Source organism: Gordionus sp. m RMFG-2023, chromosome 2, assembly GCF_954871325.1.
Source record: "Gordionus sp. m RMFG-2023 chromosome 2, tfGorSpeb1-WG-v2, whole genome shotgun sequence".
NCBI lineage: Eukaryota > Metazoa > Nematomorpha > Gordioida > Chordodea > Parachordodidae > Gordionus > Gordionus sp. m RMFG-2023.
The window spans coordinates 13,752,155-13,896,333 of NC_088776.1; the positions used below are offsets into that span (position 1 = coordinate 13,752,155).

Sequence of the window (144,179 nt, forward strand, 5' to 3'; positions counted from 1 at the left end):
AAAGGATCGTTATTATATGGTAAACATTCAAACATGTTAATATAATACATATCGTAAATCATTTCGAAATATAAAAATTTAATTAACATCTAAGAAAAAAAATAATAATGTTAAGTTAATGATATTCGAGTTTTAATATAAATTTTGTTAATCAAATATGACTTTTATACCGATTATATTTTTATTTGATTATAACTAGCATAATAATTTATTAATGAGAGAATTAATTCGTCAAATTCTATTGTTGGCATGCAATAATTCTAATACATTTTAAATAAATCATATTTGACAATTAATTATAATATTGGGGAAAATAATGTATTTAACTCTTAAAGTTTAATAAAAAAAGGATCAAAAGTTAGCGTTTGTTTAGGTAAATTTTCAAAATATAATTACTTTATAATGAATCATCCTTTTTTTTCTTTAGGCATCATCGTTTATACAAAGTAAGTTGTTCAAAATGGGTAATGTACTAGCGACCGTTATCTAGACTCATCCCGAGACATTCATATCAGTCTTTAATGTTGAGTTGATGGACCCTTCAATTGACAGATTCTATCCATCGCTGTTTAGGTATTCTCATCGGTATTTTCCTTAGCTCTTTCTGATCAAAAATATTTTTGGAATTGAGATTATCTTTAATTATAACTAGTGGTATTCCCTAATTATCTTAATTTGGCCCCATTTGTCAACTTAAGAAATAATTAAATAAGATGTCTGATTACATTGAGAGGTATCCCATGATGCATTACTAGCTGAATGCAAACAATGGTATGAAAGATTAAATACGGTTGATAATGCAAATATATTTTAGACTATTTTATAATATATTAAAATCATATATTTTGGCAACTTTCTTAGTATTATACTTCTAGCAATGAAAGAACATTTTCTTCTTAGAAGAATAAAAACATATCTGAGAAGTATTTTGAAAATAGATTGAATAGCTTACCAGAGATTGATTGATTGATTATAAGTTGGCAACGCTTGAGAACTCTTATTTCTTGGGAACTTCGAAGATATTCATTTTTAACTAAAAAATATAATATGCATCCTAGTGCCCGATTTGTATCGATTTTTAAAAAGCCTGATTAAGATTTTATCCAAAGCAATATACTTTCTAAATTATCGGAAAACAAATTCGACCTTATTTCCGATTATATTCTATATTTCATTGGCTATGCTTTCTTAAATATATTTATTCTCATTTTAAAACTTTTTCTAAGAACTTTGTAAGTTTATATACATGCAAAAATTCTTAAGAAATTATTTTCCTACAACATTTATATAAAAAATTATATATTTTTACAAAGTTATATTTTGAGACATATATTTCATTGTGATACATCGATTATAACATTTAATTTTTTATTACTAATTTTATATTTGAATTCGTGTATTAAAAATTGTCAATAATTTATAGTCACTAATCCTAATAAATTTCTTAAACTCAAGATATTCTTAAATAATTCTAAAAAAAATTTAATTAACCCCCCCCCCCTAGCGAATTCCTGCGTTTGTGCCCGGTAAATATAATAATATTTATAATAAAAAATAATTATCAAAATAAAATAGGACTAAAAATAATATTGAATTTTGATTGATGTTGGATCTTCTATCAGTAATGTCACTGGGGTGAGCATTGCTCGAGTCCCCCCCCCCCTGAAAAATTTGTAGAACTCCCATTAAAAAGGTCATTTTGGATATATTTCCTAATAAAAAGGTCGATAATTTTTTACCCCGTGGAATTGTAAAAGATAGTGACACCACTGCTTCTTATAATACCTAATTTTTTTTTATTTGATCAGAAATAATAATAGGAAATACTGAAGAAAATAAAAATGATAATTATGATTTATCGGAATATTGTTTTTCATAATTTTTCTAAACAAGAAATATAAAAAATGAAAAGTTTTTATAAAGAAAATAAGATTATATTTATAATTATTTTTTAATCTACAAAAATAGCAAATAATATAGTTTATAATTTGATTATAAAAATAATCGAAATGGTGATTAAACCTCTATCTATATATGAAATATTTTAAACTAAAACCTAAAATTAGTAGTTTTTCATTTTCTAAAAATGACGATATCGCAAAAAATCAATCCTGATTTGAATATTTTCATATATTACAATAAATTATATTAAATACTTTATAAATAATTGCGATAAAAAATAAAGCTTGATATTTTTACAAAATAGAGTGGACTGTATTATAAATTTTATTATAATAAGCCCAAGTCCAATTTTCTATAAATTAATTGAAACAGGGATATGCATACGGGAGAATATATATCTAGTGGATTTGTTAAAGTAATTGTAGAAATAGGAAAACAAAAAGTAACATTATAATAAAAAATACATGAATAAATCTTGGACACTTGTGAAAATTAAATATCCAATTATCGAATATATTGGGTCTGCATCTCATGGACTTAATTTGCTTCTAAAGGATATAATAAATAAAATATTGCCAATTTAATTTTTAGTAGCAAATGCCCAAATTATTATAAAATTTTATAAAATAAACATTCTTTTACACATTTAAGGAGAAACAACTACTTAAAATAAAAATAGGATCCTTAAAGTTACCTAGCCCACCTAACTCTTTTGACAGCATTTTGCGGCAATACTCCATATTTTTATAGAGTAAGAGAGTTAATCTTTTTGACAATGAAGTTTTTTAAATGATCTTGCACATTTATGCAATTTTATAAAGTCATTTGTACACAAATTGAGGATATCGAAGAGGACAAATTAAAATTTATTAAATGTTCCAAGCATTTATTTATATTAAGGAAATTTCTTGAAAGTTTATTTAAAGAAATCGGAAAATCTTATGTTGCCGCATATGATATGATAAACCTAAGATATTGTGGATTTAATTTTTTAAGATAATAAAGTTGTTAAAGGAAATGTGATTTTCTTGATACCTAGATTTTGATTGCCAGACATATTACAAATTGCTCGATTTTAGAGACTAGAATCGTTTCAAACGAAGATAACACATTAAATAATTTAAATTATATCATACTTGTTTAAATAACATATTAATAGTTTATACATTTTTGATAAGTGATGGGAAAAAATAAATTGACCTGTAAAATAATTTTTTAAAGGAAATTTCCCGTATTTTCTTTTCCCTCTATTTTCCTGTTATATGAATTATAGTTTTCCGGGTTTACATCACTAATAATAAGCCTCCCGAATTTTATGTGTGCATGTGATAGGTCTAATGATCTATACAATGTAAATGTGAAATTTATGATTTTAAATGTGCAGGGAAGAAAATAAATTTGGCTGCCTTTTAAACCTCCTTCACCCTCCCAATTTACCTTAACCCTTACATAAGTCCCGGTCAAAGTTAGATTAGTATTGAAATCCAAATAAAAATTAGCAAAAAAATTTAACTGCTCCCCCGTTTATATGGGCCTATATGTTCGATGAGGATGATTATATATGTGCAAAAATATGAATAGGTGCGATTATTAAAATATTCTTGTGATCTATCATGTCTTACTCTAGTTCATTAAATTATAGTTTAGGGCATATTTTTGTCAAAAAATATAATAAATCATAAAAACCATTTAATAAGAATAGGCATTTAAAGGGAAGCTGGCCGAAGTCTGAGCAAAAACTGGTGGAAGGCCCGCATAATTGGAGGTATTGGGGTAACCCTACTCCCATAAAAATGACGCCTCTAAAAAAATTTGTCTACAAGGCCAAAGCATTACCATTTCACTCCTTTAGTGGTCATCATACAGTGTATAAATTGTTTTAAAACTATTTACTACATCGATAGTGTTTCCATAATAAGGTGGTCAGCAACTCTTTTAAGGTTTTATTGTATAAAATAATTAAATTTTAAAAATAATTGATTGCATTATGGAAACCTTTGAAAGAAAATATTCTTTTCTTATAAATATTAATAAATGAATTACAAACTTTTATAATTATTTTAATGATAAAGTTTTGAGCATTTTAAAAATCATTATAATATAGTTAATTCTTCTTTGATATAACAACAATTGAAATGAATTTATTCATTATTTTTTAAGCTCCAGGTTTGGTCACAGCTTTTTTCATGTTTTCTTCGTACACCTTTACATTTCTCATCATAATTTCTTTGCAGGATCCTAACAATCTTTCAAAATCGTCTGTGGCCAAAAATGCCGTTGTTACACTGGTTTGAGCCACCGCTGATGCTGACCTGGGCTTACTATTTAAAAGGGCCATTTCACCAAAATAATCGTTTTTCTTTAAGGTGGCTAATACGTAATCTTTTTTGGTAGTTCCATCTTTGAATATAATTTTGACGACTCCTTCTTTGATAAAATACATGCCATCGGGGTTATCTCCTTGGGATAATATTAAATCACCCACTTTGTAACGCTTGATATCTTTATGGGGGGATATAAATAAAAAATAACACCACGATAAAATCGTCTAAGCAACTTAGACTAGTTTAAAAGATAAATTCGGATGAAATAAATTTATTTATATGAATGTAAAACACTTCGAAAGAGTTAATTAGCATTCCCTCTAAAGAAATTTATTTAAAGATTTCATGAGAACTTTAAAGAATTTATAACATTAAATTCTGTCAATTTAAGCATGTATGTAATATATCCGGAACAAATTTTGTGCCATTATTTTAAGAGCCTATTATTTTTAACATATTGAGTAGCTGTATAATTTAAGACTATATCTTTTTCTTCAGTCATCAAATTATACAGTCACGAACTTTAAATAACAATCAAAACAATATTTTAACCGAAAGCATCGAGAATTTTAAACTGCTCATAGTCCTTAAGAGTTTTAAATAGGGAGCACCCATTGAGGAGTTCTTTGTGATATTCCCTCTTTTCGTAAGCCCTTCGAATGACAATCCTTCTGAAAGTTTGTCTGTCTACTGCCCAAAGCGAGCCGTTACTCGTAGCTACAACCTATGTAGTATATAAAGTTATATATGTTAATGTATTATCATAATATAATCGTTGCGAAACCAATCTTAAAATGATACGCAACTCAATATTTTACATTATATCAAATGACAGAATAATTTGATAAAATAAACTGAAAATTTACTAAAGGGATATCGATTCGTATTTTTTATCTAATTTTGGTAGATCCTTCTCAAACCAATTCTACTCTACTTCATGCTCGGCCATCTTAATTTTTACTTTTAACTATCTTCTAGTTAAAAATAAATCAATGGAACAAATTGTGTTTTCGATTTTTGCAGTTTTATTAAATATAAGTTTATTAATTATGATATGCAAATTATTAAATATGATATTTATGAAAAAAAAATATATATAATAAAAATGTTGATAGAAATCTAGATGAGTTTCCATTAAAGTTTTTTTTAGGTCAGTCAACACCTGGTAGCTTTTTACTGGTCATATACCCTCTATTTGACCCCTGAATTAGGTCCATTCTTCCAGGTCATACCCGATGCGAGAAAAAATTTTGTCCAAGCGATTTGTCTGATTTGATCCGAATTTTTAGCGTAGAAATAGGTTCGAGTCCGATTCGATTTTTTTTTAATGGATAGTTACTAAAGCGCGATATATAAACGAAATCGAAAAAAATTAAAGTGAATAAAGATTACAAATAATTTTGGGTTATTCTTTAGAAATATTTCATAAATTTTTTTTTTATCCGGTCCATTAGAGCCCCCGATACTTATAATATTTTTTTTTTATTTAGTAATCATATATATTTTTATATACTGTTTTAATATTTTAGTGTTTTATCATTTTTATAAATATTCAGAAATTTATTAGTTAAATAAATATTAAAATAAAGATCCAAATCACCGAGTTCGAGAAAAATGTATGTTGGAGTACTATTGATCTAAGTTAAGCCGAATTGGACTAACTAGTTGTAGTATCATCTTATCTAAGAATGGAATGGAACTAGACACATTTTGAAAAGAAATTATGGGAAAATTATGACACGCTATGGGAGTCGGAAGTGTAATTGTGAGAAAGTTCCGGAACAGTTTTGGAACGTTCCAAAAAATTAGTATGAAAAATTTTAATTAATTTATTACATAATTATAAATATAATATTTATAAGGGCTCATTAATTCATAAATATTTGTTTTCTTTTTCGAATTGAAATCTGCTTCACCTAACAATATTATTACAAGTATTATATAATTTTAACGATTTTTTTTAAAATCAAATTTAAAATAATTTTTATTGTTATAAAATTAAAGTAACAAATCGGGGAAAAAAAAAATATATAATAAATATAAATGTCAAATGTTTTTATTACCAAGTTAGTGCTGGGTCGTGTTTTTGGATAGTAAATCAATTCAAGGACTGGGCATATTAGGAACATTTTTTAATTGGAGGAAATATACCTAAAGAACTAGTATATAGGATTGAAGAATAGAGAGATATGAGTTTGGGTTAATTAACGGTGAGAGATATGAGTTGGGAAGATGTATTAAAAATGGCTTTTAATAATATTTAATCATTTATATAAATAATTTGCCAATCTGACAAGTCATGTGATTAAATATAATGTCCTTGCTCCTTGAGTTGGATCACGTGTTTTTGACATTCAAATTTTATTAATACCAACTCCCAGATATAAATAATAATCTTTCAGGGAATGTCTGATTATTTAGATCTAACAGCCAATATATATATTTAAAATTTGTATATTTATAAAATAGAAATAAAATTAAATATTTTTTTAGGAAGGCATTCTGGAATTTTCCGAAAAGTGGAAAAGAAGATAATTTTTGACTGGAACGAAAACAGAACAGGAAGACAAAAATGCCTTTGTTCAGAATAAAGTTGACGGCTCGATTTTTCTAATAATAAATTAAGATTTTAGCCAAATTATGCAACCCTCAAGATTTAATTAATATATGTCAACTTTTTTGCCATATATGAGCAAAATCTGCAGGCTTGCATTATATTTTTGGCTGAAACATTGGGCTAGTCATTTTTTAAACCGAGCCGTTTAACAATACTAGTACAGAACCCTGTCATTAATACACAATTAAAACCAATTATAAATACTTTAAAAAAATTTAACCTTCACAAAAAAGACATATATTCGATGACCCAAATAGAATATGCCGTCACGATACAATATTACCCACCTAAAAATTATACTCTACTGAAATATTTTTTTTACCTACCTCCTAAATCTTTTTAACAAAAATAGGAGATCTAAACATCAAAATTAGCTTAGAAAAACATACCTCTTATATTCCCCCTCCTATTTCCTCCTTTTCCTTCCACTCTTATTATAGTTCAATAATAATATTGCATTATAAACCCCCCCCTCTCGTGATAGAAGGGCTTTATCATGATTAGATAGTGAGTCTACTATAAACCTATTAGCTGTTCCGAGATTTACATTAGCGTGGGCATCACTAGAAATTAGAAATCTGAATTGAATAAAAAAATTTTGTCATAGTCCGAACCAAAATTATTTTAAAAATTAGGCTCATCTAAGACTAAAGTAAATTCGGACTCCAGAGGGGGGATTGGGCATGGCCTTGCAGATCATTACTAGGAATGTCATCTAAAAGGGCTTCATCTAGAAGTATCATTAAAATAATCGGTAGAAAATATAAGGATTTAGTTTGTGGATTTCACAAACAGAGAAGTTAAAATTTTATGAGTTTGTTACCTTGAAAATTTTTGCTTCACAAGTTTGCTTTAAATCTTGCTGTATATATATCTAGCCTTACCTTAGTTTAAATGGGTCTATAAATTTTTCCAGATAAGCTATAAATTTCGAACTAAGTATATTCGATAACGTTAACATTGGGAAATATATCCCACAAATTTTATAAATTCGAAAGAATGCTTTTCTTCTCAAAACAAATTATACCAAATAAAAAATTTGGTAGAAAAGGGCTAAAACATTGTTTTTTGATCAATATCTTTTGAATGCAGAATTCCTGCTACTAAATAATATATGTCTAGAATGTATGCATAGAAATATATCTTTTGACCAAATTTAAAACAATTCGCCCTAAAGATTAAAGTTATAGACGTTTGCCTTTTTGCTCATAAACATCCATCTTACTGTTATAGAGTTTTGGAAAAAGAAAAATTGAAACTTCCTAAATTTTAAGTTCTGGCCAGGAAATATTTATGTTTACAAGCTTTCGAACCTATTTTTTCGGTCTTTGGGTTGCCCTTCAAATTTAAACAAAATAATTTTTATAAATTATTGGATTATATTTTCGTTACATTAATTTAACCTGTTTACCACCAAAGTAATCTTATTAATTCCAATTGTCTTTGAATGGGTTATATTTTATAGAGGTTGAAAATTATTGTAAATTTATAAGCAAATTGTTTTTAAGCTATATTGTTATCTGGAAAAATTTGGTTGTAAAAGTTCCAACTGTGAGTGTCGCCTTATTGGGACACATCCGATATGTGTTAAAATGGGATTGCACCAAGTACAGTAGTTTCACATTCGCTTGTGCTTACCACTCTACCACTCTCCTACTTAAGAAAACTTGATAGTTCATATATGGGAGGAAATTAAAATGTAAATGTAAATGTAATTAATATTTGATTAAATATTGTTTATCAACACGTAGTATATAAACTTATATAACATTAACATGGTAATTATAATTATAATTTTTTAAATTTCTAATATATTTATCATAATAAATTTTAATCCAAAAGTTGTTTCAAATAAATTATCGATTTTAGTGTTTATGCAAAAAATTAAATAAAAAATAATTTTTCATCGTATGAAAATTCAGTCCCACCGCCTATGGCTGCTAGTTTCAAACAAAACCCCGCTACCGCCAATTATTTTATCTGCACACAGGTCAAATTATATTTAAGAATATAGCTGAAATAAAAAGGCAAACAATAGTATAATTTACAAAAACAAGAAAAAGTTAAAGGTAGTCTAGCTTTATCGGGCAGCATGGTAGCCGACCATTTTTAAAGCATTACACATATTCTTTCTTTAAATGTCATACGATTATTTGCAAATCATCAAAATTTATTAAATTCTACATTTATATAGAAGTAAGAATATTATCTAAGGTTATATAAAATTTTTTTAATATTTATAATACATTTTTTAAATTTAAGTGCGGAAAAAAAAATATGGGTGGCCGATGACCTTGGAATATTTAACCTTTAACATTAATTATATTCCAAAATACAAAATTAAAAAATAGGAAATCGAAAGTTTGTAACCGTAGCTGTTCTTGGTAAATTGCAAAGCAACGCGATTTCACCAAAGGAACCTGTTCCAATATAACTTGATACTTTTTTGGATGGAGTAACGTTCTCTTTGGCAGCTACGTACACATCGTAATTACCACTCTCTATTATGTAAAAGTTTTCTCCAGGCTGACCTTGTTCTATAATCTGTAATATAGAGATTTATTATGGAATGAAAGCATATTATTGACCAAAATTTATTTTTAAAATTTAAATACTTTATCACCCTTTTTTACAGGGAGGGTATATATGGCGTCTATCACTTCTTCTATTTCGTCGGATTCTAGAGTTTTTAATAACCAAGTTTCTGTTATAGCACTTTTGATTTTCTCTCTTTGTTCGGCAGTTTTGGGGTAGACAACCTAATATATAAATTTTATATTTATAAAATAGTTTTAAAATATCCTCCTTTTTTGTTTCTATTTAAATTTATTTTATAAAAAATAAGTTTTAAAAATATACTCTGTTTTGAGGATCAGGATCCTCTTCAGGATCATATGGCTCGGTGAACACCGATTTTCTTCTTTCTCTACTTATATGGCTTATTTCTTCCCTTGATTGACTAGCCATTTCATAATCCTACAAATGTTACGAAAAGCGATCTATTACTTTCAAAATAAAATTTATTAGATATATCTGATTTTTAGTATAATTTATTTAAATCCAAATTTCAGGTACATTCAATTCAAAGCTATATATAGATTGCAATTTAGAGTTTGGATATTGGATCAATTTTTACATATATACTTTATAGTAAGGGTAGAAGGAAAACTAGAGTATTAAAATTTAGAATCTGAGAAAAAAAAGGATTTTGGTTCCAAATATTTTCAAAAATTGTGATTTAGTTTCGGTAAAAAAAAATGATTCCTAGATTTGACGTGTTTTTGAGGGTTTTCTAAGGGTTTAGCTTCCAAACACTTTTCAAAGAATAAACTCTTCAAATTATATTTTATAACAATATATAGCTTTCTTTAGTCTCGTGAGTGTCCTACTTAGGTATTAATTAAGTTCAAAGAAGTTGCTCTGATATTACAGGGGACACTTTTACCATGTGATTAAAAAAGAGCACTATGACTGAAATATATTTTTGTTATCAAAAATTTTAGAATAAGTTCTGGTTCCGGTTCCCATAAATTTTAAAAGGTGGCGGTTCCAAGTTCTGCTTCTGGTTTTAAACCCTTGTTATACTATTGATGATAGTTATTAATCGAAAAAAAGGGAGACTGGTAGATAGTAAAGGCTGGACTTAATGATGAGATTTGACGATGGTATATAACAAAACCAGTGATATTAGACAGGAGTGGATGAGGAAATATAATTCGCGCGATAGAGGAAACTTCTGACCATTCTTATTTAAATGTCAGCAAAATTTGATAAAAGGAGAAAAAACATATTCAACTTTATAGATTAAATAGTTAATTTTTTTAAATGATTGAATTTGAAAAATATTGGCCTTTATGATTCAGAGAGTCAAGTATTTATTTTAAACGTTTAAGATTTATTTTCTAAGAATTTCAGCATCAATTCTGACCGATTAAGTATGAGTCTTAGGTCTAATTTTGTAAACATTTTATGTTCAAGTGTTGTGTTATTTAACTCTATAGAAATCTCAGCTGATTCTTCATAACAATGACACATTGAGCCTTAATGTTTTTTTGAAATATGGTAAACCATGGAGCGTATCATTTAAAAATTATACCTATTTATTCACTTGATATTGTAGGTAACACCATGATTTAACAATGTGTTTACTATAAATTAGTTCTTAAATAAAATATCTTTCTAAATCTAAAGTTAATATTTAAGAGAATAGTGACTTAATTTCATTTAAGATATAATACAGTGATAGCCATATTTTAATATTAATTGTCCATTTTAAAAGCTTATTATGTATAATTTAATTTCTCTACGGAACAGTAAATACTATCAAAAGAAACTGTTAAAATTCCGGTCCGAGCCAAAAACAAAATCAAATCCAGGCCTGGTTGTTTGATAGGCTACTGGTCTCTGGTGTATATAATATATAAAAATATATAATTATTTCACTTAATATACCTGAACCTTTTGGCTGAATAATTAATTAATAATAAGAAATACTTTGAGAAAGGTTTAAGAATTTTAAAATTTTAGAATTTTATTGATATTTTATGTAGAACTGAATTCTACGATTTAAAAAAAAAAAAAATTTAAGATAACATAGTTTTATGTAAATTTATAATTTAATAAAAATCGATAATTTGTAGGTCCAGTTAAAATAATAGTAAAAAGTATACATTACGATTTTACATCTTAAATTATATTTTAATTTAATATTTATGGTACTTTCACATTAATGAATCATTTATAGTGAGCGCGATATGTCGCTTAAGCAATATTTAATTCAAGCTAAACGATAGCATAATTGTATAATTTAACATTTTGTTTTTTTTTTGATAAATTACCAATCACTTTGAGCGACAAAATTGTTTTGTTATCATTAAGTTTTTTTATTAGGGTTTCAGCAAGTTTTTATCAAAAAGCCCAACTGGAAAATCATTTTACTGGCTTCTTACATAATTAATAGTTTTCTTTCATATTAAATAGTTTTCTTTCATATTAAAAAGTTTTTCAAAGTTCAATTTATAATTTTTTCTTTAGGCTGTGTCCTAAATATCAAAAATTGCATAAAAATTATCTCGCGCAATTTGCGCGAGTTTAACAAAAAAAATAATATAATACATTTTTAATGGGAAATTAAAATGTTGGCCTAAATGATTTTTTCGATTTTGCGCAAATTACGTGATTCTTAAAAGTTTCACGATTCGTAAAATTTTAATCATTTTTTCCTTAAACTTTTGCGAATTGAAGGAATAAAATGGCGAACGAATTTCAATTAATGGAAAATATAAGACTTTATAGACATTTGTGAGAAATACAGCTGCAAGTAAAATCATATGGGAAGAGATTATATAAATATTATTTTATATTTTAGGTTCAGGTGCTGCTATGATGAACCAGCAAGCATCTTAAATTTGTTGAAGATTTTTACTGGCTAAAAGAAAATGTGGAGGATATATGTAAGCACACTGAAGCAAGTTTCAGTGTAAAACAATCTAAGGATGCACAAATATCTCCACATGTATTATAACATGAAATTAGAACTATATAATAATCTATATTTTAGGATTATGAGCCAGACATCCAAGATATGTTAAATGTACAATCATCACAAGTATATAACATTAAATTAGAACTATATAATAATCTATATCTTAGGATTTAGAGCCAAACATCCAAGATATGTTAAATGTACAAATATCATCACAAGTATATAACATTAAATTAGAACTATATAATAATCTATATCTTAGGATTATGAGCCAAACATCCAAGATATGTTAAATATACAAATATCATCACAAGTATTATAACATTAAATTAGAACTATATAATAATCTATATCTTAGGGTTTAGAGCCAAACACACAAGATATGTTAAATGATATAGTCAATCAGAAACAAATGTTTGAATTTAAAATGAAATTTTCCCTTTATATTTATAATTTTCTATATTATTTTCATATTTATTAATTTTTATATTATCTTCATATTTATGATTTTGTATATTTTTATAATAAAAATTATTATGTTTAATGAATTTTTATAAAATGTGATTTGAGTCATTTTAGCAGTTTAAATACGAACCAAAACAACACTTTTTTTTGCACTTTTTATTGAATATTTATAAATAAATGCTATAACTTTGACAAATTTAAACTTTCATAAGAAATATAAGATAATGGAAATTAAAAAATAAATGTATAAAAATTTTGGAATAAGGGTTTCTAATTAATTTGTGTCCTCAATATCAATAATAATATTTTGTAATAAGCAGTCAGCCTTAACAATTTATATAGTATTAATTAGTGATCTCCATCGGGCCTAATTTTTCAAGCCCGGCCTGGCCCGAAATTTTTTTATAAAAGTTTTGCCGGCCCGGCCCGAACCCGAAATTTTATTATAAAAAATTTATCGGCCTGGCCCGAATTTATTTAAATATAGAAATTAATTTTTATAATTACTCAAAATAAAAGACATATGTTATATGTCTTTTAGTTTCAATAAATGAAATCAAATATTTTTATTTTACATAAAAAATTCAATATAAAATTGATAAATTTAGATATATTTAAAAAAATTTCCAAAGTCCGACCCGACCCGAATTTTTTTAAAAAATATTAGAAGCCCATTCGAGCCGGACTCGGGCAGAGTACGGGCCGTGCCTAACTTTGCAGATCTCTAGTATTAATAATATTAGTTTCTAAGGATTTATATAAGTGTTTAAATTTGGAACTCATGAACATGATTATCTTCAAATAATATAGTAAAACACCAAACATTTTATATATTATAATTTGAAAATAAATGTATGATTCGGGACATGCTTCGTATCTCCCAAAACTTTTGAGAAATTTTTTTTTAGTTTAGGACACAGCCTTATATATGAATTAAATATACGAGTATAATTTAATGCATTCGTCTTGATGTTGCATTAATATATTGAGTATAGCAGAGATGTGATAAATCTATCACAACCCCTATGGTTGGGGGGGGGGGGGATAATTTTACATATACAGGAGTCTTAAATTAAGAAGAGGCCTATAAGAATTTTTTCTTTTTATGGGGAGCTCCAAAATTTTAGAGGTACGTTTCTGGGGTAAAGATTATATTGTTCAATTAAGCATTTAATTTATTTAAATTTTATTCTTATTAAAATTTTATTTTATATCCTCGAAAAAAGCATATGGTATTCCTATTGTATACTAGTGTTGTTATAATAATCAATTGCATTTTGGGGATAAATAATTAGTTACTTTTAGAAAAATTAAATGTAAAAAGTAACGGCAATGAACTTGTTACATTTTTGAAATGTAACGAGAAAGTCTTAAGTTACTTTTTAAAATATGCTAAATATTTATATAAATTATTAACTATTTTTATATGATAAATTCTCAAATTTAAAACTACGGTTTATTTATAATGTCTTATTTTTAACAAGCGCTTCGCTAGAAAGTTTGTCTAATCTAGATTATAAAGAAAAACTAGTATACCTTTTAGACATAACCACTCATTTTGAAAAATGGTAATGACAAATAAAAATTTATTAAGTTCAAATTTTTATGAAAAAAATATTATATTGTGCAATCACAATAGTACTATCTAAGATTGGCGATTCATTATTAAAAGTGTATATTAAAGTCAGCTCTAGTAGACATCATTGTAAGACATTTCCACTATATGCCTTTCATATTTCGTCTGCTTTTAATAGCGGACATCAATGCATGTACACTTTTTATGCATTTCAATATGAATTGAAATATTTTTTCAGTATAACTATTCCTTAATTAAGATTGTACTTCATTAGATTCCTATATTTATATTTGTAAATAGCAAAACTTAAAATAAATATATTATATTAAAAATGTTAGTTAAAAAGGTTATAAAATAACTTTCAATATAGCTTGTCACTTTTGAAGTGTAACTGTAATGTGTTATATAGTTAAAAATTCTGAAGAAGGGCAACGATATTAAATATTGAAGGAGCTCAAGTAGTTTGATCGAAATGATCAGCCAGCAGCTGATAAACACCCATTATTCCTAAATCTTAAATAAAATTTTATTTATACTTAACATTAATCAATGCTGTTAAAGTCACTTAAAAGTAGCGCACTACATTTTTAAATCGCGATAGGTAACGGCACGACGATACTTTTTAAAGTAGCAAGATAATAGAATAGCACCGCTAATTTTTTCGAGTAGATTTTGTTTAGTGTGCCACAAAAACTATCAAACTCACCACCATAATGAAGATTGGTTCCAATGCCATAATTGTCATTTATAGGCACATGGATCATGTTGGGATTTTAATCCATTTTTTATATGTAATAAATGTGTTGTATGTTAATATTATATGTTTGTTATGATTTTTGTATGAAAAAAATGAATAAAATGCTTAGAAAATGATCGTCTAAAACATGCCCCACAAAAGGATAATACGTCCCCTGTCTCTTTTTCATGACTCAAAAATTTTCATTTAATTTAAAAAAATATATAATATTTTTTTATTAGATATTAATTTCTACCGTAGATAATTATATAAAGAATAAAATAACATCAAAATTATTTTGATAAATTATTTCTCCTCCTTTTCACAGCCTCTCAATTTTTTATGGACAATATAACCCCGGTCTCCCCTACTAATTTTTATTATTTTATTTATAATTTGAATAAATAAAGTGGATAATCATAAAAAATTATATTGAGATCATCCATATCAGATCTCACTATTTAAAGATTTTTAAAACCACTCTTCACAAAATATAATACCTCTATCCCATGCAGCTCTCCTGTTGCGAAATTATATATCATAGCAAAGAATGTTTTAAGTGAAAAAATATGTTTCCTAATAATATTTTATTATGTGATATTTTATTATTATAATTCTAGTTCAAATTTGAAATTTTTTTTTATTTAGGAATATAAGAGAATATATAATGGGGGTGCTAGTCGAAATGACAGAATATTCACTGGATGCAAACCTCCCTTAAAAACCTATATCTTCCCTAAAAGCGGCGATATTTCCACATTATTAATTACAAGTTTTCAATTATTAAGGTAATCCATTCATATATTTTAAAATAAATAAATCCAGGGATTCAAAACGAACCTAAACCGAACCGTTTAACCAGTATAATATTATTTACCGAACCTAAACAAAGCCTGAACCGTTAAAAAATTTGTCATCCGAACCTGATTAGAACTTTTAATGCTTGTAAACCGGTTTTGATATTTTAACTCTTTAAAAGATTATTAATAATCAATTTTGACGTATAAATCAGTAATTACATTTAGATATTCTTGTATATTGCTATTTGCCGGTGTCAGCTACCTAAGTTAGCATGTAAAAATGAACTCAGTCATAAAATTTATTCTTCTTATATATATATATATATAATTCGACAGAAGAAAATCTTGAAAATATTTTGATTGTATATACGGCTTAATATTATGTTTTTAGAGAATAGCGATAAAATTTTAAAAAATCATTATATAATTTTAATATGCTTTTTAAAGGTTCAAACTGAAAAGATATTAATATTTTTTGCGAACTGAACCTGAGCTTTAAACCGATTTTTATTTAAACTTGAACCGAAATTCGTTATGGTGATACCTGCTTAATATCAAAAAATTGTGAATGTAAAAGAGTTATTTTTTATAATAAGAATTAAATTTAAAAAAACCTCCCCTTACTTACGATTAATGCATTATAGTATAGAATTTGTCATGAATATGAAATTGCTGATAGAATATCTAACCCTTTTAATTTACATTTAAGAAACTGAAAGTTATCCAAAAAATAATTACTATGAATGTATGCAATATATGGATTTGGTCGATGTTTAGTAATATATAAAAGTATTAAATAAATCTTTACAACAATATATTTTGTCAAATTTAAATTAATTGATATCCGTGCAATAAATTTATTCTACCTCCCCTTAGATGCCTCCCCCCCCCATTCAAAAAATTTGGAAGCAAGAAGCTCCTACCCCAACCCCCCTCCCTCCACTCATTTAGATCCTGGAAGCTAAAATATTTTATTTATTTGCCCTTATTTAAAGAAAAAAAAATGAGACATAATATTTAAAGTAGCTACTAAACTATACATTTAAAATGTAATAGCTATAGCATGCTATTATTTTGAGAAAGTGGCTAATTAGTAGCGAGGCCACTTTTTTGAGAAAGTAGTTGTAGCTATTGCGCTTTAATATTTTAAAGTAGCGTTAACAGCATTGATTAATGTATGCCTTCTTAATCTATTGAATGTCATGATTATTTTAGTCTAGATTTTAATAAATCAGATCATTTAATACGGGACCTACAGATCTCTGTTAAATATATAATTTTAGAAAAAAAAATATTTCTGGTGGCCCTGGATAACCAATAAACATTCTATTAAAAAAAATAGTAAAATAAAATTATAGACAATAAACTAAAGAAAAAAATATATATTAATTTATTTATGGTAATTACTTTTTTTAACATGAGATACTAAAAAAATTATACATAAAGTAGAATAATACAAATTTAAATACTAACACAGACGATAAAATGTTGTCAAAAAATATAAATTTATTTTAACTTATACAATATAGTATATTATATTTAAACATTGGAAATCCTGCTAAACAAAATATATTCGGTTAAATGGCCATTTTTAGAGTCGCTACGGATGTTTGTAGATGTAATAATTTCAAAATTATAGGCAGAACTCAATATTCTTTGCCATATTTCTATCCATTTAATTTTGCTCGATATTTCAGTGTTATTCAATACATCGGTTTCTTTCAATGCAGAATCTGGGTCATGAAAGATTTCTGGAAAGAGCTCTAACATTATAGAAGTTTTACAGCTAGCATAAACTTTGGGTTCATCGGAAACCTCATGATCTATGTGTAATATAAGGCATTCTATGAGATATGGGAGATTATTCGAGATATCTTTACAAGAATTAACATGAATTTTGGGCATTTGACAAGAATCACCATTTGGTTTAAAACCTACAGCCATTTTTTTTGCTAACAAATTATCGACTATTAATCCTTTCCTTTTAGCTCGGTAATCTTGATTATTATTGTAATTGCACTTTGGTGAAGAAACCCTACTTTCGCACGCGTCTTTCAAAAGTTGATCATTTTCGTCCGCCATATTTTTGTAAGGATAATTATGTTCGTTGGTGGGTATTTTTTTGTACATCTCTAAAGCTTTTATGAGGGGATTTATCTCAAAAAATTGAGCTTCTTCCATGAGCAAATCAATTTCTTTGAAATTGCTCGATAACAAAAGTCTCCCGTTTCGAAGAAAATTTAGGATATGGCGAAAAATTTTACCGTCTCGATTTAAGAAATAATGTTGTTTAAAGCTATCTAACACTATGGGAATCGTCCCGTTAAATAGTTTTGCTATAATGGATTCGGGATATCTAATATATAAGGGTAGGGGCGGGGGTAATTAAAATTTATTTTAATTTTCTATTTTAAAAATATTATCCTTAAAAGTTAAAAATAAAAAAATATCAAAATTCTTTTTAAAATTTTGGTTTGTTTTGTATTTATGGCTTGAAGATTTTGCTCATAGATGCCACAATGGTTTGGACATTTATTAACAAAATCTCGAGGCTTAGGCAATATTTTAAAATATTGAGTTCGCCATTTTTAAAAATCGGTTCAAATCGTGCCTTATAATAACACTAGTCAAGTATGGTAAAATTTACTGGAATATTTTAAGCATCGAACTCTTCTTATCTGCGTTAAGCTAGTAAATTTCTGAGTTATGTTATATTATCCCGACAAGTAAAGTTTAAATTTTATTTTTTTAACCCTAAAATCTTGCCAATAAATTATTTGTATATTAGTATTTCGATTTATAAACTTGGTTAAGGTTTGTAAAGTAGTCGTATATTGTATGCCCCCAACATCAATGTGAACAGGTGCCGTGAACTTAGATATTTTCGCTATAGCTGGAACTCCTAGAGATGAAGAGGCCGGTAAAATATTGTTACAATTGATAGGCGGATTAGCTTTGGGGCTCGATAACGGTGAACTTATCATATTTACATGAACGTTTTTGCCAAATGGCGAGGTGGGAGAAGGATTTGATTTAGTAGATATGGTACACGAATGAGTGTTAGCTTTGGTATCATTAGGTTTAGCATTTTTATCATATTCGCTTGTGTATTCTAGTTTAATACCATTTATACATTTGTATTTTTCCATCAGAATGTTATTTAAATAATGGGAAGAGGTACTTGGATTGTGGAATATCATCTTAGTATCTTTCGATTCCATACAACATTTAAATTTTCATTTATGAACTAATTAGTAAATGAAAAATTATATTTTTATAAAACACCATTTATAATATCGATTTCCCAAAAATAAAATTAAATATCCCCTTCATAAATTTAGACAAAATGAATTCAAATACATCACATAAATATTATATTATATATTTTTTAAAAAAAATCATTTTGGGTTGTCATCTGCTATCTGAAGCTATCTTATATTTTGTGTTTTAATGTGTTTTTTTTCTCGTTACTTTATAAATTTAGTAATGTCGTTACAAAAGTCATTTTGGTTATTTCGATGCGACGCTATCCTTCTAATCGTTATAATATCAGGAATGTTATTTTTTTTTTTCAAATTGTAAATAATAAATATTTTATTTTAGATATGTATAAAGTATAGTATATGTTTTTTTGTTAAATCAGACTCCGGGCTATGTTTTGGTTTTTGCGTATAAGCATAATATATATTTGTTTATTATTTTAAACTTCTCACCCTAGATTCAATTTTATATTTAATGATGTATTTTTAAACAATAACAAAAATCAGTAGAGAAATCATGTAACCTAATTTCATCATTCATAATTCTATTTCACGAGGATCAATAAAATAAATGGCCAAGGGCTTTATGACTCAACCAAGCTAATTAATCTCGAGTTTATCTCAATACATTCTATATTACTTTTTAATGGCAATGGACGACAGTTGCTCTTATAGAATTTAAATTTGGTGTCAACAAAAGTTAATAAAAAATCATAAAATCTAAATAATTGTATTAGAAAAGTTGCCTTTAAAATCAAGCAAAACAAAATCCTATTTTTCCAACATTTTTAAATTTCAAACAAATCTACAAATTATCTAATTATACACATAAAAAGTAGTTAAAATTGATAAATATTTTTACCTGTAAAAATGTAATTCAATACTCTTCAATTTGAGTGTTTTTTTTTATTAAAAAAATATTTATAATTAAATAATTTATTATTATTATTAGAAACGTTCGATTTAAAAACTCAATAAAATTTTGAAATTTAATTTTTGTTTGAATGTGATTAATAATTATAAATAATTATTTTATAAAATTTACAATCAAAAAGTTGCGTTTTTTTTATTTTTATTTTAAAGTATATTTTATAAAGTATATAATATTTTGTAATAAAATAAATAAAATTTTATAATAAAGAAAATGAAAATATATTAAAAAAAGAATTTTGTAGCTTCTACACTTAATCACCTGGGGCGCTTTAAAGCTTCAGTGAAGAAAGATAATTTGTACCTCGGGGCTGTAATGCAACTCTTCGTGATTAAATAAAATAAAAATTATATTATAACATTTACATGTATTTTTTTTTAAGGTAAAGAAAAACGACAATAAGCAAGATATAAAAAACGAAATTAAATTTCTTATATACCATCTTATGATTTTATAAATATATCATTAACAAAACACAAACCATAACAATGAATTAGGTATAATGTAGTTAGTGTAAGCAATTATCCTCTACATTATAAAATTATCTGTGGAATCTTTTTTTTTAAAAAATCTTTTAATTTATAGATTGCTTTCCTGCCGAGTATTTAATTTATTTTAAGGGTGCAAAATTAAATGTATATTTTTTTCCCTTTAAATTTACTAAAGGTAAATAAAATTATATTATTTTGAGATATATTTTTAGCAAGACTATAGCACAGCAGGAAGGGATACCAATGTGTCATCAAAATTTTAAGGGGGGTGGTCTCTAACTCTAACAGGAACAAAAGGGTCATGTTAATAATTTAAAGAATGATGCATTTTTACATATGGCATATTTCTTACTGAAATCAAACTTTTAACCCAGGGTGAAGCAACCGCTAGTAGCTATAGGCCCTGCGTTTAATATCCAATTAATTTTTTCTGCAAAATAAAAAATAAATGATTTGGCTGGTTTAGTCCCACTTAAAACGTGGATATGGGGTAAGATAAGTTTATGCATTTTTTTTAAATGTGTGTGTTACACCGAAATCTTCAGAGAAAATTTCGATAATAATATTAGGGAAGGAGAGGGGGGGCAAGACATTTATATAAAATTTATATTAAGGATAGGTAGTTCAGATAGGTAATCCATATATGATTAAGAGAATAGTTCCAACTAGGCAAAGATCTTCTATTTTTTGCTTCTGCTTACAAGGATTATAATAGATATTTACTGTTTTTTTTAATATTAGAAATGATAATATAAAAATGACTTTAATCTCCTAGAAATTATCAGAAGATGTTTTAGCAAAGAAGTGATTTTATAAAATGATAAGGAAATGGGGTTAAAAATAATTTTTTTTATCCCCGTTGCTCCTCCTTTGCATAATATTAGGGGAGACCAGGACTAGTCGACGCAAGGGGCTTGTCGTTTCAACGCATTTTATTTAAAAACCAGACATGTTTAGAAATTCAAATTTTATTATATAATAGTATTGTATTATATGTATTTTTGAGGCGAAAAATATTCTATACCCCTCAGTTTAAATTTTTTATGATAGAAGGTATTCATTATTTTAGTAACTAGGGGGTAGTATAATTTGGGCTAGTCGGTCTAATCAAATTATGCATACAATATGATATGTTATAATATATTTATATAATAATATAAAATAAGTATTTATTGGCCACTTTTATATATTTAAATCATTTCTATATGATAATACAATAGAATCAGGAAAAAATATAAAAAATTTAACACATTTTTTATAATTCAAATAATGTCATATTTTGTCATTTATATATGAATTATTTTTATATAAATTTGGGGTTTGTTGGCGCAAAAAATTACATTTATTAGAATCAATCTTGAGAAAAAGAATAATATAGTTTTAAAATTTATCAATGTAAAAGGTTAGATAGATGTTTGGGCTATCTTATGGTATTTTGTAAATTCAACTAAACAATTATTTTCCTATGATGATTTTGACAAAAATTGCGCAGACTTAGCCCTTTTACATTTTTTTATATTTAAAACAAAATATATGATATATTTGAAAAAATTATACATTTATGGAAAATAAAATAACTATTAGTTACCTTAAATTTGCTTAGGATAATGTCAATTAATTTAACCATCAAATAAAATAAAATTTTATGTTATTAATCCAGCTTACTTATAGGGATATTCATAGTCAGGTGGGGTTATATTTTATTTATAAAATTCTAATTTGTATATAGTGTGTGTATGATTTGTTGTAACATATCCATATATTTGTATTATAAAATTGTTTGACTTGCTGTAATTATTGTAAAAATAACATTGACCATTTAAAAAATAATAATTACAGCAAAGTTAAACAAATGTATTATTTTTTAACTTTGAGCGCGTTTTTTTGATTTTACCAGAAATGTTTTCTATCAAGTTTGGAATACCTATCCTATAAATATGAGACGATTTCACTATGAACTTTTGAACTTAATATAATTTATATTAGTTTTCCCATAGATTTTTTATATAAATTAAAAATGACTCAAAGGCTAACGGTCTAAAATTCATATGAATTCCAAACGTGCTGAAATACATTTCCGGTAAAATCCGATTTTTAAATTTACAAAAACACGCTCAAAAAATGATTTAAAGGTGAAAAAATTACACATAGCCAGAGAAAACACATTGACGCTAACATATACAAGTCAGAGCCAGGTCTTTACCTCTGTTTGTAAAATATATTCTTATTTCACATCTACTATGAATTTTCCGATATACACTAATTAAAAATCATGCACGATCTCTAATTAAATATATTTTTTGCATATCCAAGATTCTTATAATTGCATCCCGATTTCCCTAAGATTATCTCCTATTTTGATGAAAATATATGACCTAAGATAGGAGGGACTTTAGTAATATTATCCCCCCCCCTCTGAAGGCTATACTATTCACTTAATTGACGAGTGCACCAACTTCCTTATCGATAATATTTAAATTTGAATCGGATATAGCATAATAAATTGTTAAATATTATATATATCATCTATACAATTGCTTGTATTAATTTATTTCAAATATAATATTTATATTTTTAGTGCTGTGTACGTTAATTCTAAAAAAGAAACTCATTAGGTTAAAGGAACGCCTTACCGTTACTTGTTATCTTAAAAAAAGGAACGCGTTACTCGCTATTCGAAAAATGTAAGTCATTACTCTTTATCTGAAAAAGATTCAATTCTGCCAAAATATAATAAATCATGAGTGTTAAAAATGTCACGGGATAAGTTTTGTAAAATGGTATCAAAATTAGCTGATTTTTAAAATATAGACAATTCGAGGAAGAAGGATAATATTTTTATACTGTGATTTTTTCCCCCATTACCTATATTTTCATATTTTGCTAATTTTAAATAAGGTTGCTACAAATTTTGACCCCACTATCAGAATAATTTCGGTTCGTTTAGAAATTTTAAAATATTTTTTTTAAATTATGTGAATAAATAGAGAAGCCATACATACAGCGTCTACATAAGGGGTAGGAGATAGGATAAAAGCATCTTGCCTACAAATTTTTTGAAGGGGGAATGCATCTAAGAGGGGTTAAGATAAAGATAATGTAAATATAAGAAAGTTATTTAATTTTTAGATGATATAGGGCAAAATATACTGCTATAAAAATTATATATTAAAATTGACGCTGTTTTACTCAAATCGAAATATATTATTAAAATTTATACAATCATAAATAAAATATTAAAACAATTTAGTAATCGATATTTTCGAAAATATCTATATTCATGAATATTATCTCGATTCCCATGACTTTTATATTGCCTTTGGATCCACATTCTTTCTACTTTTTGGTTATGGATGGATTCATTAGGATCAACAAAATTTAGTGTGATTGACCTGATAGTGGACATAATTTGTCCGTTCTATTCGATTATAAATATGAAATAAATATGTAACTATAAAAATTTTCTAAAAATATATATCTTTTAAATTCCCTTATTAAAAAAAATAAATATAAAAAAATAAATAAAATAAAAACAATATACCTCCTGAAAGAAGCAACAACCGAATTCATAATGGTAGTTTTTTGGTCAGATCATACTTACATTTCAAACAATAAGTAAATAATAAAAGCGATTCTTATTTCTGTAATGTATTATATATATATCTGAAAGAAACTGAGAAACAAGAAAAATAAAAAGAAAATATTTGGAATAAGTTTCATAATATTTACTAATTGTCTAAATATTATATTATTATTTTTATAAAAGGTTATTACTTTTATATTATTTTCCTTATTTTTAAGAGATTATATTTACGTTATTATTCATATATATTTATATGTTAGCGCCTATGTGTTTTTTCCGGCAATGTGTTATTTTTTCAACTTTAAATCGTATTTTGAGCGCGTTTTTTTTAAATTTATGAATCGGATTTTACCAGAAATGTATTCTATCATGTTTTGAATATCTACTCTATGAATTTCAGATAATTTTGTCATTAACTTTTGAGCGTAATATAATTTATATTAGTTCTTCCATAGTTTTTCATATAAATTATAAATGACTCAATTTAAAAATAAAATTATCTACAATTCATAAGATAGGTATTCTAAACATGCTGGAATACATTTCCGGTAAAATCAGTTTTTTAAATTTAAAAAAACGTGTTCAAAAAATGACTTAAAGTTGAAAAAATAACATTGCCGGAAAAAATACAATTCCGCTCTAACATAATTTCACAACCTTTATATTTTGATATAAAAAGACAAAGTTTTTATAATGCATTATTATCTGTACGTCTGTAAATACATAGTATTTTTTATATTTTGGAAATAAAGATATAACCAAAAAAGCAATAAGAAGACCCATTGTAAAAATAAAATGTGTACGAACCAGATATTTATACTTCAATTGGTACGTAAAAATGTATTTACATTTTGCTTTTACGCTTAATTTTGTTGGCAATAATATACAAATATATTTACACTGTTTATCGTGTATATAGTTTCATCGGTGTCAATTTTTTAAATTTTTATCGGGAGCCGGTATAAAAATACAAACGTTCTGCCGTCGCCTAATAATATATCTGCGCACAAAGATATACCCCAAAACTTTATTTTCAATAAAAATTAATATAATTAAAATTAGGCCCATTAGTTCGAGTCAAATGCTTAAAAAAATTTATATTTAAATATTTCAGATAAGCGAGTTTTTTTTATGTTTGACCATATATTTATGTCCTGGGGTATACACAGAATTCTTACATATATTTTTTTTTAAATTAATTTTACCTAGAATTCGAATTTTGATTATACACTCTCAAAAAACCCTGCTGACCATAATTAAACATTATTATTTTTATTTATATAGTTAATGCCATGTCTAAAACATTATCTTAAATAATATTTTAAGATTTATAAATGATCCCTCTGCCGGTTCATAATTAATAAGGATTGTAAACTATAAATATATCCTATAATTTTTTTATTAAATATTAAAATTTTACGCTTAGTTATATTATGACTGAATTAGGACAGTAAATTTGAAAGACAAACCCTGCTGCCTCTGGAGGATAGTTGTCACGGCATTTATAAATCTCCTGTATTTTCAATAGAGGTATCGAAGAAATTGATCATTTTGTTTAAATACTTGATTTATTGAATAATTAAGTATGCAAACTCGTTTTGAAAGGATAGAAAAATTCCTTTCAAAATTTCATTAGGAAAAATGCGTCTAATATCACATTCATAAATAAAAACAATTGACCTAAATTGCTTATTTAAGAGGGTCTTGTGACACGAGACACAGCCTCTTGACAAATCTTAATTTTTCAATCATTTTGATAAAATTTTCCTTCTTACTACTATATATTTTTGAATAATCTCTACAATATAAAGTCGTTAGTAATATTCTTATTGCTTCACTTTTTCTCTCACTTCGAAACCAGGGGTTTCGGATACAGGTCTAAAACCCGTCATAAAAAATTTTAAAAAATGAGTGGTGGTGCGGTGCATGAAAAATATTTTAAATCGAGTGGACTGATTTAAAATATTTTACGGACAACGAATGAGATAGTTACTATATTTTTAAATGACGAGGACAAAATTATTTTTCCCCAAGATTATGGACTGGTTTAAATTAATGAGTGGACAGAGTTGCGGGCTAAACTCGTCATTTATATAACTCTAGTTTCAGGACCTAAATTTGTCCGATTTTTGAGAAAGAATACAAGATTTTAAAAATCATCCGCTTAGAATAATTTAGTGTAATATTTATAGTGTTATTTTTAAAAGTTATTAACTTTTGATAATTAATATTTGGAATTCTTCTTTATAGTGATCTATTGCATTTTTGAGGGAGAAGGGGGTGGGGTTTGGAAATTTTTATTAGAAGCTTTACAAAACAGGCAAATTTCAGAAAAGGGTGTATTTCCCCATGACTTTTCCCTTATGGCTTCGTCTATTTATTCATATATTGCAGCGCATAGAGTTTCGGGAGTATGCTCTCTTCACCATGTAGCCATCTAAGGGTCTTTCATGTGTCCATCCCCTTGTTTTGCTTATGAATAAAGACAGATAAATTACTTAAAAGGAAAGAACATGCATTTTTTTATTTGATTCGCCAAAGAGGCTGATGACTTGTTTACTATATATTTGCAAATCGTTTGCTATTTATCTCCCTTTATACTAAATTCCGAATATTGAATAGCATAAATAACATTATTAACGGTTGTATTTGACAGCAAATTATTCGGAATATTTCAACTTTCCTTTTCTACGTTTTCTCCTAAATAATCCCCATGATAATTTTTTAATTATAGAATTTCTAAGTAGTTCATTGTGGTCAGATCCTTGCTAGAATTTGTTTACCTAACAACTGTATCTCAAATATATGTTGTTTCATGGATATTATTGTCAATCTGTAGATTCTTTTCATTTATTATTAACCCAATTGAATTCTAATTTTATAATAAATTATAAAATAATGTATAAAGATGTAAATCAATCATAACTTGACTTTCATTTATGCGGAAAAGCATTTTTTATTGATAGTATTTTTAAAAACCCCATAAAATAGCAATATCTAAATGATAATCCTTAAAATGGTATTGATATGTATTCTAAAACAATAAATATAAGTTTTAATATAAAATATATGAATGATAAAAGTCGTAATTTATATAATAAAAAAAATTTTTTATTTTTTTTTCCTAGTGGGTCTCTTTTATTTTTTTTATTTTCTGATCAGATTCAAAAATCGGCATTTTCCTGTGGTCTCGTGGGCAAAATGCCTACCTGGTCATATGGTTAGTCCGCCTCTGGTTGCGTATGTAAAGATATGCCAATGGTAGACCAAGAAACACGCGTATATCGCCTTGAAGCTATTCAAGTTTATTGTACGGAAAAAAAAATTATTATCACCTCTTGAAAAAAAAACAATTCGTGTCTATAATTTAATCACTTAAATCGTTTTAATAGTAATAATCAGTGGCCCCTATACTTTCTGAGCAATGGAAGCAGAATACCCTCCTGAAAGTACACCCCCCCCCCCTCGAAATGGTTAATTATTTTTTGACACCCATAAATTACAAAAATAATTTTTATTGCTTTTTAATATATAATATAAATAAAATGTAATTTAAAAATAATATTTTTAAATTAATAATTTAGACAAATTAGGGGAAGAGAAAGCGAAAGAATAATTTCATCAATATTTAATTGTTAAAATAAATTTTTTCCCATTGATAAAATGGTTAAATTATTAAGAAATAGATCTTTCATGGTACTACGAAGTCTTGTTTTAAATTTAATTTTACTCATGACCTTTTCGGCAGTACATGAGGTAGTAGGAATGGTTAATAAATATTCATATAAAATTGTTAAGTTATGGAAAGTAGAAAAATTTTAAAGTAGACGATAAGGCAAAATAAACGAATAGTTTTACTAGTCTAAATCATAAGTCTCAGAATTAAAGCTACTATTTCAAAGCTTTTCTTTATATCGTTAAAATTAAGCCCACCATGTCTTTTTCTAATGTGGTCTGTCCATTTATTATATTATGCCATGTGCAATTAATAATTATACATATATATATTTTTTGGTTAATATTTTTGGGCATATTTTGAAATTGGAAAAATAATTTTATGACAAAAAATCTCGGATAACAACATAAATTGCTAAACATCGACCAAAATTTATTAAAATGTAATAATAAGATCCCTTTTCCCTTATTATTTAATTTAATATGTATTAACGGAATCACGAGGTGGAGTCCGATATCATAAACCAAAAATCATTTGGTTATGAATGGGTATAGTTAAACAATAAAAGAATTAAAGTTTTAAAAAAAAAATTTTTAAGAATGGTAGATGCAAATATTTGTTTTAATTTATGACACAACAAAAATATCTATGGGGAGCTAAACAGTTTAACTTCTAGAAAAGATGAACACTATCTAACAGCACTATTTCCAGGAATTAAAAAAGTTTTTAGAAAAACCATCCAAAAAATATATATATATATACTCCTTCCCTGAAAAAAGATCAGACGCCCTTGAAGAAATTTATATTTTCATTAAAGACAATTTATAAAGGCTTGATCATAAGTTATCTTTTATTTAAATTTAGAATTTTAGTACAAATATTATAATATATTGGGTACAAAGATTAATGTTGTTTTTGCGACAGTGCTAATTAATTTATATGATTTAATTATATAATTTGAATTGGCTTGCGGTATATTTATCAAATATTTTTATTAAGAGTAAAGAAGAATAAATATTTGATAAGCTTTTATAAAATATGTTATTAAGACTTTGAAATAAAATAATTCCAATTGTGCGTTAACTAATAATTTCACGAGATAAAGGATATAATACGATGCGAATATTGTTAAACCAGATAATGGGAGAGTATTAATGCTGGCTCCATTTGATCGATTTTATGTCAATCCCTTCTTGAACCATCTCCCATAGAGGGCTGAATTGTTTTTGTTACACAAATAATGCATTTATGCTTAATTATAAATTAATGATACCATTATTTTATATAGTATATAAAAATTGAATGTTTTTTAAAAAATCAATAAGTTTAACTCGAAAGAGAATCAATATAGTGATTTATGTCGTTTTTATGAATTCAAAACATTTAACACAATCTTTTTAAACAAATCGTTCCCAACCAATCTTAAATCCTACAATGCGCCGAATTAGCTTCTTGAGTATACTTTAATATACTTTCTTTAGTTAGAAAGATTATGTTGATTATTTAAAAAATCTACCAAAATAATCATCGAAGTAAAAGGCATCTGATAATGAAAAAATGAGTTGAATATACCGTAAACATGCATAGAAATTGCAACAGATTATTCATAGAATATGTGATTATTTTTTAATATAATCTATCACCCATCAATTAGAAATAAACAATTAAGTACCAAGCCAGTTCAATTTAACAAAGCCTCCTTAAAATTTTTCATGCATTACATTAAATTTTCAGAATATATATCCTTTACAATATCGTAAATCCTTATCAGTGGAGTGAATGACTGGTAATGATTCCAGTAATTGAAAAAAAAACATCTTACTTTTAATATTTCAAAATATGATGTTAACTTTCCCTTATTACATACTTTTTAATTATAACAAACTTGTTGAATGTCCCTGAGGAAATTCCTCTTTAGTGTTTATATTGAGTTCAATACATATAATTATAAGAAGTGTTAAAAAAATACAAAAGATTATAATTTCAAAGTTCAAGCTTATTGATTCTACTGTAGTAGTAAAAAATTGTCCAGTCTCATTTAATGTAATAGGAAAGAAATAGAGAAATGCCAAACCTCATACTCCTCAATCTTTCTACATGCTGCGCAAGTTTCTCTACAGTATATTTGATTTCATCCATTGTAGTAAATCTCCCTATTCCAATCCTAATCGATGAATGGGCTAGATCCTCATCTGTGCCTATAGCGCGGAGAACGTAAGAAGGTTCTAGGCTGGCAGATGTGCAAGCGGATCCGGAAGAAAGAGCTATGTCTTTAAGAGCCATTAGAAGGGATTCACCTTCGACGTGGGAGAAGGAAAAGTTAACACAACCTGGCAAATATTTTCGTGAAAAAAAGAAATATATATTAACATAATAAAAAGGATGGGTGAAGTTAATTTTATAAAAGATATTATCATACATGGATTTAAAATATCAATTCAAATTAATAACAAAATCTTAAAAATAAAACAAGACATCCAATTTTCCTTCCCCATTTCTTGTACCATTAACTATCCACTTAATCAAAAAAATTGACACCGATTTCACTTGGCAAGTTAATCGCATAAACAAAACATGATTTAGTATATTAAGCTATGCCCAAAATCTTTTTTAAAAAAATTCAATTTAAAAGTTTTAAAAGAAATTGTATGTTGAATTTTTGAAATTTATAAAATTTTGTAGAATTATGTTTTGGACATGTTTTTATTTTTATTTCTAAAATAGCTTATTTATTTATTTTCATTAAAGTTTAGAAAGTTTGTAAATTTAATTTTTTGATATTTTGTATAAACAATGAATATATTATTTAAATAAGTCTCGTTTAGGATTTAGGAATTCCCAGTGTTTAACATTTATTTTATCAAGAGCGGTCCATATCATTTTTTGAATAAAAAACTGTATTGAAGGATGTTTGATTCTAACGAAATTGGGAAACCTTTTGTTCCATTTTCACACCGATTCAAAAAGTGAGCTGTAAAATGTGACAGATGAAGTAAAGTTTGAACGAGGGGATATGTCCAGATGGTCCGATAAAAAAAGATCAATAAAAAAATATAGCGAAAAAATTTGTGACGAATTTGTTACATTTGAAAACTTATCGAAAATATTACTGATTCAAATTCTATTACTTCTCAGTCTTAACACAACAGAATTCAAAGAAGGTTTTAAAAATATATATTCATTTAAACCTAGCATGTTGAATAATTTTACTATTATCAAATAAAATATGTTTTTGGGGTGTACATTTTTATAAAATAAATTATAATTAAAAATAGAGTTAAATAATTTATTTTTTTGGAGTTAATATTCCAAAAAAACTTCCAAGGCGTGAATATTCTAGGAACAATTTTATAGCACAACAACATATAGCATTATGTGAGTAATAGATTTTAAAGTATTAATCAATGGAAACAATTTAAAAAATAGACCGATTTCGGGTCATTCCATGACAAATCAACCCCGATTCGGTCGACTCTCTTCAATTGTTTTAAATTTTGGTAAGCAAAGAAAGGTAAATTTTACTAATAAATAGCCAAAATTTTAGCCTGAAACATTTATAATTTTGGAGATATAAGGGAAAAGTGATAAAAATGCCGTATTTTTACCATTATCGACATTCATTAAATTGATCATATCTTAAAAACTTTATAATTATAAATAACAAAATTAATAACAAAATTACATATAAAGATTATACATTTCGATAAAAAAAAATTTTTTTGATTTTTCCAATTTGCAGCTATTTTATTTAATATCTAAGTTCATTTCCAAACAGAACGTTTTTTTAAAGCGGTTTTTGAAGCATGTTTTCCAGTAATTTTTATTTATTTCCAAACAATGGATAGAAATATATTATTTAAAACAAAGAGTTGCGCATTGAAAACATTGTAATTCCGTAATTTTTTTAAATTTTTTTTAGCATTTAAATTAATAATAAATTATAATCATAATGATTTGTTTTAATAACAATGGTTAGTATGAATCGCATTATTAATTGGTAAGTATTAATGTAATATATAATATTAATCCATTTTAGGATATTCTATGATTAATTACATTAATTTAGTTTAGTAAGGCCTTTTGAAATATAACATTTAAAGTTAACCCATTATCGGAAATATTACAATTTTAATATCAATTGACCCATATAAAGTGTAATTTATAGCTTTTTAAGTTAAAGATATAATTACGAAAAAAACTATTATGGATAGCTATATTGATCCCTCCCCATTAGCCCATATATAGTGTAATTTATAGCTTTTTAAGTTAAAGATATAATTACGAAAAAAACTATTATGGATAGCTATATTAACCCCTCCCCATTAGCCCATATAATAGTGTAATTTTATAGCTTTTTCAGTTAAAGATATAATTACGAAAAAACTATTATGGATAGTGACCCCTCTCCTATAGCCCATATATAGTGTAATTTATGGCTTTTTAAGTTAAAGATATAATTACGAAAAAAACTATTATGGATAGCTATATTGACCCCTACCACTCCTTTTCTATGATTTGTTGGTATACTAATTATTGTTATTTCATCTTTCCCAATATCTACTCCCTTCCCCATTATAATGCATTAATTGATTGTATTCCCTCTAAAGGAATAAAACATCACCTTCTCCAAAATAATCTTATAATTTATTTTAAGGAAAAAAAATTATTGCAACTATCACTTTAATTCCTTATAATGTAATATAATTATAATTATCTCATCACTTTCACATGTATTGTATTGTAAGAGTTATTTTTTTTAACATGTTATGATATAATATGTTCAATTTATACTTAAAATGTTTATTTTTTTTTACTGTTCTGAAGCGATATTTTCCTATTATAATATGTTCAATTTATATTTTAAAATGTTTATATTTTATTGTTTTGTGGCGATATTTTGTTTTATATAAAAAACATAATTTTCTTTCATATTAACAGGAAAAAATTAATTATACAAAGATCAATAATATTGATAACAAAAAAAATTTGATTTTGTAACTCATTTATGTTTATAAAAATTTTGTCTGGGACGCAGCTAGCTAGCGTCATTATCAAAATTGAAATTATTAGATAAGTGTATAAATATTTTCCGTCAATTTTTTTTAACATATTTGATATAATTAAAAAGATTATTAATCTTCTAAGTGAAAACATCAATCAATGTACATTTCCATCAATAGAATAAATTTATCAATCGATAAAAGAAATTCTACATCTTATAAAAAAAGTAACGATATAATAAAATAACTTGATTTAATCATTTTACAATAAAAAAAATTTTATTTAATCTAAAATATTTAATTTCTCTCAATTTTTTAATTAATTGATTAATCATTCAATCACACATGTTCATATATATTAATTCGCACTTCTTTGCAATTATATTTTCGCACACAAGTTGGCATAATTATATATTATTTTTTAACATCTTTTTCAAAATAAATTTTAATTATTTGTATACATATTTTTAGGCTTGATTCAATTTAAAAAAAAATATTTATTAGATATTATTCGAAAATAGTGGTAATTTTGATTAATTTTTTCTCATAGAATTTCAATAAAATGAACCAAATCCTTCTTTAAAAAACAAGGTATTGCAACCCTTTTGCATATCACAAGTCACCACATAATAGTTACTAAAGAATCTAAGAAATATATAACCACTGGTAATACCTCTTCCAGGTGATAAGATATGTGATAAATATTTTTAAAAAATGGAAAAGTTCAAAAGTCACATGATGAATTTGTAGGCCTTGGTATATAACATAATAAAGAGAACCTGGTTATTTATCAATACATAGTCGATAGAAATTGTGAATCTCCAATAAAAAAAAAAGTTGACAGAAAAAGGGTATCTAGCTAAAAAAAAAAATTACAAGATAAACAAAGACTATAAATGAGATTCAGACAGCCACTTTTGATAAAAATAATTATATTCTAATCAATATTTTTAAAAAAATATCCCACTCTTATCTAAAACTAACAAATATAAAATTTCATTGTAAAAATGGTCAATGTCCAAAAAATATATAAATTACATGGCAAGAAAAGCTAATACTAGGTCTAATGTCGAGAGTGTCGTAAAGAAGTTTTAATATGCAAATTTTAGTTGTTAAATAATAGAAAATGTTAAAACAGAATATTGTTGCAAATTATAGAGAATATATTATATTAAAGCCAGGGTTGTGCAAAAAAACATAAAATTATGATTGATATATTCAAGAACTCTAAAGTTGAATGAACACTTTTTATTAAGAATTATTAAATGTTTGTCATATGGAAAAATAATTTGATAATAAATTACAAATTATAAATGTAATAAATTAAATTTCTTTACCGAGCCAAATTTATTTTAATGTTAGGAACACACAATGATATTTTTATTTACAAGATGAATAATCTTTTAAATTACATCGAATAACTTTTATACAAAATTTTTTCACCGATTTTGAGAATTAAGATGGTTATGTCCAGACAGAATTTTATAAACATAAATGAGGAGTTTGGTAATGTCTATTAAATTTTTTGTAAAAATTGAAGGTAGTATTATTTCCAAAAAAATCGTTTTTAATACTTTATATATTAAATAAAATGGCCGGAAATTGGAAAAATCAAAATAAAAAATTTCCATCTAATGTAATTATGATATAAACAATTATGTAGTTTTCAAGATATGATTAATTGAAGGAAGGTTGAATGATTAAAATACGTCATTTATTTGACCCCTTTATATCTTCAAAAATATAAAGATTGGGAGGCTAAAATTTAGATTATTTCTTATTTACATTAACCTTTTTTCTTATCAATTTTTAAAAAATCGAAGGGGGTCGGCCGAAAATCTTATGGAATAACTCTTTTGTCAAAAAAAATAGAATAAAACAAATAAAGTTTATTAGGAAAATATGACGTTTGAGCTGGATAATATTTACCAGGATATCCTAAAATTTCGTCACCATTCCTTACCACGTTAGGTATTTTCTCTTTTATCCCTTTAACAAGAGCGTCCGACAATTTTTTAACCCTTGTGGAATCATAATCAAAATCCGCCTCCGCTATTCGACAGGCTTCTCCGAGGCCCACTGCTAAAGGTGTGGGAAGCGTACCGCTCCTCATTCCTCGCTCCTGACCCCCACCTGATTGTATAGGGTCAATTCGGACACGGCGTGGCCGACGACGAACGTAAAGGGCTCCTATACCTAATTTTTAAATGTTTTTTATATCTGATATTAATTAGATTAATCTTTACTTTACAAATATACATTAATAATAAAAAAAATATATAAAATTTTTTATATCAATACTTCTTATTAGAAATCTGCTCCCAGCCCTAGCCCAGCCCAAACGGGCTTGGGCCAGGCCTATTTAAAAAAAATAATTATGTGCTTGGGATGGGTCAGGCCTAATATTTTTAAAAAAATTCGGACCAGGTCTGGCTTAAATTTTTAAATATGATATCACTCGAGTTTAAGGAATAAATTGATATATTTTAAAATTCTTGCATGAAACATCCAATATATTTTATTTGCAGAATATTTTTTTTAACAATTAAAAAAATATTAAAGTTTTCTATATTTAAATATATTCGGTCTAGGTGGGCAGACAAATAATATTTTGTGTAGAACTTTTCAAGGCAAATAGTTCGTTCAAAATTGAGCCGGGCTGAAAATATTTTTTTTTTAAATTTCGGACCGGGTCTTAAAATTTAGGCCCGATGCAGATTACTACTACTTATATAATACCTTTAGGTCCATATATTTTATGACCACTGATAGACATGAGATCAATTTTAAATTTGTCAACGTCCATGGGAATTTTGCCTACAGCTTGGGCAGCGTCCGTATGAAAAAAAATATTTTTTTTCTTACATATCTCGCCTATAAATTATAAATATTACAATAATTTTCAATATCGATCATAATGGCATTTTAAAAAAATTTTTAAAGTGTTTTACGATAACATAGAAATTAAAATAGTTGTGCATATCAGATATTTTCTTTAAAATTCCAATATCGAAAACTCTGGAAATAACCTTAAGAATATTTCCTGTTGATAAAGTTGAAATATTTCCCAACTATTAACATCATATAAAAAGTGCTAAATAAACAAGAATTAATGTAAATTTAAGAAAAACCTATTTGTTGAATGGGTTGTATTATCCCGATTTCGTTGTTAACAGTCATGACAGATATCAGGATCGTTTCTGAAGTAATGGATTCTTCCAATACCTTTTTGAAAAATAAAATATATAGCAAGTCAACTATAGTTGTTAAATGGCTAACACAATATTATAGCCAAAAATGCAAGCCAGATGATATTGCTCATAGATAGTAGAAAGGTTTGGACATCGATTAACAAAATTACGAAGATTGCATATACTTTTCATTTAACGACACTAATATCAGCTCACTTTAATAAAAAATTTGGAGTAAATTTTCTCTCTCTTTATTTAAATTTTGCTGATTTACTTTCTTTCTTACTAGCCATGACCGATTTCTTTGAAGATAGTTATTTAATTACCTCAAATATATATGCATTATTTTTTTTTAAATCATTATTATATAAACTATTTTTAATTACTTTTAAATCTACAACCCCATTTTTTTGCACGGGTAAATAAGTGATTTTAAAGCCTTCGCTCTCCAAAGCTCTACAGGAGTCCAACACGCATTTATGTTCCTGTCAAAATATTATATAAATTAATATATATTTTTTTGCAACCAATATAAATTAATCGATCACCACGTGATATTAGTAACCAATAAAAATAATTTTATATACTCCTGCCTAAACGATGTTAAACAGCACAACAATGAAGAGGATATCACTGAAGGACGATTATAATATGCTGTTTTAAAATATTTGTTTGATTTTTGATATTTTTTCTGCGTAAATTGTCATATGGTACACCGGATTTTTACCTTGAAAAGGTGGACATGTATTATTATAGTGTATTATATTTTTTTTATATGTATAATTAATAATTGACGTGAAAAAAATATATCTGTAAAATAAACTCACTTATTTCTTTTTGTTAAAAATTATTTTTTTTTAAAGATAGTTTTTTTGGTATTTAAAAATTATAAATTTTATATAGTTATTGTAGTTTGTATATATAATATAATAAAATAATACAACACTGCCTATTGTCTATCTAGATTTTTTTGTTATATATTTCGGTTATTTTTGCAACATTTCGAGACAACTAATAATTTTTATTTCAAAATATTTAATCTTTAATTTAATATATGAAATTTAAAAATAGGCATATTCTTTTAATTAAAAATTGTTTTCCAACATTATTAGCAAGTTTTTCTAAGTGAAACTATCAATTTTAATTTTGTTTCCTTTTTTGTTACAAGGATTCGGATAAGGGGCCAGCCAGGTGGATAATCAAAATAAAAAAATATATATTATTATAATGATTACATGAGAAACGATTTAAATAAGATAAATTATTAAATTTATCTGAAAAAAATTAACTTAATATAATTTAGTATTGGCCAGTCGTATCGGTGAAATAAAAAGTATCAACCAATACCACCCAATGCATCTGTGGTCCATGGAATATTAACGTAAATAGTTCTGCCGTTAAAAAAAGTTTTAGTTTCGACAAGTGAAATGGACTAAAATCATCATAAAGAGATAATAAATATAAAAAAGATGGACTTACCACTATGTTTCAGCGAAATCGTTTCTAATTGTGTATTTTGCAGAGTTGTTAAAGTATCTAGATACATGTGGTATCTGTATCTAAATATTATTTTAGACCTATCTGTATCTGTTTTTAGATACTTTTTAAGGTACATTTTGATATACTTTTATTTAATGCTTTTTTATATTATAAATAAAAATACTTGAATGCAAAATTTATTTTATTTCATATGGGCATATAATTAAAATATATATATTAAAAATATTAAGACTACTATAATAAAAAATTATATATATATAAAATATTAAAACTTATATATAAAAAATATATATAATTCATTAAATATTATGTGCGAGTTTATTAATAACCCAGACAAATTTTGATATTACAATGCAACTCAAGGAATCTGCCATTTTTATTTTCGATGTAATTCGTTAATTTTATTTTATTATACTAATTTTAAATATTTTAGATTAATATTAATAGTGATGAAGAGGAAGAGGAAGAAGTAATAATCAATGAAGCATCAACAAGTTCAGACATTGTTTATGGCCAATTTATAGAGAATATTTTAAAATAATATCTCAAAATAAAGAAAACAGATCTCTGATAGTAAAATATTTGCCATATCTATATCTACAAAAGAATACAAAAATTCCAGTTATCACCTCAACTTGCAACATTGTAAAACATTTAAGGGTATAGATACTAAATAAATGTTTACAATTGCAATTTAAATTTTAAGAGAAAGAATCAGACACTGTTAATGAAAAACAATTAATACAAAGAATAGTAGATGAATTATCAAGGTCTTCAAGTGATTGCAAACAATTAACCTGTGGAAAAAACAAATAATTTAATATCCGATTTTTTTCAGTAGTTAATAATAATTTCAATTTTGATACTCAACAAATTTTAAATAATTTTTTCGAAAATGAATGTCGAGATTTTATTTTTTGGAATATCCTGATGTTATTCATAAAATATAACACCACAATCCCTTCAAGTTCCTTGGTAGAAAGACTTTTTAGTGTAGGTAAAAATGTCTTTACAGATAAACGAGGTAGCCTTAATGACCAAAATTTTGAAAATATTTTATTACTGAAGTCTAAAATTATTTATAATCATTTAACAATATATTTTCATATATTATATTATTATATTAAAATCTAAAAATTAGGGATGTACCGATATTTTTTAACGGATCGGATCGGGCCGATAATTCACCCATTTTAAAATATCGGTTATAGGCCAATATTATAAAATTTCCCGATCCGATCCGATATAAAATGGTGTCTTTAACAAAAATAAAATGTTATAAAATTTTTAAAAAAAGTTATATTTAAAATCATTTATTTTTATAAATAAAATCGAAACCCATTTTTAAGTATATTTTTTTAATAATAATAATTAATTAATAAACAATCTGCCATATTGTTATATTTTTTGCGCATGTTTATAAAAGTGTGTGATAATCTCTTCAGAATCTGTTTTAGGTGACTGGTAAATTGACAGTTACCATCGCCGCAGGCTGACCTCTGATAAATTGGAAATTTTGGTATTTCTAAAAAGAAATCTTCGATATCTTAATGTCAAATATTATTTTAAATATTTAATTCAAATTTCATATATATTTGTTTATTACTTATTATGTATATAGATTAATATTATATAAAAATGATTTAACAATAAAAATATTTTATATACTTTTAGAATAGCGATTGAATTGAATATAAACTAAATGATCATTATAATATATTTAAATGACATAAGTTATGGTATAGTTAAATTATAGATGTTACTAATAAAATGTATATTAAAAATTAAAACCATTGGTATCTTTACAGAATATAAAATTAGATATGATATCGGATCGGTAATCGGCCGATATCAATTTAATATTAGGAATATCGAATAGGATCGGCTTCCAAAAAGTGGTTAATTCCACTACTAAAAATAATTATTTTACTTATATTTTGATAAATGTGTTATCTAATCAATAAAGTTTTTAGCTCATTTCATTTATTTCATAATAGAATCCTAATTTAGGTTTATGCAAAGCTTATATAAGATCATTAAAAAAGGTATCTGTATCTAGATACATTTTAAAAATGGTATCTGTATCAAGATTTTTTAGATGATGTATATGTATCTGGATCTAGATAAGTTTTTAGACGATGTATCTGTATCTAGATCTATTTAAAAAGTATCTTAACAACTCTGGTAATTTGTAATATAAAAAAAGGAAATACATGAAAAAATGAATAGTTTTTTAAAAAATTAATTACAGTTTGGGTTGTGATAACGTGATTTTTCTTGCCTTTGTAAAACCTGGCAACCCCTTTAATGGCCATATTATTAGATTCTGTCGCTCCACTCGTGAATACGATTTCTTTAGGGTCCGCCTTGATTATCGAGGCAACATACTATTTATTATTTTTTTAAAAATAACTTCAAAAACCATGTTACTTGGTTGATATAATTTATAATAAAAATAAATAAATTCCAAGGATGAAATACTAAAAATTGGGTTATATTAAATTAGTAAGATTCATCAAATTTTGCAAAGTTGGAATCGAAACCCTCAGAACCTTAACAAATCTAGGTAAAACGTGTAACCCTTTTTTAAAATGTATAGGAACCAGAACCAACTCCCATTTAAATTTCCATGAATCCATTTTTTTGTGCCAGCTCCTAATTACGGATTATACAATATAATCTATATTATAATAATATATAAACAAAAGACCTGGCCCAATATCCAGCCTATAAAATGGTAACATATTAAAAATTCACCCAGGCTAGCTTTAAAATAATAAATTACAAAACCTGGACCCAGCTTAAAACAAATTTTTTCTTCGTAAAAACAGAGCCAGTCTTAATATACAAAATAATATTTAGATATATAAAATTAACTAGCTAAATAATATGATAGATCACATTTAGCATACATAATTTTGGCTAATATTTTCGATTCTTGGGGTCAGGCCATAAAATGATTTTAAATTTTAAAAATCTTAGCTGGTCTTAAGAATAAAAGAAAATCTAGGCAGGGCTACTAAAATTATTATTATTTAAAATTAATTCAAGTTTAAAAATACACTGGGCCTAAAAATCTGACTTTTGCAACCAAAGTTGAAGTATGTAGATCAGAGACCTTTATGGAACGGGCCGGCCCGCGGCCCATACCCAGCCCATGGGCCGAGTATGGGTCTAATATTATATTTTCTAGCGGGCCTGGGCCGGGCCTGGATTTAGAAAATTTTTTTAATGGGCTTGAGCTGGGCTTGGGCCTAAAATTATTAAATTTAAATTTCGATTATTAAAACAGTTGCTAATTAGAAAAAATGTTGCCTTATGTTGCCTTTTTTTTCTTCTAATAATAATAAATTTCAGTATTGTAAACAAAATGATTGCCTAAATATATTTAAATATTGTTTGTTTTCATTAAATAAAAAGAAATTAAATTTTTGGATATGGGCTTGGGCCGGGTTTGGGAAATTTTTTTGAAACTTATCATGGGCTTTGCCGGGTTTGGGAAATTTTTTTAACATTAGATATGGGCCGGGCCGGGCTTGGTTATAAAAAAATTTTTACTGCGGGCCTGGGCCGGGTTTGGTCAAAAAATTAGGGCCCATGAAGGTCTCTGATGTAGATACAAAAATTTGTACCTGTAGATTATCTAGCTAGGTTTTTGTTAAATTTTATTTTATGTTTTTTTAATTTAATCTAACAAATATCTGATCAAGTTTATTTCATTTTAATTCAACACAAGTTTAATTTTACACAATGCATGATAAAAATATGATAAAGGGTATTTATAATCTTTATATATTTAAAAAAATTTAGACAATTAATATTAGCGATACTGATGAAAGAAATAGAAGAAACAATCAACACATCATCAGCAAATTTTTCAAACTTAATTGGACTTGGCTTCAAATGCCAGAAAATTAAAATAAAAAAATTAACAAAACTAATTGATGAACTATTTTTTAGATAATTATAAGGAGAAAATTGCAAAAAAAATTGAAAGATTTTATATTTATTTTTTCCAACACCCATAAGATAATATGGATAAGGATATAAAGTTAACACCCATCAATTTGAATGATAATTTTAAAAATAAGTGTCATGATTAATATATTTAAATATTATTTATTCACAAAGTATAAAATTACTCTATATTTAGAGATCTGAAAAGCTCAGTCCCGTTTTAAAATAGAACAAGCTAGGGATTCGTATATAATTTTTAAACTGTGCCAAACAATTTATATATAAAAAAGCAGATAGACCCATGTAAATTTTTAATTTTTATTTAACTTTAAGGCAAACCCAGGTATTAAATTTTGATATATTTTTTGAATTTCAAGCTAATATTTTGATTAATACTTTTGAAAATAAATTACAATATACAAAAAAATAGATAGTATAGAGATATAAGAGCCTTAATTGACATTGGGAAAAAATTAAATATATAAATCATAGGGATTTTAAGAGGTTCAAATTAGACAAGAATTAGAGATATTTATTTAAGTGGTAAATAAATTGGTCATCACAATTTAACAGTATATATATACATATTTCAGTAAAAGTTAACTGTATATAAAAAATATTTGAATATAATTTCAAAAAGAAAATAAATTATATTAAATTATAGTAGATAATATTATTTAACAAAAAGAAAGTTATATAAATTTTTCTATTCATAAATATTAAAAATGTGATGGCCAGAAAATCTGTAAAAAAATTAATGGACAAAGGCCAATTTTCATGAAATTATGGGCCAGGCGAAGCTTAACTTTTTGTAAAATTTTAACTGGCCAGGCAAAAAAATTAAATGGACAAGGCAAGTGAACTATTGCAAACAACCAAAATGGGCTGAACCAGACTTTGCAGATCTCCACCTCCAGTGCATTAGTTGAAAGACATTTTAGTATGGTCAAAAATGTATAAATGGGGATGCCTTAGTGATAAAAACTATAAGATTATTTTATTAATAACAGCCAACAATAATAAATCTTAAACTGATTACCAAATATCTGGTTAAATTCCCAATTTAGGTTTTAACAATAGATTTTCAATTTTTCATTACATAATTATAATTAAAAAATGTATGTTTATCTATATATCAATATATTTTTTGAGATTCATTTAAAATTTGCAAGTTTCCAATATAAACATTGGATTATTATATCCTTAAATTTAGTTAGAAAAAAAATATATTTTATAAAACATTTTAAACTTTTAGAATTTGAAATTATTTTCATTAATTAAAATTGTTTAAATTAAATGTTTATGATATATTATATTACAAATAATTGTCAAACTATTATATATTTATATTATAAAATAGTGTGTATTATTTTTTAAAGACAAGTTTGGAACATTAACTATGTTTTGCTTATACAAAATATCATTATTTCATAAAAAAATTATTGTTTTCTAAAAAATATTTTTTAACATAAAATTTTTTTTTTAAATTGATACAAAATGTAATCTCTCATCTTAAACTTTAGCTAAATGCAAAATCAATTATATATATATATAATAATAATATCTATAGGAAATCAAGTAAATATAGTAAGATATATTCAAAATAAATGGGTAAAAATTGTAAATTATACTAATCTTCACAATTTATTATAAAAACAATTTAACATTTAACCTCTCTTGCTTTCTCTGATGCTTTTTCAGCCTCCCACCCATAAGCATGAGTTCTAGAATGTGGATTACCAAAATAATTAGTTAAGTATGGAAGCATAGCGTCAAGAACCCGTGGATCTAAGGAAGTTGTAGCTTGCGCATCTAAATATAAAGGCCGTAATTCGCCACATTCCTGAGCTTTTGAAACAGCTATCATTTTATTATGAAATATTATAATTAACAATAATCATTACTAATCGTCGAGAATTTTTTGAACTTTATTATATTGCAGATATTAAGAAAATTTAAGTTTTTCCTAAAAGTTTGGGCCATTTAAATAGGATAGATGGAAATAAGAATATAAATCGTCTTTGATAAAAAAGAATATGAATTGTAATATATATAATTATTAACTTTAACATTAATACTACTCAATAATTAAGAAAATTATACATTTATTAAATTCCTTATATGATTGAAAATACAAAATTAAGGAATATTTTTTATTTATATTTTTATTTCAAGCCATTAAAATGTGTATTCATCATTTTATATTTATTAATATGGTCTTCCTATCTGTTTTATTATTATAGTATTATATTTTTACGTTTAGTGTCCTAATATTTATCATATCTACTACACATTTTCCGGCTCGGTTATTTTTCATAATATTTTTTCTACGATTCAAAAAAAATTGAAATGTTTAATGTATATTATTTTTTACTTTTTTATATAGATAGTATATCTAGGTCAAAAAAGGCAAAGAAGGAACAAAAGGTCAAAAATTAATAATACAGGAAAATAAATCAACCTTAAACTTTTATTTAATCATAATTGCCATTGCTTCAGTAAAAAATTTGCATCATCATTTTCATTACATATATTTTATTGTAGCTAATTCATGTTGCATCTCAGTTACTATTTGGTCTCCACTCAAATAAAGTTTGGTTAATTTTCTTTTTTAAACTAATTTTAAACAGATTTTAAGTCTTATATCATTATTGTTAAATGGTGCATGCTATTGGTTGCTAAAAACTCAAGCAGGAGAAACTTTTGGAAATGTAGATTTGAATACAAATTCAGGATTATCGGAGTAAAATATTATTCTAATAACTAATATCAGACATAAAAATTATTAGAAGTTGGCCTAAACCAGCTAGTGGACATTTACTATCAGGTTTTCTTACCTGATCTGGTCCATACAAATATTTTGAACAATTCATCCATCCCTAAAATTGTTTTTCCCTGCCTGGACTATGCCAACCTCTAATCTCTATTTATCATACACCCTATACCTTTAAGTTTTTATATTAATTTACTATTATATTTTTAAATAAATATCCTGTTTTTATTTTCTGATGAAAATATTATTAGAAATGTCAAAGATGCTATAATATTGACATCAATTACTCAAATTTTAGCCCTAATATCAAGATGGTTTTGGCTCCTTTTATTATTAGTAAAATTTACATCTCTTTATAAAAAATGAATCTTTAAATTATATAAATTATTTTTAACTATGATAAATCAAATAAGCTATTTTTATGAGATGATAAGGATTCCAGAACCAGATCATGAAATAATATGATTTTAAAAACCAGGCAGAGCCTAAAAATGTATTTATAGTTGACATTTAACAAACCCTAATTGTGTTTGTTAAATGATTATCTAAAATTAATTAATCAAAAATTAGGTGACTAAGGAGCTCAGCAAATCATCTTTCAGCCTTACATAATATAAGCTTGGACTTAAGTTATATAATAATTTTATTAAATATAAAGTGCTGATTATGCAAAATTATTTTTAGATATTCTATTTATCTTTGTCAATATTTTCAGATATAGCCATTTTAGAATAGGGCCAGGCAGAAACATCTAAAATAATTTTTTTTTAAATTGGATAGGGGCCAGCCTAAATTCGAGTACCTCTGTAGCTGATTGATTGCATAACACACCACTTAGTATTGTTGAATGAATTGTAATTTTTCCAACTTTGACTCTAAGATCTGCGTCAGTTTTTTCGACACAGACTCAAAGTTTTAGTAGTTTTTTATTTTTTACTCGGACTCAAAGTGCATAAGATTACTTAAAGTTGGAATGGTTTTTCCCACCTGACCAAAATCAAGGTTGTTTTCAAACCAAGAGCTGAGGTCAACTCTAATAAATTTAATTTGATATTAATATTATAGTTGGTAGGGCTAATTAAAGTTTTGAAGATAACCCACTTGATAATCATCTTAGTTTGGGGGGGGGGGGGGGGATATCAAAAATATTATAACTTCAATAAAGTGTTAAATGAAAGCTAATTAAAATATATATTGACAGCTATGCTACTCAATACTCATCAATATTATTGGGTATGGAGTCTTAGAAGATCATAAATATTTTTAACTTTCCATAACATATAATGGGGTATTTAATAAAGGTTAATGAAATATTTGAGCAATATTAATCATCACTTTAAATGGCCAGATGTAGATCTCAGGGGGCCAGGAATGGCTGAATGGTCCTTACTTATGAGCATTGTAAATAATACTTGCATGAATTCTATTAATGATGAATATGCTCATACATGTCTTATAGAAGTAATGAACTTTTAATTGGCCAAATATAATAAAAACATTGTTTTGATGGATTTATTTTTTGATATTACTTTTAAATAGAAAAATTATTTGAATATTACAGTTTATCTTTAGAACTTAGTTTTTTATATTTGTTTAGGCTTCTTATATCAAAAAATTTGGTAAGTGAACAGTCTCTGGCTTTTGTTAACGTTATAACATAAAAAAATTCAAAGTCTAATGGTGCCATTGTTGTCCCTTTTCTAATATATGATAAAAATATAAGAATATTCAGTGAAAATTTTTTTTAACTTTTCAAAAAAGTATAAGACTAATAATCTTGTAATAAAATTATAACCTTCGATATTAGAGAATTGTATCTTAGCAAAATCAATGTTGCACTATAAAGTTTAACCAGTAATCGGTAGTTACTAATTAGAGAAAAATGGAAATTGGTTACTTTCTTTTATTTTGGGGCTCACTTTATTTTTTTAACGAAATAAATATAATGTTTTTTTACTTGATTTTCCTTCTTCTTTTTTTTTTCTTGAAAAATATCAAACACAAAACAAAACTTTTTTTTTTATTGAATTCTTCTATATTTATTATTAAAAATAATAATAATAATTAGTTACGCATAAAATATTATAATAAACAATTATTTTTCTATAATTTTAAAAATTAATTAATTAATAACTAAAATTGCGACAATGATAATATTACTATAACTAATTAAATTAACATCTAAAATTACAACAATAATAAAATTGTCAAAACTAATGACCTCATATCACACCTTCCCCTCAAAAGAAACAAGACTCCTCTCTCTCCTCATCCGCTAAAATATATTCTAGGAGGTAATCTAATTCCCAATCTACACTTGAGACTCTATTTTCTTCTTCTCTTCCTCCCTTCCATCCGTCTGGCTCTGCTCTTTTACACCTAGTCTTCTTAACTCTTCCCAAGCATCCGTTTCATCTGGATCCCGTTGTTCATCGCCCGTTATATCGCCCTGACCGTCGTTGCTTTCCCTGGTTCCCTCCGCTTCCCGAGACTTCGGTATTATTAAATTGCTTGTTACACGCGTATCCGACCCTTGTTCTCCTGGCCATGGCTCGGCCCACCCTTCCGTAGTTTCATCTGACCCTTCCATCCGCCAAATTTCCTGTACTCCCGTTGACTTCTGTATTATTACTTCAGCCTCCCTCTCTCGCCTTTAACATTCCTTGAACACATACTTCTGATATGTCCCTGTTCCACGCACCTATGACAACGTCTATGGTCCACTCGAACTCTGCGAAGGCTCCATGGCCCTTCCTCCCTCCATGGGCCAAATCCATGTAAATCTATGTGCCTTGGGGCTACGATAAAATGGATTTTGATGTCCTCAAAAGTCCAGCTCCGTCTCATGCTGGATAGTTTGTTGAGAAAGTCGAAATATGGCGGTGGAAATATTTAGATAGCGATTTCATATTATAATTGAAGTGTCGGGGCTTCAGTTATGGGTAGAATGGTTGGTGGCACGTCTCGTTGAGGTTAGGTATGCGTCATTTTAGATTAATAAAAGCAACTACAGCAATTATATTTTAAATTTTATTTTAAAAAAGAAATTAATTAATTATAAATTATAATTTAAAGCAAATTTGAAAACAAAAAAAAATAAAGTGTGTCTTTAATATAAAAATTTGTCCCTTATATAGGTAAAATAAAACGCGCAATTATAAAATAAAATTGGTACAAAGTGAAAAAAAGAACCTTTTTGCAAAACGGAGTTGTGTTAGTTTTATCTTACATAATTAGGGATAAAATCTACCCCCTATACTTTCCGGAACTCTAATTATACCACAGGATGCAGGGCGATTTCCCCAGGACCTAAATATCTAACTTATATTTGCCGAACACCCTTTTAAAGAATCCAAAAGTAAGTTAAAAAAACACAAAAACCATATGTTGGCATTAAAAGTATTTAAATCAAAACAAAAGAAAACTTTATTTAATTTTATGTATTTACGATAAGACAAAAGAAGGTCAAAAGAAAAACTTAATTTAATTTTTATGTATTTACGACAAGACAAAAGAAGGGCAAAAAAAACTTTATTTAATTTTTAGGTATTGAAGACAACCATAGGGGATAAGAGCAAACTATTTTTAATGGAAGTTTATAACAATAATAATAGCCGGAAGGGAGTAGAATTGTCCCCAGCTGAAAAATTTTTGGGCCGTTTAACTCGTATTCCATTGGATTTCTTAAGACAAGAGCCAACTCAAGGGGTGGATTCGAGGAATGGTCAATGCGAATATGTGGTTGATCAGACAGTTTGGGCTCGAGTTTTTGAAGGTACCCTGAAGTGGGAATCTGGAGTGATTATGGATAACATCGGTCACAAATTGGTCCGTGTAAGATTTTCCGACGGAAGAGAGGGAGTGAGACACCGGAATCAGCTCCGCATAGAGCCCGAAAAATTGAGGGGTTTTTCAAGGAATGTGAGGGTTCATAAATAAGGATAACTAGCATGAAACGGAGCTGGGTTTTTGAGGAAATCGAGATCCATTTCATCGTAGCCCCAAGGCACACAGTTACATAGATTTGGCCCACGCAAACGGTGACCATGGAGGGAGGAAGGGCCATGGAGCATTCGCAGAGTTCTAGTTGACCATTGACGTTGCTATAGGTGCGTGGAACAGGGACATATCAGATGTATGTGTTCAAGGAATGTTCAAAGGCAGGCTGAAGTAATAGTACCGGAGTCAACGGGAGTTATGGAAACTTGGCCGAGGGAAGGGTCAGATGAAACTGCGGAAGGGTGGACTGAGTCATGGCCAGGAGAACAACAAGAGTCGGATAGGCGTGTAACAAATTTAATAATACCGGAGTCTCGGGAAGCGGGGGGAACCAGGGAAAGCAACGACGGTCAGGGCTATATAACGGGCGACGAATAACGGGATCCAGATGAAGCGGATGTTTAGGAAGAGTTAAGAGGACTAGGTGAAAACGAGGCAAAGCCAGATGAATGGACGGGAGGAGGAGGAGAAGAGAATGGAGTCTCAAGTGTAAATTGGGAATTAGATTACCTCCTAGAATATATTTTGTCGGATGAGGAGAGAGAGGAGTCTGGTTTCTTTTGAGGGGAAGGTGTGATATGATTTCATTAGTTTTTTCAATTTTATTATTGTTGTAATTTTAGATGTTAATTTAATTAGTTATAGTAATTTTATCATTGTCGAAATTTTAGTTATTAATTTATTTATTTTTAAAATTATTGAAAAATAATTGTGTATTGTAATTTTTTTTATTTAACTAATTATTATTAATTTTTTTTATAATAAATATTGAAGAATTCAATTTAAAAAAAGAAGTTTTGTTTTGTGTTTGATATTTTTCAAGAAAAAAAAAGAAGAAGGAAAATCAAGTAAAAAAAACATTATATTTATTTCGTTAAAAAATAAAGTGAGCCCCAAAATAAAAGAAAGTAACCGATTTCCATTTTTCTCTAGTTAGTAACTACCGATTCCTGATTAAACTTTTGCTCCTTTTCATTATTTGCATTTACTATCAGGGGTGTACTGGTGATACTGTGACCTCATGGGTGTTGCGTCTTTGTGGGCAAATTTTTTAACGGCTTTATTTCTGGGCAAATACCTTCTAATGGCTTATTCCATTTAAATGGCTCTTATTATTAATTATATTTTTGAACAACGATGGATTAAACATTATTCATATATAATAAGAAAAAGACTAGTACGACACGTTTTTATTTTAAATTCTCCTAGTACATATAAAATGATATATATTATTACACATAAAATCATTTTAAGTAGAGACTGGGGTTAGGTAAACCCCGGGGCTTGACAAACCACTTTATTTCATTTTAAAATTAAATACACCAGAAGGTTAAAATTTTATCCTATTATAGTTTTCATTAGTATACATCTATGGACAAAATATATTTTGAAATAATTCATTACTGTAACATTTTGAGTAATTAGAATAAGAATTGGAAGATTATAATCGTTGTTAAATAAGAAAGGTTAAAATAAAATGATACTAAATCAGACTAATATCCTCGTTAGAACTAAAATGATACTAACTCTTTATTAAATAATAAGTTAAAAATATAATCAAACTAAATTAATTAAAAAAAATTAAAATAATCAAAAATTAAAATTAAAAATTATAATTAATTTCGTAAATTCATGATCTCTGCCTATACAAATATCCTCGAATATATATATACTTTTCTATAATTCATTTACATAATGTTTTACAAACAAACTGAAAAAAATCTTGAACTTTCTTTAATTTGAATAATCATTCTTTTTTATTCATCTTTCTTTAAATCATTTGCATTCGAAATTTAATTCTTTTTTCTTGAGTAGATTTGAATATCCTTCGGCTTTGTAATTTGGTTTAACAATTACAACACCCTTCCACTTAGATTAGTCCCACCATTCTGCGAATAAGGCATGGTTCCCGATACATTCTTCTAGCTCTTTTAATTATATCTCGTTTTACTCCCACATTATCCTAGTCTTTGCTTGTTTCTAACGGTTTCTAGTAACTAATGACGGTAAACCACTGACGATAATTTGTCTGCGAGTAACGATGGTTTCCACGACTTCTTGTTCGATTTTTTATCTTGTACTAAATTTTTGATAAGCAATTGGCTATAATTTGTCAACGATTAACGATAGCATCCTGGTCTTCTTGTCAATATATCCACTTTGCCTTAAGATCTCTTATACGATAATGATTTCTTGTATCTTTTGATCCAAAATAAAAATCCGATCTCTAATTGAGCTCGATTGCGGCATAAATTTTCTAATGAAAAGCCGTTTCTCTTTATGAAGATTTTTTGGTTAATCAACAACCTGATATTTTGCTAAATATTATCAACTTAAATAACAGTCAACCATATATCTTTAATAAAAATTTATAACGAATTTCTTTTAGCTACATCGATCACTTGTACGTATAACGATCTCTTGTGACGAATTCCTTTTAATTAAACGACTAATTCTATTCTTTTTCGAATTACGACCATTGATATTGACACCATGTTTCATTGACCTAATTCTTTGTCTTTGTGTCGATCGTCATTTCATACATCCCCTTCCCCCTTTATTTAGAATCTCCTGTACCAATATGGGATTGATATTTATATTGCTGAGGCTAGTGGGAGAGTTAATTAGACTGAATTGTTGAAATTGCCCTGTCGCCTCCACTCTCCAACATCATTGTAACATTTTGAAAAATTAAAATAAGAATTGGAAGATTATAATCGTTGTTAAATAAGAAAGGTTAAAATAAAATGATACTAAATCAGACTAATATCCTCGTTAGAACTAAAATGATACTAACTCTTTATTAAATAATAAGTTAAAAATATAATCAAACTAAATTTATTAAAAAAAAATTAAAATAATCAAAAATTAAAATTAAAAATTATAATTAATTTCGTAAATTCATAATCTGTCTTTATACAAATATACTCGAATATATATATACTTTTCTATAATTCATTTACATAATGTTTTACAAACAAACTGAAAAAAATCTTGAACTTTCTTTAATTTGAATAATCATTCTTTTTTATTCATCTTTCTTTAAATCATTTGCATTCGAAATTTAATTCTTTTTTCTTGAGTAGATTTGAATATCCTTCGGCTTTGTAATCTGGTTTAACAATTACAACAATTATGATGAAATTTTCAAAAGATTTTTACATGACAGAATTTTGATTTTTATTAAAATATATAATCATTTCTATGTTAATTAAATTTTATTGCAAAGTTTAAACATTCTTCTATAATTTGGGTAAGTTTTATGAGTATTTATCAAATCTAGATATTATTTCAATCATGATTTGTCAATTTAGAGCTAACGGGGTTTGCTAAACCATATACGTCAATTATGGCAGTTAATAATGAAAAAAATTTTAAAATCTTGAAAAGGCAATTTCATGGCTGTTTATGATTGGTATTTAGGATTTATGCTAAGAAATCTTAATCTCTCCTTAAAATTCATATTTTATATGTCCAAAATGTTTATTAAATTAGCCAAAATTAAGTTTCAATTTTTATATATAATTTGCTTCAATTTATAAGTATTATGATATTTTGATCAATAAAACAATAAAATAATTCTATACATATCATTATTAATAAATAAAAATGCATTTCAATTAATTATGGCCTAAAAAAATTAATGGTTTAGGAAGCCCTTTGAAGTGGTTTGCCCTACCCCGCTATTGGGGCTTGTTGAACAAAATTTTTACTTTTACAAAAAAATAAAATTTAAAAAAAATGATTTTATTCTTAAGATTTTTTATAAGGCACCTTTAGAGTATAGTTTTAGGTATTCAATCATATATTATTTTTTATATTATCTATAAAAAACAGGAGCTATAGCCAATTTTGTAAAAATTGGTTCTACTAACCCCAGTCTCCCCTACAAACCTTAACATGCATTTCTTTATTCAATCCGCGACAATAATTCTCTTTCAACACATCATTAAAAATACCTCCAATTTATCTTGACCTATACTAGCTCTCAGCCTATTTTTTATATTTTTAAATTACTGAATGTTCTTTCGCAATTAACTCAGTAAATAAAGTAATAATATATTCATATGCAAAAAATTAATTAGTGTATGCACTTATGTGCATAATGTATCGCCTAATAATTTCATAGACTCATATTAAACACTTGTTACACTTATTATTGCACTCTGAGTTGTTATTATTATCACAACATCTTCTTCATTTGACTCCTCATTTGTACAAACTATAACGTCAGTTTCATTTAACTTTACTACTAAATCTTTGAATATAGAGGCAAATAAACGCAATTCATTTTGTAATATAACTTGAGGCGACACTTTTTCATAGGCCTTTTCAGAAATACCGTTAATATTTAGTCCATAAAAATTATTTAGATACAAATATTGCACATTCAATATAAGCTCCATATTTTCCGAAAAACATGGTCAAACTATTTATAATTGGATCAATTATAGGATGAAATACTTCCACCCTTTTAATGTTAATCGGAATCTGGGGGCTTTCGTTTTTGCATTCGTTACTATATATCTTCTTTGTTCGCCCTATTTTATTTGGAATTTCATTTTGTAACTCCTGGTATGATATCATTTCATTCAAATTAGTTACTAATTATATAATTTTATTATGAACGAATGTAAAAGTTATTGACGATACATTAGACTCGGCATCTTCTAGCATTTTCCACACTGACGAGATATATAAGTTTTTAATATGAAAATATAATAAGTGCTCCGTTAAAAATTTCAATCGAAAATTGAGCTTCTAGTGAAATTTTTGCCTCAAACGATTTATTATCTATAATATTTTGTAGCGTACGTATAGCGATCGGGTGTAAACTATCTATACCATATATCCACCTAAAATCTTTTTCATTCACGTATCTACATTCTTGTCTCACCAACTTATTTTGGCCAGATACGATATTTGGTAGGACCCAAGTATCCATTATTTTATATGATTCGTCAAAAAAGACTGCAAGTCTATTCAATAGTCCAAGTAATTTTTTTCCTTAAATATTATCACATGAATCACATATGCGAGATTTTCTATGCAACTATAACACCAAATATGCACACCCTCACAATCCTTTTGTCTAATTCGAGCTTGTAAACCAGCAAATTCACTGCACATAATTGCGGCATAATCAAATGACTAATTATACTTTATAATTAAGCCCTTGTTTTTAAAAACATTTTGTGTGTAGTAAGCAAATATTGGACAGGAATTAATTCGATAATGATAATTTCTTTTTTGTAATTAGTAACTAATTAATTATGCTTTAACCCTGTATTGCATGTACTATGTTAGAATAATTTTTTTTTGGCAAACTAGATTTTTTATTTCTCTAGATACTATTGATAATCTCATGGCTCACTTTTTTAAAAAAAATTCTAAATTTCTTAGAAGATGAACGGTATGTGGATTTAAATACACATTATGCAATTAAGGATACAAATTTCAATTATTTCCACAATCATTTTTATTGTACTTTAAACTATAAATATATAAAATTTTATTTAAATATAACAAATATTAAAGGTTTAAACATTTTAATTTTCATGAAAATCTATAAAACAATTATTTGTGGGCGTAAAACATAAATATACACCACATTTTTTGCAAGATACTTTTGTTATAAATAAGCATCCTGGCATTTTACATCTACCCTTCTTATCATTATATTTTGGCCAATGAGCCGTGAGGTCTTTCCTAACCTCTTGAAGTGGTAAATATTGAGCTGGTCCTTTTTTACATTTTTCCCGATAACCAGTTTGAACTGATTTTCGTTTTGGAATATTGTTTGAAGTGCATTTGCCATATTTGCAAAGGACTTCCGCCACCGAAATTTTGAAATTGTACAAACTTAATCGATCCTTGCCTGCTATTGATATACTATTATAATCCCGTTTGTATAGCAACCAAGAATTTATAAGTAACATGTCGAATACATGAAATAAAATTCGATGGTACCATTTTCTTGATTTGGTATGAATTCTATATAATGAAAGTAAAGAATCCATAAGATCTACACCTCCCATTGATTTATTATAAACTTTAACAATGTTTGGACATTTTATCATTATTTTATCCTTTTTTTTTCTATCATATCTTTCGCAATCGATAAGAGGATGTGCACCTACAAAAGTGCTCAATAAGGTCACAGCACGATTGTCGTGCCACTTCACTGAATTTAATTCAACCCCGTTTATTATTGTTTTTTTTGAAACAAAAAATCCTCGTCCTTTTTTTTCAACTCCTTATCTGTTGGGAAGTTGATATTTGGTAGTCGATTACCTCTGACCGTGGCCGCGCAAAATATCCCTCTTTGAGCGAGTACGACTTGCAAATTTGGTGAACAAAACCAGTTATCAAAAAATAATTTATAATTAATTTGCTGTGGTATATAAGAAATTAAACGTAGCACAGCATTGCCACTTGCTCCAACATCAGGCAATCCTTCCGCTGGTAGTATTTTCCCAGAGTATACTTCAAAATTATGGAGAAGGCCATCATCTCCGCATAGTAGAAAGACTTTATAGCCCCATTTTTTGGGCTTTTGGGGGTTATATTGCTTTAATCTGCTCATCCCTTTGTATGGAATTATTTGCTCATCTACGCAAATATTTTCCCCTATCGATAAAGATTTTAGTATATTATTGGTTATAGTTATCAAGGGTCTAATTTTATGAAGTGGGTCATGGCCCTCACTTCCAAGTGGAATAAATTTGTCATTATCATTTATATGAATGAATGATTTGATTTGTTCCCAGCGATTTAGGGTCATGACATCAGCCACCTTGGCCTGTCTTGTATTGGTGGCCCAGTAGAGACGTGCTCTGGGAAGTTTAATAATTGACATGTAAAAAATAATTCCTATAAATTTTTCTAATTCATCTATCGATAAATTCAAAGGTTTGTTGGAATTACATTGAATTGCATATAAATTTGATTCGTAAACAATTAGAGGTAATAAATCATTGAGATATGTATTATAATAATCCATTGGTTTTTTTACTTTATCAACCGTTGGGTTTTCTCCTTTCCACTTTGGAATAACTAATGGTAAATTAGTTAAGCAATTTTTCCAAATCATTTTTCTCACGATTCCTTTTTCATTATTTATATTTTCATCCTCTTCCGATTCATCACTCTCATTGAAATCTAGATATTTATAGATTATATAAGAGCATACATTTTAAATATACCTAAATCATTATTTTGGGTTGACAGAAACTCCTCATCAGACGATTCACTTAAATTTGAATCTTCACTATCATTAGGTATGGTACCACAATTCATAATTCTAAAAATATAAAACTCAAATAAAATACCTTATTTGCATAATGTGTCTTTAAAGCAACGTATGATTATTACAAAATATAATTATCAAAAATAATAAATATATATAAAATAATTTCATAAACATTAATTTTTACCTTTTATTTATCTAATTTTAATGTTTTGAAATTTGTCAAATATATTATTTATCCTTTTACGATGTGTAGAAAATTGAGAAGAAAAATTTTATAAAAAAATAGCCATTTTTAAAAATAGGGTTTAATAAAATGCGAAATTAAAAATAAATAATAGATCACGTGGCCCAAATTAAAATTCCAATCGAAGATATAGAATATGGCTTCAAATACACACCATGCAATTGATTTAAAATTTATTTATAAAATATTTATTATATAATTTGTGGTATGTGGCTTGAGATACACAGTATGCAATACAGGGTTAAAAATAAAGTTTTTAATTATAATTAATACATTATTTTAGGCATGTTATTAGAAATTCGCAATTATAATTCATAATTACATTTCTTATTTAGGTAATCATTCATTCATATTTTTGGCGGAAACATAATAATGATTCTGTATCCTTAACTTTTATCATGCACTCTGACGATAACTCCGTTAATTGCTCTTCAAATACATTCTTACATTCATTGGAAGATAAATTTAAATTGTCAATATTTAATCCTCTAATTTTTAAAATAACTGATAAAATCATAACGACTGCTTCTGCACCGATCAAAGTATAAAGAGCTAGTGATCTGCATGCCCGAAATTTTTTTCAAAAGAGTTTTGTCGGACTGGCTCTAACCCGAAATTTTTTTTAAAAAAATTTACCGACCCAGCCCGAATATATTTAAATATATAAATTAATTTTTATAATTACTCAAAATAAAAGAGATATGTTATATGTCGTTTAGTTTCAATAAAAATCAAATATTTTTATTTTACATAAAAAATTCAATATATAATTGATAAATTTAGATATATTTAAAAAAAATTCCATAATCGGACCCAACCCGGCCCGAATTTTTCTTAAAATTATTAGGCCCAGCTCGGCCCAAACCCGTTTATTTTAAATAGAATTAGGCCTCGGGTCGGGTACGGGCCGGGCCTAACTTTGCAGATCTCTATAAAGAGCTACAATCTAACCACCAGTAATTTCCTAAAACATATGAAGGTATTAACTTTTTGTTCTTAATCCTGTTCCTTTAAAGGAAACTTTTTTACTGAATCATCAAAAGCAAATATTCAATAAACTCTACCAGAAACTTTTAAGTCATTTTAAATAAGATTTAATTGTAAATTTTGTTATAAAAAGTCTAATGCATTACTGCCTTCTTCAGCATTTGTAGAAAGACTTTAGCTAAATAAAGACTTAAAAATAACGAAAAAAAAAGTATTCAGTATCTTTTGTTGATTAGAGTAAAAATGGAGCCTAAAGTTAATACCTAAAAGATTTACGGAAGACAGGGATCAATCTAAATTCCGTCAAAGTAAGTTTTGATAGTTTTATATCATATATACAAAAACTAAATATTCAAATTTAAAGTAAAATAAATATTATACTAAATTATTAAAATAACATGTTTTCCTTATAATCAATATTTGCAAGAAGAAAATGTTCAAGTTGTAAATCCAAATATAAATTTGATTATCAACGCGAAATATAAAATGTTTCAAACTAAAATAATATTACTTTATGATTGTGTAAACTGATATCATATATTATATTAATATTAAATGAATCAATAATTAGGCCAACGCAACAATACCCATAATAGCTATTTATATTTAGACATCATAAATGACATTTTGTAACACATAATTTGATTGCATTTCTTAACATCAAATGTATAAATACAATGTTTTTATCATAATTTATATGCAAATGTCTTTTGATATTGAACTAGTAAAACCTTTATATTTTTCAAACATATAAATATTGTAATAAAGAATAATAATAGTTTCTCGTTATATCTTATGATTTTTAATCAAATCTCACTTTAAAAGAAATTGATGCTAAGTATTGTCTTACAAAAGTTTTGTAAGAAATTAATTATATTTTTGAGTAATTATCCCCATCCATGGTCTTGTGTACTATTCATTTATAAACTAAATCGTTTGCCACCAATCACATTTTTTTTATTAAATTTCCAATTATATTTTGAACAGCATTAATAACTTTCTTTATCGGTTGTTTTTTGACAACAGTTATTAGAAAGCCTCTTCTCTTGGATTTTGATTTCTCTGAAAGTTTGAATTATTTTCTACGTTAGCTCTCTTGAATATCCTTTTTGATTTTGATATAATTCTTATCAATGAAATCCACATGCTCTTAGATGGTTATATATGGCTACAAGAGCTTAACCGATCGCTATAAATTATATACAATATATAATTAATAACACTGTGTGACAAATTTCGACTTGATTTTTTGGGAGAAAATAAAATAAACATGTTTTAAGACAGTTTTTTATGCATATTCTAAATCCGCTGTCAATTTTTTTCTAGCACTTCAGGTTTTTTATTTATTTTAGGTTAAAGTGGCCAAAAAGGTCATTTTTAGCACTTTTGAAGGTTTATAACTTCGGTTCTAATGATCCCTACAACTAAAAAAATATCTTAATTTTTGCAGCAAACCTTCCTTATTATTATTATACATTTTTTTTTATAAAATCCTTACTCAATTTTTAAACAACCTATATTTTTTAAATTTACTTTTATTTATAAAATCTTTTTTAATATAGCTTACATATAATATATTTATTTATTGTGGCTTTCGTTCTCAAAAAAAATTAATGAAAGAAATTAAATGTTTATGAAAAATTAAGCGCGAAAAAGAATAATTCTTCCCCTTTCTTCCTACTCGTTATTTGGCATTATTATTTATTGCCTATACTACGGGTTCAAGGTACCCCATTGGAAATTTGATATAAATTGATTAAAAAAACAAATATTCTTAAATACATCTAAAAAAGATAAATATTAATAAAAAATATGAAAAAATTACCAATTATTGCATTTTAAATGAATTTTGCTTCAAAAATGCTCAATTAAAAAAGTGGGTACAGATATCTGATTTTGGTATAAATTGATCATAGATGCATAAAATATTACTAAATACAACTAAAAAGATAAATATTACCTTAATTTTGCTTTAAAAAGGCTTTATGCAGAGAAAATTTAATAAAAGTGTACAAATTAAAAAGTTCGAAAATATCTGTACCGACTTTTTTAATTTATAGATTTTGGTTGAATTTTCATGGCATAGAGTACTTTTGAAACATAATTAGAATTAATATATAATCTTGAGCATATTTGAAGCATATATAAAATTTATCTTCTAAAGTTAATAATTTTGATAGTAATTTAAATTGAAAACTTAAGACCCCCAAAACGAAATTCTTTTCCATTTTTCTCAAAAACCAATCGATAAAAAATTATAAAAATTAGTAAATTTATAAAGAAATATAGATTCAACACTATCACCAATTTTCAGGGATTTTTATTCGATACTTTTTAAAATATATCCGTATAAAGACCTAAATTTTACCATTTTTGAGATTTCGAAAAGTTGTCTTTATACGGTAATATTTTTAAAACTTGACGTGTAGGGAAAATTTGGAAAACGGATTCGAACTCAGCGTCAGATTCTGCACCAAAATTTGTTTTTATTTATTTCTCCCATTTTTCTTGTCACAGTGTAATAAATCGTTTAACGCCAAAATTTCATCATTAGCTAAATTTTTATTCGGAATCTATGCAAATTTAAAAGGTCAATTTTTGAAATAACAGGGCAGCTTTCATGATATTTTCAAACTAGTGATATTTCATCAGTTTAAAAAATGATCGAGGATACCAAAACTTTTATAACTTTCACATCTTTTCTAAATGAGGCTATAAAAATGACTTCAAATATGAATGACAAGATTTCTAATTAAAGGCTGCTGGATAGTACAGAATGAAATAATATAATAGAGAATAAGTCTAAAAAAGATGCACAGCGATGAATACAAAGATGAACACCCTCAAATCCGATCTCTATATATTGTTGAAGTATTACATCATTCTATAATCCATCAAATTATTTTGACCGAAAGGTTTTTGACGAATGAAGAACTTATAACGAATATGCAATATTTGTATTTGAGTTAAAATAAATATCAAAGGTATATCTGAAAATCTTGAAGAAATTTTCACAATTATCAAATGCATCCTTTAACCACTTACCACATGAATTGTCTTCATGCCCCTATTTAAAAGGGTCGGGTAGAGTGAAATATTGACGATTCCATTTTTGGTAGTGAGTAGAGTCCTAATAACGAAAAGGAAATAACATAGGATAATAATAACCCCAGCCAAGTGCAATAACGAGTTTAATCATTGCTTAATATATATCTATGAGATTCGGCACTATAATATGCTTAAAACTTTATACACTAATTTAGTGTTGTCTGCTAATTTTCAAAAAAAAAATAGCCGCTAATAGCTAATATATTTTGAAATTCGTTTTTGCATTTTTACGCTATTTTATATTTAAAAAATTTGTACTTCAATATACCGGGCTGGATTTTAAAAAAAAATTAAAAATACCTTCTTAGCCAGGCCATATATTTCAAAACCAAATATTTTGAATCGCCATTATTAGCTATAAAAATTAAAAATAAATGCAATATATTTTTTAAAAATTCGGGCCCTGAAAATATAAAACTCGGGTTGAGCCGAAAAAAATCCGGGCTAGGCAGGGCTGAAAACTTTTTTTAAAAAAAATATCTGGACCTGGGTAAGGCCAAATAATTTTTTTAAATAAATCTGGACTGGGTATATATAAAATATGGAAAGTCATTAAATATGTTTATGTTATTAATTTTTGATGCTAAAAAGTATAATGTGGATATTCATAGTGCGCACAAATTGAGCGTTTCAAACGCTGCGTTGCAAACGCAACATTTTAAATAAGTTCTTAAAAAAAGGATTTGTCTTTTGAAAATTATATTATCGTCTGCGTTTTTATTTCTTTAATTTCTAAATATTCCTTTTTAGGATATAAGTAAGATATTTATATTACATTTTATATAATATTACACAGCGAATAATAATAAAAAGTTATGAAAAAGCAAACCTATTTGCGTTTTTTAAAATGAATTTTACCAATTTGCAATAGGTCATTTGAAATGCATTATTTGCTCTTGAAACGCTCAATTTGTGCGCACTATTAAGTCATTCTTTTCAAAGAATATATCAATAGAAGTGGTTGCCTTCATGGTTATAATCTCTTGGGGACAGATTATCTAATGATCTAATCTTTGGACCTAGCAAGTCTAATTTACGGCCAATTCCAACTAAAATTTGGATGGATACACTATTATTTGTCTATTAAATATTATCAGAGTTGTTAAAAGATACTTTTTAAATGGATCTAGATATATATACACCATTTAAAAACATATCTATATACAGATACAATTTTTTTTCATACTTATATACAGTATTAACCGTTGTTTTCGAACAAAAACTTAATATGAGAGCACAAATTATGTAAACAAGGTAATAATAAAAAAATATTGAATGTACCCCTATTTTTATCATTCTTTCAAACAAATTCTCCTTTAAAGCGAGCATTTATTTTAAAAAAATCCTTACATTAAACTTATAATTTATTCATTGAAAGTCAGGGGAGTATCTATAAAATTATTTTAAAAAATTCGAAATAAATTTATTTCCTTAAGATAATTTTGTGCATCAGTGGTATTGTTTTTAATATTAGAGCCTTCGATACTTTTAATATATATTTTTATTAAGTCATTTTATAAATTTTTACATATTTTTATATAGTTGTTTTAATATTTTAGTGTTTTATCATTTCTTTTTAAAATTATATCAATTTTAATAAAATAAAATTATTATTAATAGGCGTCATGGCTAATCAAGGATTACGCGCCCCCTATCAGAGAAACTTAATTTAAATTATATTAATATGGAATCGTATTTAGCTTTATAAGATGATTTAGAAAATGTTTTTTTGATTTAAAACAAAAATGAATAGTAAAATTTTTAAAAATAATTTTTTTACAGGACTAGAATACGCGCCTCCTTATCAAAGAAACTTAATTTATAAAAAATTAACTCAGAATCATAAAAAGCTTATTGAAAGGAATAAAATAATGTTAATATTATATTTTAAAATTTTTATAACTTATAGTGGGCTTTTGAACACATTTTTTTGACTAAACTACGCGCCCTTGTTGAATATACATTATTTTAAAAAAATAAAAGCATAATCATATTAAGCTCATTAAAAGGATTTAGAAAATGTTAATATTAAGTTTATAAATTTTTTATAACTTAGTGGGCTTTTGAAAAAACAATATTTTCTTTTTTTTTGACTAGAATACTCGTCCTCTGTAAATATACATTATTTTTAAAAAATGAATACAGAATCATGTTTAGCTTTTCAAGAAGATTCAGAAAATGGTAATATTCATTTTTTTTTAAATTTAATTATCGAAAAAAAATTTTATGACTAAACTACCACTCGATGGATATACATTATTTTTAAAAAAAAATTAAAGCATAATCTTATTAAGCTCTTAAAAGAATTTAGAAAATGTTAATATTAAGTTTATAAATATTTTATAACTTAGTGCGCTTTTGAAAAAACACTTATTTTCTTTTTTTTTTGACTAAAATACGCGCCCTCGGTAAATATACGTTATTTTTAAAAAATTAATAATTTTCTAATTCCTTTTAATGAGCTTTATGATTGTGCTTTTATTTTTTAAAAAAAATAATGTACATTTACCGAGGGTGCGTAGTTTAGTAAAAAAAATGTGTTTTTTTTCAAAAGCCCACTAAGATAAAAAGTTTTAAAATAAAATATTAACATTATTTTATTCCTTTCAATAAGCTTTATATGATTTTGCTTAATTTTTTATAAATTAAGCCTCTTTGATAAGGGAGCGCGTATTCTAGTCATGTAAAAAATTATCTTTTAAAAAAAATTTTGTTTTAAATCAAAAAAAATATTTCCTAAATCATCTTATAAAGCTAAATTCGTTTCTATATAAATATAATTTAAATCAAGCTTCTTTGATAGGGGGCGCTTAGTCATTCCCTGAATTTTGTGTTCAAATATTTTTATTTTTTATATAAACAAAATGTAACTTAACTCTAAAATAGCATCTGGATGTCGATCATTTTTATATCTAGATACAAATACCACATTATTATAAAATAAGAAATATATTATATTTAAATTTCAAAATCATAAATTTAATTACAATAATAATCTTATTTATAAATAATTATTCTATTCAATATGAATGTAGCAAAGAAGCCAAAAGCTGGCTGCTTTGTACAAAAAAGTAACGTGCAAGAGCTAACCTAAAAGCTGCCTTTCAAAATACATGCTATCGATAAAGCTACACAAAAAAATAGCATTTTAATATAACAGCACAGCACTAATCTCTTTTTTGCTTATTTTAACATTATCATATATGGAAGCTAACTGTAATATAGCTATAAGTAAATTTAAAATGATAAAAAATAGGTTGAGGGCAAATATGTGATAAGATAAATTAAATTTTCATTGATGTCTGTTGGAATTGTTTGTGCCTCGTTTATTTGTGCCAAGGTTCAAAGTTAATGGAGATGTATTACACGGGTTGAAAAAAACGACATAAATTTTGAGTTGAGGTCGTTTTCTCTTAAATCATTATTTAAACGTGTTTTACTATACATATTTAGTAATGTTGCAAGGCAGACAGTACATTTTGCACTTATAGATATAATATTTTTTCTATTATTGACTTCTGTTTTGGAGGTGTCCTTATGTGGATATAATATTTTTTTTACTATTGACTTCTGTTTTGAAGGCATCCTTGATTAAAATTCAAAATAACTTCATATTACCACTAAATTATCATAAAAAATATGCATGAATGATTTAATTATTAATTATTATTAAATTTAAGAAATAAGTAATAGTTGGTAACTATTTATATGCTTGAAAATATCATATTTATAACTAATTCCAATTTTTTACCATGGTTTTTTAACAAAATATTTTACATTATTGAGAGCATATAGCATCTTTAATGATAGGTAAACCAACAGTTAATGCCTTATAATTTTACAAATCATGATGTGCATTTAGAAACATATTAAATGATATCAACAATTTATTTGTAATTTCTTATAAATTTTTAGTGCTGGGTTTACAGAGGTGGATAGCATGGACCTTTGAACTAAGCACCTTAAAACATATAGATGTCAAATTTGAGCCAATTTACCTATTTATTTATTTTAATGGTCTGGCAAGGTTTTTTATGTTTATTGTTTTTTCCATATCCCATTCTGGGCTAAGCCAAAAATATAGGTCATAACTGGTATTTGTAAAAAAAATTAGGAAGCCCTCTCCCTCACAAAAATGGATATAAGAGAGCTGTTACTTGAAATTGCATTTAATTATAGTAATACACTGAGCTATCTTTCATTTGCCTTAGAAATAATGGACATTTATTTAATTCATTTAATAGGTAATTTTCAATATATTTAATTTCAACTATTTTAAATAGATTCCTATCAGAGCATTCTATCTGTTATGGACTTACATATTGCAACCTTGGTTTTTTGCTCAACCTGTAAATGATTCTGAAGCAAATGAAAAAAAGCAGAAAAAACTGGATAGAAAAATGCGGAAATTTAAATGATACTTAATCATTATAAATTATGTTTCGAATTATATAATTGTTTATATATTTGTTTCGGTAATATGAAAATATAAATATTTATTATTAGAAAAATATATTTATAAAATAATCAGGAAAAACTTTTCAATATAATATTATTTATATCATGATTCTTCCAGTCATTATTTATATTATCTAGATGATTATCAAAATCAATCAAAGTATTTTGAGTATTAATGCCTAAGAGTCTTATCAGGTATGTGTTACTATTTTGATCAAACATATTAAGATTTTCTTTGCTATTTAAATTATTATAGATTTTAAATGTCTCTTTAAATATATACCTAATGTTTTTCAATTTTCCATCCTGAAATCTGTATATGTCAATATATGGGCTGCTTGTTTTCAATGATAAATTTGTATTGTTGACCTAAATATTAATCAAATTATCATGTATATAAAATTAAGTACAATAATTAGGCATGGATTTTCAAAATTGGCTAATATTTTATCCATAATTTTAAGTGCAAACAAATCTGGACTAATAATATATGAAAAATTAATTTATATAAATTATTGTACTCATTATTATTGAGACTACTATTTGCTTGATAATAACCACAGATAACCATATCATTTTGCTCACAATAGACATCAATCTAAATATTAAATTTTAATTAAATATTAAAATTAGTATATACTTGAGTTAGGGCAATTTCTAGCATGGCTGTTAAAGTTAAATTTTGGTGAAATAGTGGAATGACATCTATAATATCGTAAGAATCTTTATATGGGTCATTTTTTTTAATTAATAATCCATTTACAGCCTCGTAAGGATACTTATATGTGTGTAGACCAATTTTTAAATAAGCTTTGCTTGATATATTAATCATCTGTCAAGATTATATTGTAGTGAAACTTCTATAAAACACTTGACAAGTGGGATAGAACATTCCATGACTATGACAAATTTTTATGACAGATGACTGTATATTATTATATAATAAGGTTTAATAATGCGCTTCAGTTGCACATTGTTTTATAAAGTTTTCATTTAAAAGAACTTAACACTCCTGTAAACTATTCTTAGCTTCTACATGAGCGGGAAAGGGATGAGGTTTTAGTAGGAGCTATTTTCTCCAATTATTGAAAGGGTTAGGGGAAAATATAAAATTTTTGTCAGACTCGGCTCGAAATTATTTAAAAAATACCAAAAATTTGAATGTGGCCTTTTTTGCAACGGTCTAAAAATCAATTTTCTGGGAATACTATTTTAAGGAAAGCAATAATAAGTTGCTTAGGGCCTTAGATATCATTCTAAGCAATAGGTATATCAAAAAAATCTATAAGAGAAATTATTCAAGCACCAAAAGGTAGTTATAAATCACAAATTTAAATGAAATTAAATTCATTTTGCACATGTTAAACTAATGATGAATCTAGACAAAACTTTGACTGAAAAAATTATTCAATTATTTTAAATATAATATTTATGAATATGAAACATAATTAAAAAAATATATATTTATTAAAATTTTAAATATCATACAATAAGATAAATTGTTTGTTTTTAATATTATCTATTCTATTTTACTCCAAGATATGTATCATTCCTTTCCTTCTAGGTTTTTCCATCCTTTTTTTCATCATATATTAATAGTAGTCTTGTTATTCAAAATTATATTTTTCACAATATTTCCCTTAGTAAATTTTTTTTTGCCATTTTTTTTTATCTGTTATCATCTTTATCTTCAGCCAAATTTTGAATTTTTTGATAGGTGACCAAACATTACATCAAATTATTATCACTATAAGTTAATTTCTAAATTATATAAACTGTATTGTAAAATATGGCAATGTTTTTGCCAATATCCGATCATTATATTATAAATATATATTTTGGAAATAAATATAAGAAATAAACAAAAAGCGAATTCACCATTTATAATACTATTTTATTATTTTGGCTTATTTTTATATTTGCAAATATTAATCCCTATAAGTTTACCATATAAATGATAATTGTTCAATATGCTAGACAAATTTTTAATCTTTTGACGTGTAATTGTCCTTTATGTCACTATGTAAAACTCTTCTAATTTGAGCGCTTCACTCAGCCGAATGAGTCTGCGTCAAATCCGGATAATTGCCAAGCAAGGGGCCTAAAGAAATTTATTATTTTGCACTTATCAGATTTTTTGCAATTATAAAATTAAATATATTTTTTTCTTAATATAAGCCAATTTATTGTTATTATCAATAATATATTATTTACACATATTCCAAGCACTAAAGCTATCAAATTTGACAACTTTAATGTACACATATTACGTTTATTAAAATAAATTTAAAATGATTAAAAATATTTTTTCCCTAATTTGTATATAATTTGGATAGAGCAAAATTTAAAATAAAAATTTTTAAATATTTTTAAAAAATTGGATATTACCATGTTTTTTTAAAAAATATAAATTTAAATTGATATAATCAAAAATACATACATCAATTCATATTAAGATTTCTTTCCAAATTTTACATAATCAGTAATTTTAGAGAAACATTTAATAAATATAGAAAAGAAAACTATTGTTTATATGACATCTTTACAAACACTAATTAAAAAATTTTAATTCATTCTTGAATATAACCATAACAAAATTTGATGAAGAAAACTCAGTAATATAAAAGTTGTAACAAGAAATATAATATTTACCTTAAAACATACATTTTATGTTTATACCCTTAAATTCAGGTATATACAATATAAGAATTAGTATAATATATATATTTAAAGTTATGTTAACTGTTGTATATTGTGTCCAATATTTTTATGCACATAAAATAATATTCAAATTCACTAAAAAAGAATAATAAACATTATGCTAATAATAATAATTAATAAATGTCTGTAATGTTCCCAATGACCATCTCTCTTTTCTTTCTATTTATCACCTCATAAATTGTCATATATGGCAATACTAACTCAGGTAATCCTTTAATTTAGATACATAGACCCTTCAAAATAAATTAGAAGCAATCAACGATGTATAAATAAAATGAGTATATAGTAGATAATCTAATTTTACTTACTGAGAAATGTTTTTAATTTCATATTTGACAAAACATTTTAATATTTAATTTATAAATTGCAAAATTAAAATTACACACATGATATTTTATTTTTCTCTATTATATTGAATATATCAACAGATAAATAATTTCCATAAAATTAATTAATTTGTAAAAAATGTTTTAATAAGCCTTTTACAATAACTTCCAGCCTTCTTGATGTTATAGGTCCTTCATGTTAGCATATATATACATCATAAAATGTCATATCCATTCAATAACTTTGCTTTTGTTAGGTAAATAATCAGGTTCTGATATGTTTTTTATTACATCATTCAAGTAATCGCTTTCTGCACTTTCTAGAAAATAGCAAAATCTTATTATTTATCAAAAAAATAAACTTTCCAAGATCGTTCCCTCTTTTATTGTAGATTGTGAGAAAATTTTGTTTTTTCTTAATCTCAGCAGTCACCTAGACTTATAAAAATTCTACATATTAATAAAATTTTGAATAACTTCATCAAATGTTTTTGTAAATTCTATCTTTTCTAGCTATGCAAGGCCATCATTGGGCTGCAATTTGTGTGCTTCGTATCTGTGTAAGTCAAATTAATAATGCTGCCTCTGTTTTAGGAAATCTAATTATCTTACTTGCTTGCGGTTTATTTGTAAGGCATTGTGATCATTTCGATTCAATAAATTAAATTTTCTAATAACAATTTATACATAAAAATATCTTAATAATGGTTCGTAGCCTCAATTAAAATGAAAAGGCCTAAGATTATATACGGAATAAAACGCATACGCCCTCTCAACGTTGTAGGTACAACAGAGCTACGCTAGGTTTTCCTCATTTCCATCTAATTGGAAGATTTAAGTTAGGTATAAAGTAAAATATGAGGAGCCCTTCACACGTTTGTGGGCAAGCCGCACGTACTTGTACGCATAATAGTTCATAAACTATTATTTAAACGTCTGTGGGCTGGAACAGATAGGTAGGACCACGAGAACAGCCCACACCCAAAACCTACGGCCCTATTTATCTTTAAAAAATGGGACGGGGAAGGTACTCTAGAAATAAAATTAAAAAATAAATTTTTAATTATCTAGTGCTAATATCGCATCCAAAAATCATCGCTTCGCAATTATCCGATAAAAATAGCGTTGTTACGTATTTAACCGAAATTTCGCGATTAACCGATTTGCCTTTATAAATATATTTTAACATTATGTCTTTGTTGATTTAAATGAATTGCGGGTTTTTTCCGCATTTAAAAATATTTGCACTTAGGCTTTAAATTAAGTGAGTTTAGCTGTAACTCAATTTTCGAATTTACAAGCTATTATGCCCACGTAGAAAATATAAAAAATATTTCAACTACTTTGTTTTAAACCTAATTAAATGTTAAAATTCTAGTATCTGAGTAATGTTAACAAGATGACCATTCTACTATTATCAACTAACTAATAATTTAAAAAAATTTATTATTCTGTTTTGGACTCAATTAAAGATTCTAGAATAAGAATTATTTTCTAAATTATTGTTGGAAAACCTCTATGTATTAATAATATAAAATGCGTTATGCATTTAAATATTATTTATTTATTCCTAATCATAATATTTTAGAGAAAACTTTCTTTTATATTAATATATGTAATAATTTCTAAAAAATAACTGCTGAATTATCAAAAGCAAAGGTCTAAATAATTTTACCTGTATTTTTTAAATAGAATACAAACAAAAATCCTATAAGTCATTAGGAGGCTATTCAGTTTTTCTTCAAATTGAAGTTTCATTCTATTAAAATATATATAAAAAAGAAAGATTTTAAATCAAATTAATAAATTATTAAAAAGAATATTTACAAATTTAAAAGAATATTTTTAAAAAGACATAAATTCTAAAAATTAACATTTGTAATTGTACAGTCTGCCTAATAAATAAGTGTTCTCTTCAAGTGTTTATATTTTTATTTTATAAGCCGATTTCTTTCTAAACGCAACGTAATAGGTACAAGCTTTTTATTAGTATAATTTGCAGGAGAGATTATAAATAAATCTCAAATCGAGATTTTTTAAACAATGGGAAGCCTTTCCCCATTCCTTTTTGACCTTTTTTACTTGATATCTTTAAAGATTTTAGTGATTGGGGAGAAGAATTTACGAAAATTTAAAGATTAGTTGGAATAAATACATTATAGCAATTTAACGGGACTTGTATTTATTAGACTTTTATTCCTCTTGGAGTTCTAAGGGATCAAAATTTCAATTAAAAGGGTATAAAGGAACTTATGATAGATACCAATGTAGTTTTTTAATACTTTGCAAAGACATTTTAGTTATATCACATATACAGCGTTTTCACAAAAAGATGGGTTGGTGGGGGTATCTGTTTATATCCAATTAGTAGGGGGTAGGATAAAATTATTAGGAATGATGGGGGGGGGGAGGGTATATACATTAAATTTTTAAATGAAAGAGAGCAAAATATATTGTTTTAAAAATTAATGCTTATATTATATACTTATTAATACAATGATATCGCTAAACATTGACCAAATCAATATATTGCAATAATATACATTCATTTTCAAATAAAACCATTTTAAATGTTATTAATCGAGCTAATCAGTAAACTCATATTCTTGTCAAAAAATACACTATAATAATCCATTCAAGGTTTTTAATTGAAATCATGTTTAAAAAAATTTACATAATATTATGATAGTTAGTAATAATTTAAGTTATTTAATCAAAAAGGTAAATAATGTGAAAATATCGCCGCTGAAGACAGCAGTTTTTTCAAGTGGTAGGTATAGGTTTATGAGAAGGGTTTGCATCCATATCCTGACATGTAGACGCTGCATATAGGTTTTTGGTCCTCATTCAAAAGTTCTAAGGACTCCCTACAAATCATTAGGAAAATATTGAAAATCAAGGAAAACCCGATCTACTAATTAAAATTTATGCGTAGCAAAAAGCAGGTGCTGATTAAGAAACAATGCTTACCAAATTAGTCTACTAGCTTGCTATAAACCGAGTGTATACAGAACAAAGTATAGAAACCAGCTAATTGCGATTTCAAATTGGTGTTCCTTAGTAATATCTTCTATTCCATACTCGGAATCGCGTTTAGCCATTTACTCAATTTATTATATTGTGATTAAATGTAAATTTTCCTCTTAATAGAATATTTTATTAATAGTGATTTACCCCGAATTCGAGACAGAATTTATTATATTAATTTACGAAATTTAAATATAATCTACAATTTCTATATAATAATTTATTCTTATATATTATTCATTTTCCTATTATATTATTATCTTTAAAAATTAATTCATAATTAGATGACAACATTTAGTATATTCAAAAAAATAAATAGATATCACAAAGATAAGGATGAATCGACAAATTACTGTTAAAAAATGGAATATATGTCACTCATTAGTATTTTTTTTGCTTTTCTATGTAGTTATTAGTGTTGTTAAACGGCTCGTTTTGATCCGATTTTTTAAAACGGCTAACTCAATATTTTAGCCAGAAAAATATTGCCCAAGTCTTGAGATTTCGATAATATATGTATATTGTTCCTGAGCAAAATCTTTAGGCTTGCGTAATATTTTTCTGTTGAGTTAGCCGTTTTTAAAAATCGGCTCATAACGAGCCGTTTAACAACATTAGTAGTTTTATTTTAATGGAGACAAATAGAATTTTTCAAATGCTCAATTAAACATAGAAGATTCTTTGGCCGAGTCTAGAAGTAGATTACCTAGCTTGATAAGCGAGGAAATATAATAATTTTAAATAAATACGGGCAAAAGAAAACAAGCAGTTGATAATAGGTTAGGGGGGGGGGGTAAAAAAATCTAAGTTAACCTTAGTAGGCTAGCAAAGAGGCAAAACCCTTTTAAAATCAGAAAATTTTAGGACTAAAGGAGATTTGATGAAATATTTAAATTAAATTTAAAGGAATTTATAACAAAATTATTTTGGAATGACTGGTGAAGATATAGAGATGTTTGGAAATGAAAAATATATTTCTTATTGATGAAAAAGAACTAATCAACGGAAAAGTGAGGGGAATTAAAAAGAGATTAAATTAAGTTGTTAAAAAAATTTGACAAATAGAAGTTAAAAAATCGATATGAGAACTTTAAATAAACTAGTAGAAAGCCCGTCAAAAATGATGGGGAATGAGATTTTTATTCATTTTTTTACGATAGATGTCATGCCAGGTCCATGCTCACAATATTAGGAAGCATATAGTTATAAAAAAGTTCATCAAGCCCAGCTCAACTTTTAACAATTTGTAAAAAATATTCCCATGCCAGGTGCAAGCTAATATTTATTTTAAGGTTCCAAGCCCAGTCGTATCCAATATAATTTTGAAAATTTTTTCCCACCTCGGATAGTTAAATTTTTAATTGATTTATCATCACATGAAGGGGAAATATTTGATTTACCAATTAGTTTAAGATGTAAAAAAAAACATGTGAATTCCGTATTAAGGGAAACTGGGAAGGCCTGGGCAAATCACTGATTAGAGAATCATGACAAATAATATTAAAATAACCGACTCTTATACTTTTTGGTAATATGATCAATTAAAATTATATATAAAAAATAAATTGTTGTTTATTATATAGGGTTATTGTAGCTATTCGGATAAATTTAATGTATGTCTTGCATTTCCCAAATTATTTGTCTATATTTTTATGTTAAGTTAAAAAAAAATGCTATCTATTTAAATTACAAAAATGATATTAAACACTAATGAAACTTATTTGCAAATTATTTATATATTTTTTAAGAAAATATTTTTTATTGACATATAAATTTAGGCTAATTTTTTTAAAAAATAATGAGGAATGATTATTATGTTGTGTATTTGATAAAATTAAGAACAAATCCTTGTTGACATTTTTATTTTTGATGGAAAAAGCTACAAAATAAATCTGGGCGGTCGTCTGGAGAGGAAATAATTAAAGTACAATTTCACATCATTTAAGGTTGTAGATGAAAGTAATGACGGATTACCAAAGCAGTGTACAAAACACATTACGTCCTGATAAAGATGAGGTATATGCCTATGCCTTGGGATACTAGTAAAAGAAGAATGCAAAATGATATTTCTGTCAATGTCAGCATTGGTAGCCCCCTCTAAAATAGAATCATGAACGACAATGTTAACTCAACCATAAAAAGGTAGTAAGAATTGTTATAAAGGCCACGACAGAACTACGGCATATTTTTCCATTAATAAAGTTGATGAAGATGGCCGTACTGCACATTCAAGTTTGAACATTCCTCTAAATATTAATGAAAGTTTCTCAGAGAATCGGATAAAGTAATATTTATAATAACTCCTAGTGAAGTGAATAATAGTAAGGAATTGAATGCTTATATTTGTTAAAAAATAGGCAGAGGTTGCATAGGGATTGTGGTAGTGGTGATAGAAATATCATTTAGAAGCAACTGAGTGAAAATAAAATAAACATATAAATATAAAACATAAGATAAGAAAAATAAAATAAACATCCAGAGGAGTTAATTTCAAGAGTAGTTCTTTATTATTTTGGCTACCAGTAACTCTAGAACGGGCAAGGCGTTTGTTTATTTGTCATTATTTTCTTTGCTTATCCATAACAGATTCATCATGTTTTGTAGTAATGTGAGTAAGGTTTGGTTAGCCTAGACAAATAAATCAGGCAAAAATATAAATAAACAATTGTTGAAATTAAACAAACATGAAAATAATGTAAACCAGTAGATGGGTCAATATTAGATGCAATATCTAGTAGTTGGATGGCTATCATCAAAAAAAATTTTGGGGGGACTTATCAAGCCTATTATGATATTTAAAGGTTTATTTTGCATTTGTTCATTATTAATGGCTGATGTATCAAAATTTGAACAATTATAAATAGGAAATAAGATGGGTATAGTTTTCTAAAGTAAAAAAAAATAATTCTCAAGTTAATTTTACAAGGTAGGAATAAAATAAAATACCATTCGGAGAGACCAATTGGCAAACTTAAAAAAAAAATAGGATCCTTGTGAATAAATATAGAATAATTTAAATAATATATAAATACCGTAATATGTATTATTTTTGGAATAAATATAAAATCCTAAAAATAGAAAACAAAGGAGTATTGTTAAAAAAGGTAGGAACCTTAAGAATAAATATATAATTTTAATTGAATAAATTAAATATTGTAATATATAATGATTTTTTAGAATAGATATAAAATCATATATAAAATTATTAATAATAAAAATAATGTACTATGTATATTTTTTTGAGCATTATACAAAATAATCAGCAGGAGCAATAGTGGATCCGATAAAATGGTAAGCTTTTAAAAAAGTAGGATCCTTAAAAATTGTTATATTAATTTAGTTAAATTTTAAATTTGTACTTTGTATAATTTTCAGTTAGACAAAATATTCATCGGAGATAAAAGGGCATTATGTGCGGCCCCACAAAATGGATAGCCTTAAAAATAGGTAAGATGCTTAAGATAATATAAATTTATTTAAATTATAAAAAAATATTCGTTTTTTTTGGAATAGATATAAAATCATATATAAAATTATTTTTAATAAAAATAATGTACTATGTATATTTTTTTGTGCGTTATACAAAATAATCAGCAGGGATAATAGAGCAATGGTGGATCCGACAAAATGGTATACTTTTAAAAAGTATAATCCTTAAAAATTGTTATATTAATTTAGTTAAATATTAAAAATGTACCTTGTATATTTTTTAGTTAGTTAGAAAAAATATTCATCAGAGATAAAAGGGCATATTGTGCGGCCCGACAAAATGGATAGCCTTAAAAATACGTAGGATGCTTAAAATAATATAAATTTATTTAAATTATAAAAAATATTCGATTTTTTGGAATAGATATAAAATCATATATAAAATTATTTATAATAAAAATAATGTACTATATACATTTTTTTGTGCGTTATAAAAAATAATCAGCAGGGATAATAGAGCAATGGTGGATTCAACAAAATGGTATGCTTTAAAAAAAGTAGGATCCTTAAAAATTGATATATTCATTTAGTTAAATTTTAAAAATGTACTTTGTATAATTTTCAGTTAGACAAAATATTCATCAGAGATAAAAGAGCATTATGTGCGGCCCGACAAAATGGATATCTTTAAAAATACGTAGGATGCTTAAATAATATAAAATTGTTTAAATTATAAAATAATATCATACTAAGTAATGTTCACTCTTATTCGTATAAAGCGGGATTAGTCGAATATAACCTCACGATATACCACATTGGTTGTAGTTCTTGTTTTATCATTGGTTATAATCTTTAGTTTATGAGGAGAACAAACTTGAGAGATAGTTACATATAGCTGTCCATGTGAAAAAACAGGATGAGATAAACATATGCCAACTTTGTTCAACGTTTGTCCCTGAGCTTTATTAATTGTCATGCCAAAAGCAGGTCTCACGGGAAATTGGCGGCGCTTAAAGGAAAATTGCAAATCAGAATCTATAGGAATTAAACTTATTCTAGGAATGAGAACTTTAGTACTGAGAAAACTATCAGAAACAAATTCCGACTCAATTATATTTGGTAGCAAATAAGTTATAATCAATTTAGTCCCATTATTTAAACCAGAAGCAGAATTTAAGTTACGCTTTAATATTATAGGTACCCTGACTTTGAGTAAAAGTTTGTGAGGTGGTAATCCTGATATACTTAAAGAGTTTAGAAATTCAATGGGATAAAACGTCGCTTCTTTCTCGGTTATCGTTTCATCAGCACTTATGTATGTAATTAAATCCCCCAGAATTATGTTAATTTATTGAATATTTATAGGCCCACCTCAATCCCTAATAGTTTTGAAAACCAAGCCAATATTAATTTTGAGAAATATTTTTTAAGCTCAGTCCAACCCATAATAATTTTGAAACCAAGCCCAGGAATATTAAATTTATAATTAATGAAGAGGGAATCTCTGATTTACCAATTAGTCTACGGGTAAAATATATTTCTTTATATCAACATTAACATCAAAAATCCCAATCTAGGTTCAAGCCCACATTATTTGGAAAAAATTTCCAAGCATCCAAGATCTTAATAATTTAAAAAGATTTTCTCAAACCCATTTCAATCCTTAATAATTTTGAAAACCAAGCCAATATTAATTTTGAGAAATATTTTTTAAGCCCAGTCGAACCCATAATAATTTTGAAAAAATTGTCCCAAGCCTAGAGATATTAAATTTATAATTAATGAATGAGAAATCTTTGATTTACCAATTAATCTATGAGTTAACTCCTAGTTATATATACAAAAAAACAAGTGAATTTGTAATAAGGGAAGAGAAAGCTTGGGCAAACCACTTATTAGAGAATCATGACAAAATAAGGTCTGCCCTAATATTATTATAAAAAATAAAAAATATTACCTCGTATTATTGGAGATAACTCCTATTTAGTAAATAATGTATTACTTTGACAATTAGTTTTAATATAATATCCTAAAATTGCATAGAAAACTTAAGTTATAGGATCATCTGTTAAATTGAATTTCTATATAAAATATAATAATTTGTAATATTTTGTAAATAGATATATTTAATGTATATTAACATAAGACTTAACATTAAAAATCCCAATCAATATTAATAATTTGTAATATTTTGTAAATAATGTATTACTTTTTCCAAGCATCCAAGATCTTAATAATTTAAAAAGATTTTCTCAAGCTTACCTCACAAGTAAATTGAATTTCTATATAAAATATTAATAATTTATAATATTTGGTAAATAATATATTACTTTAACAATGATTTTAATATGGCCTCCTACAGTTGCATAAAAAATTAAGTTATAGGATCATCTATTTGTATAAAATCAATAAATAAAATCAACAAATAAAAAAAAATAAAAATACGTACCGATGACATGACGCAGCGATGACATGACGCAGCGATGACATGAAGTAACGATTACATGACGTAGTGATGACATGATGTCACGGTGACGTAGTGAGGACATCGGAAATTATAGTATAGATATTTCCTTTATTCAAATTTTACATTAAGTTAATTTTTAAAATTTTATTTTATTTTGTGAAAGGGTAATTGGACTTTCTTTGTTAATATTGTTTTTTGTTTATGAAGAATTTGGATATAATTCTCTATTATGTGTTATTACCATGATATATTTAGACAGAATTTTCTTCTATATATTGTTGGAATAAATCATAATTATCTTATCTTTTATTTTATTTTTTATTTTTTATAAATTATATTTGATTATTTTAACTGATTTAACCAAAAACAATTTTCCTTTTTATATCTTAACAATAAAAAAAATAACCAATTATGTGAAATACAAATTGATATTAAAAAAAAAATGTAATGTTAAAATGATATAAAAAAATGTTAATATAAAATTTTTACCGAAAGGTATTATCTCTGTTATTTAACAGTTTAAAGTGAGTTCATACCAGTCTTATAGTTCATCTGATTAACAAGGGATTTAAGTGCTAATGAAGGTATTATCTTAGTTGGGACTTTGTTGTCAAATTATCGAATGTCTTATAAAGAATAAACAATAAAAAAAAATCTCTTAGCCCCTAAAATTTGGTTGGCATTATAAATTAAAATATTTCGTTAAAACTTGGTTGTATATTATTTATTAATAGATTATTATATAATTTCTAGATTTGTAATAAAAAAAAATATTGGAAAATAAATTTCCGTAAGAATTGTTTTATTTTTAAAAAAAATTGAATATAAATAGTAAATTTTATTATTTCTACAAGTACGAATAGTAAATCATTCAATTAAAAAATAAATAATGAACCATTTAATTTGTTTTTGGATTTACCTAGCTATAGATGTATAATACATTCAAAATAGAAGCTGCATCTTGAAGTCGTTAACACAATTTTAACTTATGACACGCTATTTTGGTTTCCAATATAAAAATTAATCCATGTATGAAACTTCGAAAAAAAATTCGATTTAAAATTCTAATATAGAAAATTCTAGATTTTAGATCTTTATGTTTTCTTTTGTATAATTTAGAATTCGAATTCCAAATTACATATACGGTATACTTTTTCTTATAATTTTTTGTAATTGTGTCTGTATTCTAATTTTATATGGGTTAATTATTGTTCAATTCTAATTTGGATAAAGTTAAAATATATAGAATTAAGTGAGTAAATAATATTTTAATATTCATATTTAAATTTCATGTTTTCGCACTATAATATTTGTACTTTTTTAGTCTATTGATACTCAAGTAGCCTAAGGATGAAAATCGAATAGAGGCTGTCTGTGAGTCCCCTGGTTTCCAATCAAACCCTCTAAGATATTTTCCCAGTTTTGACAAGTGATAAAATGAATATCAGCTGCAACCCAAACTGTCATGTCAACACATTTTTATTTTACGTATAGTATACTCGATTCAATATGTTCATGAACACATTTTTAATGTAATTATATATTTTATAATGTTATCATATAATAAAATCTTTAGAACTCAAGTCAGAGGCATGGCCACACTTAAAACTAGTAATTTATTTTTTATGATATTATATATTTAAAAATAAATAGTTTCCATGCGTTTAAAGTCTGTTAAAAACATTCAAAAAATAACAAAATCTATGAAAATGGTGTCTGCTGCTAAATATACTCGTGCTGAAAGGGAGCTCAAACCTGCAAAGCCATATGGTATAGGAGCCTTGGGTTTAAAATATATAATAAATATTTATAAATTATTTTCCTCTAAATTCATCCATTAATTTATAATTATTAGTTATCTATTTTGGACTATAATATAGTAATCATATCCTACGAAAACCATTAGCATATATTAAACCTTTAATACATTGATAAATAATAACAAGCATTACCTGCAATTTTTATTTACAATTTGATTATATAATTAATATATTATAGATAAGATTTAAAAATATTTATTTTCATTTCTGTAAAAAAGCTAGATTGTTTCTTTTAAAAAGGAATATTGTCTAAAATATCATTTTAATAGTAAACAAACCTGTGACATAACCAATTTTTTTCTGAGGGAGGTGTATGGTTATGAATTATTATGGACTACTTGCTCAAACTTATTTGGCAAGGCCCCTCATATAAAAGATTATCATTAGATATTATTGATTTTCTTGTGAGTAATTTTATTTTGATTTATGAATTATGTAATATCTATATTATCTCCTTAATGTTAGCTGGACAATTGGAAACCATTTTAGATGATTAATAACTACTTTTATTATAGAATACATTCAGCCATTCTCAGTTTTTGAAAATTCTTCTTTTATAAAAATGATCAAAAGTAGCTCATCAAAAAAATATAATTTGTCAATAGACAGTGGTTGATAGATTTCCCAAAGATGGGAAAAAGAAAAGAAAGAAATCATAAAATGACTTATAGATCAGCGCTAATATGCACAGCATTGTTGGAATGGCTATCACCAGTATAGATAACATTTTAATTAGTATAATAAATGTCCAAATTATTTAAGAAGAAATATTATTTTTTTTAGTTCACACATAGAAGTGTCACTGTACACTACATAAACCCAACAAGTTTGAAAAACCTGTAAAAGAATGTCTGAGATAAAATTAAAGATCTTTACAAGATATAACAAAGGATTATTGCATACAAAATAAAATTTCAAAGACCATTACAATTAATGCCAAAATTTTATAAAAGCATTTGGATATTATATTTTTTATGAGTATAAACATAATATATGATTACTTATTTATTAGAGAATTTTCAAGCCAAAATACTAGTGGAATAGATGATCTGGAAGATGAAGAACCTGTTGTACAAATACAAATCTATATACTCCTGCTTAAGATTTTGTAATATCAGAATGATATAATGTACCAAATCATCAATGTTGTGCTAGTCATACATTGAATGTTGTTGCCACTGTTTACGTTAATATAACCACCCAGTGTAAAAAAAATATCAGAAGGTTAAACTTAATTATGATATTTTATTCATTAGGTATATTGCACAACTTTAAGCAAATGTTAAAATATTTTGGATTAGACAAAGCAAATCTACAATTTCTTCTGAAATTATTTTACAAAATATAGGTCTTTTTTTTATATGTCTTGATATGACCCAATGGAACTCGACATTTAATCCATAGCAATTGATGTCAGAAATTTAAATCATACAAATTACACGAGTTACATGATCAAACATTCCCCAGATTTATGTCTAATGAATGTGAATTTATTCTTGAATATTTTTTAGCAATACAATTTATATTTATCATCTAATATAATACCTAATTGCTTTTACAAAATTTTGAATTTTTATTTATGCAATAATTCATTGCTATATCTTATAAAGACCTTGATATTTCATCATTTGTATGGCTACCAGCCATTTTTTTACAGGCCAATGCTACATTTTTTCTTTCCAAACTTGTAGGGTCTATGTAATGTGAAATGACTCCTATGTATAACCTGAAAATTAACATTTTTAAAACCGCTAAATAATTTGTTTTTAATTATTATACAAATTTAAAATGCTATATATTATTGGCGATAGGCATTTTAGCAACCTCTAAGATTTTTTATAATTTTTTTTCTTTTCCCCATCTTTGAGAAATTCAACCACTGTTTGTCAGTAAATTATATTTTTTTCGAGGAGCTAATGTTGTGACCATATTTATAAAAGAAGAATTTCCAACAATTGAGAATGGCTGAATGTCATTTATAATAAAGTAGTTATTAAATTAAATAAAATGGTTTGGTTTATATTATGAGATTTCTTGACAAAAATATCAGTGGTTGATGAGGAACCTAGTCCAATATTTTCTGTATTAGATTTTATTTTATTTTATTCTTTCCTTTTTATATTTACATTTTAAAAAAATTTATGTTTTCTCAAAATAAAAATCACAATTGTAAATATTTAATTGGTATTTATTTTATACCCTTAAGAGTTTTACAATGTTGCAAGTTTAGGTAATTCAAACTGAAATTTGAGTGTTTTTTGGTAGACAAGGCGAACATTTTATTATCAGAGATCCATTTGCTTTATTTTGAGATTATATTTTAAAATATGCTTTATAAATTGGCCATGGTAAAACAATGTCTAAATTTACTGATGATTTAAAAATAAAATTAACCAATTCCATTGAAAATAAAAATCGCAGATTCCTTAAGTTGGATTATAATATCAAGATTTGTCTGATTTATTAATAAACTTGGACATAATATTTAGTGAATTTATATATTTTTTTTATTATATTAGTCTTACTATTTTTATATATATTTTTTAAATTATATATATGCTCATATAAAATGACATAAATTTTGCATTCAAGTATTCTAATTTCAGATGCAGATATTTCTAAAATAGAATATAGATATCGATACTTTGAATTGTATCTAACTACATGACTGATACCACATTTTTATCTAGATACTTTAACAGCTCTGATATTTCGTAAATTTTGGTTCTTCAACCTGTTTGATATATAGTTTAAGTAAGTAAAAATAAATTGCCATCATGCGTAGGAATATTATAGAAGTACTTAATATGTGAGCTAATATATGATACTTGATTAGTAATTACTAATTTATCGATCAGTTTTTTTACAAGTCAATAAATAAAAACATGGTATAAGTGAAATAAAAATAACGAAACTCGTTAAGCTAATTATCGGATTTTTAACTGCGATTCAAAAATTGATTACATGTTAATACATTAAAGCTTCCTATTATTATTCAAAATATCTTTGATTATTAAAATTTTTGCTTATATTTCAATTCGTCTAGCAAGTAGTATTTTAAAAAAATTATTAGCAAAATCTAAAATTACTATAACATATCAAGATTCAAGATAGAACGAAATCTGGAAGCATTAAAGGAATATTAATATGATGTATTTATCACATCCTTTATTAATTATTTCAAAATATATATATAATTTTTTTATAAACAATAGATGACTATCTTTATATATCTCCTTTTGTCAATAATTTAAATATGTTTAATATATCAATAAGTAAATAATCAATCATTTTAAGTATCGCAAAGTAGTTTAAACGATGATATAAACTGAATTTTCAAAAATTAAATATAAATATAAATCGAAGATATTTTTGTTTACCGTAAGACAAACTTTAAAACTAAATTAATATTATAAAATAAAACTTAAAATAAATATATATAACATTCCCTCCTTTGTTCTATTCAAGTGGAGGTCTTCTAAGTTAAGCTTTTCGATTGTTGTCCATCTTGTTGTTTATCGCCATCATCAACTTGTCATCATAATCTCGTTTGATTGTTTTCGTTATCATTTGATTATGGAAATACTTATCTTTATTATTTTAAATTTCGATTTAAGCCGATTTTTAAAAACGGCTAACTCAATATTTTATTCAGAAAAATATTATAGTCAAATCTCAAGGCTTAGTCAATATTTTCTGGTTAAAATATTGAGTTAGCCATTTTTAAAAAGGGGTCCAAATAGAGTCGTTTAACAACACTAGCGAGTAGAATAATTGCAACAAGAATAAATTGGAATAATTGATATGATAAGGTATTAGGAATAAAATTAAGAATATAGAATAATATCCACAGTATTTGAAGTGTGAAAAATCATAATTCATTGTTATAGATCAAACTTTAAACTTATTTTTATAAAAAAATTGTTTAGTTTATGCACTTTTAATGAAATGTAGTATTTTTTTAAATACTTTATATACTGAAAATTTTTCAATGTCTCGTCTACAAACATGATGTAATCTTTGAACCGTTTAGGTTTGTTTACTGTTCTCACCGGTCTCGGTGTCGGCGTAGTCACACTGGCTTTTCCCCCTTTGAAGAAAATTTTAGTATATAAGTCTTCCTGTTCAACATTGACGTTGCTCGTGTTTTTAAAGCTGACCTTTTCTTTATTTGATACAGATGCCGTCTTATGTGGTCTTCATTTAAAGGACCATTAACTTTTTACCATATTTCTCCCCCAAAGTTAATGGTCTTATTTGGAGAAATCGTGGTGTTGACTTTATTATCATTATCATTAATAAGTATAAGCGTCAAAAAAACCCATTTAGTCCTAGTCGCATAAGTGAATATCAATTTACTAGGCGGGATGCCCGTGATTATATTAGGTATTTTTCTGTTTATAAATAAAAACTTCTCTAACGCTATATCTACCTTTGTATTCTTTTTTTTCATGTTACGTTTCATACTCAACTTGAACGTTCTAACCATCCTTTCCACCCCATTGCTGACGTTAAAACATGCTATATGCTATGGTCATACAAAATTTCTCAAACAATTTGCTGGTAAAGGAGGGAATTGTTTATAATAATAATATTACATATAGAAATCAAAACAACTTACAATATAGACAAAACATGAATCAACAATACTACAATAAATTTACTAATTAAAATAACAGGAATTATACACAAAATGATAGCAAGATAAACCAGAATTAGAAAGTGACAAAAGTGACGACATAAAAAGATTACGATTTGCTAAACAGAAGTATAAATAGCTTGGAAGAAGATCTTAATTACAAGGAGAATAGAGTATACAAAATGGCACTTAAACTTAATTTAGCTACGACAGTGCAAGTAGATACTAGCACAAGCATAAAGAAATAATACATCAAATTAACATGTTGTTCTGAACTTGATAAAGGTTCTTGGCATTTCACACATTAACGTAAACTATGAAAGCACAATAAAAAACTTGGAAGCCTACATTGTGGAGATTACAAAAATCGCATTGCTTGATAGGGAATGGCATAATGCGTTTAATGGTATTTTACAGAAAGTAGTAAGGAACGTTGATAATAACTATAATGATAAACCATTGCAACTATTGAAATATGAGAAAATGGCAGCAGAAACTTCGCGTGATAAACATATTTCGGAAGTCATGGACAATACAAGGAGAGGCGACATAATAAAAAATTGAACTCATATTTAAAGAATTCGAAAAAATAGAAAATGAATCAGGTATAGTCAAAGATTGCCTTTTCAAATCAAATCAAATAGCTATTCCAAAAAACCTAAAAAAAACAATACTACAAGATTTACATGCTGGACATTTGGGAGCATGTAAAGCTAAAGCACTGGTAAAGGATTAGATATGGTGGCCTGGAATGAACGCAGAATGAATGTCAAAAATTGCGAATTATGCAGCATCTGGGCAGATAATCCGAAAGCCATACAGCATTTATGGGTCCAACGTCACAACATTTCGAGAATACATATCGACTACGCAGGTCCATTCTATCAAAGGTATTGGTTAATAATAATGAATGTTACAGCAAATAAAAATATTTAGAAAAATACGTAATAAATAATACATTTCATTAATAGTGCAAAAACTATTAAAACATTTTAAAAAGAAAATTTAATGTTAGTTTGATCTATAACAATGAATTATGATTTATCATAGTTGTGGATATTATTCTATGTTCTTAATTTTATTCCTAATACCGTTATTTATATCTTATCATACCATATCAATTATTCCAATTTATTCTTATTCCAATTATTCTACACGATATAAATTTAAAATAATAATGATAACTATTACCATGATCAAATGATAACGAAAACAATTAAACGAGATGATGATGGCGATAAACAACAAGATGGGTAAACAGGACAACAATCGAAAACTGAATTTAGCAAACCTCCTACCTACTTGAATAAAACAAAGGAGTGAATGTTATATATATTTATTTTAAGTTTCATTTTAATGATATTTATTTTAGTTTTAATGTCTTACGCCAAACAAAAATATTGACACGATTTATATTTATATTTAGTTTTTGCTTAACTAAAATTCAGTTTATATCATCGTTTAGGCCCGGCCCGTACACGACCCGAGTTCGGCCCGGCCCGAATTATATTTAAAATAATCGGGTTCGGGCCGGGCCTAATATTTTTAAAAAAAATTCTACCGGGTCGGGTCGGACCATGGAATTATTTTTAAATATATCTAAATTTATCAATTTTTTATGTAAAATAAAAATATTTGATTTTATTTATTGAAACGAAACGACATATAACATATCTCTTTTATTTTGAGTAATTATAAAAATTAATTTCTATATTTAAATAAATTCAAGCCGGGCCGGGTCGGTAAATTTTTAAAAAAATTTCAGGTTAGGGTCGGGCCTGCAAATTTTTATAAATAAATTTCGGGCCGGTCCGGCAAAACTTTTTTAAAGAAATTTCGGGCTGGGCTAGAAAAATTACGCCCGATGCAGATCACTAGTTTAAATTACTTTGCGGAAAAATGATTAATCATTTACTAATTGATTTATTAAAACATATTTAAATTGATTTGATAAAGGATGTGTTGAATACCTAAATCTCCAATTACACCAATTTTCTCTATATAACAATTAATTATAAAAAAATCTACTTTTTCGCATAATTTAAATTCTGAGACTCGATGTCCCTGGTTGTACCTTTGATACCTTTATTAATTTAATATTGGTCGTATAAAAAGGTAGTCGAATAGATTATGGATGGAGATGAAATTGAAACGATTATTTTTACTCTCTAGCGCTAATATTGAAGGATGTTACAATTGAAAATAGATAAAGTAAACGCCTATCCTATAAGAATTATAGCTTTCTTGGAACCGTCCTGTTTTTTAATCTTTTTAAAATTAGCATTGTTTCAGAGAATTTTAGGAATTATCGCACACTTTTTTTAATTAGAAGAATAAATTTCAGAGATAATTTATAGAGAATTAGGAAATATAGGTGGGGGTTTAACAATTTAATAGAAATGGGAGCAAATTTTCTTAGATATCAATATTAAAGCAGTATGAAAACGAAAATTTTACCTAATCATATTTTCCAAGGGATTAATAGGGGGGGGGGGAGGTGGTACGCCACTGAAGCAAAAGATAGAAAAAAATTAAAAAGAATCGAAGAACAATAAGTCCTTAAAAAAGCAATGTAAAATTTTCAACAGGCCTGGCCATAAGATGGCCATCATGAGGAAATTTTAATTTTTCACCCCACCTTAACTAGCCTTTCTTAACATAATGAATAATATATTTAATTTACACATTTATTAAGATATATATATATAACAAATAATGTGATTAGCAAGAAAACAGGATATATAAAAGCTAGAGCTAACATTTCGTTTTTGACTTAACTAAACCTACAATTTTTTTACTAAAATCGAAATGTGTGGGTTGTAAGGTGTGTGATTTAAAATAATGACCCTGTATCATAGTTATCTCTTATCACTTCAAGGAAAATATTTATTAAGGTATGTGGCATATTTTTTTAGATGAGGGGTTCAAAATAATATGCGTATGATGTAGATGATTTTGAAATCGTCTTAATAGTTAATCTTCTTAAGAGCAAATAACTTGGTAACCAAAAATAACCACAAAATTTTTTTAAAACTTTTTTGAAATTTTTGGTTTAAAATTTTATTTCTCTAATCTATAATAAATTGTCAGGAATAATACTCTTCTTGAATTGCTTTCATCAGTACTTTTACGGAAATCGAAAGAATCTACCGTTAAATCTTTAAATTGTATTATTTATTTATTTTGTTTATTATAACTCAAAGCCTTTTACGAAAGTATGCAAGGTGACTCGGCCAAGAAATCAACTGAAACCGTATCAAGCCTCCCCACGGGCAAAAAGCATTTGATAATCGCCCTCTCTTCCGATAGAGGCCTATGTGGGGCTGTTCATTCCTCCATTTGCAAAATGATCCGTCATGATTTATACGAGGAAATCGAAAAAAAATCTCCCGATACCGAAACAAAGCTAGTTATAGTGGGAGATAAAGCCAAGGGCATATTGCAAAGGTTAAAGGTTTTTATTTAACCCTTTCTGGCGCGAAAGAAAGCTGCTGATAATTTTTTTATTTTTGTTATAACGTAAAAGTTTATTTTTTAAAATTTCCAAAAATATTTTTAAAATCATATGGATACCATATACTCTTAGCCATATCAGGAGGCGTACTAATTTAAAAAAAGAATATTAAATAGAACATGGATTGATATCTTATTTATTTAGTTTTACTTCTAATCATCTAGATTCATAATTTTATAGCCTTAAAAACATCAGAGACCCGCACAGGTATCATTTGCACAGTCCGGCCCATATTTTTTAAAAATATATTCTTTATTTTTAATTTTTGTAATAATGGCAATTTAAAATATGATTTAAATATACGGCCCGGCCCGGGTATAAAAATTTTTTTTTAGGCCCATGCCTCTGAAAAACAAAAATTTTTATCCTTTTTATTTTTTTAACATTGATAAATTAAAAAAATAATAAAGGCCATATGAATTTAATTCCTGTTTCAAATATAACTAATATATAATCTGTGTAGTAAATAAAAATGTTTAAAAATATATTTAATTTTAATATTTATCCTGTTTCAAATATAACTAATACATAATCTGTGTAGTAAATAAAAATGTTTAAAAATATATTTAATTTTAATATTTAGTGGTTTCAATGAAGATGATCTTTTTAAAATTTAAAATTTTGAAGTAGATAGGAACCTTTGGAGGAAAAAGTAGAGAAATAGAAGAAACAAAATCCTAAGATTCTCAATTTGATAAAAAAATTAATTATAAGATGAAGTTCAAATTAGTAATTTTGACTTGGTTTTAAGAAAAACGATGTTCAAGATATCATTTACAGCGTGAAAACTATTTTTTAAAAAATGTCTTAATCCTAAAATTAAAATAATTTAATTTATAAAATAAGTTTTACTGTGCAACCGGTATCAGGTCATTACTATTCGTTTAGGATTAACTGTTCATTTCGTTCTTGGACGTCGATATTTTTTAAAGTCAAAATATTAAAAATCTCCCTATAAAATCAAATGTTAGTAGTAAAAGTGCTCATTAGCTTAAATTATAGCTTATATATATTGATTCAAATTAGACAGTCCTTTTGATTTTTAAAAAATTTGTAAAAAATTTTTTTAATTTTTTTTATAAAGATTGTTCGCCAAACACATTCTGCTAACCTTTAGCAATGTTGGGAAAACCTCTGCCACATTTGCTGACGCATCTTTTATAGTTCAAAATTTATTGGAATCCGGATATGAATTCGACACTTGCAACATGTACTATAATGTGTTCAAGTAAGCTTGATTTAGTGTGAAATATTTTTATTTCTTAAAAAACATTTAAATTATTATGAAATTTTGAAGGGAATAATAGGTAAGAAAAATATGTAAATATGTTAAGAGAAAGTTTTTTTTTAAAAAAAAGAGTATATACTTACCTAGTTCTAATTCATTATGTCATATTATGTATAATCATCATGTATGGCCTGTAAAATCATGTTTATTAAATTAATTTTTTCAAAATGGGAACTCGACATGGCTGCATAATAATTTAAAAAGGGGATTAAAACATTTTTATTTCTATATTGCCATTTATTATAAGCATTTAATCGAATTTTAATGAATTAACACATTCTTAAAGTTCTTATACGGTCATATAAATGCCTGTTATATATGTTTTTGAGTGATTGAAATGTACTAACATGTTTTGTGAATAAACCCTTAAATGCATTATTGGTTATGAGGATGGGATTTGAAAATAATTCGCTACAACTTTTTGCAAGAAGGCAGAATGAATTATCCTTAGATAACGGTTAGATCTTGGGTGGTATGGCGTTTACTTAAAATGGGATAGTATAATAGTTATTAGACATTCCTTACGGATATAATTTTTGAAATACCATAGGGGTCACCCAGGATTGAAGAACATTAAGTCAATACTCCGGGTTTTGCCAAATTGATACTGCGATGAGGAGAACTATGTTAATCAGTGTCTAGGATGTCAAACAACTCAATCAGGGATTGGAGAAATGCAGCTACACTCTTAGGGATATTCCAGAAAATTCTTACAAGTGGATACCTATCATTTTTGTAGGACCTGTTAATTCATTTTATTGGTTAGTAGGGGTGGATTCATTTTCCAAATGAATAGAAGTTGGGTTGTTTAAATCAACGACAGCTGAATATTTAATTAAAATTTTAAATAGTTTGTTTGCAGGATTTGGAACTCCTAGAAAGCTGGTTTATGACATACAATTGATTTGGATTTTATTAATTTCTGCAAACAAGAAAATATTGAACTGACCATGTAATGCCAACCATCCAAAATCTAAGGGCATGCTGAACTCACGCTAAAAGAAAATATTACTTATCAAGAGAGACCATAAATGAGCCAAAAAAAGTATTATAAGTAATCTTGCCAGGTTAGGAAGGAATTTATAATTTAGATTAGTTTAGAATGTTATAAACCTAATAAAAGAGATAGAAGAGTGTACAAGAAAAGGCGAGAGTACCGTTATAGAAATACAAGGCAACGCGAATTCCAAATAGGACTACCGATTTGGATAAGAAATGGCAGAAATCCTAGATAAAGAGAAGGGTTCATTGTAAAGATGAATGAATTTTATTCTTACGAGGCAGAATTTTGGTCTAGAATCATATGGAAACATGCTGACCACCAATTACGATGAAGGGTGGGGGGAAATTGTAGGTCCAGAAAAGGAAACAGGAGAGGGTTACATAGTACCCGAATGAGATATAATCAACTGTCGAAATGGAAAGATCACTGACTGAACATATTCGGCAAAGGCCGAACCTCAATAATATATTCTTACCTTTCTGGAATCTATCATAGCGCCTGCGTCATCCGACCAAACGCCTGATTGAAGAATTATAATTTTAAAATCTTTAAAAATTATTTGTAATTAATTATGGGGATATAAAGTTTTGTTCAGATTTAATGGAAAACATTTCCATATTTTTTAATTTGTTTGTAAATAAAATTATTTAACATGTAATTTTTGGAAGAATATGACTTAACAAATGAAATGGAATTTTGATGTCTATGGATTCAAATATTTTTAACTCACTCTTTAATATGGTTATTCAAGACTAAAACAGATAAGATTTATATTTCTTTATAATAATATTTATTAAATTACTATTACAATATCGGAAAGGGTAAGTTCCACTTATTTAGTTAAACTACAACTGGGTACAAGGTTTGTTGGTATCCTTGAGAAAAAAAATCGACACAATTTTATGAAGGGTGGGCCTTCATAAAATTCACGTTCGCTCATTTTGGGCAGGTCTATGACCAACGTGCTAGATAAGATAAGATCAGAATATATAAATATGTTATTTTAACAATTTTTTGCAAGTCATAATTTTATTTTCAAATAAATTAAAAAATATGGAAATTTCCATCAAATCTTGTCAACACTGTATTTAATGTTTGATTGACATATTCAATACTATGTACTAACTATTGTTTTGCGAATAAAACCGTAAATGCATTAAAGGCATTTTCCCATACAAATATTTATAAAATTAAATATACTTATCTTTTTTAAATACCATAATTGTTGCATTCAATAAATATCAACCAGGTTTTAGTCTTCTTCGATTGTATGCAGATCAACTTTCACTATTTGATATTTATATTTTCCTCTTTCCCACTTTTAATAATAATTCGCCTAGATAAATAACTCTGGCAAGCTATTTTTTAAATAATTATACTTCCAAAATTGAGTAAAAGGCGTCCATTGGGTATGATAGATGATATTTCTATTTCCAAAATGGCTAGTAGTATTTCATATTTATCTAAGATTTTTTTGAAAAACGGAGAATAACAATTTCAGCCAATAGTCATGTCAACTAACGGCAATTTTTCACAGTCTACATATATTTTTTAAAAACTTTATCAGTTTTATCATTTTTTAAAAAAATTATACCAATATCAATATTGTTTAAATAAAAATTTACCAAAAAAAAGTTAGAGAATATCTTTAGATTATAGTTTATTAAAGCAAAAATATGTATTGTGTTTTATATAAATATATTTTAGTTTTATGCCTTACGTATGATTTAAATTATTTTAGTTTTGTTTATAACTTGAGTTAAATTTAATTTTAAACGAAGAGCATTTTATTTTTGTTTTGCTTAACTTGATGATTGATTAGTATCAATTAACAAATATATAGCTAATTTTTTTGTAATAGGACATTCATTTTTTATAATCATTTTTTGAGACTTTGATGATGTAAATTATATGATATACTTTCACCCACTTCTCATATGCTATTATCAAGTTAATGAATAAATATACAGAAAACAATCTCTTCCCAAATTATTAGCAAGTTTAAAACTTTAATAAAATCGTAACTAAAATTTTTGAAACTTTCAAAATTGTCTAGAAAAAATGTTTTGGACCTCTTTTTATTTTTGGATAAAAAAAAACATACTTTTATCATTAAAGTTTTTTAATTTATTATATATTTTTATTTTTAAATATTGGAAAGCCATGCAAGAAAATAGAAAATAAATTTATAGAGTTGTTTTGTATGTGAAATACGATCAAGCTCATCACTATTTAATGAGATGACAGATTTTTGAATCATATTTTTTATAAGACAACCATCGAAAATCGTTGTTCACAACAATCTCTTTATTTAATTTTAGATCAGTTGTTTCCTACAAATCTACCAAAACCAATTTATTGAGCGTAGATGCCGTTGCCAACAGCCCCATAATTCACTCCTACGATGATTTAGATGGCCTAACCCTCAAAGACCACCAACAAGCCCAGTTAGCTAGCTGCCTCTATTATGCTATGAAGGAAAACGCTGTTAGTGAGCAGAGCAGTAGGATGACGGCTATGGATAACGCTTCCAAAAATGCGGGTAATAATATGTATTGTAGGAGGAAAAAGAATGCAAAAAATTAAAAGGGAAGTCAAAGGAAAGAGTGAGAAATCTAGGGAGAGCTCGATTATTAAATTGTTGATCTTGATATTATTCTATTTAGGAAATTGAATATTTTGGGAAAGCGTTTTAACTAGCGATGGGGAAAAAAACCATAATATATTGCAAATTTTTCATTATTAAAATCATTTTATAATTTCCTCCTTTTGTTAAATTGTACTTGTTTTTTACTGTCCGCCATCCCACACTTATGTTTTATATCCCGATTAACCCTAATGGGCAAAAAGATGGATATTAATGGTGAATTCCACGACAAATTAACAAAAAAACACCATTTTAACCCGACCTATTCAGATTTTTTAGTCTCCAACTCCACACAGGGGCGGTTGAAAAAATGGGGCATCTGGGGAAAAATGGACTCCCTTTAATTTTAGATATCTTTAGTTATAATTAAGCTAAAAGCGCCATTTAAATTATTTTGTAAAACCCGTAGCATTTAAAGTTATATAGTATTAAATTTTAAATGTCAAAAACCAGATATAAAAAAGCGAAAATGATCATAAAATCAAATCGGATTTTTTTATATATGGATATTTGGTAAATTAGTAAATGAATATTCAAGTTAGGCCGAGCTCAAGTTTAGGATATGGCATTTTAATCATTATTCTATTGCAAATATTCTGTATAAATATTTTATATTAATCAATAATTGTAATATAAATCATGTATATTTAAGAAAGTTTTTTAAGATCTCTGGGGAGGTTTTTGGGGGGGGGGCGTTGATTAATTTATTTGATGAAATAAATATATCTCTCATAAAAATAACTATAAAATAGAAATCAATTTATGGTATAATTTTATAAAATTTAATTTATAAAAAATTTAACATTTATATATTGTAAATTGAATAATTTTCACAATATGAATATTATTTATCTTTAATTTAATTTTCCCACAAACGTATGAAACTTGTATTCCTTGAATGGGGTTTGGTATTGGGAGAAATAATTTTTTCATATCCATCATCCATATACGAATTAATTGCAATATTTGCTCTACAAAAATTAAATAAATCTAAGATGCTTAATATTTGATTCTCATATGGATGCTGAAGGCTAGCTCTTTCCGCTAACTATTTAGTAATGTTTGCCCTGGACTATTGCGAAATGTCATTCCGCTTTGATTACAAAATCGTTTATGATAGTTTAGATTATAACTTTTGGCTAGTTCTTTCCGCTAACCTTTTGGTAATTACTGCACTATCAGAAAAAAAAACTTTTTTTAAAATTTTGATTTAAAAAAACCGGACTATTGACTTTTAGATCCCCATTCCTAAATTAAAAAATTTGGTCTTAAATATGCAATTTTTTAAATTTTATTTTTATATTAATATGAGTTTCTTTATAATAAATATATAATTCTTTAAGAGTGATGAGCTTTTCTTCAATTGACACTTTTCTCCTTTATGCTTTATTGATATAAAATGGGGTTTATCAGGTAGTGTACGACTGTCGAAATTATAAAAGTTCCAATAACATCTATAATACAATCTAAAAAACTCTCAATTTATAATATTTGGATTGCATAAAGCACCCATTTCCTTAATCAATTTTTTTGCGATCCTAGCCATGAATTCAGTCAGAAAATTGTTTTTAGAGTCCGAATTTGGTAAAGCTTTCATAATTGTTTTTTATTTCGAGAATGTGTTTTTTTCAATTCTTTATTTCAAATTCATCGTTAATATTATAATTATCTCTCTAAAGAAGTTTTCAAAACATCTTTCCTATTTTTTTCCTCAATTTTCAATTTAAAAAAAAATAGAGTATCTTTTTTTCCTTACTCGTTTCTTCATATTTGATGTCTCGCCCATCAATGGCAATGAATCATTTAGATGTTCAAGAGAAGCATTGAATGTTTAAAGAAATGTGATACTGGTTGAAGCATGTATTTAGGACAGATATTGCAAATTTTATCGTTAATTATATTGATTTATTTTGGTTAATCATCTAAGGAAGTTTATTTCCTAGGTTTCAAACTCTATGGTTATCCAAATTAAATAGATTGTAATCTATACTTTATATAAAAAAATCAGAATTTTGGGAACGAAGTAAATATATTACATAAATTAACAATAGACCCCCCCACCCCCTCCACACTTTTTCCAATCTTTCATTCAAATTTATATAATAATAAAATATTTTAAAGCTCCTAAATATTTTACAACTAATGATTTATTAAGAATTTTTACTATTGACTAATGAAAAAATGCCACATCTCTTTAACCTGAGCTCGGTCTGATTTGAAATTTTGCATTATTAATTAATCCTATTGTTATAAATATAAAAATTTGAGAGATAAAAAAATACTGATTTGATTTTTTGATCACTTTCGGTTTTTGACATTTAAATGATGCCTCTAGATTATTGATATCTATAATTAAAAGAAACGTATTTTGCCAAAACAAAATTTTATTTTTTTCTTAGTTGTTAAATATATGCAAACTAGTAAAAGTTTTAAATAAATCTGAGGTGGGCGGATTGAAACTCATGTTGAATTGTCATGGAATTCAACATATATGAATTAGCAATTTTAATAAAGAGGAGCGTTGCCCTGATTGCGCCTCCATCTTTTTAAATTTTTTAAACACCTTAACTAATGATTTTATAAATAAAAACATATAATTTTATCTTTTATTGGATTAGTTCATGTTTTAAATTTAAATAAAATATAATGATTAAGAATTTATTTAATTTTAATATTTAGTTCCATATAAATGCTCTTCTCATTATACTTAAATTTAATATTTTATAAGTGGTATCAAATTAAGATCATAACGGTGGGAATAATATTGAGGAAAGAATGAAAATGGCTATACTAACTAAAAAACCTTTTTATGTCAAAAATTACAATTATAAAGTATCGTAAATTATTTGTCAAAAAATATTTACTACAAATTTGAGATGATCCATCTATTTAATTTTTCTTTTATTTTGTGTGGAATCGGTGATATAAAACCTTTTCATAGTTTAAATTGAATTGTTAATCCAAAATTCGCTTGATCTGATTAGAATACACTACTCAATTTTTTAGTTTTATGGGTTATTTGCATAAGGGATTTAGACTGTTAACTTAAATTTATTTCCAATATATATGCAGTCATTTTCCATCATAGGCTTAATGGCCAATCCGTCCCCGACTTATAATAGTTTGACTATATTTATTTCTATTTTTTTAAGGTGATATGATATCTAGATTGACTATGACCTTCAACAGGACACGACAAGCTGTCATTACTCGGGAATTGATAGAGATAATCTCTGGGGCTGCTGCAGTCTAAAGAATGAAATCATTGGTTATTGTAATTGATTTAAATTTGTGTGGAAAATTATTATATTTCGTTGACTTTTTTAAAAATATTCGCATCATATAATTTTATGCATTTATCTTTTTTATTGATAAAAATATATTTAATTAAATAGTAAATGATTTATTGATTTCACAAATTTTTTTAAAGGATTTATTTTGCCAATACTGATATTTATACTGTAATAAGTAGCTGGGTTTACAAATAAGTACAATGTTCCATGACGAGTCTCTTCTGCGTAATATAAAGAACTTGAGAGATTGAAACATTCCTGATTACACTGAATATTATGGATATATGCAGATGGGAATTAGTTGGAAAGAAATGGTGTATTATAAGAAATTTTGGGAATGGGTTAGAGTTGGAAATCTGTTGAATACAGGAAAAGGTTTTTTTTTGTGACTTATTGGTACGAAGGTAGGTGACCTGTTATGTTAATGTTGAGCAGTCGGCGACTAAGGATAAAGAAGGGATACTAAGGATGATAGGAATAAATTTTAATCTCACAACGAGAATTCAAGGGCAATCTTAAAACAAAAACTAGATCTTATTAGATTTTATATATGTTAGAATTATTCAAAGTCGTGACTTTATAAAAAAATCGTTTTACCAATATTAAAAGCAGGGACGAGAACCCTCCTTTTAAAAAAATGGGTTCGGGTTTGGGTTCAGTGAAAAATCTCTGAACCTGGTTCGGGTTCAGGGTTCGGAGACCAGAAAAATAATGACTTATTAAAATTAGTTAAAATATAACAAGAAACATAATTTAAAAAAAAAAAATTTTTTTTAATTAGTATCACCATAAAAATAATTTATCATCATAATTATAATACTACAATACAATTTAAAAAATTACTAAATATAACAAAAATGATCAAAAAATATGTTTTTTAAAATTATTATATAAATTTATTAAAATTAAAAAATAAAGCTTTGAACCCTACATTTTAAAAAAGGTTTTGGGTTCAGCGAAATATTGAGGGTTTGGGTTATCGTCCCTAATTAAAAGTAAATTATAATAAAAAAATGAGACTATAATATTACTTAAATTAAGCATTTACAATTTTGTCATTTAGATTTACTTATGAAGCCTCGGAATTAGATCATCTATCCTCACTTTTTGTAATTTTACAGAGCAATTAAAAATTTAATTTTTATTATTTTCTATATTATGGTATAACCTTATATTAGCTCTAAATTTAACTTATTTTATAAATATTTCGAATTTTTTTAATATAAATTAGTATAATAAAAAAAATGATATATGTAAAAAAAAGTCATTTTTAACAAAAAGTAGATATGGAATAATTTAATTTGCAGACGACGATATAATGTTTTGAATATTCCTTAATTCATATAAAATATATTTAATTAGTATTATTAGGCTTGTATATAAAAAATTTAATCCTAAGATATACGAAATATGTAAATTTTCAAAAAAAACAAACTTCAGCTTTCCTTACCTAGTAAAATTTTAGTTAAGGCTTGCCAGTATTGCCAAGCCATTTTAAATTTCCGCGTCATCATAAACTATGTGCCAAGATATTAGGGTTGGCAAATAATAAGTTAATTTGATTTAAATCAATAATTTAAATAAAATTCTATTTACTATTTGATCAAAATTCTTAATATAAGGAAAGACAAAGATTTAGATTATTTTAGAATCAAGTAATTTTTGTATGAAAAATAGGTTAATGATGCTTACTACCTTAAGGTACTACCTATCAAATTTGAATTTTGTTTATTTTTCATTTGGATAGCTACCAAATATATTTGAAAAATAGTGATTTTTGGAAAGCCTCTATGGCCTAGTAGGCAAGAGCTTGGCTTACTTATCCCATGGTCCCGTGTTCGAATCCCGGGAATGGTCATGTTTTTTTCTTAGTCTAACTTGGTGGTTCCATCCTTGGGGGGATAATATATAGGAGGCCGGACTCGACCAAGTGATTCCGTATTAATATATTAAATAATAAGGGTCTTATTACATTTTAATAAATTTTGGTCGGTATTTAGCAAATTAGGTTGGTATTTAGAATATTTCCATACATTCACTTGGTAGTAAGCATCATTAACCGAAAAATACTAATAGATAAAGAAAATATTTTATTTATTTTGTATTTCATTGTCTTGATTTTTGACATAATTGTATAATTCTAATCTCAATGTAGCGAGAAATTATTCAATATTCTAAAAAAAATAATTAGTTTGTTATTCAAGGCTGTGAACTCTCATTCTAAAAAAGGTTCTTCGGAGCTGTTCGAATTCAGGGTTTGCATTCCAAAATATTAGGGACATAAAATTTAGTAAAAATAACAGAAAATGAGTTTTTAAAAATTTATTTTACATAAATATAAATTTATAATTATAATAAGAATAATACAAATAAAATATTCTATTTGTTTTTTAAATTTTACAAGAAAATTATCATATCTTTCAAAATCTAGATGCTAAAATTAAAATCGATTTTGTATACCTAACTTTGATAGTGCATTGCAACTTTTCATATACCCGATATTGGTATTAAAAGAAAACTAATCTACCTAAACGATGTTTGTACATATCTACGAATTTTTATTGACAGTCAGCATTTTATTTGACAAAATATCAAATTAGCTATTGACATGTCATATATTTTTCAATAATTTCCTTACCACAAATTCTGAAGCATTAACATTTTACTTATAAAGAAATATTATACTAAGGTTAAAAAAAGTTATGATGTAAGATGTTTTTTAATTTAAATCTGTAACTTCTCTTTAGTGTTTGTTTTAAATCGCGATTTAAATGTAAAAACGATTTAATTGATTTTTTTAAAATATTTATGGGATAGGCGATTTTATTAAAATTTTATATATTATAAATCTGTTGATACTAGTTTTTAATTAAGATTTTCTAAATCAGTGCTAGGCTGAAAGAAATTACAACCTTGGGCGATGCAAATACCTTATAATATATATTCGCCTAAACCTTAAAACTATTTTGGCATGCAAGGTATTTTAATCAAAGACAGCTACATCTCAATATAGAAAATAAAATCCTTATAACATTTTTATTTTTACCATTGAATAATGACAATTCAATTTATTATCAAAACTGCTAATTAACAATATATAAATAAGTAAAACTTTTTGAGTGGTATTGATAATTTACATCAAATATAAAAATTTATCAAAATATTATAAGTCAAGAACATTCCGATACTTTATATAATTTTTAAATAATAAATGTAAAAAATTGATGTAAAAAAATAATTCACAATTTGTGTTCAATTTAAATATTATATAAAAATAGTTTAATATTTTTTTTTATAAATATAAAAATTAATAAAATAACGTCAAAAATAATGCATTATTCAGCTCTGTTAATGTTATCTTTAATTCTAATTTTTTTTAAAAATATAATAAATTGTGCATGTATAAAGAGCCATATTATAAAATAATGACATGTCTATATTATACATCCTCACCATAATTTTAAAATGTGTATCAGCTTTGGTTTTTGAATATGCTCAAAATAGTCCTTTTTTGAAATATATAAAATGTTTTTTGTTTCGTTTTCAAATATTTTTTATAATTCTGCGGGGACCCCTAGAAGATGGTCCTTTTGGTTTAGAGAATTTTTCCTTCGTTTCCACAGCCTTGGGATGCAGCTCTGAGTCAATGTATTCGGAAGTTAATTCATTTCCCGCTTCGATTTCAAACTAACCATTTTTTCATATTTAATTTTTTTAAAAATATAATATATATTATTAATGAACGGTGAGAGAGGAAAACATTGTAGCATTAATTATTCTATAGAAAACTCCGAGTAATTAACTAACTTAAAATAAATATATATGATTTATATAACATTTTACCGTTTTCGATATTTCAAGGCCAGTTATGTATTTCAAATTTTCGATTACTTTGTGTTTACATGACGAGTATAACATTTTCTCTTTGATTGAGCAACTGCTCTGCCCCGGCATCGAATATATGAAAACTTAAATTGAATAAGATTTTTTAAAATTATTAGCAAAAAATATGATTGATTACTTGTATTATTAATAACAATATCTAATGACAATTTTAATTTAACTAAAAAAATTTAAACTGAGTAGAGTGACCAGAAAGTTCTTCAAATGTTTGCTAATTTGATAAGCTTATTTTAGCTCGAACATTATATGATAACAAGTCGCAAAGAGTAAATTCTAAAATGATAAAAATTATAATTTTCAAAATTAAACTTATGTCTTGAAGATTTTGATTTTCGAAAACGTGTTTGTATCGAAATAAATGATACTTAGGGCTGGATATGGGGATAAGCTTAGGTAGAGAATGTACGTCGGCATTTTTGGAAGCATGATCAAAAGCTACTTCTTCCCTGTCGATATCTATTTTCTATTTGCATAAATAAATGAATTATTTAAATTACCTTGATAATTACCAATTTGACTTTGGGGTCAAAGGGGGTAACGAGGCTGTTGCCCAATCCCTTTGAATTTATATTGAAATTTATCCTCCCAATTCATTTTTTATGCAAAGTTGATTTTAAAAATAATTTGTATAGACATGCCTTCTAGAAATTTTTTGAAAAATTTCTTGACTATGTCCACTATATAAATTTCTATTATGGTCAGAATTCCTTCTTAGTTTTGGTGGATAAGGTTTTAAATTCTGAGGAGTATATTCAACAATAGGATCCCCTTGCCTAGGTATTTATGACATCGTTTCTAATATGAAGTCCAAATTCAATCTTGAACTAAGTCCTGGTGCTAATGTTTTGGAGGCCATTAATTTCTTAATTGAATCCAAGGCGATAGTTCTTGCTTTAAATTTGGATAAAACAGAAATTAGTTGTTTTTAAACAGGTCCCAATCAGGTATTGATCGGAAGTCATACCCTTTAAGATCCCCGTTAAATAGTGTTATCCCAATAATAGCACGTCTAGAGAAAACAACATTTTGCTCAACCAAATTGAAAGCCATATTGCGTAATATTCCTGCCAACTAATCTTTATACTTAACAAGGATGTCGCTTTGGCTATCTAAAATTTTACATCTTTTAAGGGCCTCATATTCATTTATTCTTAATATATCTGAAATATACCTTTAGGCGATTAGATTTTGATTAATTTTTAGCATATAGACGCCTTAGTGACTTCTAATTACAATTTCATTAGAGAAACTATCTGGTTGAAGCGGAACTCCAAAATATGTAGAAAAATGCCTAGTTGGAGCAAGAACATAATCATAACGAAATTTTTCATAGGTATTGGAAAATAATCCATTAATGATAGAAATAAATTTTGAAATAGTAGGAACTGTTTTTGTTGCAATCATTCGTACTAGTTCTTCTAGAGTTCCTACTAAATAATATATAGGAGTTTGAAAAAAGCGTGCAATTTCTGGATTACAAGGATCAATGTATACATTTTCATTAAATGTTTCTATAGGATTTGCCCATACTATAGAATAATTTACATTCATCCAGCGATGAATATATTAAAAATAGACAGGATCACCAATTCTTATTATATAAGAAGTCAAGCTTTTTATGGTTAAAGTAGGATCATCTTTATGAATTAAATCAAATAATCCTGTTAAGATAATGATTTCTGCTGGTTTAATAGGATTAATAAATGTTCCCTCAATAAGACATAAAATAATTTCTGCACCAGTTGCTTCTTGGTAATAATCACAATTCGATCTTTATTTAAAAAATAACGATAAATACGTATATCATCTAAAGTGGATGGGTGACAGTTACATGATCAAAACCTTGTGTTTCTAATACATCATTTATACAATATTCCATAAATTCTTGTGTAGCAATAATAGTGTACTATAATTATTATATCAAGTTGTAATATTAGAAAAAGATCTTTAAATAAATCAAATATTAGATATTTATATAATAAAAAAAGATTGTAAGATATTTAAAATTGACTTATAATTAGATATTTTTTCTATAAGATTTTTTGGCAAATAATTACTCTAAAAATATAAGAGTTTCGTTTTAACCAGAAAGTTTCTCTACTGAAGTAATTAGAAGTCAAATCCAGGTTACTATGGCTGTTGGATTATTAGCTGGGTATAATAGGGTCTAAAATACATCTAAATAAATTTTTCGGCGTACTCCAATTACACGCACTACTCATCCTCCTTTATCTGAAACTTTGTTATTAGAAGCTATTATTGCATATTGAGTATCGGGCCAACATGCTAGATGAGATTGGTCAAGTTAGGCATGGTAGCTGTTGATAAAAAATTAAAATACAATCCAATTAAAGACATTGATTCATTAACTCTCATTGAATTGGCTACTACTAGGAAGATGAATGCTTGGACACTACAATTATATGAACAAGCATGTTTAATCTATCAAGAACATCATGGAACTTCTATGAGAATTATTGCAATAGTAGTGAATGTAGCTGCTGGTCACAAAAAAGGATTAGGTCTATATGGAATATAGAATTTGAACATGTATCTTCATTAGAAGATGATCTACTAAATTGTCCTTACATAGGTTTACAAAGACTTCCTGATTTAGGGTAGCTACTGCACCTTGAGTATGCTATTTAGGGATTTTATATCATGAAGCTTGTTTCAAAACAGAGGCTCAAAGATCTGAATTTGGAAACTATACAAAAGCATCAGTAATAGCACATATTCAAGGCAGTGAAGAAATTCAACCATTCACTATTATTCTCTACATTACCCAAATTAGGAACCAGAGTGATGGTAAATGTTATTAAAGGATTATCATTACAACAGGCTCATGTACTTAAAAGTAAATTAGGATCTAAACAATGTGAAGAAAATTTTGATATGCTTCATCAAAATTTAATGATTCCGCCTTGTAGAGAGTCATCATTGGGTGCATGGTATAAAGAAAAGAAGGATAATCGGATATTAATTATGTTAAAAGATACCACAAATGTATTCTTAGCAAAAGCTAAAAAAAGATGTGATCCTGATTTGACTGAACGATATAAGAGATCTGATCAGTTGGATACATGAGAAAAATAATCAAAGATGTTATTCTTCATATGATAGATTAGAATTAGTATTACCAACTAATATTTATTCATAAACAGCGGAATATCAATCTGCTTTGACAACTTATTTTACATCAATTTTTAAGGCCATTGAAAGAGATCCATAAGCTGAAACTAAATTAATCATTACTATCCTCCATCAAGTATGGATTAGCTCACTAATTTATTGGATGAAAAAATTATTTGTTTTTTTAAAGCAAAAAAATAATTTAAATATATATAAATTTTTCATTATATTAACTTGTAGCCGCATCAATGTCACAAAGATAAATATATATAAAATAAATAAATAACAATTAATATATAAAGTAGTATGATAATACTACAACTTCCAGTTGATTTTTTTTTCAACAATTCAAGCTATATATTTATGTACTACGGGTTTACTATTACACTACTATTATAAAAAAGCGGTATAATAACCTAATTTTATATAAATAACAAAAAATAATAATTTTTATAACAAAATTTGAAAATTTACTTTTCGCAAAATTGAGTAAACAATGCGATTCTGGTCAACATAAATGTGTTAAATTTCCAATTTTATTATTAGAAAATTCATAAATATGGTTATTACCATTCGAATATAATTCATAGCTCCGGATTTGAACTCGTTAAGACTAATTTTGAGGTCGTTGGTAAAGGGGAAAGATATTCCGTGCATAGATTTTTGCTTAGTGTCAATCCCGGGTAGCACTTGATTCTTATTTTATTATTTTAAAATATGAAGGTAAACGTACGGGTTATAATAACTAATTAGAGTAATTAGCAAGACGATTGTTAGTATTATTTTAAAAGGTAGAAAAATGGTATTATTTATAAGTGAAAATAAGGCACAAAAATTGGTTATATATTTTAAAAATTTTGCTGCTCTAAGATAAGGTAAAATCTAAAACAAACACTGATTAGAACGGTTCTGTAGTTATTCACCGTATAGGTTGTTAATCTGAAGATCTCGCATACAGTTCTAATCAGAGTTGCACCACTTTTTCATTATCACCGATTAATGTTATTAAAAAACTCGATTTTAAGCAGTTAAATGGCTAACTCAATATTTTACCCAAAAAAATATTACGCAAGCTATAAGATTTTGCTCAAATGATGGCAAAAAGATTTGGATATTTATTAGAGAAATCTTTAGTATGCAATATTTTTCTGGTTAAAATATTAAGTTAGCCGTTTTAAAAAATAAGCTAAAAGTGAGCCATTTAACAACACTAAATGTAGGTTAAAAACAATTTCAAGGGTTAATTAATATTTTTGCTATTGGTTTAATAATGAAAGTCAACGGTGCATTTTTTTTAACATGGAGTAAAATGCAATTTATATTTATTAACATGCAGAGAGAGTATAAATGTAAGTAGAAAAGAAAAAACCTTAAAATAACAATAAGAATAGAATTAAATGAAAACATTGAAATCACGCCACACATTCAAGGAACGGCCTAAAAAAATAATTTAAAGATGCATCTATCAATCCTTTTGTTTGTTGTCAATATTTATTTTTAAAAAAAAGCAACCTTAGACATGCTTGAAAAAAAAGATATTAACAGCAAGATTTTAGAAAAAACCAATTTCTAAGACTAAGATGTCCTATCCAACAGTAAAAAAACATGTCTAAGGTGATAGTTAGAACATTCGATTAGTGACTTTTTTTTACTTGCAAATTATTCTTATTTTTCCACCCAAAATTAATTTGAAAATAATCAACCTCAGAATTTTTAAAATTTTGCATTTCTTCTTCAATTCTGGTGAGAGGCTTTTCGCCATACTTTTTATCCTTAACCATATTCTGGTAATATTTTAAAGTAGTTTCATCCTATTCAAATTTTTTTATTTTTTAAAAAAAAATCAATTGTAGAGAGCTAATAAAACTGATTTAAAAAACGCGATTTTCAAAATTAGTAATGACACAAAATGAGATGATACATCACGTGATTTAGATTAGTAAAGGGGAAAATTAGGAGAATAAAGTAGTTTTGGAATTAATTTAAAAAAAAGTTTTTTGACATAAAACCAACTTGTTCTCCATTTAATTTTTGAGGCCAATAGGTTGTATTTGTTGATATAGGTGGTGAATATTGAGCACTTATTTTGGTGTTATTAGGATGGAGCGTATGATTGCTAAAATTTAAAGTAGATAATCTTTTGTGAGCATCATTTGAAATAAGGGTTATATCCCCACTACCATTATAATTCGTTTTGCCATTGGAATGATTTAAATGGTTTTGAGAATTCATATGTTTTGGAATGTAAATGCTATTGTTAGGACAATGGTGAATTTTTGTATGATTGGTTTGTGGATCACATTTTAATATCATATCCATATTCTCTAATACTGTAGCTTTGGCCTGCTTTAATAAAACTTCAAGCTGGGATGCATTGTTATTTAATTACATTTTATGTAAGATAAGGATTTAAGTTAAATTAAAAAAAAATAATTTATTAAATTTTTAACTAAAAGTAATTATATACATAGTGACTGAACCATCAAATATTTTATAGCAAATTCCATGCCAAATAACCTTACACCTAGACCCCTTCAGATATTTTCCTAATTTTTTTATAGCAAAAGTAATATCATAACTTTGAAATAAAATAAGCCTTCAATATTTAACATGGGCTGAGATATGGGAAGACAATCTATACATTTAATTTTATTTCCTAAGCCTAGAGATTTCGTTAATAAATGTACAAAGTGCCATCTATGAGCAAAATCTCCAGGTTTGTGTAATAATTTTCCAATCAATCTGTTTTCTCTTGCAATTTTTTCAGTAATTTTCAGAGGTACACTTATAATTGCTAAAATAAGTTTTGCAAAACATAGGTTCAATAGTTATGCCCAGTAACACAATTATGAGGGAAGAATCACCCCTTGTTTTTTTCTTGAAAATATGGTTTATAAATTTTTTTTATCCCTAGTCAATATCAGGCATAATTTTTGTAATATTTATACCTTTTTAGGGAGGGGTGATAGATGTTCAACACCACCTATGAACAAAATCTTACCTTGGGTAATATTTTTTGGCTAAAATCTTTAACGTCTTTAAACAGTGGTATAATCAAGACAGCATTATTTTTCTAAAGAAAATTCACTTTTTAATGCATATAAAATCAAAATTTAACATCTCTTAAAAGAGTCTAATTTTAGTGTCCCAGTCCACAGCAGATCTACCCCTGTGTATATGGCCATAATATTACATAAATCTTTTAATTTGTATTCTGAGTTTTAAAGGGTTTCCCAAATTTATTTTCACCCCAGTCCAGGAAAAGGCTTAGTATGACCTTGATATAAGACATATATGTGCAATAACAGCAAAAATGATCAATAGAGATAAGAGGTTGGTGTAGTCCATGGAATTTTTTTTTATCAGGTTATATGCTTGACTCATAGTTATATTTGTCTGGCCCATAATATATATTTTGTAAATTTGTAGAGTCAACCAATATTAATTTTTATAGGAAAATGATATAAATTAGCCTAATGATTAGGTTTATAAATATTACAAAACTTTGACTTATAAAAATATTCTGGATAATTTTTCCAGTCCAACTATGCCCAAAAATATTTTGGCCATGCCCACTACCTGCATGAACCTCTAACAAAGATATAATATTTATATATCTAACTAGAGTAAATCATTTAATGATTTAAAATAAAAAATATATATATTACTTTTGATGTGGAAAATAACTCATTTGATATTAATGAAAGTCCAAATTCTTTTTTAAGTGTTGCTTTTGTAGAAGCATATATCATTTTTTGTTTTATCTTTAGATAGGAATAATATCTAAATATATATATAGTAATTTACAGGTGCATCATCTGGCGACCAGGTTATAAACAACCAATTATAGGAGGAATCTCCTATGTTATCTAGGCGATAGAATATGTAACATGGTTGTTTATCTTCTATAAATTTGGATATTATTCTATCATAATGTGAATAATAGTTAAGAAAAATGTTAGATTAAAAAAATATTATGTCATAATTAAAAAAAGGATATCTTGCATCCAACTTTGCTTTGCATTTTCTACTTTATCCAAAATTAGTTTTTCTGTAATGAGGTTAGAATTTTCTATCAAAAATATAAGTTTACCAGAGTCTATTGAAATTTTCACAGCCCTGATTTTCGATGAGGTTTTTGATGTAGCTAAAAATTTTAAAAGGTCACTACTGCCTATATTGAATATATAATACGTTTTTATATTAAATAATAACATTTAATTCCCGTTTGATGAGACATCGGTCAAAAAGGTTGGTGAAACATACTTTCGTATAAAATATTTTCCTATAAAGTAAGAAACATATGTTTTATACTTTATACCCTAACATTTTTTTTTTATCATATAGTTTTATTTAAGTAACAAATTTTCATAAATTTTTCATTTACGAATTATAATTAAAAAAAAATATATAAAAAAACTAATAATATATAAAAAATGAATTAAAAAATATGTATGTGTAAAAGAGAAATGGCATAAAAAGAAATTATAAAATGTTAAAAAAGGGTACAAATCACCCTAGAGAAGAGTGAATGCTTAAAAAATTGAACCGGCAGACGAAGGTAAAACTTCATTAGGGTCCCCTGAGATCTGCCTCATTTTTTCCTATAGTTCTGATGAAAATGAAAGCATCACTTTCGAACATGCCTAGGGTATTGATAACGATTGGGATAAACACGGTATTAGTGAGGCAAGCATATTTGTTTTATTAGGATTTCGGTCTTTTCGATGGCAGAAAATGAGAGGTTGGACTTATCGACAAAATCGACGGGGAAGACCATTGGTCCAGGGAATGAGAGATATGCCAACAGGGCGTATGGCGTTTTCGTTTGAGAGGCCCACTGACATTTATATTTTATTTTATTTTAAAAAAAAATTTAAAGAAAATAGTATCAAAAGTATTAACATTATATATATCAAAGTTATATTCTAAATGCTAATTATTTGTTTATGTAATTAAAAACCATTTTAACATAGTTTTTAAAGTAGCACGCTAAGCTACAATAGCATCATATGTTGATATATAGGAGAACATAATACGTTGTATAAATGAGGCTTGATAAAAAAAATTCATTTGCAAATAAAATAAATAAATAATAAATATGTACCGATAACATGACGGCACAAATGGCTTAGTGAGTACATGGAAAAATTTCATTTTTTAAAAAAAAAATCCGGGCCGGGCAGTATATTTTAAAACCTACTATTTAAAATCGCCATTATTAGCTAAAGATCAAAAATAAATAAAATATATTTGAAAAAAATCCAGGCCGGGCCTGAATTTTTTATAAAAAAAACCCTGGGGGTCAGAAAAATTTTTTAGAAAAAAAACCGGGCTGGACCGAAAATTTAAATAAAAAATCCGCCGGGTTGTACAAATGGTACCTCTATAGGTCTATGATGTGGCATATTAGTGCATGCTATAGTTTGCCATATAAGCATTTGATTCTAATAATTTTTTGGATTGTTTCCCTATTTGAAGCAATAGGCAATATAGTTAAAGCCAGTGGCTAAATACCTATGAAAAAAATTGATTTAAATTATAAAGTACTTTATAAATTTTTCTTCAATGGTTATAGGATATTTAATAAAATTTGTGGCTGTTATGTATAAAACTGTTTTTTACATGTTTTAGTTGTAATAAAAAGTTTCCTATATAAAATTGAATCAAAGATAAAATAGATTAAATAAATACTTTGGTCATTCTTATATAATTAAAAAATTTTGCCTTTTATTAAGAGCTAGAGAAAGGTGTTGTAAAATTCATCCTCTTTTCTTTAACTATTATCGAGATTGTATATTACTCCTCTTCATGATTATTTTGAATAAAAATAATAATTTGACAGATACTATTTTATAAATTAATAAAATCACTTTGCACTATGAATAAAAATTGCATCGCGGCTATTCGCGATACTTCATTAAGAATTCAAGGTGAGAAATTCCATACAATTGGATTATTGTCTAATGACAAAATATAGACAAGCGAACTATAATTATGAATGTGACATGAAACCTACCCTACTTTGTATTTTTCGCAGTGAATCCGCGTTCGCGCTAACTATGAATGTAACGATGAACGACATTCGCGACAAATATTTCGCTAAAAATGCTTCGTGATAAAAGTTTTGTTGTTTAATACAGAATTAATTTATAAATTATGGTAAATACACATATATAATTTTATACAATGTTTTTAGGCATATGAAAATGATATTTCTTCTCATTATTCAAATTTAAATGAACAGAATATTAAACAAAGAAAGGATAGCAAAATATTGTTTTTAAGAAATTTTAATAATTATTTAAAACAAGAATTAATAAGTATATAAATCAAATATCGATATATTGGTTTATCAAATTTTGAAGATAAATATGTTAACATATTGCACCAGAATGGTGAACTTAAGGTGCTTGATTTGTGTTGTGGGAAAGGTGGTGATATTAATAAATGGCATTATGTTAACCCTGAAATAGTTGTATTTGTGGGTTATTATAAAAAATTCTTTTTCAATTTTTATAATAACATATATAAGATATTGCCAAACAAAGTATTGAACAATGCGAGAAACGATATGATGCTTATTTAAAAAAACAACAAAATAAAAAAACATATAAAGCATATTTTATCCATGCTGATTGCTGTGAAGTAATACAATATATGAATATTGCTATTTTTTGCAGGCTGGCTAAAGATTTTCTTGGTTTTGGGATTTGTTAATTTAGCCTTCAATTAAAAATATTAGACCAGACTTGGGCTTGTAATAAAAAATATTATTGACAGAAATGTATTATACTTATTGATTAATTCTGTAGTGATAATCAATAAAGTATTGAGTTTTAATTTAAACACTCCTTAATATTATCATGGATTTATTAGACTTTCCATATTTTTATTTGTTAATTTAGCCCTAAAATAAGAATATTAGTCCAGACTTGGGCTTGAAATAAAAATTATTATTGGCATACTATTGATTAATCATGGTTATTGATAGTGATAATCCATAAAGTATAGAGTTTTTAATTTAAACACTCCCCAATATTATATAGTTATTTATTTTGGTGCAACTACAAATATTTAAGATTAAGCTCAATGGCATGAATTTATCCATGGGGGTAAAAAAATTTGGTGGGCTTCCCAAACACCCCTTAATTTTTTTAAATATAATATTAATTTTTTAGTAGTTACCTTATATCATCTTTGTTAAAGTTGACTAAACAATTGGAAACACTAATTCTAAAATTTACCAATATTTTGTACTTTTTCTTAAATTTTATGTTTAAAAAAATATATTAAAGGTTAATCTGAAAGAGAAATTTTTCCAGCAAGGTATAGATGTTAATATTCAATTCAATATAGTTAGCTGTCAATTTGCGTTACATTATGCTTTCCAATCGCTCCCTCGTTTAAAACAGATGCTATTGAATGCTACACAAAATTTATCTGACTATGGATTTTTTCTTGGTTCCATGACAGATGCCTTCAAATTGATGTAATAAATCTAATCAATATTTGTTATTTTACCCTGAATTCATAGTTCAAGTAAATTCATGACGAATAATAAAATACATCATATTTTATATACTTCTCCAGGAATTCACACTAACTATGACTTCAGGGTTAAGCATTTTGCTTTTCATGAGTAAAAACATCCTTTCACAATGTTGAAAGATAATCTTACATAAAATTTAAATATTTCACAATTCCTTATACAAAATATCAACTCACCCTTTTAAACTGTTCGTTTTTATGTCTCCTTCCTCTATAGCTATTTATTATATTTTGATATTAAGCCTTCAATTCTCAATAAGTATTATCAAGGATGTATTGCAAGGGGAGGGGCTATGGGGAGCTAAGTCAACCTCGCTAATTTTTATTTTATTTTTAGCCTCCTTTCCAAATTTTGTTCATGTGTTACGCACTGCTGCCAAATAATTTTACTATTTTTTCAAAAAATTAAATTTGAATCCCTTTTTTTTATTATATTGATATAAAAATTATAATTTTAATATAATCATAAATTGATTTTTTAAAAAAAAATGTTCTTAGAAGATAGAGAAGCAAAAAGTTTTATTTTTTATTATTTTTGCTTTATTTTTTAATATCAACTAAAATGAAATTTTGATTTCTCTCATTTTAACAATTTTTATGGATATTAGAAAAAATTTTCAGTAATTGCATTAATTCTAAGGGGGGGGAGGCCTTAAACTTAAAATATCTTGAAAAAAAATATGCTATTTCCTTCAAGTCTTAGCAAATTTTTTCAACTGTTAGGATTGAGCCGATTTAATAACCCTACAGGTAAGAAATTGTCCAATTTAAACAAAATCTCATAAATGTTTAAATAGGAATTTGAAATTTTCAAAGAGGTAGGTTATTGGTAGGATTAATCAATCTGCTTTAAAATAAGTAATAAATTAGGATATATTTTATCAGGTTTGTGTCTTTTTGTCTATAAATCATTTTTTTATTGGTTGACGAATATTTAAAAATTAAATTATTAAGAACATGTTGGCAATAACATTTACTTATTGTATAGGTGAATATTTACAGATGTCGCAATTCTGAAATTAAACTTATTTGAAAAATATACCATTAAAAAAAATTCCAAAACTGGTAAGATTAAAAATAGACTAATTTATAATATCAGTAGAAATCATTACTGCAGTTATCCCTGAAAACCGAGAGTAAAATGATTTTTTATTTATTTTAGAAATTCTTTCTGATACATTTGTTAGAACTTGATGGCGGGAAAAGAATAAAAAAAATTGGCACAAATACTCAAATTAAATGAATATGAAAAGATTGCTCTAACCAATATTTCCTAAATGAAAATTTTTTCTAAATTCCCTACTCTGTAGATACCTTATTCGGCAGTACTGCCGAGTATGAAAGGGGCTTTCATCTTATGAATTTTATCATGGCAGATAGTCGAAGCGAGTAGAGTAAATAACTTGTCAAATTTAATTTTCAAAAATATAAATGTATCTTGGATATCAGAGTGGATTCTAGATCCATATATAAAAATATGGAAAAGAAATTATCGAGGGCTAGTGAAATCTTTTCAAACAAAAAGAGCCCAAAGAAATTAAAGATTTATAAAAATTTTTAATTCTTATTTAATTTTGAGTCCAAATCATATTCCTTAGAAAATGCCTAGATATATTGGGTAGCGATTTTTAATTTTATCCATTTGCGTAAGACCTCTATTAAGTGGGTATTTGTTGCATTCATTCATTTATATTATAAAATTTATATTTTAAAACTATTCACGTCAAATAAAATAAATCATTAAACTCAAATAAAGTGCTAAAGATTTAAATATTTCTATAGGAACTATTACACTATTCTTAAATTCAAAGGAGACATTATCAAACATAATGCAAATATAACATATTGTACCAAATAAACAAACAAAGATACCATTTTTATTTTATTTCATAAATTAATTTTTATACTTATTCTTAATTTGTTTTTCTAGGAAAGTAAAATCTTGATAAATTGAGAAACTGTCTAATTTTGGACAAATTTTGGTCCCAATGCCGCCCAAATTTGACAGGTTTTTCTTTTTATTTAAATTTGCATAGATATTCTATGTTTGTGAAATTATTTTTAAAATATTATATAAATAAATAATTAATTCATATTCATATGCTAAAAAAAATCGAACAGTTTAACCTCGATTTGGGCACCGCTTGGACTAAGATATCCCAACTTAAACAGTTGCCCAATTTATCAAGTTTATAATTTAAAAAGACATTCCACCATTTGTTATATTCTAGTTTAGTAAGAAGTTAGATTATGGTAAATTATTCTAATAGTATATATTCATCAAAATCATGAGTAAAATTTATGTATACATAAACTTATACAAAATAAGAATGTGTATATAAAATTATCTTTAAATAGTTGTATATCAGTGCTGTTAAATAGCGCGCTACTATAGCAGTCTACTTTAGAAAAAAATAGCGATATTAGTAGTGCGTTACTAATCTAAAAAGTAGCCAAGTAGCGTATTTTCAATTTTATATAATAAATACACATAAAAATCTTAAAATATATTTATAATTAATTTTAAAATCATTATTTTTTTATTTTATTTAATTATGAATGCATTATAAATCAAATTTTTAAAATAATTTAAAATTTCGATGATAGTGATTGATTTAAGTTTAAATGTAGATATATTTTGAGTTGCGATACTTTATACAATGTATTGAAGCTAATTTTTATAAAACTTTTTTTATGATTAACCTTTTAGATTATAAATGGTCGTTGTAATTCTCATATACATCGAGTAAAATTAATATTTAAAAGTCTTTTTTATATAGTATAGGAATTATCTGTCACAAACAGTTAAAGGAATTTCTTTTTTATATATTGGCATATATATAGTATATTTATAATCTTAAATAAATTTTCAAAATATATTTTTTAACTGATAGGAAGTTGCTCAAAGAGTTACCAGTTCAAAATGTTGCTATTAATAGCCCAAAATCTTGTTATCAATTCAAAAATGACATATGCTGCATTACGTTCGATCACCCAACTTTCGCTCAATACAAAAATTGCCATTCCAACATCAATAATTTTGATCAAACATCTTTAAATTCCATCAATAACCCTTCCCCCAAAATAGCTAATAATGGAGACAAGAAATCCTTTCAAGAAGTAATCGTTCCTCCACTGGTTGGGGCTAATCTCTCTTTTTATTTGGATGAGAGAGTTGATTGTACCGAATTTCTGGCTTACTTCCCATTTTTAAAAAGGTTTTTTTTTTGGTTTTAAATTATTACAAATTTAAAAAAATACATAATTAGAATTTTTAGTGGTGTTTTGATTTTTAATTTAAATGTTTTTTTAAAGTTTTCTATGACACCGCATTTCAAAAAATATATAATTAAAATGACCAAATCACATGTTTTCCTACTTGTTTTTTTTATTTAATGCTATTTCTAAACTTAATACTTATTTTTTAAAATTTACTAGTAAATTGCCCAAACTGGCGAGCGAATAAGATGAGACATGGAGTTTATTTTTTTTTAAAAATTGGAAAACGGTAGTCAAGTTAGGACAGTTATATCCAATGACATATAATATTTACCTCGAATGGCGGTTCATTCATGAAAATTAATCTTAGCACAAGATCTGGTTTGGTTTTCCAAACTAAATTTATAGGGGAAACAAAAATAGCATGTCACCAGCTGATTTGTATTGGTACATATTTAAATGAATGAATCATCAGTCTTGGATGCATTAGGAAACATAACATACAAATAGGACTGCGATAATAAATTCCTCTAGGATCTAAAAATCAGATCAGACCGATATTTAAAAAAATACAACTCGACCCGATATTTTCATTGTTTATGGTTATATTCATCTTTTTTATCGTTTATTGGCGGTTTTTAGGTTTACCCGGGTAAGCCAGCTTCCTCTCTGATCTCTTTTCTCCATTCAGATACTCCTAATTTTAATAGTGACCCCCTACAGTTCTAGTCGCCGCTATTTGTAAGACCCATTCTATGCCGTCCTTTATCACTTTCACCCACGATTTGTTGGTCTTCCACATTGCTTTGATTTCATTGCTTCCAATGAAGTCCATTTCTTAACAAAATCATCTTGCGTCTTTCATTTAACATGCTCAAACCACCTTAGTCGATTTATTCTAATCACGACTCAATCGTTTTACCTATTCCTTACCACAATTCGTGTTTTTCTTTCATATATATCCCAACCCTCCGAATATTCTTATCTCCATTTTTTCTAATTTAGCTTCATGCGCTGCTTTCATTATCCACTTTTGCCTTTGAAGACTATACAGCTTCTCACACAGCTCACATAAACTTTTCCCTTCAGCTTCAGAGATATGTTTTATATGTCAGAATCGAAGATATCTCGCTCTCGAAACTTCTTCCATGCATATCTTACCCTTGCAAGAATCAACACTTTCACCTACGTTCAGACAAATAAAACTTTACCACTTTTTCTAGAGGAGCTCCATTACCGATATTTAAACCACCCTTTTCTACATTATCATTAGCACCTTTCACACATGTTCTACAGGTAAGAGTCATATTTGCTTTCACTAAATTTCCGTTCTCACCACTACATCTTTTATACACCCATTTCTGATAGCTAGTAAATTGTCCTATGCACAGCACATAGTTCAAGTGTCCGTTTCTTCCTTCTTTTTTGATCCTTTGCCTCCAATCATCACCTTAGTCTTACCTTCGTTCACTTTTATGCCTTTCGATCCTAGGAAATTTTTTATCCAGATGATCTAGTTCTATTTTCGGCGATCTGAGCCCGATTTTCCTATCCCATTGTTATCACTGGACTGTTGAAAAGAACGATATTTTAGCGTAAGCGAAAGAAGTTATAATTGCTAAAGGAAAATATAAAAAAGTTATTAATATTTTATAATTGTCGACAGGGTTTTAAACCGTATAGTATAGCGGTTCTTTCCTTTTTTTAGTTTGGAATTTTATAAAGGTTTTGTTCCATTCCGGTTTTTTTTGAAGAAATTCATATCGGTTCGTTACGGTTTAGAATTTATAACGGTTATTTTCGGTTCATTTCGGTTTTTATAAATTTGGATTTTTAAGAAAATTTATCATATAATTTAACTTTTAAAATGTAAAACTTGCAATTTTTTTAACTCAATGTGAGACCATTTAATATAAATAAATAAAATAAAAGTATAAGAATAATTTAATGCAATGTTAGTTAACTTATTTAAATTGAAGAATTATAGTAAGATTTTTTAATATTTTAAGATTTAAAAAAACAGATTTAGAAAAATATTGGAATTATATGATTTTCCCGAAATTAAAAGCAAGTATTATTATGAGTGATAACTGTTTTAAGATTATTTCTTATCTAATTAAATAGTAATTTGCCTAAAATCTATTAAATTGAGCATATAGTAAAAACAATTAACTTGGTATTGATTGATATGAAGATGTGTATAAAATTTTTTTGATTTGTTAGGAAATCACGAATTTAAATGGCCCCCAAGGAAAATTAAAATTTTGAATTTAAGTTAATAATTTTAAATTAATTTTTTTTAAAAGCCGTTATGAACCGATGTAAACTTATCTTCATATCAATCAATACCAAGTTTTTCTTTTTAATTGGATTACGGTTCAGAAAATTATAACGGTTTGTTCCAGTTTCGCAGTTCGGTCCGAAACCCTTGATTTTCGATCTCTAAACACAGATCAAATTAACATTTAAAAAATCAAGGTCCGATCCTGTCTGATCAGCCTTGCAAGGGCTCTAATAAACTATTTTTAATTAATTTTTAGAAATATATATTTAGCTTACTTTTGCTTTTATATGCGAATATTTATTTTTTGAATAGGATTAAAATGCTAATTAAACAAGATTTTTTAAACTTGAATTGATGTATGAACATAAATCATAAACAATCTGGATTCGCCTTATTATTAATAATTATTATAGTTTTTAATATTGTAAATATACCATTATGATATTTATATAGGTTTTTTTTAAATTTATTTTTTGTGAACTTATAATTCACTCTATGTCATAGATAAGTTAATAATGGAAAAATGTCGGGCAAGTTAAGCTTGCGGGTGATGTCTTAAAAAATCCCCCCCCCCCTCCACCCCACACACCTTGAATAGTAATATTATTATCGCTATCCCATTTTTTCGTATTCTCGCTATAATAATTCGAGAAATATTACATTTAGGGGCTTATAAAGTTAATAATTTTTAAAAAAATATTTTGGCGGAAAATGATTATTTTTTAAACTCTAATTGAAATATTACAGGCACTCTTTAAATTAAATTATCATATTTGCTCCTACCTAGAAATTTTTTTAAACTTTTTTTTTTGAAATGTATAGATTGCTTCAGGACAAATTTAGCATGATGTGTGTCTTGAGCTATAATTTTCACGAATTTTACTTCAAACACCAAATCAACTTCGATTTGGCAGAAAGAATGAAGATATACCAAGTTTGGTCTTATTTTTTTTAGAATAATCAAATTTAAAATTAAAATAATGATCTATATAATTTTTTATCGAAAGTCATATATTTAGAGGTTTTATTCAATTCACCTCCACCCGGAGAACCGCTTTCATCTGAAACTTGCATATTTTAAAATACTATATACCTGTCTGTAGTGTTAATTTGTTTGTGAGTAGTCTTTTTTTTAAACAGTCAGGCGAAACTAATTGCATAAAAATTTTTGCAACGATGAACTTTTTAACTAGCCATTTTCTAAGCTCATTTTGAAATTGAATTTTTTTTACGGATTTATAATTTTGTCAACCTCTTTTACATTAATGTCTCCTATACCTGTCAATAATAATATTTAAAAAAACAACTTTCACACGACTATAAGCTGCTGGCAAGTAACGTCATTACTAACTGCGGTTATTTAGGAAGATATAGCGTCATTTGATACTTCAGATCCAACACCCAGCATAGAAATAATAATTTAACTGATTAAAAATATGCCAATATTTAACTGATAATTTTTCCATACATATTATATAGTAAAAATGTCGAGTGAAGCACTATAATTCTATCTCCGTGATATATTATTGACGAAAATAAAATTTTATTTTGTATATATATTGCATTTGCCCTAACAAAAATTTCAGCCAAAATTAAAATCAAAGGTGTGGGCGCTTCCTTAGCTCCTTTTTTTATATGAAGGAACTTTAATAAGTCTTTACAAAATACAAAAACATGTTTAAAAAATGTATTTTAATTAGGAATTCAACATATATGATACGAGTGAGGATGATGAATTTAGACATGTTAGACTCCTTTTAGAGGTAATACCCTTTTCCACTTTTATTCATGTAATTTAATTTGTAAAAAAAAATTATATAGAAAATAGCCAAAAGGAATGACGAAATACCTCATTTAGTAACTATAAATTTTATTATCATTCGGGACTCTTTATTTGTTTGGGCTATAAATGAGATATTAGCTTAAGTATCTATTTTCTGGCCCATGGTTTAGTAGATTTAGGTTTTCAAAGTAAATTTTATGTAATATTGTAAGCGAAGTTTTAACCCCCATAAGGTGATTCTCAACTAGTTAATTAATGTGGCTTAAATTTTATGTAGAGTTGGGTAGTATCACTAATACTTTTTATTTTAAATACATGATACGAATACTTTTTGTATCTCTTCACAGATCCCTTATTTAATTTTATTTCGGCCCGAACCTGGCTAAAATGTTTTATAAATATATTTTTAGGCCCAGTTCGAATTTTGATTTTATAGGACAAGCCCTAAATTTTTAATTGAAAATATTAATTAAACGCATTTTTTTTAAAGTTAGATTTAAAAAAAACCAAGTTTTGTTCGGTTATAATTTTATTTTAATAAAAGAAGCGAAAGCCCCATTTTCTCTTTTTTGAAGTTCTGCCTAAATTTTCCTTAAAATCTTAGCCCGGCTCTATTTAAATGAATAGACCCAACTTCGGATGATAGCAAAGGATCTAGTATTTTTGGGGGATATTTTCATAAATATCTTATCTTGTATTTAGATTACTTCAAAAAAAAGTATATTCATGTGAATAAAAATTATTTTTTTACCAAAGCAAAGCAATTGCTACTATAAAAGAGATATTAGAAATATTGGCATCTGATTCAAACTATTATAAACCACTCTATATGGCTAGTGTTGTTAAACGGTTCGATTTTTAAAGACGAAATATTTAAAAAAATATTATGCAAGCCTGGAGAATTTGCTCACAGATGGTTTGGACATCTATTAACGAAATCTCGAGGCTTGCATAATATTATTTTTAATTTAAAATTGACTAAATCAAGTTGTTTAACAACACTAATTGCTATAGAAAATTGTGCCCAGATATATAATTGATAAAAATACCATTTAATGTTAAAAAAAATGCTGCACTACATGTTTATATTAAAATTATTTTTATTTAAAAATTTAAAATTAGCCCCATCACTCGTGGTATATAAAGAGAGAAAATGAATGTAATTAAGAATATAGGTTATATATTATATATCGCATAATTTGCAACATAGCCTTAATGAGATTTGTTTTAGTGGGTTAATTTTTATATAATATATATTTTAAGGGAATATAATCATTTTCAGAGACTAACTCATGCTTGCTCTTCACAGGGCGAATACATAAAACAAGCATCCCCCCTATTACTTATGATCCCTGGTTCTAAAAACTAATAAGACACGGTTTGAGTGAGCTAAACCAGGTCGGGCCTCTTAGGTTTCTTATAACAAAACAAAAATAAGTCATATCACCTGAAATCATTTTTATTATAAAATTATTTTAGCACACGATATCTAAATCAGAATGGCAAGTTATCGGTAAACAATATATTAATTACTTATTTTTTACAATTTTTAATATAACTTCGTGGGCCGTTTTGGAAAAAAAAGAGAAAATTAAATTAAAAAGATAGATTGTAAGTTAAGGTTGTCGTTGATATATTTGACCAAATGCGAAAATTGGTTATTGCTTTAGACAGGGTCATTTAGAACCAAAGTTTTTTTATCTAGAGATTAAGATTTTTGTTTTTTTAATATAAATATCCAAAAAACAATTAATTTATTTTTTAATTTAATAATTTGGTTTATTTATACTAAAAATTAAATTACTAAATATGGTTTTAATAATTTCCCTCGTGTTTATTTATTTTAGAAATACCATTTATCCAATCCAAAAACAATTTGTATACTTTCTTTAAAAAAAATTAATTAAAATTTTTGAAAATATCTAGGTTTACTTGTCAAAAAAAAACAGAAATTAACATTTAATAATTTTATTTAAAAATATATTCTAGGATGCTACATGATGTTTGCATTCAGAAAAATTCCACCTAAACCATTAAAGAAAAAACCTATTGTATGAAAAGCTAGTGAATTATTATATCATAAATATTTTTTAATTATACATCGACTCGATAATAATAAATAAAATTTTTATAAAGATAATATATAATTTGCAAAGATTTATTTTACCGTTCCTGGTTTATAATTTCTTAGTTTAATGATATTCGATGCATATTATACGAATACGGGTAACAAGATTTTTGGATCGAATACGAATAAGGAAAGTATATTATCTGTCGAATAATTTTCTATCTATTATTTGAAATTATTCGTATAATTATTTGAAATAATTTATAAATGTTTTAAGTTATTTCTAAATATTCAAAATCATTTAAAATAATTTGTAAATGTTAGAAATTATTTATAAATATTTAATATTCTTAATTATTTAACATTTCCTTGCGGAACTTTTTATTTTTTGCTTTTTCCTACGTATAAATCACTTTTTAAAATTGTAATGAACCTTTCATTTTTAAATATATTTTTAAAGAATTTAATTTTTGAATGGAATATTCGACGAATTAAATCGATTAAATGTTCTTATTAATACGAATCGAATATTTTCATTAATATAGTTTATACAAGATATTGACTTTTTAAAATCACTGCATTTTTCTCTGATATTTATTTGATACGATACTAAAACAAAGTTTCATAAAAGTATTATAATAGGTTATCATACATGCTAAATGGGCACACAATTTGAGGAGTCATCAGACAAAATCTCAGGTAATCACACTCACAAAGTATTCTGAATAAAATGATCTGTCATTTTCTTAAATAATGCAAATTAAATATTTTTGGAAAAATTGTTAAAATTGGTATATTTTTTATCAGCGGCATTTTTTCCCAGAGGTTTAAGATTAGATACTTATTAATAAAACAAAATGTACTGTTACTCAACGACAGGAATAATAGTAGGGGGAGACTGGGGTTATATTATCCATAAAAAATGGATGAAGCTGATTAACCAATTAATTTTTAGAAATTAGAAAAAAAGTCTTAGTTTTTTTATTAATATAAAATTTAAAAAAACAAAAAACACCAGGATTACCTTTTTGGCCTTCGCCTTGCGTGTTATAGCGTTCTTTATTTTTTATACAAATATGTTAATCTTAAGTAAAATAAAATATGTTAAATGTATCAGGTTCATCCATATTATAGAGATCTGCAGAGGTGCCATTAGCACGGCCCGAGTTTTATATTTTTAAGCCTGGTTCGACCCGGATATTTTTTTAAAAACATTTTTTAGGTCCGGCCTGGATTTTTGTAAAATATATTATTTTTAATATTTATTGCTAATAATGGCGATTTTATATTTAAAAAAATTAAAATACGACCCGGCCGCTGGACTTAGGGCTAGGCCTGCAGATCTGGTATATATCACCCAGAAGAATTTGTCATATAATTTATGAAAAACAAGTCAACCATCTTCATATTGTCATGCGTGACCATAAACAAACTCGTGGCTTCTGCTTATTAAAGTTGAATTTTTTATAAAAAATCAACCATTGTTTAAAGGGCTAATACGCATCTCGCCAAAACCTACCCCAGATCTTCAAATTCAATTTAAATTTGATTTCAAGATATAAAACTATTATAAATATTGTCAATATTTTTATACATGATTAGACTAGATATAACAAAAAATTAAAAAGTTACTTTTTATTTGTTAAAATTTAAATTCATTAACACTTTTCATGAGCATATTTTTGCGAAACATTTTTAGAGCATTTTATTAATATAGATGGTTTAAATTTCGAAAGATACATTAGTTTTAAAATTATTTGATAATGAAATAGTTGCCCCAGGATAACACCATCCCGTCTCCCTACTTTAATAAAAAAAATGAGAAAAACTATAATATTCATAGTTTTCCATTCAATTAGAAATAAAACTCGATCAAAAAAAAGTACAAAAGTCTTAAGAAAAGGTGTGATTGAAAGAGAAAAAAGTTCGATCAAAAAAGGAAAAAATCAATTTAAAAAAAAGAAGTTTCGTTCGATAAAGTTCTACACAAAGAAAATGGAAAAGGGTTATTAAAAAATGAAAATTCTTAATTAACAATTATTTTATTTAGATATTTTAATTGATATATTTTCCTCTTATTGTGATTCTCAGAGTTATTAAAAGATCTAGATACAAAAATGTGGTGTTTCTATCTTGATAAACTTTTACAAAAGTATCTAGATACTATCTATTATAGATGCATTTAGATATAACTTTACTTTAAGCATTTTTTTATAGTGGACAAAATTTAGAGAATGTTTTATATTTAAAATCTAACAATTATTATTTATAGTTATGTTTATGTTATAATCTTGTAAAAATATTTATTTTTGACTAGAATTGTATTAAACAGCAATATATAAAAGAAAATTTTAAGGTAAAATTTTTTAATGTATATCAATATCATTAAATTATTTTCCTAATATCTCTTTCCTTTGTCTCCTATCATATTTTCCTTTTAAAAGTTAAAAATAATTACTTTTAAATAAGGGTAATTAATTATATATATTTTGTAAATGTATTGCTAAAACAAAACGAAACATTTATAATTTAACTATATTTTCATTTTGTAGAATTATTTTAATTTGTTTATGTTATCACTTATTATTTATACATGTATATAGATGAGATATCAATTCAATAAATTATTTTTAGCTCATTTCAAAATTTGAATTTTAACAATAGAATCATAAGTATCTTACTGACAATTGCATATATTGGTAAAAATTGAATCTAGATACAGATACAATTTTAGGCGAAGTTTCTGTAGCAACATTCTCTTAAGACAATGTATCTGTATTTAGATCCATTTCAAAAAGTATCTTTTAACCACTGGTTATTTTTGATCATCTTCTAAAGTTATTTTTAATTTTTGTTATTTCTCTTTAATTTTATTATTATTATAATTATATTTTTGTCATCCTCAATATTCTTATTTTTGTTGATCATCTTTTCTTTTAATCTTATATAATATATTCATCGATCTTATTTTTTTCTCTCATTTTTCTTTAATTTTATTTTTTTTTTCTTGCTATTTTCCCCTTTGATCTTTATACAATTTTTTTTGCACTTCCTAATCTTATCTTTTATCTAAAATATTTTAATATAATTTTAAAAATTATTTACTAATATAACCGAGACTCACCTACCTACTAGGCCACAGACTTTTTCCGAAAATGTTAATTTTTTTAAATATATATTATAACCAAATGTGGTAGTGTCAAAAACAAAAAATAATATAAAATACCTATTCATTCAACACGGCCAGGCGCGTACGCAGGAATTTGGTCTGGGGGGGGGGGGATAATAAAATTTTTTAAGAAATATTATTGTTTTTTAAAAATATCAAGCATAAATTTATTAGGACTAATAACTATTTCTAATACACAATTTTAAATTAATGTGAATTATAAAAAAATTATATGTAAAGAATCACTTAAATGACCAAAAATAGATTTGAATTTTTTGAGCTTTAAAATTTATATAAAGTATAAAAAATTTAAATGTTAGAAATGTAAATTAATACACAAAAAGCTTAGGGAATAATTGTATTTTGTATGTTATATTATTTACAATGTAAAATCCAATCTTCGTTGGGATTGAGCTAATTTTTCAATTATCTCATCCTTGCTTGTCAAATGCCTATGAATATTCAAAAGATCCAAACCTTTCAATCTACTTTCAAAAGTTGTACTTCTTGGTATGTTTTTCAGAGACCTGCAGGCCCGGCCCCCGGGCCGAATCGTATGGCCGGGCCCGAAATTTTTAAAAAAAAACACCAGGGCTGAACCTGAATTTAAAAAAAAACATCTAGGCCAGATTGTATATTTTAAAACAGCCTATACTTGAAATCGTTATTATTAGCTATAAAAATCAAAAATAAATAAAATTTATTTTAAAAAAATCCGGGTCGGGCCTGAAAATTTTATTTTAAAAAAGGCCGGGCCGGGCCTGAAAATTGAGCTTAGCCGTAAAAATCTTTAAAAAAATCCAGGTCGTGCCTTGCAAATGGTACCTCTGCAGGGCTCTGTTATTCTTCTTAAAAAAGAGAATGTTCTCTCATTAGTTAATTATTGGGAAGAGTTGCTAATATATATACAAACTCTTTTAATACATTGGGAATATAATCTAAAATGTGTTTGAAATAATGCAGAGCATCTATAGCATTTTTTGGGACTGTATCAACCATAGTTAATCTTATAAACATAGTTATTCAGCTAATAAGGCATCATAAGATACTTTAACATCTTCATGATAAAAATCCAACAGATATTTTTTTTTCTATCATTATCTGAATAAAGGTTGGGAAGGCTTTTATGGAAATAATATTTGCAGATTGGTAAGTGCTGCATAATGAATTAAAAACCATTCATTTATTTGGTTTATAAATTTGTATCTAAGATATACTCTTCTACTGATCCTATATTAATGTTTTAACTATGAGCTTGCCTTGCTGCAAGTCAAGTGAGACATTAAACACATATAGCTCTGCTTTTGACTTAACAAAACATATAAAATATGAAATTCTTCATAAACATTAGCCCTAATTTCCTTGAATTCTAATAAAATGCTCTCCGCTATTCTCATCTTAATCAAGTCATCATGTTTTTGAAAAGTAATACATAAAATAATTGTACATTCTATGAGAAAAAAAATTTGGAATAAGCATTGAATCCATTAATTTTCCTGCTTCTAAGGAAAAATTTCTTTCAGGCCATTGTGATATGTCAGTAATAGCAAATAATCGACTTTTCTAACTCCATAAAAGCTGTTACTGCTTGATGGCGGAGACTCTATCTCGTAGGACAAGGTTGCAATTTCTTTCTCCCTGTTGGACAATTTCAGAATAATTATTATTTGACTAGAAATTTATATATGGTAGATAAATATCGCCACTAAAAATTTGAAAATAATAAGATAATATTACGCTGGAAAACTTGAAATCGAAATTAATTGATAAACTTAGTGATGAATGTGATAATAGATGTAATTAAATATATATTTAATATGAGATAGGAATAAATATTAACAAATATAAATTAATATAGTACAGTGTAAATTTAATTCAAAACATTTCCATATTTATTAATTTATTTGAAAATAAAATTATTTGACTTGTAAAAAGTTGTTAAAAATATTCTTATCAATTTTTACAAGTTAAAATTTTTATTTACAAACGAATTAAAAAATATGGAAATGTTTTAAATTAAATCTGGACAACACTCTAAACAAAAATATTTTAGAAAATTATATCCGGCATCTGCATTTTTTGGCTTGGGGGGGGGATTTGCCCCCCCCGCTGCATACGCCAATGAACACGGCCTTTGGTAGTAACTAACAACCAAAATTAAAAGGGGAAAAAAATAAATAATGAAAATGGGGAAAAGATCAAATAAGAAAAAATGGATTAAAATAGAAAATCCAAGACTAAGCAAAAAAATTTGCGAAATTGAAAAAAAAATAGATTAAACCAAAAATAGAAGAGAAAAAAAATATAGAAAATAGCACATGTATAAAAAATATATACAAATCTTTTTTTAAAAATAGAATAAATAAAGATTTTCCTTTTATATTATTTTTCGTGTGTGACTTATACTTTTTGATTGACTCTTTTGATAGGACGTTTTCCTATATTGCTGGCACTTTATACTTTTTTTTGGATGGGAAACCCTGTATATTTTTGGGACTTCATATTAGACATTTGTTTTTAATATCTAAAGAATTTTTTTTTACAGGGAAAAGGGTTTAATATACGTATCGTATATAACATATCAAATTAAACGCGATTTAAGTTCTATAAGCTTTAACACGGATGGTAAGTTTTTAATAGTATAAATGACTAAAACGTTGAATATCATGTATAATCCGAATACAACTTTTATTATTTAATGTTTCAATATAAAATTAATGCTTCGGACGATTTAATATCTGCAATGACATAAACAAAATTTCGCATATATAGTTAAGTAGAAATATTTTTGTATCTTTTTCTAATGGCCTCCCTGTAGATGATTGTTTCTAAAACCTGCATATATTTATTTCACTTTTCTCTCCATTTTTTTTGATTGATGATTATTGTAATCGTTTTTTTAATATTTTTATCCATGAAAAGATTTACGAAGACTCTCATAGCATGACCGCTGTATTTGAGAGTATTCATGTAAACTTGGTATGTGATAATAAATGATGGCCCTACCTCCACGTAAGCATGATTGAAGATATAGATAAACAAAAAGTATGGCACGTTGAAAAGGAGGAATTCAACGTTTAAAAACATTATTAACTTTGTTATATTGCGGTTCGGCTTATGTATCTTTTTCGTTTTTTTGTGAAAGAAGTCTCGTTTTTTAACTGATGGTACCAATGTAGTGGGTTTTTGATTTTTCATTTTAGGGAAAGTTTTTTGGATACTATCATGTCTAAACTGATTAAATTCTATATTATCTAATTCCTTTTCCATCATTTTAAACTTCGAAGTTGCAATGTTAGTTTTGCTATTAATAATGTGGGATTCGTTTTCATAAGAGATCCTCAATAAATCATTGCTAATGGCAAATACTGGAGATAAAAATTGGTTATCCACAATGTTGGTTGGGATTACTTTTCTCTGAAACAATGTCAACTTGCACAGCATATATATATTACAAAATATGAATATGATAACAGGAATGAGGTACATGAGCACGACGAACACCTTATCATACATTGAATTCCAGGTGATATAATGGCGTGTGGTGATGTACTTGAATCCTTTGGGAAGCGTCAGAAAAGTGCATATGACTGTGAGGTTATTTAGCGTTGTTTGGAGTAAACACAAGTTGTCGAAACTATTAAAAGATCTCCCTTTACCTAAAAACTCTGCTCCGTTCACTAAGATCAAAGTATGATTTTTATGGTATCCATATTTGTAGAAATTCTCTCCGGTATTTATCAGTGTTATGGCATTAGTTTTTAACGCTTTCACATTAACAGACTTGTATTTATGGATCCTTATAGGGGGAAAAAAAGTTGGCCAATTTGTTCCAAAATGTTTTTCATAGTTTATAGTCGTGTTGATCTCGTAGTCAAAGCACATTAATTTGGGTGTAACGACATCTACCTTAAATGGCAATGAATAAGGGATAGAGCCTAACAACGTCACGAACAATACAATAGACATGATAACTCCCGAATTTTGGCCCACGAATTCCGCAGGTAATGTTAGAGGATAAGTTATAGCTATCAGCCGGTCCACCGATAATATAGCCGTTAGCCAATTAACGTTAGAAGCACAAAGTTGTTCTATTGGCCAATATATTACCGCTATGTGCGTCATAAATAATTTACTGTATGCGCCCATAATCGGGCTGGCAAAATATAAGACTGGCCAAAATATGAAATTTAAGCAGGCTAAGAAATCCCATGTTAATATCATAATCATGAACCTGTAAAACGGGCTGCGAGTCAGTTTAGCACATTTCCTGAAATTCGGTGAACTCCTTAATCCTCTGACAAGATTATTAGGCAGTAAACGAGTTACTGAGCAATCCGAATTTCTTAGAATACATAATAAAATTGCGTACACGGTTTGGCCAGTGAACCCTAAGGCTAGGATAGTAGCCATGGCATAATGATAACATATTTTATCGAGTGGAACAAAGGGAGTTTTGTAAAGATTTTCTGGATCTACAAAGCATTTTATTGACATTTGTTTTAATAAGAAAGTTGAGGGGCCTTTTAAGTATGCTATTTTTAGATAAAAATAATTTTTGTATTCACATTAAAAAAAATTAAATATTATATATTAACAAAAAATTCATCAAATAAAAAATTAAATTTTTTGAATGCTTGTCTTAAAAAATATAATATTATAATTATATAATTTTATTAATAATAGATCCTGAAACCTTTAAATATCGTAAAATAAAGAAAGTTAATTATACTATGTGATCGATGGAAATATAATTGAATTAATATATAGAGCAGTAAGGTCACTAGCCTTAATCTCAATGGGCTCTATTTATTGCTAATTTTGTAAATGACTTTTTTTTAAATTTTCAAAATGATCTCTTTTTTAGGTATTTTATCAAAATCTCAGGGGGCTTTAAAATTTTTTAGGGGGCTTAAGTCCCTGTGTGCCCCCCCCTTCCCAATTAGTATGCTATTGTTATAGATGCTTTTCTGTTTCTATATATAAAAAATTAAGAAAATCAAAAAATATATATGGTTGTTTTAATTATTTACTCAATTATTAAATTTTGGACTGAGGAGGGGGCGTTTGGTGGGTTATTAAAGAGAAACATTTTTTAGATAGTATTTTCATTCATTTATTTTAGTTATAAATATCTGATGTTATTTACATTAAATTTTGGTTAGGATTATATTTAAAACAAATTATATTTAAGTGTAGTATGGTAATTTCACTATTTTTTAATGCGAAGATGTCATTTAATATTAAAATTTGATAAGTATATTCCATTTCTATATAATTGTAGATGGTAATTAATAAATATAATATATTTTGTTGCATAATAAATTACTATATAATGTCCATTAAAAAAAATAATTGCATTAATTGTAACCTTCGAATAAGTTAATTTATATCTCAATAAGTACGTAAATTATAGCTGAAGTGGTATGATTTCGGGATATAATTGATTATTAAAATGTAACATTAAAATATAATTTATTATGTTTATTTCTTATTTTGCGAGATTTTATTTATATTAAATGTTCTTAAATAAATTATTTAAAAGAATTTAGCTAATAAGAGTGTTTTTGGTCTTTTGCGTATATCATTACTGTGAAACCAAACCTATTTTGAAAAAGGCAATAGAGCAAGGGATTAACGTGATACGTTATTTCCTCAAATTTCCAATATGAGTAAATTTATTACAGCAAATATGGATTACTGCGATTATATAAATAGCTACGCTTAATTGCGCCAAAACTAGATAAAGACTAAGGCCGACCAGTGCAATCAAGAGTTTGCTATGTATATATTAAATATTGGGAAATAATATTATTTACATCTTGTTGTTACCCAAGCGAAATAAAGACTAGGTCTGATGTGACTTAGGGTTAGTATATAATGAGATTGCTAGAGTTATATTAAATGATTAAAGTATTTTTTTTTCATGGTTAGTGTTGTAATATTACAAAAGGATCTATTATTCAAATTGTGATAATATTCAAACAAAAATAATGTTTTATTAAAATTGTTACTTTATTATTTAAGTAGACTATGCATATAAGAGGAAAACGCGTGATATTGTATATTTTACATACCTTAAGAGTTTAACAATTGGAGTTGTTCATTATTTTATTTTTTTTAGTTAGAAATTTCTTAATTCTTTTACTTTTTCTTATTTTAGTTTTCTTTTATTTTTTTAATTTTTCCTTTTATGATAATTTATAATTGATTAATTTATATATAATTTAATACAGAAATTAGAATTTGTATTTTAATTATCCTCTATTTTATTTTTAGGTATAAAATCACTATTTTCTACAGTTAGCTTCGAATGATTTTCATGTAATCGACATTCGCATTTTTTTTTAATTTAAAAAATGGAGTTCATTACTGAAGTGAATTGTGAATAATTCATTGTTTTTGTGGATAGAAATTTTAATTTCTTGTTAAAAGCTTCTACGTTCTTCTATTCTCATTATAATGTTTAATATACTTTTAAATTTGAATTCATCACTAAAAACTAAAAATGTATTGATCACTAATAAAAATGTTGAGCATGGGATGTCCAGATATTTTCTTCTAAAGTTTGGCTAAATAGCTGGGAGTTATTTATATTAGTCGGTGCTGAGAAGAAATGCACAGATCATGCCAAGCAAATAGGATGCGAAATAGCGTGGTAAAATAATGTCTTTCGTTAACTTGAACATAGATAACTTAGTTAGAGAGAATATTGTCTTATTTTAGAGTTTTTTGAAATAAATATATTAATGTTTGTTTACCTTGCAAGGTCACATTTACCTTTTAAATGATGGTTCCCTTTATAATATAAAGGTAAGAAACAGTTTGTAAATGTTAAAGTGAAAGATATATGGAACCCCAAACGTAACTAAATGACAATAGGAAGTTCTTCGATAGTTAAAAGAAATCCCATATTTTAACGAGAAATTTTATAACTATTTATAGTCAAATATGGTTAATCATAGAACTTTGCTCTAACTAAGCAATCAGAAGATACTTAAGTGAAATTCCCCAATCTTTCTGGAGGTAGGTCTGCTCTGCTACCTGATTGAAAATTACATATCAAATTCGAATATAACATTTTGTAGATCCGTATCATTGTAGCTAGATATTAAACTTAACCTAGCTAAGAAGGGGAGGGCTGAGAACCGGAGTTAACGCCACCATTTGTACATAAAAGAAAGGCGTGCAGGATTTATCTTAAAATTTGCCTCTGTCATTGGATTTTTCATGTCAAAAAAAGTGTTAATGGTTTCTATTTCTACAATGCCCGTTAAGCCGGGAATCTAAATAATTAATTTAATTTCTAAGATATTATATAATTTTTGGTCTATTAAATACTTCAATTAATTTCATAGCCGTTATATAAAAAACGAAATTTTAGACAACTCTCTTTCTTTATACTTGATTAAGCACCTATTTTAAAACTTATACTATACTTACTTAGTATATCTAGCTTAGTACCTCAATTCATAATCATTATAAAAAAGAAAAAAAAGAAATGGAAATTATTCTAGAAGGGAAAATAGAGAATAATATCGGCTTTGCTAAAATATTTAGGGTGTAATTAGATTCCTGAATTTTGCAAGCCACAAAATAAAAATTATGATGTCACACCGTAAAGTCAGCTAAACTTTTGGAATCACTAATGTTAAAAACTTATCCTTTTTTTTGGAAGAGAAGGTTATAGGAAAGAAAATTTTTCTTATCTTAAAATGATAATTACAAAAACAGACAGATTAATGGAAGCGGGTGGGGACAAAAACGCTCCTCCACCACTCATTTCTACACATATGCTTTGTAAGCACTAACTCTAAAACATGACAATACATAGGTTTAATTTTAATGCATTTAAATTTAGGGCTTCAATCCGTTTGGTATCAGTATAAAGAAAAAAATAACTATTAAAAGAAAAATATATAAGCTCCTTAAAGAAATTATAATCAAAATTGAATAAGTTTGTTACTTCTAATCTAAAATACCCTCAAAAAATTGATATAAATAACAATAAAGAGAGTGGGGATCAATCAATTCCAAATCTTCCTTTTCATCTACACATGATCATCTAATATAAAAAATTATGCAAGCACATTTTTACCCGATAAATCTTTTCCAGGAAGAGTGAAGCGGGCCATATTCACTTAGATATGTCACTGTTTTTTATGAATTCAAAATTCTTGACCTTTTATAAATTTTATGACGTTAAAGAAACGAATTATAATACAATTTTTTTCCCAACCTTTCGTAAAAATATTTATAAAAGAATATATTATAATATATATTAAACTTATAATGCGTTTCTACCAATGGCAATACTATAAATATTTAAAATTATTGCAAGTGTATACCATTCGCTCTCTATGTATGCACTTTAAATGTTGATCATACTATTATAAGCTTTTGCCCAAAATGACAATTTAATTCGAATTATCTGAGTAAATAAACTGCTTAAAATTCCTTTTTTTAAGAAATATTTAACACATTTAAAGTCTGAAACTTCGATTTATTTAAAAATTAGATAACTCTATTGATTAGGTGTCCAAAGTCAAAACATTTTATTAAAAAAAATGATTCTCGCATTTATACTTCCAAACTCGATTTCGTTAATTTTAATAATAAATTTAATTTTTTTTAAAATAAAATTTTATAAACAAGCATAAATTGATTAATTATTATATTTAAAATTAATGAGATGTCATCGACTATGCAGCAACATCACTTTTATATTGATAAAATGAAAGCCGTACTATTCTCTTGATATCTTAAAATAAAATCCTACTAACGTATTAAAATTATTTTGTTTCAATTTATCCTTTATCTCACAAAATATTTGCCTAAACATCATTTTATAACAGAGTTGTTAAGGAGCGGCGCTCCTGGAGCGCCGCTACATTTTTTCAAAAAAACCTGGAGCGCTCTTCCTTTTTAAAATTGAAGAATGGGAGCGGGAACTAGTTCCTTTTAGGGCTGGAGTGGAGGAGCGCACTCCACCGCTCCTTTAAATTTAAAGTATAAATTAAATTATTTTTTAAATATTAATAATATTTGTTAATTAAAATTGGATAAAACTGAAATTTTATTTTAATTTATCCATAATTAAATTTTTAGCCGAGTTTTATATTGGCTTTTTTATCTAACCATTTTAAACATTAAACATTAAGTTTTTCCTTTTTATATTGAAAATTTTTTGAAAAATCTTGTAAGACATATTAATATTCATTTTATAGATATATAATAAAAAATAGTATTAGATATTATGGATTTAGAGATCATAGATGAAGAAATCGAATTTCCATTTCCATCATACAAAAAATATTTTAAACTTCTAAAAGATGTGGATCCAAATGATCAAACAAATTTAAGGGCAAAATGCCTTTTGTGTTTAAATAAAACTATTTAATTTTCAAAAGTGAGCAGCTTCAATCTAAAAGAGCATCTAAAAGTAAAAAACCTTTCTTTTAAATACAAAATGATTTGGAAATTTTTTTGGATTCCATGAAATTGATCATCAGGAAGATAATATATTGGACAAATATTTTTTAAATAATGATACCAAAATTACAGATAAATTCCCTGAATAAAAAATATCTTTATAAAATACAATACCCCACTTCCCTCTAGTGCTCCTGTGTAGCGCTTAGTAAGTATTGCAAAATAGCTCTTAAGGGAGAGGCGTGGATGTTTGTTAGATTCTAATTTAGAAAACTTATTACTTTTAAAAGCTAATAAAAGGTTATAAATATTTTGATATATCATTTAATATAAATAAAGCTTTTTGATAAAAAAAATATGATTTTGTTTCGTATACTTTCTAAAAAACGAAATCAAAGGAGCGGTTATGGAGTGGCACTCCATTACTTGGAGCGGGACCTAACTCCTTTTGAGAAGGTAGGAGCGGGAGCTAGCTACTTTTAAAAAAGAACGTTAACAAACTCTGTTTTATAATAAAAAAATTAGAAAAAAATTCGTAATATCCCAACTAATACCCTCTTGGTTTTTCTATATTTAAAAACCTCTTTATTTTTTATAACACCTTGTGGCATATAGTAAACACATTGTGATAGAGTGAATTTTTAAATGTTTACTTATTTTGGTTGTTCGTTTTTATTATATAATGTATAAAATTATATATTCTATGGATCATTAAGCCTCGTCTACTTAACTTAAATAGTTCTTTTTAAAAAATAATTTTATTTTTAAATATTGTTTTATGTTTTAATATATTTTTTTTATAGACATGGTATATAATTTTTAGATTTGTATATTCTTTAATATTTATAATCAAAAATTTATCTTATTGTAATTTTTTACTTATCACGTCAATACCGCAAAACTTTTTCTGCAAAATATATCACGAATGCATTATGGATAAAACCCGACCCTCTTTGATTTTTTCAAAAATTTGTATGATGATGGTAGTATATACACTGACTATTAAAAATAGAAAATTTTAATTCCTAACTCAGCTTATTTCATGAGATATAGCCATTTTTAGAAACGCGAAAATTCCAAAATACACTATAGTTAGTTTTAAATATGTAAGCCAATTTGAAAAGTAAAATTTTAAATTTTTATTAGTTTGTGTATATACTACCAACAATTTCAAAAAAATCGAAGGGGGTCGGGTTGAGAATCGAGTTTGTTTGGTTGATTTAATATGGAATACAACATATATATGATATTTCTCTATTTCTTTTGATTGATATAATACAACATATATATATGATATTTCTCTATATTTCTTTTGATTGATACATTTAAACTTATGTATAATTAAGTAAAATGGATTTACACTAGTAAAAAATAAGTTTGAAACATGCTGACCGGATGATAAAATATATGTTATTTACAATATAAATAATATTGACGAATGGTATTAATAATGTAGGTAATATAATTATGATTTTTAATTTGATTGCAATTTTTGGAATTTGATAAAATAAAGGAAGAAAAACATGGATATAATCGTGAGGGAAAAAATTAATTTAATATTAATTATTTCTTACAATAAAAACAAATATTTGTATATTAAAGAAAAATTTGGGAAATTTCTCAAGAAAATATGAAATTTCCAATAACTTTCAATAAGTCAAAATTTATGAAATCACAGGGGATAGATACCTCACCAAATTACTAAACATGTAAAATGATTGAAGTAAAAAAATAACCTATATAAATATAATATTTTCTATTATATTATTTTCATGCATTCAGAATTTTAATAGCAAATGTTCTTAGAATTCGCTTATTGTCATTTCAATTATAATGATAACATAACACAATGATATTTACTTTTATTTTTAATATTTACTCTGATCCGTTATGTGCTAGCCCAAATTCGACTAATTGAATGGGAAAATACTATGGCAATTATTCTCCAATTTGTGATTTTTCCGCCAGGGTTCACTCATAAAATTTTGAATTTCGCATTCATCATAATCATAAACTTATATTTTATCAGCGATTGCAAGGAGTATAAAGGATATAAATTGATAGAAGTGTCTATCCATGATAAAAATGATTTAAATTATTTAAAGAATATCTATAAAAGATCAATTTGGAAAGGGTAAGTTATTTTAAATTAAAATGATTTAAGTTTTATTTTATAAGGGCAGATGTTGAATTTTTGAGAAGACCACTGAATGTTGGACAAAAGTTAAATTTGATAGTCGGCCCCGATACATTCAACGACCTATCCAAAAATTTATATATTTCCGATGTTAAAAAGAAGCGCCAAATTCAGCCTGATTATTCACGTAAGGAGTGGTATACAATGGATCATAAAAAAATGAGAATAATGATTCCCGAATTACAAACTCATTTCGATATTGAAAAGCAGAAAAACGTTGAAATTCTTTTAGGGCTTAATGATACCATATCTCTCCAAGCTTACAATAGGATAGAAGAAATTTATAGATGGTTACAAGAACTAGAAAAAGATTATCCAACAAAAGCGAAAGTTTTAGACCTAGGTTACACATGGGAAAATAGATCAATCAAGGGCCTCATATTGAGTCAAGATCTTAGTATTCAAAATAAACCTAGCGTATTGATAATCGCGGGAGAACATGCCCGAGAATGGATAACAACAGCAGTCGCTCTAAATCTTATTCACTACTTGCTGAAAGACCCCTCTAGCCATTATATGACCTCTCAATTAGATTGGATCATATTCCCAAATGTTAATCCGGATGGCTACGAATACTCATTCACTAACACTAGATTATGGAGAAAAAATAAAAGAAATGAGAATATTGTAGATATTGCTGGTTCTATTAAAAATCCATTTACCAAAGATAAAAAAAGGGATGTAAGGTCGGATTATTCTACCCCATGCATAGGGGTGGATTTAAATCGAAATTGGGATATAGGTTGGGGTCAAGAAAAACAATTTTCGATGATCGAACAAATTTCATACACGAACACGTGTAGCAATGAATTTTCGGGACCTCATTCCTTTTCTGAACCAGAAACTATCGCTATAAGAAACTTTGCCCTAAAGCACAGCGATAAATTGGTTTACTTTCTAAGCCTTCATTCGTATGGACAATTGATTATGTTTCCAAACGCGTATACCAAAGACGCAACAAGAGAGCTGGATGAATTTTTGCAAATCGGAAAAGCCATGTCCAAAACCATTGAGGGTATAAACGGAACAATATACGAATATGGGCAAGCCAGTGTGATTTTATACATTGCTCCAGGCACCAGTATGGATTGGATCTACAGATATGCAAAAGTTAAGTACTCCATGGTAATTGAGTTGAGAAACAAAAATGAATACACATTTTTGCTGCCCCAGGAACAAATCTTACCTACGTCGATCGAAATATTTACTGTTCTAAAAGTTTTGTTTCCAGAGCCAGGGAAAAATTATGGACACTTTCCGGGTCTAAATTTGTTAAATAATTTTATTAAATTCAAAGAAAATTATAAAAAGCGTGCATTTGTGAACAAAAGATCAGTGAGGACTAACAAAATGTTGAATAGCTATAAATATCAGTGGATATTGATGGGAATGATTCTTCTTTCGTTAATATCTATAACTTTATCATTTATATACTTCAAACAATAAATCATTTTACAAAATTAATGGCAATTCAAATTACTTTCACTTTTGAATTGTTAAAAGATCATTTGGTATATTCAATTATAAATAAATAAAGGATATTTGCATTACTAAATGAAAAAATTACTTTTATTTTAATTATTTTTAAACCCTTAGTAGAAATCCTTGTTATAATAACCTATTTTTAACTCTCAAAAATAAATGTCAAGGCTAAGTGGTTTTCTAAATTTTTTTTATTATTTTCCTTTTAACAATCTATCTAACTTTAAAATTTAACTATGATTTAATTATTTTTTTAATATTAAGTAAATTGTTTATAGAAGCGTAGATTATAATATATTAATCTTATATAACGCATTTTTCCCAAATAATAATTATCAAAATAACTGAACGACCACGATCCTTTATTATAAATCAATTTTGTTAATCACGTTATTGTAAAAATTTTACCCAAAATGATAATTTAATTCACCATAATTAACCAGCCGAGTATAAAATTGTTATAAATTCCATATTTAATTTTTTTTCTTTCCTTATCTAATTATTAAAATATGTTTAATACACTAGTTATAAATTTGTTCCACAGCGATATACAGGGTTGATAAATTCTTTTTAGCGTAAATATTGAATATTTAAATATTAACTAAATAAATTTATAATTTGAAAGGCTATTCAAACATTTTTTCCATGTGACAAAAAGCTTATTGGTTCGCTTAATTTGCTATGTATTTTTAAAATAAACATGCTTTCACAAATATTCTGTAATGGAAATTTAAATTATAGATTTTTTTCATTAGTCCGTTTAATCAAAGAATATTTGAATATAAACCCAATACCGCATGCCATGCAAACCTCAAAAATGAAAAATAAGCTTATCATTACGTGAAATAAAACGCTTATCAAAACAGGGCCTTATTATATGATTTAATGATTTCATTTTTTAAAAAATATTTCTGAAAACAGTCATAAAAAATTAATAATTCAAGGTTTAGCGATCTTTATCATCCCTTTATTCTAGAAATACACCAAAATAATTTCTGGAGATATTTTAGATTCTAGCATTCCTTTGTATTTAAATTTCCCATCATGGTTAGAATTTATTCCCAATCACTCCTTCACCAATCATGCTAACTAATTATTCTCATCCCTTGTTTTGCTTTTCGCTATACTATCTTATTTTGTTTACAACTAGCTCTACCAATAGTCATTTTATAATGATTTGGTAATAGGAAAAATACCCCCGGAAAAAACCCCCAGGAAATAAAACCCCGGAAAATAAACCCCCAGGGAAAAAAAACCCCGGATTTTTTTTTCATATTTATAGAATTTGTCACAAGAAGCAATTCTCAATTCCAAACATGTCGAATTGAGCCTCGATTTCCTCCTAAAACTTGGAACGTGAATAGGAGTACTCTATCCAACGAAGAACGCACAAATAATCAATGCGAAGGTTGGAATCATCGTTTTTCTAATCTGGTTGGGAATAAACACCAATCAATTTGGGTATTGATTAAAAAAAATGAAATGTGAGGTGGCTACCGATTAAACTAAACTTGAACGATGGCATGTAGATAGTTGGACACCGAAAAAAATCGCAGAGTTATAATACCCAGATTCGGTTAAAGAAACTTTGCGAGGAATACCGTGATGGGGTGCAAAGCCTTCCAGATTTTATAAGAGCGATTTCCTTCAATATTCGATGTCAATCAATATAAATTTTATTCTGAATGATTAAATTTGTATATATAATCATGATTTATCAATAAAATAAATATATTTTATTACAAAATTTTTTCAAATTTATTCTACTTAATATCGTAATTAAGGATGGATATTGTATTTATTACTATAGCAAATGATCTTTACGAAAATAAGAAATACATGGGTTATTTTACTGGGGTATTTTTTCCCAGTACCAATTTGAACTTCAGCATTTTATCTTGTATAAGCATTTTTTTATGGAGGGTATATGAGAAATCTTTAAATAATGAATTAGGGCCTAAAGAAATTTAGCTTATTAATATATTATAATATTTTTTTCTAAAATACTAATTTATCTATATTTTATAAATATGAGTATATCTATTATAATCCAAATAAAAATATACCTATATATTAGGTCTTAAGTAAATTCTATAAATATTGGAAAAAAATCCAGGGGTTTATTTTCCGGGGGTTTTTTAGACTAAAATTGTTGCAATGTAACCCATGAGTATTAAGGGTAATAGAAATATCAAAATTTAAATTTGTAATAAAAATTGGGTAAAATTAAAAATAGAGATTCTTCAAAATTTTTGAATTTTAAATATGGGCTAGACATTGGCCTCAAAATTTTGTTTTGCAGACACAGCTACGCCTGATCAAAAAACCACGTCCCATGCAACTTTCCCAAAATTTTGCCATTTATTTCTATTGTAATTTAATAATAATGTCTTAAATTTAATTTTATATTTAGAATAAAATTTAAATTTGTGATAGAAATCATATTGAATAAAATTTAAAATAGATATGCTTGAAAATTTTTTAATTTTAAATATGGACCAGACATTAGCCTGAATTTTTTTTTCTCAAACCTGGCCAATCCATAATAATTTTGTAATTTTTTTCCAAGCCTGGAGATAGGTAAATCTCTGAAAACTATATTGTTGGGAAAATTTTCTCAAGCCCGCTAAAGACCATAATAATTTTGTTGTTGAGAACTGAAATAAAATATATAAAAGTCATAATTCATTTAAAAATAAAATCAGAATATGAAAGTTGCATGGGCTTGGTTTTTTAATCAGGCCTGGGGATTTCTGCAAAAAAAAATTTTCAGGCCAATGTCTAGCCCATATTTAAAATTAAAAAATTTTCAAGCATTTCTATTTTATATTTTACACAATATGATTTCTATCACAAATCTAAATTTTATTCTAAATATAAAATTAAATTTTAGACATTTTTTATTAAATTACAATAAAAATAAATGGCAAAATTTTATAAAAGTTACATGGGACTTGGTTTTTTGATCAGGCCTGGCTATGTCTGCAAAAATATAAAATTCAAAAATCTTAAAGCATCTCTATTATAAATTTTATCCAATATGATTTCCATCACAAATTTAAATTTTGATATTTCTAATACATGCTCACGGTATACATTGCAACAATTTTACCTCTTTCTCTCCTAAATTTTAATATTTATATAAAATTTATTAATAAAGTATATTCAGTACCTGTTGAATAATGATCTTAATATGAATTGTATTATGTAACGCGTATTCACTTAACATTTTTGTTCATGATATATTATATTTTTGCGTTATTTTATAAACTCTCTCTATATATAAATTAATTACAGCTGATCTAGTTAGCAATGTATCTGGCTTGGGTTTCAACGGGTTCAAATGGATATAAAATTACCTGATTTTACACCTTATAAGTTTCCGAAACTTATTGGACCACTGACTGAGATTTACTTAGATAGGGTGTTAAGTTACTTTTCGACCAGCACAGTATCGGACTCCATTAAAATAAATACTTTACTTAATAATTTATCTGATGATGTGTTTGATAATATTAAATCAATTTATTCAAGTACTGAGATTTTAGATCTTAAGATAGTGATTAAGAAATTAGGATACCTTTTACCAATACAGGATAAAAATATTTTAATCAACAAATTTAACTTATCATACTAAAATTATAATGAAAACTTTTTGGAATGGTACGTTAGAGTATCTAAATTAAATAAAAAATGTGATTTTTCAGATGATAGTAGGATAAAAGAAAAATTAAGAACGTCTACCTTAAATGATAAAATAAAATATAAATTAAGTAAAAATACTAATTTAACCTTAAACGAAATGGTGGAGATAGGAAGTAGATTAGATAGCATTAATAATAAACCAGATAATATAAGTTATATGAATTACGATAAAAAGTCTGACAAAGATAAAAACTTTAACATTAGAAATAGAAATAACAATAATAATTTTAGACCTGATAATAATTTTAGAAATAATTTTAGACAAAATTATGATAATAGAGATAATAATTATAATAGGAATAAAAATAGGAATTACGACAATAATAATTTTAGATAGTATGATAGGAATTACGGTAATAATAATTCTAGATACCACGACAATTATAATAACTATAACTACACAACTATGCAAGTTGATACGGGATCCAAACACACCATCATACCTCATGGTCTGGCTAAAAAACTTGGTATTAGAGATGTTAATAGATCCGAGTTACAACTTACCGCTTATGACGGAAATTTAATTAAGATCATCGGCATTACACAAGAAGTGACTTATGAAGTTATCTCAAAATATTTACAAGCGGTAGTCGATGAGTCTAGGAAAAATGCCTTGTTGGGACGTACATGAATCAACGCTTTCAAAAATATTTTAATTAACACAAATTACCTAAAGATGAATTCTTAGGTATAATTAAAAATTTTTAATTTTTTTTAAAGAGAGGGAAATGTGCATAATATCTATTTGCATAAATACTAATATATAAATAAAAATAAATTTAAACACTAAAACGCGAACAAATAAATCGGACACTAAAACGCGAAAAAATAAATTGGACACTAAAACGCGAAAAATTAAAACGCTGAAAATTTTATATAACAATCTTATTGATTTATCATTCTTCACTTATTTTTATATCCAACTTGATGAATTATTATTTCTAATTATTCGTGACTGACGGATGATAATAACAATTTTGAAAAATGATAATAATAACGACTGAGCATTACCAAGCAACCTACATGATGAAATCATGATTTATAAAGACAACTTACGATAAGGATATCAAGCTTACGATATAAACAAACCAACGTGCAAAATCGATTTAAACAAACCAACGATTGGGACAAACCATCGATTACGATGACTTATGAAACAACTTGATAACTAAAACAATAAACCACTTAGACAACAAACATTCTATGACAGCTTGGAAGATTCTATGGGAGGCTTCTTTTAGAAGAAGGATAATGTTGAATAATGATCTTAATATGATTTTAGTTTGTAAAAAATGTTATATAAACGATAAGAAAAAGAGAAAATAAACAGATTGAAAAATAATATTTTTACATTTCTTCAGTACCATACACACAAACTAAATAATTACCCTTCAACCCCGTCAGCTAGTATGGTAATAAAGGGCAGAATTTTAAAAATATCAGCTATATTAATATATATACAATTAATATTTTAAATTTAATTATATTCAAGTTGGTGCATGCTTAAAACATACGACTTTGAAACGGGAGGCTAAAGCAAAAAAATAACATTACACTATATAGTCTCCTTAAATTTTGAATACATTAGGAAGATACGAAAACGATCATGTTTTGATTATGGAGATTATATATATTAGATATATTTATATATATATACAAAATAAGTTTTAAGAAAATGTATTTTAAATACAAATACCTATATAAAAGTTTAAAAAATAAGTATTCAAATACAAATACTTTGACGAATACTTTTTGCACAAATAATTTAACGAATACTTTATGCAAGTCATTTATGCACCAATATAAAAATATTAATTCTTTTTTAAAATTTATGTATATATCATCATATCGAAAATGTTCCAATCATATTTTATCTGCAATGATATAAATATATTTATTGCAACAGCATATCAGATAACTTATGTTATAATTATAATTGCAAATAAAATATCATTAATTGTACAGTTTTATAGAGAGTATAAAGCAAATAAAAAATTCAAATAAATCATTCCTCACTTGACATACTCCTTAAACTGGAGAACATCTTTACACTTCTTCCATCACACAAGTCCTTTTTTTTGCTAAAAAATTTCTTTTTTATACCAAGGATTCTTTACGCACTTCGGTCAACACCAATTTTTAAATATCCTATTCCTCTCCAAACTTACGAAAAAGGAATAAAGGACTTAACCGAAAAAATAGTAAATATCAGATTCAACGAAACCGCTTGGGCCCAAGCAACTCTTCCAACCAAATTTGGTGGTCTCGGCATCAGATCTCCACTTGACTTAGCAACAACTACTTTCATATCGAGTAGTCTCTTGACAAAGCCAATAACCACCGCCCATAATTCTAAAGAAGACCTTTCCTTAATCGTGGCTATGGATATTTGGAAAACAAGGATCAATGCTGATTCTCATCCCCCCACAACAAATAAACAAAAAGACTGGGATGCACCAGTGGTTGCTCGCTGCGTTGAAACTCTCTTATCTAGCATGCAATCTACCGACCGCACCCTATTCTTTTCCTTGCTCAATGGTACGGGACATGAGTTTCTTGAGGCCATCCCATCTACCAATCTTCAGCTTCAACTATCCAACAATGAATTTACCCATGCCATCGGCATTCGTCTAAATTGTTCCATCACTCACCCCCACATCTGCTCAGGGTGCAACTCGCCAGTTGACTCGAAGGGTAGACATAGTTTACATTGTCGCTCCTGCAATGGACAATTCATCAGACACAAGCAATGTAATACAATCATCCAACATGCTCTGAAATCCGCCCAAATTCCTTCCACGTTAGAACCACAGGGTCTATTTAGATCTGACGGTAAACGTCCTGATGGGATCTCTCAAATCCCATGGAGGAGAGGCCAACTTTTGGTATGGGACTATTCCTGTATTGACCCCTTGGCCCCATCCAACCACGCCATCAACATCCTTGACCAGAAGGAACAACTTAAAATTTCTAAATACACAGAAATAATAAACGATCATTGCTTCATCCCAACCATATCAACCACTCTTGGCACCTTCGGCAAACTCGCCTTAGCATTTTTCAAAAAATTAGGATCACAAATCAGCAAACTCTCAGAAGAACCTCGAGAGGGTTTTTTTCTTCGTCAACGATTATCCATAGCGATTCACAAAGCTAATTATATCAGTTTCAATGGTAGCCTTCTAGCCAAAGAGCTATCATAGACAACGCTTACGTCCCTTTTTCATTTTTGTTCCCCTGCGTCACACCATCTCCGTTCTTTTTTTTAATAGTATTATTATATATTTTTCAAATACAAAATAATTTAAAAATTACATTCATTATATAATATTTATAAAAATACTATATAACATTTTAGAACTTTATATAAATTTCAAAGATTTACAAAAAAATGCCAAAATAAGAATATTAAATTTGAAAATAAAAGAAATATAATGTTCCCATGCGAGAGATTTGCTCAAAAATTTCTTATTTATCTATAATTGCTAAATGGTATATAGAGGATAGGGGCATTGTTAGTGTTACAGATAATACATATCTTCCTTTAGTTCTATATCATTATCTTTGTTAAAAAAAATTATATCGATTTCATTTTCGTAAATATTTATTTTAAAAATAAACGGATATGTTAATTCGCTAACTCTGATCACAAATATAATATTTTAATTAATAAATTGTGGATAATTTAAAATTCAATTTGTAATAAAAATAAAAGTATTTGTTCTGAAATCGTAATTTATAAAATACTTTATTTTAGTATTTAAAATATAAATACTTTCTTAAATATTCAATTAAATATAGAATACAAAAAATTATTTATATTTAGTATTTAAATACAAGTATTCACGTTATAGCCTAACCCTGTCAACAGAAAATATTCTTAGAATTTTCAATTATCATTTCAAGTTATAAAAAATGAAAATGTCATACTATTATATAATTTAATGTTACTTTTAATATTTTGTGCTTTCTTTATGTGTCAGCCTATTTAAGTAACTGAATGAATAAATATTATGATAATTATTTATATCAGGGCCGTAATCAGAGGGCAACTACTTAGGGGGGAGGGCAATATCTTTTTGAAAGGTTAGACACTCATATAAATTTTTGCTATTTTTATTATAAATTTGTAAATGTAAATATGAATACAAAATAATACTCGACGATTTTTATTATTTTAACATAAATGAATTAAATGCCAAATTTTGTGTTTTTTTTTCACAAACCATTAAATAAATTTTGTTTACGTCAATCTTTCATCGATTTTCTAGTGCTCGATAGAACTCTTTTTAGTAAAGAGAATGAGGACTCACAATAAGCCCTTGATACCACAATGATCATGGCTGCTCATTATCATTAATACAATTCTTTTTTATACATAAAATTTACGATATTTTTAAAATTATGTGTTTAACTTCTGTAGCTATTAATTCTTTTGCTATTTCTTTACATGATGTAACGTTTCCACATTTAAGTTTAATAATGATTCTAACGAGGTCATTTTATAGGATATAAAATACTCAGGAATAAGGTGTGGGGGGGGGGGCAATGTGTTAAAACATGATAGAAGATTATTAACATCTTGTGTAAATCCATCTAAAAGACGATCTAAAATAATTTCATAATTTTTTAAAGAACTCTAATTGGAGTTCTTTCTCAATCAAATTGCAATTTGGCATCGCCGAAAGAATCTTAAAGATTTGTTGGCGTTTTAAGTACCCTTGATGATTTTTGAAGGATGAGATTAAATATTGATATACGCTTCAGCCATAGTTCTTATCAAATCAAATTATCACTTTATTATTTTTTAATATATGTTAATACAATTTTTTATCATCCACTCTACTAGTAACTATTGACACTTATTTAGTGGGTCTATTATTATTACTTCACAAATTATACTGTCCAATATAATACAATTCATATTAATGCATTTAGATAAAGGACCGGAGGTTTCAACTGAATCATGAGGTGATACCACTGAATTAAAAGTTCTATTAGAAGAGTAAAATAATATTTCACCAATGCCTCACAATTCTCATAAATAATACGAGATGTTTCTAAATAACCAGTCCACCTCTGGTCTATCTTAAGAGTATGACCTGCATATTTATAGGATAATTTAAAACGCCTAGAAAAATTATACAATGCATATAAAAAATATAATATTATTACACCAAGATAATTTTTTATTAATTTTTTTGAGAAGCAGATTTGTACTCCTCTATTTCGATCATGACTTTTGCACCATCAATGCCTTGGAATTAATATGTTCATTAAGTTGCTTTAAAATACAATTCATATTGCCTTCAGCAGAAATTCCCATTAGATTTTCTTAAATCTCTCCACAAAAAATATAACGAAGTATGTTCAGGTTTAACCTAATGTATCTTTTGTCTCTTTGTTATATTTTTCTGAAATATATTCCAGCCATATCTATCATAGATTAAACTTCATTTTGAATTTGATGTGATGTATATTGTGCATTTTGGATATTCATTTCATAATTTTATTTAATTCAAGATCTTTTTAAATGGTGTAAGAAAACATTGCTATAAATAGTTCAGAAGAATAAATCATCAAAAGCTAACTCCTGTATGCTAAGAAGTAGCACCAAGTCAAATAATGATTTAAGATAATAATGATCGGTTAATTTTCTGGTTAACCAGAATTGTTGCCTCAGTGTCCTTATTTATATTAAGAATTTTATCATGCCATATCGTTATTGAATTTAAATGAGTTTGATTTTCATTTTATAGCAGTCC

General features: G+C 26.5%; 10 protein-coding genes across 13 annotated transcripts; 4 read left to right on the forward strand and 6 right to left on the reverse strand.

The window, feature by feature from the left end:
• Positions 1–3,959: 3,959 nt before the first annotated feature.
• On the reverse strand, positions 3,960–16,548 carry LOC135924691 (cAMP-dependent protein kinase type II regulatory subunit-like). The gene is made up of 6 exons (XM_065459789.1): positions 16,534–16,548; positions 9,703–9,819; positions 9,459–9,602; positions 9,214–9,387; positions 4,779–4,950; positions 3,960–4,404 (listed from the first exon to the last, which is right to left on the reverse strand). The coding sequence occupies exons 2-6, from the start codon at positions 9,808–9,810 to the stop codon at positions 4,058–4,060; spliced, it is 945 nt and encodes a 314-aa protein (XP_065315861.1). The 5' UTR covers positions 9,811–9,819; positions 16,534–16,548; the 3' UTR covers positions 3,960–4,057.
• An 896-nt stretch (positions 16,549–17,444) lies between these two features.
• On the reverse strand, positions 17,445–19,039 carry LOC135924093 (uncharacterized). The gene is made up of 2 exons (XM_065459141.1): positions 18,711–19,039; positions 17,445–18,261 (listed from the first exon to the last, which is right to left on the reverse strand). The coding sequence occupies exons 1-2, from the start codon at positions 18,887–18,889 to the stop codon at positions 17,445–17,447; spliced, it is 996 nt and encodes a 331-aa protein (XP_065315213.1). The 5' UTR covers positions 18,890–19,039.
• Positions 19,040–28,745: 9,706 nt separating this feature from the next.
• LOC135923229 (cysteine desulfurase-like) lies at positions 28,746–43,518 on the reverse strand. Its single transcript, XM_065457871.1, has 9 exons — positions 43,399–43,518; positions 43,167–43,354; positions 39,787–39,924; positions 36,424–36,522; positions 35,978–36,071; positions 35,586–35,720; positions 34,776–35,042; positions 29,921–30,176; positions 28,746–29,061 (listed from the first exon to the last, which is right to left on the reverse strand). The coding sequence occupies exons 1-9, from the start codon at positions 43,475–43,477 to the stop codon at positions 28,998–29,000; spliced, it is 1,320 nt and encodes a 439-aa protein (XP_065313943.1). The 5' UTR covers positions 43,478–43,518; the 3' UTR covers positions 28,746–28,997.
• A 282-nt stretch (positions 43,519–43,800) lies between these two features.
• Positions 43,801–64,376, forward strand: LOC135925515 (transmembrane protein 208-like). The gene is made up of 6 exons (XM_065460886.1): positions 43,801–43,852; positions 43,894–43,992; positions 44,039–44,086; positions 44,125–44,237; positions 44,519–44,603; positions 64,141–64,376. The coding sequence occupies exons 1-6, from the start codon at positions 43,844–43,846 to the stop codon at positions 64,273–64,275; spliced, it is 489 nt and encodes a 162-aa protein (XP_065316958.1). The 5' UTR covers positions 43,801–43,843; the 3' UTR covers positions 64,276–64,376.
• On the reverse strand, positions 64,211–65,161 carry LOC135925514 (ER membrane protein complex subunit 8-like). Its single transcript, XM_065460885.1, has 5 exons — positions 64,956–65,161; positions 64,837–64,913; positions 64,726–64,795; positions 64,599–64,684; positions 64,211–64,553 (listed from the first exon to the last, which is right to left on the reverse strand). The coding sequence occupies exons 1-5, from the start codon at positions 65,145–65,147 to the stop codon at positions 64,385–64,387; spliced, it is 594 nt and encodes a 197-aa protein (XP_065316957.1). The 5' UTR covers positions 65,148–65,161; the 3' UTR covers positions 64,211–64,384.
• A 9,441-nt stretch (positions 65,162–74,602) lies between these two features.
• On the reverse strand, positions 74,603–76,308 carry LOC135924096 (ATP-dependent DNA helicase PIF6-like). The gene is made up of 2 exons (XM_065459142.1): positions 76,268–76,308; positions 74,603–75,128 (listed from the first exon to the last, which is right to left on the reverse strand). The coding sequence occupies exons 1-2, from the start codon at positions 76,306–76,308 to the stop codon at positions 74,603–74,605; spliced, it is 567 nt and encodes a 188-aa protein (XP_065315214.1).
• Positions 76,309–77,737: 1,429 nt separating this feature from the next.
• Positions 77,738–94,530, forward strand: LOC135925288 (ATP synthase subunit gamma, mitochondrial-like). Of its 2 annotated transcripts, none has more exons than XM_065460531.1 (7): positions 77,738–77,817; positions 77,862–77,896; positions 77,939–78,055; positions 85,948–86,191; positions 87,343–87,486; positions 90,871–91,091; positions 94,349–94,530. In XM_065460531.1, the coding sequence occupies exons 1-7, from the start codon at positions 77,795–77,797 to the stop codon at positions 94,447–94,449; spliced, it is 885 nt and encodes a 294-aa protein (XP_065316603.1). In that variant the 5' UTR covers positions 77,738–77,794; the 3' UTR covers positions 94,450–94,530. The 2 variants fall into 2 exon arrangements, with proteins under 2 accessions (XP_065316603.1, XP_065316602.1); XM_065460530.1 differs by having other exon boundaries at positions 77,739–77,817; positions 77,939–78,070.
• Positions 94,531–97,959: 3,429 nt separating this feature from the next.
• On the reverse strand, positions 97,960–105,836 carry LOC135925287 (twinfilin-2-A-like). Of its 2 annotated transcripts, none has more exons than XM_065460529.1 (10): positions 105,740–105,836; positions 105,618–105,698; positions 105,523–105,575; positions 105,332–105,457; positions 105,193–105,288; positions 103,228–103,335; positions 102,095–102,220; positions 98,702–98,855; positions 98,333–98,457; positions 97,960–98,176 (listed from the first exon to the last, which is right to left on the reverse strand). In XM_065460529.1, the coding sequence occupies exons 1-10, from the start codon at positions 105,762–105,764 to the stop codon at positions 98,033–98,035; spliced, it is 1,038 nt and encodes a 345-aa protein (XP_065316601.1). In that variant the 5' UTR covers positions 105,765–105,836; the 3' UTR covers positions 97,960–98,032. The 2 variants fall into 2 exon arrangements, with proteins under 2 accessions (XP_065316601.1, XP_065316600.1); XM_065460528.1 differs by lacking the exon at positions 103,228–103,335 and adding an exon at positions 103,538–103,888.
• A 1,734-nt stretch (positions 105,837–107,570) lies between these two features.
• On the forward strand, positions 107,571–118,494 carry LOC135923749 (mRNA cap guanine-N7 methyltransferase-like). Of its 2 annotated transcripts, none has more exons than XR_010571270.1 (11): positions 107,571–107,686; positions 107,724–107,847; positions 107,893–108,012; positions 108,060–108,172; positions 108,823–109,016; positions 111,970–112,293; positions 115,401–115,512; positions 116,279–116,341; positions 116,400–116,435; positions 117,484–117,874; positions 118,351–118,485. XR_010571270.1 is itself a non-coding variant. In XM_065458671.1 (11 exons), the coding sequence occupies exons 1-11, from the start codon at positions 107,684–107,686 to the stop codon at positions 118,416–118,418; spliced, it is 1,191 nt and encodes a 396-aa protein (XP_065314743.1). In that variant the 5' UTR covers positions 107,571–107,683; the 3' UTR covers positions 118,419–118,494. The 2 variants fall into 2 exon arrangements, 1 of the variants encoding a protein (XP_065314743.1); XM_065458671.1 differs by having other exon boundaries at positions 117,841–117,874; positions 118,351–118,494.
• Positions 118,495–133,371: 14,877 nt separating this feature from the next.
• LOC135924097 (carboxypeptidase B-like) lies at positions 133,372–138,751 on the forward strand. Its single transcript, XM_065459143.1, has 4 exons — positions 133,372–133,833; positions 133,909–134,488; positions 135,992–136,117; positions 138,417–138,751. The coding sequence occupies exons 1-4, from the start codon at positions 133,372–133,374 to the stop codon at positions 138,749–138,751; spliced, it is 1,503 nt and encodes a 500-aa protein (XP_065315215.1).
• Positions 138,752–144,179: the final 5,428 nt, after the last annotated feature.

What these genes read in the sequence shown, in the direction of transcription:
- LOC135924691 (XM_065459789.1), bottom strand. Translation starts at nt 9,810, where the DNA reads ATGGCTAGTCAATCAAGGGAAGAAATAAGCCATATAAGTAGAGAAAGA. An exon ending in ATCCTGATCCTCAAAACAGA is followed by an intron (nt 9,603 to 9,702) that starts GTATATTTTTAA and finishes TTTATATATTAG; the next exon opens with GTTGTCTACCCCAAAACTGC. An exon ending in TAAAATTCTCGATGCTTTCG is followed by an intron (nt 4,405 to 4,778) that starts GTTAAAATATTG and finishes CCCCCCATAAAG; the next exon opens with ATATCAAGCGTTACAAAGTG.
- LOC135924093 (XM_065459141.1), bottom strand. Translation starts at nt 18,889, where the DNA reads ATGATAAGTTCACCGTTATCGAGCCCCAAAGCTAATCCGCCTATCAAT. An exon ending in ACTTTACAAACCTTAACCAA is followed by an intron (nt 18,262 to 18,710) that starts GTTTATAAATCG and finishes CTTATATATTAG; the next exon opens with ATATCCCGAATCCATTATAG.
- LOC135923229 (XM_065457871.1), bottom strand. Translation starts at nt 43,477, where the DNA reads ATGGCCCAAACTTTTAGGAAAAACTTAAATTTTCTTAATATCTGCAAT. An exon ending in CAAAAAATTCTCGACGATTA is followed by an intron (nt 43,355 to 43,398) that starts GTAATGATTATT and finishes ATAAAATGATAG; the next exon opens with CTGTTTCAAAAGCTCAGGAA. An exon ending in ATGGGGTTGTAGATTTAAAA is followed by an intron (nt 36,072 to 36,423) that starts GTAATTAAAAAT and finishes TTTTTCAAAAAG; the next exon opens with GTATTGGAAGAATCCATTAC.
- LOC135925515 (XM_065460886.1), top strand. An exon ending in TCATAATTGCCATTGCTTCA is followed by an intron (nt 43,993 to 44,038) that starts GTAAAAAATTTG and finishes ATTTTATTGTAG; the next exon opens with CTAATTCATGTTGCATCTCA. An exon ending in TTGGTCTCCACTCAAATAAA is followed by an intron (nt 44,087 to 44,124) that starts GTTTGGTTAATT and finishes AATTTTAAACAG; the next exon opens with ATTTTAAGTCTTATATCATT.
- LOC135925514 (XM_065460885.1), bottom strand. Translation starts at nt 65,147, where the DNA reads ATGATTAATATATCAAGCAAAGCTTATTTAAAAATTGGTCTACACACA. An exon ending in AAAATCCATGCCTAATTATT is followed by an intron (nt 64,685 to 64,725) that starts GTACTTAATTTT and finishes ATTAATATTTAG; the next exon opens with GTCAACAATACAAATTTATC. An exon ending in GGAAAATTGAAAAACATTAG is followed by an intron (nt 64,554 to 64,598) that starts GTATATATTTAA and finishes TAATTTAAATAG; the next exon opens with CAAAGAAAATCTTAATATGT.
- LOC135924096 (XM_065459142.1), bottom strand. Translation starts at nt 76,308, where the DNA reads ATGTCATCGCTGCGTCATGTCATCGCTGCGTCATGTCATCG. An exon ending in ATCGCTGCGTCATGTCATCG is followed by an intron (nt 75,129 to 76,267) that starts GTACGTATTTTT and finishes TACATACATAAG; the next exon opens with TGCTGATGAAACGATAACCG.
- LOC135925288 (XM_065460530.1), top strand. Translation starts at nt 77,795, where the DNA reads ATGTTCATGAACACATTTTTAAT. An exon ending in TTCATGAACACATTTTTAAT is followed by an intron (nt 77,818 to 77,861) that starts GTAATTATATAT and finishes TAAAATCTTTAG; the next exon opens with AACTCAAGTCAGAGGCATGG. An exon ending in TAACGCTTCCAAAAATGCGG is followed by an intron (nt 91,092 to 94,348) that starts GTAATAATATGT and finishes TATTTTTTTAAG; the next exon opens with GTGATATGATATCTAGATTG.
- LOC135925287 (XM_065460528.1), bottom strand. Translation starts at nt 105,764, where the DNA reads ATGTCTCATCAAACGGGAATTAAAT. An exon ending in TCATCAAACGGGAATTAAAT is followed by an intron (nt 105,699 to 105,739) that starts GTTATTATTTAA and finishes TATTCAATATAG; the next exon opens with GCAGTAGTGACCTTTTAAAA. An exon ending in GAAAATTTCAATAGACTCTG is followed by an intron (nt 105,576 to 105,617) that starts GTAAACTTATAT and finishes ACCTCATTACAG; the next exon opens with AAAAACTAATTTTGGATAAA.
- LOC135923749 (XM_065458671.1), top strand. An exon ending in TACTTCCCATTTTTAAAAAG is followed by an intron (nt 112,294 to 115,400) that starts GTTTTTTTTTTG and finishes TGAAATGTATAG; the next exon opens with ATTGCTTCAGGACAAATTTA. An exon ending in AAAGAATGAAGATATACCAA is followed by an intron (nt 115,513 to 116,278) that starts GTTTGGTCTTAT and finishes TATTTTAATTAG; the next exon opens with GAATTCAACATATATGATAC.
- LOC135924097 (XM_065459143.1), top strand. Translation starts at nt 133,372, where the DNA reads ATGGATCATAAAAAAATGAGAATAATGATTCCCGAATTACAAACTCAT. An exon ending in ACACTAGATTATGGAGAAAA is followed by an intron (nt 133,834 to 133,908) that starts AATAAAAGAAAT and finishes AAAAAAAGGGAT; the next exon opens with GTAAGGTCGGATTATTCTAC. An exon ending in CACAAATAATCAATGCGAAG is followed by an intron (nt 136,118 to 138,416) that starts GTTGGAATCATC and finishes GTGATTTTTCAG; the next exon opens with ATGATAGTAGGATAAAAGAA.